Here is a 128394-nt window from a genome sequence, read left to right on the forward strand (position 1 = left end):
CACTGCTGGCAAAATCCAGCAGGGGGCACCGTCATTGACCTGCCAGATTCGCTGCCGGTAATCAGTCAAGGTTGTTAGAAGGAGGCCCCCTACTGGTGAGACTCTTTCCTCTGTAGACTCTTTGAAGATGCTGGAAAGGAACAAGACAAATTGATCCGTGGATGGGCAGAGACTCTGCAACTGCATTGGTAAATAACAGCATAAACCCCACCGGCATTGACAAAATCCCCATCGGTCAATTGCAAAAAGGCAGCTTAAGTTGGAGCAGCTTACATCCTGGGGCAATAGATACTTTTAACACCATCAAACGGCAGGAATGTTTAACTTTTGTAAATTGCTTTTATATTTTAATATTTCATTTTTCTCGGCCCAAAGTCCCTCTGTGAAGGAGAAGAGTGGTTTAAAAATGAGATAGATAGATAGATAGATAGATAGATAGATAGATAGATAGATAGATAGATAGATAGATAGATAGATAGAAAGAATATACATACAGAGAGATAATATTGATAAGAGAGAGATGGATGAGAGAGAGAGAGAGAGAGAGATTATATATATAGGTGGGACGCAGTGGCTCAGTGGCTAAGATGCTGAGCTTGTCAATCAGAAAGGTCGGCAGTTCAGCGGTTTGAATCCCTAGCGCCACACAAATGGAGTGAGCTCCTGTTACTTGTCCCAGTTTCTGCCAACCTAGCAGTTCGAAAGCACGTTAACAAATGCAAGTAGAAAAATAGGAAGGTACCAGCATTCCATGCACCTTCAGCGTTTAGTCATGCCGGCCAGATGACCACAGAGGCGTCTTCGAACAGCGCTGGCTCTTTGACTTTGGAATGGAGATGAGAACTGCCCCCCTAGAGTCAGGAACAACTAGGACATATGTGCAAGGGGAACCTTTACTAGATAGATAGATTAGATAGATAGATAGATAGATAGATAGATGGATGGATGGATGGATGGATGGATGGATGGATGGATGGATGGATGGATGGATGGATGGATGGATGGATGGACGGGTGGATGGATGGATAAATAGACAAATAGACACAGACAGACAGACAGACAGATAGATAGATAGATTGATAGACAGACATAGATAGATAGATAGACAGACAGACAGACAGACAGACAGACAGACAGATAGATAGATAGATAGATAAATCAGATAGATAGACAGATAGATGGATGGATGGATGGATGGATGGATGGATGGATTGATGGATGGATGGATGGATAAATAGACAAATAGACACAGACAGACAGACAGATAGATAGATATACATACAGATAGATAGATAGATAGATAGATAGATAGATAGATAGATAGATAGATAGATAGATAGATAGATAGATAGATAGACAGACAGACAGACAGACAGATAGATGGATGGATAGATAAATAGACTAGATAGATAGATAGATAGATAGATAGATAGATAGATAGATAGATAGATAGATAGATAGACAGACAGACAGACAGACAGACAGACAGACAGACAGACAGATAGATAGATCAGATAGGTAAATAGATAGATAGATAGATAGATAGATAGATAGATAGATAGATAGATAGATAGATAGATAGATAGATAGATGATAAATAGATAGATAGATCAGATAGATAGACAGACACAGACAGATCAGATAGATAGATAGATGATAGATAGATAGATAGATAGATAGATAGATAGATAGATAGATAGATAGATAGATAGATAGATAGACAGACAGACAGGCAGGCAGATCAGAGATGGTTGGATGGTTGGATGGATGGATGGATGGATGGATGGACGGATGAATGACAGATTAGAGCAAAGAGAGAGATGATAGATATGATAGAGATAAATCATAAGAAAAAAAAAGATAATAGATAATTGATGATAGTTAAATGTTTAAATAGATGATAGATAGAGGGAGGGAGGGGGAGAGGGAGGGAGAGAAAGAGAGACTCATCTTGACCAGGAGAAGCAAACGCCATTTAATTCTCTTGAATATATATACACGCAGTGGCTAATATTTGTCTGAACCAACAAACCATCCAGCAAAAACATATTATCCCACCGCCTGGGTTGAGCCGGGCACCTCTGGCCATCCTTAGACCGAGCGCTAACTAGATTACTTGGCTATCCCTGCCTGGCAAGAGTTAATTGGACCATTTGTCACTGTTTGCCCCAGAGAACCAGGTTGGGCTCATTTAGAAATGGGAAGGGAGCATCCGACTCCTTCTTCCTCGGCTGTTCGCGCATCGCTTTGGGCTGATTTCAGCCACCTGGGAGGAATCCAATGCAGGCCTAATTGTACTTTTTGAGCCCTGTGTACATTGTTAGCCAATTTCTTCTTTTGAGGATGAACCTGTCCCTGCGTCTGGTTTTCGCGTCGCTTAATTATATCCCTTTTCCCCACCATGAATGGGAGCCCACCGAACCTGTAACTAAAATGCCACTTGGACGAAAAGCAACAATTCCGTGAAACAAAATCAAACCGATCAAACAAAACACGGTGAAAGTACTCCGGGTTTTGCCCCGAAGCCCTACGCAAAGTCAACACGGCCCAATTTAAATTCCAAAATATGTTCCCAACTCACGTGGTTGGTGCCAACCATTTTCGACCCTGCAAAGAAGGGGCAAAAATATTTTCCTCATCAGAGTAGCAGCATTTTACCCAGGCTGGGGGGTTCTTTCATTTCCGTCCCCCAGATGTCCCAGATCCCATCTCCCCAAATCTTTCTCCTACAATCCAAAATAGGTGCCTTGCATGCCTATGAACGCACTGATGATATTATCTAGTTGGGTAATGAAATGTCTGCAAGAAAAGAGAGAGTAGCAAGGACCTCACATCTGTCTGTCTATCTATCTACATACCTACCTACCTACCTACCTACCTACCTACCTACCTACCTACCTATCTATCTATCTATCTCCTTCCCTTCCTCCCACCCACTCTCTCATCTGTCTATCCCTCTCTCTCTCCCTCCTTCCTTCCCTCCCTCCTCCCCTCTTTCTTGTCTGTCTATCCATCCCTCTCTCTCCCTCCCTCCTTCCCTCTCTCCCTCCTTCCCTCTCTCCTTCCCTCTCTCTCATCTGTCTATTCATCTATCCATCTCTCTCCCTCCTTCCCTTCCTCCCTCCCTCCCTCTCATCTGTCTATGTCTATCCATCCATCCATCCATCCATCCATCTGTGTAAAAATAGCAGCCTATAGCAGGATCTGGCCTTCTAAAAAGCAGTCAGGGTGGATCTCTAGGACTGACCAGTTGGATGGCCTTGCAGTCCTTCTTCTTTTGCCCTCCATGGTTCCCAGCAAGAGGCTCTTCTCCACGGAGTCCTTCTTCCTTCTCATTAGGTGGCCAAAGTCTTTGAGTTTCCTCTTCAGGATCTGGCCTTCTAAAGAGCAGTCAGGGTGGATCTCCTCTAGGACTGACCAGTTGGATGGCCCTGCAGTCCAAGGGACTCAATGCAGGAGTCTCCTTCTCCAGCACCAGAGTTCAAAGGCCTCCATTCTTTGGCACTCGGCCTTCCTTATGGTCCAACCTTCACAGCCATCCTCCAGTAGATGGTGTCTTGGCTCACAACAAGCCTTTCAAGTCTGCCATACTAGACAGGAAGACACCCAGATCTACAGGTCACTTCAATTACATCACACGGTTTACCGTCTGTGACTTAATCCCTGGGTGGTGAAACAGTCCTGAAATAAGCAGACAGCAACAGTGGGAAAGGGATTTCCCGGACTTCTAGAAGAAGCTGAACTTGACTTCCTTCTTCTGCTTGCTCAATCGGGTCTTGTGACTGGTAGACAGAAGGATGAAGCAATGCAACCAGCATGATTGCAACTCCACAAACAAGGCCATGGATCCACCGGAAGCCATCTAGGAAGTAGGCCAGTTCTGTGAATTGCAAAATATTGTCCCCTTTGCTCTGTTGAACGAATGCCATTCATCTTGTTTTGTTCGTTCCCTCTGAGCCGTCCCCAAAGGTGGTTTTTTTTTTTTGAGAGACAACTGGACTTTCTTGGTTTTTTTTTTCTTCTGAAGTCGTTTCACTTCTCATCCAAGAAGCTTCCTCCCAACTTCTTCAAGGTTTATGGAGGTTCTCAGTCCTCCAGGTCATGGTTGTCCCAAAGGGGCTTTTTCAAGAGACAACTGGACTTCCTAGTCTTTCTCTGAAGACATTTCCCTTCTCATCCAAGAAGCTTCTTCAGAACTTCTTCTTCAAGGTGTATAGAGGTTCTCCGTCCTCCAGGTCATGGTTGTCCCAGAGGTGCTTTTTCAAGAGGTAACTAGGCTCTCTGGTTTTGCTTTGAAGACATTTTGCTTCTCATCTAAGAAGCTTCTTCAGAACTACTTCTTCAAGGTTTATGGAGGTTCTCAGTCCTCCAGGTCATGGTTGTCCCAAAGGTGCTTTTTCAGGAGGCAACTGGACTTCCTTGTTTTTCTTTTAAATGAGAATCTCCATAGAACCTAATTCCTTGATTAGTTTCCATCCATTGCTTCTCGTTCTGCCTTCTCGTTGTCCCCCTCCTCCCTCTAGCAGCTCCTCAAATCCTGGAAGGCAGCTAACATGTCACCCCTAATCCTTCTCTTCATTAGACCAGGCATAACGAGCAAAGAGAAGGACAAGGGCTGATATGAGAGCACCTGAAGGCAGAACAAATATCCATTTCTCAATTCTTTAACTATTTACTTCTCATGTGTGTCTTGTGGTTTTTTTTCCTATTGTCTTCCGATTCCAATTGATGGTCTCGGACTTTTGATGTAGCGATAGATGAGCAGGAGTCTAATTTTTGTCTAAAAGTAGACAGACTATTAAGCAGAGTAGGTCACTCCATAATTACAGCCTTGTCTCCCCTCGGAGACCATCCAATAACTCCTCTCACATCTCTGTCTTACAAAAAAAAGCTGACTTTTTTCCCCCAATAATGCTGGCTCCTGCATGTTTATCATTTATTAAGCATGATTTCTCTCCCCCCACCCTCCACCTTATTTCAAATGTCTCGGGGATATTTCCCTCTCCCTTTTCTGCCGTCTTTAACACATTTCCCGATTTCTATTTTAATGTCTACTTTTCTTGTCTGGTAACCCGCGTTTCTGCGGAGGAAAATAAATTGAGTAAGCCAGCACCAGCTCAGCTGGATATGCAAATCAGATAAACAGGTCTCCTAATGAAGAGAGAAGCCAAATGTGAATTGATGACATTTCTTTGGGGAGGGGGGGGAGGGATTTAAATAGGTTTTCAGACACTGGAGGGAATCTTCTCTCTTTCATTTCCAGAGAAAAGCATCTCACGTAGAGTCGAGGTTTTTGGTTTATTTAGTAGCCTGGAAACGTGGGGATGTGTCAGATACTACATTTGGAAGGCTGAAGAACACCTGTTTATGGTTCAAGCAATGAAGAGGTTATGAAAACCAATCTCCGGGTTGAGGTGGGCCAAAGGCAATCGACATTAGCGTTCTTCACACAGTCAGCCTGATGTTTAAACTGGTTTTGACAGGTTTTTTGGTCCACCTCTTGAGTCCTTCCCAAGGACCTAGGAGAAACAGATGGGGATGTTTGATGGGGTTCAAGGTCTTCATTGTCATGGTTGGTTGCCCAGTCAGCCAGATGTTTAGGCTGCTTTTGGAATTTTGGTCCACCTCTTGACTCCTTCCCAAGGACCTAGGAGAAACAGATGTGGATGTTTGATGGGGTTCAAGGTCTTCATTGCCATGGTTGGTTGCCCAGTCAGCCAGATGTTTAGGCTGCTTTTGGAATTTTGGTCCACCTCTTGGCTCCTTCCCAAGGACCTAGGAGAAACAGATGGGGATGTTTGATGGGGTTCAAGGTCTTTATTATCACAGTTGGCCCCTCAGTCTACCAGATGTTTAGACTGGATTTGGCATTTTTGTCCACCTCTCAAGTCCTTCCCAAGGCTCTAGGAAAGGCAGAGGTGGACGTTTGACGGGGTTCAAGGTCTTCATTATTATCACGGTTAGTTGCCTCAATCCAAATGCTTGTGAGAAGGTTGCAAAAAGGTTGCCCATCACATGACCTCAGGACACTGCAAACATCATAAATACTATACACACCAGTTCCCAAGAGTCCAAATTTTGATCGCCTGATTGTGAGGATGCTTCAATGGTTGTAAAGTGCGAAAAGCGGTCATAAATCACTTTTTCAGTGCTGTTGTGATTTCGTAGAGTCGCTAAGTTGAGGATTACCTGTTGTTAAAAATATTCATGACTGGGAGAGACATGGGAACAAGGCCAGCCAATGAATAGGCATAGCAACTAAGTTAGCCAATGGGCGCTTACACCTTCTGAGTCTGTACAAAGAATTGAAACAGAAACTGAAGCTGTCTGCTGCTTTGAGAAGTAAACTCGCAGTTGTCTGATAAAATGAAACTAACTGCTTGTGTTTGCCTGTAGCTCTCCTGCCTTGTGTTTTACTTGGAAGAGCCACCTGTTGGTATAGTACATTTATTCATCTATTCTTAAGTATATAAAGAAGTTAATGAATCCAGATGAATCAGTTATCTGTGTCTGCTTTCTGTATTTGAATTTATGCCAAACAACCCCTCTGACACCTGTATTATTTTAAAGTACCTTTTTTTTAAAAAAAAAAAGAGGTACCACAACATCACAAATTCTCGCAACTGTGGTAGAAACTGCAACGCCTCCTGACAGCTTCCTCCACAAAAGGCAGAAGCATTATTTATGTTTCTTGATTTATTTAAGGGCAGAGTTGAAAGGATGTTCAACTCCAACCTCCATCGTTCCCAGCCAGGATGAGTGATGCTATGAGTTGCAGCTCAGTGAATTTTGGAGTTCCTTGGTATCTTATCCTTTCCGCTCTTCCCACCTTTTAATTTAAAACATTTATCACCCACCTCTTCTCCTCCATAAAGTCCCAGCCGGGCTCACAAGATATTAAATATTAACAGTTGTTCTAAAATATGGCCATAAAGAATTGCCATAAGTACAAAATTATGAAATGTAGAATGAGAAGCTGCAGAAGGAAGTCGGCGCAACAGGAGCGATCAAAGATGTTGAGATCCATCTTATTTTATTGATGTTAGCAAGGAGCACAAGCTCCTTTTCTAGAATGTTCTTTGTGAGCAGAAATGAGAGAAATCGAATAACATAGAGTTGAAAAGGACCTCGGGGGTCTTCTTGTCCAACTCCCTGCTCAAGGGGGAAACCCTATACCATTCTGGACAAATGGTTGTCCAATCTCTTCTTTAAAATCTCCAGTGATGGAGAACCCACAATTTCTGGAGGCAAGTTCTTCCACTGATTAATTGTTCACGCTGTCAGGAAATTTCTCCTTCGTTCTAGGTTGTTTCTCTCCTTGATTCATCTTCATCCATTGCTTCTTGTCCTGCCTTCAAGGTGCTTTGGAGAATAGCTTGAGTCCCTCTTCTTTGTTGCAGCTCCTGAGATATTGGAAGACTGCTATCATGTCACTCCTGGTCCTCCTTTTCATTAAACAGGACATACCCAATTCCTTCATAAACAGCAATAGCAATAGCAGTTAGACTTATATACCGCTTCATAGGGCTTTCAGCCCTCTCTAAGCGGTTTACAGAGTCAGCATATCGCCCCCAACAACAATCCGGGTCCTCATTTCACCCACCTCGGAAGGATGGAAGGCTGAGTCAACCTTTGAGCCGGTGAGATTTGAACAGCCGAACTGCAGAACTGCAGTCAGCTGAAGTAGCCTGCAGTGCTGCATTTAACCACTGCGCCACCGTTATAAACCTTCATAACGCAATCCTCTTCCCTTCCTATGACAAATACATAAACTAAACTCTGGTTAAAAGTTATGCTTTCAGGGCCAATTGTATGGAGGAAATCTAGCTTTGGGATGTCACCCAGAAACCGGCAAATTCTCAATAGTTGAACTGATTCTTCTTGTCATTTATTGACCCAAAAATTAATTGTTTCTGGGATTTTCAGCCTCTCAAGTAACTTGATTTAATAAAAAATAAAACTCTCTGCTGCTCTGAATTTCTAAATAAGTTAACCCCCCCCCCCACCTTCTCCTGCATCTACCTCACAGGAGTTCGGTAAAGATAGGGGAGAGGAAGTGTCAGGTCATATACTACACTCTGGCCAACTCTCCCTCCCCTCCCTCCCTCCCTCCCCATCCCTCATGTTTTGGATGTTTCTTGAAAACTGGAGATACTGACAAATAAATTAATGAACTCCTTGTGTGCCAGAGGCCTCCCGTTGTGAAACATTTGCTGCAGGGTGGCAATTGTTAATCCTTTCAGTGAAAACAAAAGGAAGGACTTGAATTTGGTGGGGTTACATCAGGCTCTCTGCTTAAGCAAGCCTCCTGGGTCCTGCCTTAACTGGAAGCAGCATTCAAGCTAAAGCAGATCCCCATCCTTGATTGACTACACAGATTACACACAGGTGAATTTTTGGCCTGACGTCACTCTCTTCTCCCAGTTTCAAAGGTTTGGTTCAAGAAAGTGGTGAAATTCAAATTTTTTTTTACTACTAGTTCTGTGAGAGTGGCTTGGTGGGCGTGGCAGGGGAAGGATGCTGCAAAATCTCCATTCCCTCCCTACTCCAGGGGAAGGATACTGCAAAATCTCCATTTCCTCCCTACTCCAGGGAAAGGATACTGCAAAATCTCCATCCCTCCCCACTCCAGGGGAAGGATACTGCAAAATCCCCATTCCCTCCCCACTCCAGGGGAAGGATACTGCAAAATCCCCATTCCCTCCCTACTCCAGGGGAAGGATACTGCAAAATCTCCATTTCCTCCCTACTCCAGGGAAAGGATACTGCAAAATCTCCATCCCTCCCCACTCCAGGGGAAGGATACTGCAAAATCCCCATTCCCTCCCTACTCCAGGGGAAGGATACTGCAAAATCCCCATTCCCTCCCTACTCCGGGGAAGGATACTGCAAAATCCCCATTCCCTCCCCACTCCAGAGGAAGGATACTGCAAAATCCCCATTCCCTCCTCACTCCAGGGGAAGGATACTGCAAAATCCCCATTCCCTCCCCACTCCAGGGGAAGGATACTGCAAAATCCCCATTCCCTCCTCACTCCAGGGGAAGGATACTGCAAAATCCCCATTCCCACCCACTCCAGGGGAAGGATACTGCAAAATCCCCATTCCGTCCCTACTCCAGGGAAAGGATACTGCAAAATCTCCATCCCTCCCCACTCCAGGGGAAGGATACTGCAAAATCCCCATTCCCTCCCTACTCCAGGGGAAGGATACTGCAAAATCCCCATTCCCTCCCTACTCCGGGGAAGGATACTGCAAAATCCCCATTCCCTCCCCACTCCAGAGGAAGGATACTGCAAAATCCCCATTCCCTCCTCACTCCAGGGGAAGGATACTGCAAAATCCCCATTCCCTCCCCACTCCAGGGGAAGGATACTGCAAAATCCCCATTCCCTCCTCACTCCAGGGGAAGGATACTGCAAAATCCCCATTCCCACCCACTCCAGGGGAAGGATACTGCAAAATCCCCATTCCCTCCCCACTCCAGGGAAAGGATACTGCAAAATCCCCATTCTCTCCCCACTCCAGGGAAAGGATACTGCAAAATCTCCATTCCCTCCCCACTCCAGGGGAAAGATACTTCCACCAAACCATACCACGCCCACAGAACCGGTAATAATTAAAAATTGAATCCCATCACCTGGCTGACTTTAGCCCAATCACCAAGGGACGAGGAGTTCTAATCCCACTTTAGGCATGACAGCCAGCTCAAGGACTTTGGGCCAGCCCCTCTCCCTCTCCCTCATCCCACCCCACCTCACAGGGTTGTTATTGGGGGGGGAGGAGGAGTATTAAGCATTCACCATCTTGAGTTACCCACAAAGTAATGAAGATGGGATAAAAATCTGATACCTAATGGTAATTTTAAAATGGGATAAAACAGGGCAACCTTTTTAATGAGATGAAAATGGGAGGGAAAGCTGCCCCCCCCACCTGTGTTTTCTCCAGAACGATCAGATTTACACATGGTACAAAATTACGGTTAGCTTAACCCTGGTTAGTTCAATATATCATAATCTTCTGGTGTCTTTTGATTTCATGCAGGGTGAGAAATCCATTCCTGCTAACTATATTGGTGAATAAAATTGTCTTCGCCTCATTATGCTGAAACCATGAAATACTAATATTCCTTTTTTTAATGGCTTGTTTCTTTTCTACTTTTTTATGTTATTGCAAACTGATTTAAGGTTTGTGTAAACAAGCAAAAGAAGCAAGCAAGTTATTGGAAACTTCTCCCATCACTTTTTATTTTCAGAAATATTTAGTGTCCAGATTAGACCTCCAAGGCAATATTTTGTCCTTTAAAGAAAGAAAAGATACATATTCATAACAAATAAATATATAGGTGGCAAGGGTACACTCCAAAATTTCTAATCATTGGAGACTTTGAATGAATGTGGGAATTTATTTCTATGCCGGCAACCTGATTGTTAGAAAACTGAAATAATAACCCCGTTCTCTTCCTCTAACTTTTTAGATTTCTCTAAAGTTTCCATCCAGATATGAATATTGCTTGGTTGACCCTCAGTCCATTAAATAATTTGGATATGAGTCATGAGACTGATGAAAGAAATGTCCTTCTGGGTTCGGCTCCAAGTGGGGAAAAAGACACTGGAGACACGGAGGCTGCTTGGAAAGATGGTTTATTGTTGAACGGGACCACATGGCTTGAGCCCTGAACAGAAAAGGTGATCACATGCTTCAATGTTGGTGGAGAAGAAGAGACGGGCCGAGAAAGGGGCTTGCTAGGCTTTTTATAACCTGTTCAGTTCCACCTCTCTGTTTCCTGTTCCTGTGTAAGAAATATATTCTGATTGGTTGTCAGACTCCCATGGGGCCATGCAGGGGCAACCCTCTGGGCTGTGTTTTGAATTCAGGTTTGGTTGAGTTCTCAGATGCCCTGTGGTCAGTTGGGGCCAATGTTATCATGCTTTCCTGTAGCTGAAGTGGAGAAGTCTTTATTATGTAAAGTGGACTAGCTTGGCCTTCTTAATGGCCCATTAACAAAGTAAGGATGGGCAGGAAGCTACAGGCAGCTATTCTGTCTTTTAAAACACGTTTCTTTCTTTTCACATCCAGAGAAATATTCTGCCTTTTCAATATTTCCTAGGATATTTCATTTTTCTGGGAGGGGGCTGGGTGATAACTCCCTACAAGACAAAATGAACAGACTTCTTGTTTGGATTTTTTACTTTCAGAACTCATGAAAGAAAGCAAAACGCCAGAAGAAAAGAAGAGGAGAAGGAATGCCGGTGGAGAAGAAGGAGGATGAAAAGAAATGATGGTGGGGGAGAAAGAGGATGATTGTGGAAGAGAAAGAGGAGAAGGAATGCTGGTAGAGAGAAGGAAAAGGGAGGATGGTGAAAAAGGAGCAGAAGAAAAAGGAGAAGGAATGAGGAAGAGAAGGAATGATAGTGGAAGAGGAGGAGGAGGAGGAATGATGGTGGAGAAGAAGGAGCAGAAGGAGGGCTGGAGGAGGAATGATGGAGGAGGAGGAGGAGGATGGTAGAAGAGGAGGAGGAGAAAGAGAAGCAATGATTGTGGAGGATTCAGAGGAGAAGGAACGCTGGTGGAGAAGAAGGAGAATGAAAAGGAATGATGGTGGAGGAGAAAGAGGATGATTGTGGAAGAGAAAGAGGAGAAGGAATGCTGGTAGAGAGAAGAAAAAGGGAGGATGGTGAAGAAGGAGCAGAAGAAAAAGGAGAAGGAATGATGGAAGAGAAGGAATGTTGGTGGAGAAGAAAGTGGAGAGAAGGATCGGAAGGAGAAGGAAGGATGTAGGAGGAGAAAGAAGGAAGGATGGAGGAGAAGGAAGGATGGTGGTGGAGGAAGAGGAGAAGGAAGGATGGTGGAGAAGAAGGAGGAGAAAGAGAAGGAATGCTTGTGGAGGAGAAGATGAAGGAGAAGGATCAGAAGGAGAAGGAAGGATGGAGGAGGAGAAGGAACGATGATGGAGGGGAAGGAGAAGGAGGAAGAATGATAGTTGAGAAAGAAAAGGAGGAGATGTCAATGAAGTGAGCAACCAAGAGGAACTGGACCTGCACTACAATCACTCCTTTTGTGATATACCATATTTTAAGACCCACAACTGTTCAGGCCCCAGAAAAGTCCATGGCAAGAAGACTATCCCACTGCATGCAAATCAAAGCTTGGGAAGCAGGTGAGTGTGTGTGCGTGTGTGTGTGTGAGAGAGAGAGAGAGAGAGGGCGGGGAGAGAGAGAGAGAGAGAACGCACGCACGCACGCCGATGATTAAATAGCCCATTTATCATTGTTTGACATTCAGTGTCTGCAGCCCCATGCTCAGCCTTTGATGATCTACACTCATAATCTGCATTAACTATCCTGGAGGAAATGACAATTTAAAATGGCTTAGGGACTGCAGCGTTAGAATCACGCGTCCTTGTTCCAAAGAGACTTTGGGGAACAGGCTAAAAAAAAAATTTGCAGCTCTCCTAGTAGAAGGGATCTTCCGTTGGAGACGAAATGTGTCTGCCGTGAGATCCTTGATCCTTTCAGGAAACCAAATCAAGAATGTGATCCCATAGAATCACAGCCATAAATCATCTGCTTCTTTGAATAACCCCATAATCCCTTGCGGGGTGGAGTCGGGGCTACTGAATGGAACTGAGTTTTTCCTGGCCGGATGCCCTTCCTGTCACCAATGAGGAGTTTCGTTTGGCAGATATATTCTCAGTGTGCCCAGAGAGGGAAATAACTGCCTCTACCCAGGATTGAACTCACAGCCTCCTGAAGTTAGGAGTCAGGTTTTTCTAGAGTAAGGAGTGTTTATCACATGGCCTAGTAACTTTAAAGCCAGTCGCTGTGCTTAGAAACCCGCAATTAATGTTTCTGGATTGAAGGAAGGCATTGATAACGTTTTCCCCTCAAAAGCTCTATAATAACATTAATTTACTCAATTTCATCTCCCGTAGTAAGCAGAGGAAAAAGGAATACGGCGTACAAAACAAGGTAGTGGTTTTTTTAAAAATTTAAATTACATTATTTTCATTTGCGAGGGCATAATTTTTAATGCTTATTTTAATAATATGTTGGCGCTGCTTATTTTTATTTTTATTTTTTTTAGGGAAGAAAAAAAGCCCCCCCTAAGGCATCATAGAAGAAAATTAAAATACATAATAACATTCCATTATTTAAAATGGTGGCGAGTCTATTCCATTTGGCAGCCTTCATTCGGATGCACCGAATAATCTCTCGCATAAGGGAGTCACACTGGGGTGAAAATTAATGTTTTGGTGATATCTAATTGGAGCCATTTTGGCCTCTTGCAAATCTCTAAAGCTTTGAGCATCAAAGCCAACACTGTTCTCTAAATCATAAAAAAAAAAAAATCATAAAATCCATTCATTTTTCTCCTCCCACATTCCCCTTCCATAAACGTGATGACAGATTTTACTCCTAGTATCCAAAACATTCTCTTTTACAATAGCTAATTATATAGATAGATAAATTGATAGATAGATAGATAGATAGATAGATAGATAGATAGATAGATAGATATAGAGGTATAGATAGATAGATAGATAGATAGATAGATAGATAGATAGATAGATAGATAGATAGATAGATAGAGATAGATAGATAGATAGATAGATAGATAGATAGATAGATATAGAGGTATAGATAGATAGATAGATAGATAGATAGATAGATAGATAGATAGATAGATAGGCAGCTAGAGAGAGAAAGAGAGAGAGAGAGAGAGATGATAGATAAATAGGCAGATAGATAGATAGAGATAGAGAGGTATAGATAGATAGATAGATAGATAGATAGATAGATAGATAGATAGATAGATAGATAGATAGATATAGATAGATAGATAGATATAGAGGTATAGATAGATAGATAGATAGATAGATAGATAGATAGATAGATAGATAGATAGATAGATAGGCAGCTAGAGAGAGAAAGAGAGAGAGAGAGAGAGAGATGATAGATAAATAGGCAGATAGATAGATAGAGATAGAGAGGTATAGATAGATAGATAGATAGATAGATAGATAGATAGATAGATAGATAGATAGATAGATAGATAGATAGATGATAGATAGATAGATAGATAGATAGATAGATATAGAGGTATAGATAGATAGATAGATAGATAGATAGATAGATAGATAGATAGATAGATAGATAGATAGATAGATAGATAGGCAGCTAGAGAGAGAAAGAGAGAGAGAGAGATGATAGATAAATAGGCAGATAGATAGAGATAGAGAGGTATAGATAGATAGATAGATGATAGATAGATAGATAGATAGATAGATAGATAGATAGATAGATAGATAGATAGGCAGCTAGAGAGAGAAAGAGAGAGAGAGAGATGATAGATAAATAGGCAGATAGATAGAGATAGAGAGGTATAGATAGATAGATAGATGATAGATAGATAGATAGATAGATAGATAGATAGATAGATAGATAGATAGATAGATAGATAGATAGATAGATGTATCCTTAGGATGTTGCTAAGCCATGGGAAGGGGACTGTGAAAGAAGAAGGAAGGGAGGAAAGAAGGGAGGGAGGAAGGAAGAGAGGAAGGAAGGAAGGAAAAGAAAGAGAAAGGACGAAAGGAGAAGAAGGAAGGGAAAAAAGAAAGGGAGAGGAAGGAAAGGGCGGAAGAGAAAGAGAGAAAGGAAGAAAGAGAAAGGAAGGAAAGGGAAGAGAAGGAAGGAGAAGGAAGGGGGAGAAAGAGGAAGCAAGGAAGGAAAAGGAAGGAAGGGGAAGGGAAGAAAGGAAAAGAAGGAAAGGAAGGAAGGGGGGAAAGAGAGAGAGAGAGGAATGGGTTTTTCTCTTTGAAGAAGTTTCGCTTCTCACAGGGAAATTGTTGCCTCTTGAAAAAGCACCTTTGGGTCTTACTAGGAATCTGTTACTTACTCAACCCAACTTTGACCATCCCTTTTGGAGAGGTAATCAGGATAACTCCAGATAGGTAGGACAGCCGTTTGCTTTTCCAATAATAATCAGAGATGAACTTAGGACATGGCATTAGCTGGATTCAGGCCTTACCTCCTTCCTTGGTGAAAAGAGTAGATCAGTTTCTACGTCTGGTCAACTTTGGCCACGTTTATTGAAGCACCCAGCTCTCCCCTACAACCAAACCTCTTAAGGCACCCACCATATTGGTGAAACCATTAATTTTAACCGTGGTTCTCCATCCAGCCATTTCCATCCCGAGTTTGTTGGTTTCCCCCAATGCACCTCTAACCACTCTCAACTTTAGAGCTCATCATTCACAGCAACTTCCCTGGCAGGGAGTAAAATGAGCCTGGAATCTTTGACTGCGGAGACTTTAACGACCAGAGGTCCGTTGTGGCTATGACTGGCTCCTGGCCACCCAAAATTCAGAGACAAGGGAAGACAAGACATCACTCCATCATTCTTGGGTGATGTATGGCTCTTCAGCCCTGGGAAATTGCGCGAAAGATCCATCATCGCAGAATAAATCATCCCAAATGGATCATTCCTACTGTCTAATTTGCATAAATTTATAAAGGGTGCAGAATATTGATTGAGCTACATATTTTTAACTCATATATTTTTTTTCCCTTTCTGAGCCTTGGAAATCAACACCAGTGGGGATTTTTTTAAAAAAAACACCACCTGTTTTGTTGCCTACAGAACAAAAATAAGTTGATGCAGCCTTCTTAATTCCAAAAAATTTCCAAAAGGGTTGGGTTAAAAAAAGCAAATAATAAAATCTCCTTACAGTGTCGCAGAACGAAATCAAAAGATGAAGGAAACAGGCACCGTTTAGATACTTGGAAAGTATCTGACCTTGTCTTTTTCTAAACGGCAGTTGCATTAAAACTTACAATTAAAAAGATCAAAATTAATACAAGCTAAAAAAATGAATAAGAAAAGAAAAGACAAAACAATATAATACAATAATACAATACAATACAATAGCAGAGTTGGAAGGGACCTTGGAGGTCTTCTAGTCCAACCCCCTGCCTAGGCAAGAAACCCTACACCACTTCAGACAAATGGCTATCCAACATCTTCTTAAAGACTTTCAGTGTTGGAGCATTCACAACTTCTGGAGGCAACTTCTGTTCCACTGATGAATTGTTCTAACTGTCAGGAAATTTCTCCTCAGTTCTAAGTTGCTTCTCTCCTTGATTAGTTTCCACCCGTTGCTTCTTGTTCTCCCTTCAGGTGCTTCGGAGAATAGCTTGGCTCACTCTTCTTTGTGGAAGCCCCTGAGATATTGAAAAACTGGATCGTGTCTCCCCTAGTCCATCTTTTCACTAGACTAGATGTATCCAATTCCAGCAGCGTTGCTTTGCATGGTTTAGCCTCCCGTCCCCTAATCATCTTTGTTGCTCTTCTCTGCCCTCTGTCTAGATTCTCGACATCCTTTTTACATTGTGGCAACCAAAACTGGATGCCGTACTCCAAGTGTGGCCTTACCAAGGCCTTATAAAGTTGCATTAACCCTTCACGTGATCTTGATTCTCTCCCTCTGTTGATGCAGCCTAGAACTGTGTTGGCTTTTTTGGCAGCTGCTGCACACGGCTGGCTCCTATTTAAATGGTTGTCCATTAGGACTCCAAGATCCCTCTCACAGTTACTACTATTGAGCAAGGTACCACCTATACTGTCCCTGTGCATTTCGTTTTTCTTGCCTAAATGTAGAGCCTCCCTTTTTTTCACCCTTGAATTTCATCTTGTTAGCTACTGTGCTAAGCAGAGGTGAGTTCCTACCAGTTCGCACCAGTTCGGTAGAACCGGTTCATCAAATCTACCAAACCGGTTAGAAGAGGTTCCACCAATGGACCCGGAAAGCAGGTCACACCTACAGAAGAGGTTCCAAACATTTTTTGAAACCCACCACTGACACACACACACACACAGAGACAGACTCACACAGAGGGAGAAACAGAAAGAGAAAGAAAGGAAGAAATAAATAAAGAAAAAAAGGAAAAAAAGAAAGAAAAAGAGAGAGAGATGAAAGAAAAAAAGGAAAAAGGGACAGAGAGACAAAAGGGAGGAGAGAGACAGAGAGAGAGAGAGAGAGAGAGAGAGAGAGAGAGAGAGAGAGAGAGAGAAAACACATCACCAGCAAGCCACTCCCACCAGGTCACATGGCCAGCAAGCCACTCCCACAAAGGAGGCCACACCCACAGAGTAGGTTCGAAAAAAAATTGAAACCCGCCACTGGTGTTAAGGTACAATTTTAGATGCCTTCACAACCAGATGTGGGCCTTTGACCCACTCTAGAGAAGGAAGAATCTGCCCCATATCTGTTAATTCAGCAAAATCTGTGTTAGCAACCTTAATGAAGCCAAGCAGAAATAGCTAATCCATGGTGAGATGCTTGCCTTTGTCTTTTTGGGGTATCCAGAAAACCTCTGAGTAAAATAATCCTAGCCACAGATGACCTTGTGGGGTGCATTTGCGGTAAGTGGCTCTTTTCTTTCCATATCATTATGGAAGATCCCAGCTGTAGCTGCCAGGATCTCACCAGGATTTCAAGATAAATTTCACCTGCTCATCGAACAGCTGAGGTGGCGCAGTGGTTAGAGTGCAGCACTGCAGGCTACTTCAGCTGACTGCAGTTCTGCAGTTCGGCTGTTCAAATCTCACCGGCTCAAGGTTGACTCAGCCTTCCATCCTTCCGAGGTGGGTGAAATGAGGACCCAGACTGTGGGGGCGATATGCTGACTCTGTAAACCGCTTAGAGAGGGCTGAAAGCCCTATGAAGCGGTATATAAGTCGAACTGCTATTGCTATTGCTATCTGGAGAAAAAGTAGTTTTTAATAAAATCTGAGAATCAAAGAAACATTTCTTCGGGGCTCTTTCCCCGCCTAGGAAAAATCCTGCATCTTCAAACCGCTCCGGTTATATTGGAAAGTAGGAGTGTGTATATGTACTTTCTTATTTAAAAGACAACTTTATTACCCAAAGCTATTTTACCTGGCACCTGTCATAGCTCTCCCATGCGCAGAAAAGATTACATGGTCATAAAAAAAAGCAGATTTATCTGACGGAAAAGCACGCTGGAGCAAGATAAGGTCAGCAATAACCTGAGCTTGCAAGTTTCCTCTGTTTTAAATGGAGCCATTTCGGATGAAGATAAATCTGTTCTCGGGAAGATATTCGGGGGGGGGGGCAGGAACATGTGAGCTGTTCGGATACAAAGTCGCAAAAGATTGACCCATGGGGAAGGGCGGGGTGAGAAGAGAGGGCAGAAGAGAATAAGGACTAGAATAGAATAAGGAAAAAAGAGAGGAGAGAGGAGGGAAGAAGGAAGAGAAGAGAAGAGGGAAGAGAATTGGGAAGAGAAAAGAAAAGAAAATAATAGAATAAGGAAGAGAAGAGAAGAAGAAATAGAAGAGAAGTTGGAAGAGAAAAGAAAAGAAAATAATAGAATAAGGAAGAGAAGAGAAGAAGAAATAGAAGAGAAGATGGAAGAGAATTGGGAAGAGAAAACAGAAGGGAAGACAGAATAGAATAAGGAAGAGAAGAAAAGAGAATAAGGAATAGAATAGAATAAGGGATAGAATAGAAAAAGAGAAGAGAAGAGGGAAGAGAAGAGAAAAGAAGGGAAGAGAATAAGGAAGAGAAGAGGGAATAGAATAGAAGGGAAGAGGGAAGAGAATTGGGAAGAGAAGAGAAGATAAAAGAAGATAATAGAATAAGGAAGAGAAGAAGAAATGGAAGAGAAGATGGAAGAGAATTGGGAAGAGAAAACAGAAGGGAAGACAGAATAGAATAAGAGAAGAAAAGAGAATAAGGAATAGAATAGAATAAGGAATAGAATAGAAAAAGAGAAGAGAAGTGGGAAGAGAAGAGAAAAGAGAAGAGAATAAGGAAGAGAAGAGGGAATAGAAGAGAAGGGAAGAGGGAAGAGAATTGGCAAGAGAAGAGAAGATAAAAGAAGATAGAATAAGGAAGAGAAGAGAAGAAGAAATAGAAGAGAAGAAGAGAAAGTGGAAGAGAATTGGGAAGAGAAAAAGAAGAGAAGACAGAATAGAATAAGGAACAGAAGAAAAGAGAATAAGGAATAGAATAAAAAAGAGAAGAGAAGAGGGAAGAGAATTTGGAAGAGAAGAGAAAAGAAAAAAATAAGGAAGAGGAGAAGAAATAGAAGAGAAGAGGGAAGAGAAGACAGAAAAGAATAGAATAAGGAAGAGAAGGGAAGAGAAGAAGAGAAGAGAAGAAGGAATATAATAGAATGTAGAGTAGAGTAGAGTAGAATAGAATAGAATAGAATAGATCTGAAAAACCAGGCTAGGGAGATATTGTCGTGGAGAAGGTCCATCTTCGTGGCTAAAGCTCTACCCTGACTTGGCAGTACACAATCAAGCAATATCTTAGCTTAAACCAGCCTTCTATAAGCTGATATTGCCACCTTCTCGTTGGGAGAACGCGGGTTCTCCCATGCCCGGCTCAAATAAGCAGATCTCCGGCCTTGAATACAACTCCAATTCTTTCTCTCCCATCCCACCCCACCCCAGCCCTCAAATAATTTCTGCACTGGCCTAAAGGTGGAGCTCTTGCCTCACAATCAGGAAGTTGTGTGAGTTCGATCCCAGGTAGAGGCAGATGTAGGGTCTCCTGCTTGGGCAGGGAGTTGGACTAGATGACTTGCAAGGCCCCTTCCACCTCTGTTGCAAGGATTTAAGAGAAGGAGGAACAGAAAATAGAAGTAGAAGGAAGAATGATGGTGGAGGAGGAGGAGACAGGAAGGGAAGAAGAGGAGAAAGAGAAAGAAGGAAAAGGAACGATGGAGGAGGAAGAGGAGAAGGAGATTGAAGGGTGATGGAGGAGAAGAATGATGATCGAGAAGGAATACTGGTGGAGAAGAAGGTGAAGAAGGAGCAGAAGGAGAAGGAAGGCTGGAGGAGGAGAAAGAATGATGGAGAAGAAAGAACGATGGTGGAGGAGGAGGATATTGACTGGGGATGGAGGAGAAGGAATGATGGTGTAGGAGACAGGAAAAGAAGAGGAGGAGAAAGAGAAAGAAGCAAAAAGAAGGAATGATGGTGGAGGAGACAGGAAAGGAAGAGAGGAGAGAAGGAGAAAGGGAAAGGAGGAGAAGGAATGATAATGGAGGAGACAGGAAAGGAAGAGGAGGAGAAAGAGAACGAAGGAAAAGGAGAAGGAACGATGGTGGAGAAGAAGGTGAAAGAAGGAGCAGAAGTAGAAGGAAGGCTGGAGGAGGAGAAACAATGATGGAGGAGGAGAACGAATGATGGTGGAGGAGACAGGAAAGGAAGAGAGGAGAGAAGGAGAAAGGGAAATGAGGAGAAGGAATGATAGTGGAGAAGAAGGTGAAAGAAGGAGCAGAAGGAGAAGGAAGGCTGGAGGAGGAGAAAGAATGATGGAGGAGGAGAACGAATGATGGTGGAGGAGACAGGAAAGGAAGAGAGGAGAGAAGGAGAAAGGGAAATGAGGAGAAGGAATGATAGTGGAGAAGAAGGTGAAAGAAGGAGCAGAAGGAGAAGGAAGGCTGGAGGAGGAGAAAGAATGATGGAGGAGGAGACAGGAGAGGAAGAGGAGGAGAAAGAGAACGAAGCAAAGGAGAAGGAATGGTGGTGGAGGAGACAGGAGAGGAAGAGAGGAGAGAAGGAGAAAGGGAAATGAGGAGAAGGAATGATAGTGGAGACAGGAAAGGAGGAGGAGGAGAAAGAGAACGAAGCAAAAGGAGAAGGAATGGTGGTGGAGGAGACAGGAAAGGAAGAGAGGAGAGGAAGAGAAAGGAGAAGTAGAAGGAATGACGAAGGAGCGATCCTCTCCAGCTCTTAGGACTCCCTTGTCCCGGGCCGGCCGGGCGCTCCAGGGCTCGCAGTCCTACCGGGGAGGAGCCCCAGGAGGCCTTCCCGAGGAGGAGCCCCGGGCTTGGCTCCTCTCCGAGGGCGGCTACAAAACCTCGGGAACTTCCAGCCGCGGCTCAGAAGTTGCCCAGCTCGCCCGAGGCTCTGCAGAAGCGCTCGCCATGGGAGACCCGGTCCTGGGCTGGGCGCTGGAAACCTGGGCGCTCGTCCTGCTGTTCCTGGCCCTGCTGATGCTGTAGGTGGGGGTCGGGGGGGGGTCTGGAGGCGCTTTCGGAGCGGGATTAGAGCGCTCGGTGGCGCAAAAGCGGAATTTCGAGCGGATTTCTTTTTATTGTAGTTCTCTTAAATTGTGACTTGATTTGATTTTAGGGGTTTTTTTTTGTCTATTAAACTTTTCTTCTTTTCGCCTCTCCCTTTCTTTTATCTCCTCTCCTGTTCTATCTTCCCCTTTCCTTTCTTCTCCTTCCGCTCTCCTCTCCTCACTTATCCTCTTCTTCTATCTCCTCCTTTCTCTTTTTTTCTCTTCTCTTCTCTTCCCTTTCCCTCTCACTTCTTCCCTCTCCACGCTGGGGCCCTTTCAGAGCGGGATTAGAGCGCTTGGTAGCTAAAAGCCGAATTTCGAGCCCGCTTTTTTATATATTGTAGTTCTGTTAAGTTGTGAGTTGATTTGATTTGAGGGTGTGTTTTTTTTTTGTCTATTAAACTTTTCTTCCTTTCTCCTCTCCTCTCCCTTTCTTTTATCTCCTCTCCTCTCTTCCCCTTTTCTTTCTTCTCCTTCCGCTCTCACCTCTTCACCTACCCTCTTCTTTTATCTCTTTTTTTCTCTTCTCTCCTCTCCTCTTCCCCTTCCCCTCCTTTCCCTTCTCCCTTTTTCTCTCTCCTTTGCTCTCTTCTTTTTCTTGACAATTTCCTCTTGCTCTACTACTCCAAGTAGCTTTGCGCTAACGTGGAAAAGAATAGGAGATTAGGAGTTAAGGTGCAAGCAAGGGATGACGCTAAAGTTAGTTAGTTTATTTTAGTATATGGTTGCTAAAGGTTTATACCCTGTATTTGCTCTGGGAGGTTGGGGGGGGAGGTGGGAGGGGATGTGGGATGGGAGGGGGTACGGGAGGGAAGGCGGAAGGTATATAATTGTAAAACTCATTAAAACTTTTTTTTTTCCTGTTTCAAAAGTTTTATTTCTTTTAAGGCAAACATTTCATCATTCCTCAATCAGTAAGACATCGAAGTACAATTTCTTGTATATCAAAATAATTCTAGTTTACCACCAAATTCTTGTCTAGCTTAATATATACCCCTCCCTCCCTCCACCCTCTCCCCCAACCCCCCTCCACCTTCCACCCCATCCCACCCCGACTACACGGTATGGATTTTTAACAAACACAGTCTAAAATCTATTGAGAAAAAAAGAAATAAAGAAATTAATGACATTCTACATTGACCTTAGCTTCTTCTTGCTGAACTAACTTTAAACAATTTAAATCATTTCTGATCTTAAGCATAGGCTAACTGGAATTTCTTGGTCCCGTATTTATTTTGTATATAGTCAATCCATTTTTTCCAGTCTCGTTTATATCTCTCACTTGAGTGATCTTTAAGATATGCCGATATTTTAGCCATCTCGGCTAAGTTTGTAACTTTCAATGTCCATTCTTGAGTTGTAAAACTTTTAATTAAAAAAAAGAATAGGAGATGAAAAACTGCAGGGCACAATCCAGATGGGCATACCCGAAAGTCACCCTGTGTGGCTAATTAATAGCTATCGATGCCACTCTCTTTATGTCAGTCCGGTTAACATGACTGGACCAGGAAATCAACTTCATTTTCTTTTATGGAGATCCGTTGTGATAACAGGTCATTGCAAGTCTTATTGTGATGGACTTCCTCCTCTCCCTCCTCCTACAACAGGGAGGGGTCTGCTTGGACCACTTCCACTGTCCCACCTTCCTTTCCGGACTTTTAAAAAAGTTTCCTTCCCAATTATTTGAGGCGAAAAATTATTGGGAAATGATTCAATCATGGTTAGAACAAATGGTGAGAGACCAAAATCTTGTTTAAACCGGAATTTTTTCTCCTAGGTATAATACCAGAGGGGTATGAGAAAGATACACTTTATTTAATTATTCATGTACATAACTTATGCACAATATTGGGGGAAAAGAAAATGCACCATCAGAGCTAGATATAATCAGAAAAGGGTTGGCCTGTGCGGAATCAGATTGGCTCCCTCTTGAACATAAAAATAAAGGGGAATCAGAATATTTTGAAGTCTGGAACAGATTTTATGACTGGTATAAGACAAGGGGACGAGACTGGAACAAACTGTATATATTGTGATTGGACAGAAGGATGGATAATGTATTAAGTAGGCTAATTGTCAATAGTTGTGACTAGCTGCATATAATGTGAATGTATGGTCACTTCGACTTCGCGGCTCTGCATTGTTTTAAATGTAAAAATAATAAAAAGATATTGGGGGAAAAAAGTTTCCTTCCCTTTTACCTGGGAAAGAATTTCTCCATAGCTTCGTCAAGGTCCTCTTCCCCATTCTGGAAGGAGCCGAGGTGGCGCAGTGGTTAGGGTGCAGTACTGCAGGCCACTTCAGCTGACTGTTATCTGCAGTTCAGCGGTTCTAATCTCACCGGCTCAAGGGTTGACTCAGCCTTCCATCCTTCCGAGGTGGGTGAAATGAGGACCCGGATTGTTGTTGGGGGCAATATGCTGACTCTGTAAACCGCTTAGAGAGGGCTGAAAGCCCTATGAAGCGGTGTATAAGCCTAACTGCTATTGCTATTGCTATTATGTACCTCTAGGGCATCTTTGCTGCCCTTCAAGGAGGGGATGGTGGATTTGATCGTCTCATCTTCTTCACCTGCCAAGCTTTCCATGTTCAGATCCCTCTGACATTAGAAAGCTAGAACAACAGAGTTGGAAGGGACCTTGGAGGTCTTCTAGTCCAACCCTCTGCTTAGGCAGGAAACCCTACACCACTTCAGACAAATGGGTTATCCAACATCTTCTTAAAGACTTCCAGTGTTGGAGCATTTACAACTTCTGGAGGCAAATTGTTCCACTGATTAATTGTTCTCACTGTCAGGAAATTTCTCCTTAGTTCTAGGTTGCTTCTCTCCTTGATTAGTTTCCACCCATTGCTTCTTGTCCTCCGGATTATCCTGCTAATCTTCTTTTGTTTTGTTTTCCAGTTATGGGATCTGGCCATATAATTTCTTTAAGAAGTTGGGAATTCCTGGGCCAAGACCCCTGCCTTTTATCGGAACTTTCCATAAATACCGGCATGTGAGTGTGTTGTACTGTTTCGTATCCTAGTAGCTTGAAGGGAAACCCAACGAGGTTGGATGAAAAGGAATCATTCCTTTCCTAAACTGTGGCTTGTGTCAGGAGTGGGGCAGTGGCCAAGAGGTAGGGCTCTCGCCTCACAATCAGGAGGCTGTGAGTTCAATTCTAGATTTAGATTTATTTATTTAGATTTTATTTGGTTTGTATGCCGCCCTATTCCCGAGAGACTCAGGAGGTAGAGGGAGATATTTCTCTCTCTGGGCACAATGAGAATGAATCTGCTGAACAAAACTCCTCATTGGCAACAGGAAGGGCATCGGGCCAGTAAAGTCTTAGCTCCATTCAATTGCTCAGACTCCACCCCACAAGGGATTATGGAGTCATTATAAGACGAGGATGATTATTTGTGCATCCCCAGAAGAAGATTTGGGAGAATAAAGGCTACTAGTACAGATAGTCCTTAGCTTAGGACCTTCCGTTGTAAATTGAGGACTACCTCTAAAGCCATCTGCCTTCCTTAGAATCCCTTGGTCTTCCTTCTCAATCTCTTGTCCCTGTTTCGGTTTAACCGTTAAGCATCACATCAATAGAGAGTCAAGATCTACGGATTGAAGCAGCTTTAATGGCTTTGTTGGAGAAAGGATTGCATGGCCAAGTTTTCATGGATCTCCTTCTTTTAATTTGACAGGGTATTTTGAAGTTCGACCAAACCTGCTTTGAGAAATACGGCAAGATCTGGGGGTAAGTTCACCTGCAGGTGTTCCTCACAGTTACAACGCTTGCAGCTTCCCCACAGTCCAATAATAAGAAAGGAAAAGTCGGTCCTTTGTGTTTAGGACAACTGGGGTCACAATATGGCCACTTACGATCTCTCCAGCTGGCATCCAACAAGGAAACTCATTGGAAAAGCGGGATTCAATTCATGACCCCCCCGTGATTCACTAAGAGCTGCATTATTTAATTTGTTTTTGCTCGCCGGGTAGAGATGTAGGTTGGATAGCCTCTTGTCATTCCTGAGAGCCTCACCCTTATTTCGTCCCTTCCTCGAACCCTGAAGGGGTAAACAGTTGCGCACAATCACAGTTGCAACACACACACCACTTTGGATACCAGTAGAGGAGAATTTCTGTAGCTCAGGGTTGAAGTGAAGGCTCCTTGGTGCTCTCTGAGCTTGGTTGTTTTCTTGCAGATGTTTCATGACCCAACTACCATAGGTAACATCATCAGTGGTAGAAGGGAGTGGGGTTTGCAGGGAGGAGGAGGAGGAGGAGGAGGAGGAGGAGGAGGAAGAAGAAGAAGAAGAAGAAGAAGAAGAAGAAGAAGAAGAAGAAGAAGAAGAAGAAGAAGAAGAAGAAGAAGAAGAGTGGGGTCCTTGGTGCTCTCTGAGCTTGCTTGTTTTCTTGCAGATGTTTCATTACCCAACTAGGTAGCATCATCAGCGCTCTAGGAGGAAGTGGTGTTTGCAAGGAGGAGGAGGTGGTGGTGGTGGTGGAGGAGGAGGAGGACTGTGGGATCCTTGGTGCTTCCTGAGCTTGGTGGTTTTCTTGCAGATGTTTCATTACCCAAACTAAGTAACATCATCAATGCTCCTGATGATGATCCCTAGTTGGGTAATGCAACGTCTGCAGAAAAGCCACCATGCTCAGAGAGCACCAAGGACCCCACAGTTAATACAATACAATAGCAGAGTAGGAAGGGACCTTGGAGGTCTTCTAGTCCAACCCCCTTCCTAGGCAGGAAACCTTGGGTAATGCAACATCTGCAGAAAAACCACCAAGCTCAGAGAGCACCAAGGACCCTTCACTTCAACACTGAGCTACAGATATCCCCCTTTATTGGTATCCAAAGGGATGTGTATGTTGCAGCTGGGACTGATGATGTTACCTAGCTGAGTCATGACATTTCTGCAAGAAAACAAGCGAGTTCAGAGAGCACCAAGGAACCCCGCACATCCCCCTTGAGTGGAGAAATGAACATCAGGACAATGTTCTCTGCTTGCCCAATTGTTCAGCTGGAAAATAGGAAGCCTTGAATCCTGTCTTCTTATAAAGATAAAGCCTACATTTCAAAACACCTTTTTCATTTTGACAATTAGAATATTTGATGGCCGGCAACCTGTGATGGGCATTTTGGACCCCGCCCTCATTAAAACCATCCTGGTCAAAGAATTCTATACTTATTTCACCAATCGCCGGGTAGGTATCCCAACTGGAGGTTGTGAGAATTTCACCGGGGCTGAGAAATGGAAGGCCTGGAAGGGAACTTGGAAGACCAAGCCACGTATTGTGGTTTAGGTGTTGGGATGGGCCTGGGGAGACCTGGGTCCAAGGTCTCCCTCAATCCTGGAAGCCTCCCGGGTGACTTTGGGCCAGTCGCTCTCTCTCAACTGAAATTCATATAATGGCTGTGGAAGAGATTGGAGATCTCTTGAATTCCGTCTTGAATTCCAGAATAGTAGTAGATATCTGTCTGTCTATCAGACAGAAGATAGATGATAGAGAAGATGAGATAGATAGATAGATAGATAGATAGATAGATAGATAGATAGATAGATAGATAGATAGATAGATAGATAGATAGATAGATGGATGATAGATGGATGATAGATGGATGATAGATGGATGGATGGATGGATGGATGGATGGATGGATGGATGGATGGATGGATAGATGGATAGATGGATAGATGGATAGATGGATAGATGGATAGATCTAATGAAATAGAAATAGATAATAGAGATAGATGGATATAAAGATGATAATTGACAGATAGATATTGATAATTGTAGATAGATAGATGGATGGATGGATGGATGGATGGATGGATGGATGGATGGATGGATGGATGGATGATGGATGGATGGATGGATGGATAGATGGATAGATGGATAGATGGATAGATGGATAGATCTAATGAAATAGAAATAGATAATAGAGATAGATGGATATAAAGATGATAATTGACAGATAGATATTGATAATTGTAGATGGATAGATAGATGATAGATAGATAGATAGAAAGAAAGAAAGAAAGATAGATAGATAGATAGATAGATAGATAGAGCGAGCCTGAGATTGATATTGATATTGATATTGATGATAGATGATAGATAGATAGATAGATAGATAGATGATAGATAGATGATAGATAGATAGATAGATAGATAGATAGATAGATAGATGATAGATAGATAGATAAAGATATATGATATATGGATGGATGGATGGTGTGTGGAGGGAAGGATAGATGGGTGGGTGGGTGGGTGGGTGGCAGGCAGGCAGACAGACAGATAGATAGATAGATATAGATTGATAATGATAGATAGATATAATAGATAATGATAGATAGAGGCATAGGTAGAATGGTTAAGAAGACAGCAAATTGAAAAGAAAGGACTGAGAAGAACAACATGAGGCATTTATGTTTGTTTGTTTTTAATTTTCTTGCTATTTCACCTTATTCAGGACTTTGGGCTGAATGGAAATCTGGACACCGCCATGACCGTCGTTGTCGATGAGCAGTGGAAGAGGATTCGCAGTGCCTTGTCTCCCACCTTCACCAGTGGGAGGCTGAAGGAGGTAAGAGATGACCTTTGGATGCCTTTTGGAATTGCGTTGGATTTTTGCGTTGCCTGGAGAAAACCCAGCCATTCCCATTCCAGCTTTGGAATGATGGAGCTTTGCAAGTTCTCTCTATGAAAATGAGCTGAATTCTGCTCGTCTTCATAAATCTTTGCAGAATTTTATAACTGGCTAACCTTTGTGTGTTGTTATGATCCATGAGCCTCAATGAATGGGATCTAGTTTAATATCACGGCGTGCTCAGTGCTTAAAACCAACGAAGAAACAGCTATCAAGTCCGCAAGCTATGAAATTTAAGATGATAATAAGAGCTGCATTTTAAATAAGTTTTCAGAAGTTTCACACAGAAGCAAGTAACTCAGGTTGAAGTTGCCTATCGCTTATGGTTTGGAAATGGCTATCGGATGGAAGAACAATACGATACCGAGTGAAAGTGAAATAATATGGAAGATCCTAGAATGCACTGAGATGGATAAAAGGAATCCAAGGAAAATGAAGAATCGGAGTATTATCTAATTTGGGAAAAATAGTACAGGTGGTTGGAGGATAGAAATAAGAAATCAGCACCTGAAAAAAAAGTAGTTTGCATTATAGATGCAGTAGAAATTAGTGGCAAAAGTCTAAGAAAGATAGGATTTATAAATCTAGGGAAAATGGTATACTAGTAGAAGAATAACAAAGACTGTCTGGTGTAAATAGCCAAAGATAGATTGATAAGTAAAAGAGAATGAAATAAGGGGATTAAAAGTGTAAAATTGAATAGAAATGTATTGAGAGGGAAATAGTGCACTTAAAGATGGACTGATAGATATCTGCTATAAGGAGGAATGTGACGTTCCGATGTGATGTCTAAATCAGTGTTTCCCAACCTTGGCAACTTGAAGATGTCCGGACTTCAACTCCCAGAATTCCCCAGCCAGCGAACGCTGGCTGGGGAATTCTGGGAGTTGAAGTCCGGACATCTTCAAGTTGCCAAGGTTGGGAAACACTGGTCTAAATGTTGTATATGTTTTTGTCAACGTGTTTAAGTGTTCAAAACAAAAAATAAAATAAAAAATGCTATCTGAACGGACTTGTTGCGTTCATTCTTCAAAATGTCTTCAAGCATCTTGTCCTTTGGTCTTCCTTTCAGATGATGCCCATCATCAACCATTACAATGAAATCTTGGAGAAGAACATTCAGAAGAAAGTGGAGAATGATGAAACCATAGATATGAAGCTGTAAGTAATATCGGTGAGATTAAGGGGAATCTGTAATCCAAAATTGTGATCCAAATGGATTCCCATTTTCCATAATACGTGGAATCCCTCGTGCATCTGTTAAGGATTCCCTGAGATCATCCGTTGAATGCACCGTGGGGTGGCTTCTAATGGTTGAACCTACACACTATGCTACCTCTCCTTCATCCCTCCAGGATCTTTTCAGCCTACAGTTTGGATGTGGTAACCAGCACCTCATTCAGTGTCAACATTGATTCCCTCAACCATCCCGACGATCCAATGGTGGTGCACATGAAGAAGTTCCTCAGATTTAGCTTCCTCAGCCCTGTTTTAATCTTGGCTGGTAAGATCTCTTTGTAGGCCACAAAGACCTACAAGATCTCTGCTCTGCATCTTGGCTGCTTGCTGCAAAGGCCCTCCTTATGGGCCACCCTTCACGCTTGAGGTTTTTATGGAGGATTCAGATGATATCGTTGTAAAATTCCCATGTTCCCTCCCATTTTTCTTTCTTTTTTAACCCTTTTGTTAAGTGTTAGTTGAAAAAAAGGAGGAAGAAAAATTAGGAAGTGTGTTTTGTGGTTGAGAAAGGTTGTTTGGCAACTGTCTCACATGAGCTCTTCAGAATCTGAGATTCTTGATTAGAACTTTAGAACTTCTTGCCCTAAACTACCATCACCCAAAGTCTTCCTTCCCAAGTCTGTGTTAGTTGGTAACTGGCGACAGTAATTTAGGAATCTGTTGGGTAGAAGAAATCTTAGTGGCGCAGTGGTTAGAGGGCAGTACTGCAGGCTACTTCTGCTGACTGCCGGCTGCCTGAAATTTGGCAGTTCGCGTCTCACTAGGCTCCAGGTGGACTCAGCCTTCCGTCGTTCCAAGGTGGGTAAAATGAGGATTGTTGGGGGCAAGAGGCTGACTCTGTAAACTGTTTAGAGAGGGCTGTAAAAGCACCGTAAAGCGGTATATAAGTCTGGTATAGCTTGGGAACGAAGGAAGGAAGAAAAGAAGGAAGACATAGGGGTGCAGTTGTTACAATGCAGCATTGCAGGCTAACTCTGCCCACTGCCAGGAGTTCAATACTGACCGGCTCAAGGTTGACTCATCCTTCCATCCTTCCAAGGTGGGTAAAATGAGGACCCAGATTGTTGGGGGCAAGAGGCTGACTCTATAAACTGTTTAGAGAAGGCTGGAAAGTGCTAAGTGGGAGGGAAGGAAGGAAGGAAGGAAGGAAGGAAGGAAGGAAGGAAGGGCCATGAGGGCGCATTGGTTAAAACATAGTACTGCAGGCTACTTCTGCTGACTGCCAGCTGAGTGCAATTTGGGCAGTTCGAATCTTACCAGGCTCAAAGTTGACTCAGCCTTCCATCCTTCCGAGGTGGGTAAAATGAGGACCCAGATTGTTGGGGGCAAGAGAGGCTGACTCTGTAAACCCTTAAAGAGAGCTGTGTAGCACTGTGAAGTGGGATACAAGTCTAGGTGCTAAGTGGGAAGGAAGGAAGGAAGGAAGGAAGGAAGGAAGGAAGGAAGGAAGGAAGGAAGGAAGGAAGGAAGGAAGGAAGGAAAGGAGTGAGTGAGTGAGGAAGGGAGGGAGGAAAGAAGGGCCATGGTGGCACAGTGGTCAGAGTGCAGTACTGCAGGCTGCTTCTGCTGACTGCTAGCTGACTGCATTTGGCAGTTTGAATCTCACCAGGCTCCAAGTTGACTCAGCCTTCCCTCCTTCCGAGGTGGGTAAAACGAGGACCCAGATTGTTGGGGACGATATGCTGACTCTATAAACTGCTTAGAGAGGGCTGTAAAAGCACCATGAAGTGGTCTATAAATCTTAAGTGCTATGGCTATTGTACTAACTGTTCAAGCTGGTAACTTTATTAAACATCATTTATTTATTTATTTACTGACTGGAACAATTTTAGGCCGCCTCAATCATGATTGTTTCCTTCTGGTGTAACTACAATTTTGCTCGAATCTCTCTCCTCCACAAAGCTCATGGGACCGGAGGGGGGGGGGGGCGCTCCTACTGTGTTTTTTTTCCTTGTCGCTGTGTTGCAGCTCGGTTGAGTGATATGTTTGCTTTTCTTCCCACCCCACGCCTCTCCCCAGTCCTTTTCCCATTCGTTACCCCGTTGCTGGATAAACTCAACTTTACCATCTTCCCAAAGTCTTCCATCGACTTCTTCTTCGGGGTCTTGAAGAAAATCAAAGAAGATCGTCAAAAGAAGGACCACACGGTCAGTCTGGGCTTCTCCTCTCGTCCTTGCTCTTCTTCCGGGGCCCTCGGGAGGCGGGGTTGTGTGGGCTCAGGCTATGTTTGCGTGTTCCGAGCAGGTTTCAGAACTTCCAAACAGATTCTGATGAAGGAGAACATTGGTAGCTCAGGGTTGAAGCGAAGGGTCCTTGGTGCTCTCTGAGCTTGCTTGTTTCTTGCAAACGTTTCATGAACCAACTAGGTAGCATCATCAGTGCTCTAGGAGGGAGTGGTGTTTGCAAGGAAGAGGAGGAGGAGGTGGTGGTGGTGGTGGTGGAGGAGAGGAGGAGGAGGAAGAAGAAGAAGAAGAGGAGGAGGAAGGAGGAAGAAGAGGAGGAGGAAGAGGAAGAAGAAGAAAAGAAGGAGGGAGGAGGAGGAGGAAGAAGAAGAAGAAGAAGAGAAGGAGGAGGAGGAGGAGGAGGAGGAAGGAGGAGAAACGGAGATTGTGGGATCCTTGATGAACTGCATTATTTTATTTGTTTTTGCTCGCCGGGTAGAGATGTAGGTTGGATAGCCTCTTGTCATTCCTGAGAGCCCCACCCTTATTTCGACCCTTCCTCGAACCCTGAAGGGGTAAACAGTGGCGCACAATCACAGCTGCAACACACACACCGCTTTGGATACCAGTAGAGGAGAATCTCTGTAGCTCAGGGTTGAAGTGACGAGTCCTTGGTGCTCTCTGAGCTTGGTTGTTTTCTTGCCGATGTTTCATGAGTGGTAGAAGGGAGTGGGGTTTGCAGGGAGGAGGAGGAGGAGGAGGAGGAGGAGGAGGAGGAGGAGGAGGAGGAGGAGGAGGAGGAGGAGGAGGAGGAGGAGGAGGAAGAGAAGAAGAAGAAGAAGAAGAAGAAGAAGAAGAAAGAAGAAGAAGAAGAAGAAGAAGAAAGAAGAAGAAGAAGAAGAAGAAAGAAACAGAGACTGTGGGGTCCTTGGTGCTCTCTGAGCTTGCTTGTTTCTTGGAGGCATTTCATGACCCAACTAGGTAACTTCATCAGTGCAGAAGGGAGTGAGATTGTGGATTGATCGAGAGGAAGAGGAGGAACTGTGAGGCTTTGGTGCTTTCTGAGTTTGTTTATTTTCTTGCAGGTGTTTCATTGCCCAAACTAGAATAACATCAGTGCTAGAAGGGAGTGGGGTTTGTGGAGCGCAAGAGGAAAAAGATAATTTTTTTGGGGGGGGGGCTTGGTGCTCTCTGAGCTTGGTTGTTTTCTTGCTGACATTTCATGGCCCAACTAGGTAACTTAATCAGTGCTACAAGGGAGTGGGGATTACAGAGAGGAGGAGGAGGAGGAGGAGGAGGAGGAGAGGAGGAGGAGGAGGAGGAGGAGGAGGAGGAGGAGGAGGAGGAGGAGGAGGAGGAGGAAACGGAGACTGTGGGGTCCTTGGTGCTCTCTGAGCTTGGTTGTTTTCTTGCTGACATTCCATGGCCCAACTGGGTAACTTCATCAGTGCTGGAAGAGCGTGAGATTTGTGGAGTGATGGGAGGAAGGGAGGAGGAGGAGGAGGAAGGAGAGGAAGAAGAAGAACTGTAGGGTTCCTTGGTACTCTCTGCACTTGCTTATTTTCTTCACTCATTTCACAACAGAGCAATGATGATAAGGAAACCCCCCTTCCTTCTAGCACTGATGATGTTCCCTAGTTGGGTCATGAAACGCCTGCAAGGAAACCATTAATCTCAGAGAGCACCAAGGACCCCACAGTCGTCATCCTCCTCCTCTTCCTCCTCTTCCTCCTCCCTCCTTTTCTATTGTTCTTCATCCTCCTCCTCTTCTTCCTCCTCTCTTCTTCTTCCTCCTCTTCCCTGCAAACCCCCCTCCCTTCTAGCACTGATGATGTTCCCTAGTTGGGTCATGAAACATCTGCAAGAAAACAACCAAGCTTAGAGAGCACCAAAGACACCCCTTCTAAGTATGCAGTGGGCAACTGGACCCATCAATGACGGTTTTTTGGTCTCTCTACCATTCCAGAACCGAGTCGATTTTCTTCAGCTCATGATGGATGCACAAGCAGCAGCCAACTCCTCTAAGGACCCAAATGCAGAGAAAGGTAAAGTTACAGGTTTTGCGCTTGAAAAATTAGATATAAAGTTGCTTGGGGCATATTGATGCACATGGATTAACTCAAGGTAAACATTAGCAAATGATGCTAGTACCACGGGGCACTGGGAGAGAGAATGAATGAACTATACAGGTAATCCTTGATTTACAGTCACTTAGTGACTGTTCAGAGTTACAACGTCACTGAAGAAAAACAGAGAGAGAGAGAGACAGACAGAGACAGAGACAGATAGAGACGGAGAGACAGACAGAGTGAGACACACAGAGGGAGAGACAAAGAGAGAGGGGGAGGGAGACAGACAGAGGGAGGCAGAGAGACAGATAGACAGATAGACAGAAACAGAGACAGAGAGGGAGACAGAGACACAGAGACAGAAACAGAAACAGAGAGTGAGAGAGAGAGAGAGAGAGAGAGAGAGAGAGAGAGAGAGAGAGAGAGAGAGAAACAAAGAGAGAGGGGGAGGAGGACAGACAGAGAGAGAGAGAGAAAGAGACAGAGACAGAGAGAGAGGGAGACAGAGACACAGAGATAGAGACAGAAACAGAAACAGAGAGTGAGAGACAGAGAGAGACAGAGAGAGAGAGACAGACAGAGAGAGGGAGACAGGGAGACAGAGAGACAGAGAGAGAGAGACAGAGAGGGAGACAGACAGAGACAGAAAGAGAGAGACAGAGAGAAATAGAGACAGACAGAGAGAGGGAGGGAGGGAGACAGAGACAGATACATACACACACACACAGAGAGAGAGAGAGAGGGAGAGAGAGAGAGAGAGAGAGTGCTGTTTAAAGTTGTTGATCAAATCAGATCCCCTGGATAATTGGGTTACCCTGAAAGCCACAAGTCAATGTGAGATATTTGCTGTTGTGTATGTGTGGTGTGAGAATGAATGTGGCGAGGATGATCACAAGCTTCTTCTGTGCTTTCCTTTCTCGCCCGACAGCTTTAACAGACAAAGAGATTTTGGCCCAGTCCATTTTTTTTATTTTCGGTGGCTACGAGACCATCGGGACCTCCCTCAGCTTCATGTCTTATTGCCTGGCGGTGCATCCCGATGTCCAAGAGAAATTGTACCAAGAGATCAATGAAACCTTTCCTAATCGGGTAAGGCTCTTTTGGGTGGGGGGGCTCTGTGACTCTCTTGGTTGAGGGGGGAATCATTTTAGGAGCTGCCAGGCACAAAAAAACCAGACCGATACATACAGAGTTCAAAGTAACTACTTTATTATGTTCTGCCTATAGTACAGGAATCTCCCCAGTTTAACAGCTGGTCATTTCTTATATACTAGATTGCCTTATTACTTTATTTTGTCTTGGTTTGGGCCTTGAGCCGAGGTGGCGCAGTGGTTAAATGCAGCACTGCAGGCTACTTCAGCTGACTGCAGTTCTGCACTTCGGCTGTTCAAATCTCACCGGCTCAGGGTTGACTCAGCCTTCCATCCTTCCGAGGTGGGTAAAATGAGGACCCGGATTGTTGTTGGGGGCAATATGCTGACTCTGTAAACCGCTTAGAGAGGGCTGAAAGCCCTATGAAGCGGTATATAAGTCTAACTGCTATTGCTATTGCTATTGCTTTCGCGCAGGCTCCTCCCACCTATGACGCCCTCCATCAAATGGAATATCTCGATATGGTGGTGAATGAAACTTTCCGCCTTTACCCCCCGGGAACACGGCTTGAGAGAATTTGCAAAAAGACAGTGGAAGTCCACGGAGTGACCATCCCAAAGGGAACCGTGGTTTTGATTCCCGCTTACGTCCTACACCGGATCCCCGAATATTGGCCTGAGCCCGAAGAGTACAGGCCTGAAAGGTATGTATGTCCTTTCTGAAACCGAGTGAATAAGAGACACAACGGCGCGAGGACATCAGCTGGACATCAGCTGTAACTTCTCAAATGAGACGCGGATCATCCTTCGACATCTGCAAAGTCACACAGGGCTTATTTTACGATCCACATCCATAAACCTGTGCGTGGAACTTAATTAACTCCATGGGAGAGAACGATGCCTAAGTTGACTGTAGCAGCTGAGACAATGGCTTGGTTTAATGTTCGAACAACTGAACAAAAAGCTGGAGGGCAGCTGGCATCCAGCCACACTGATAGGAGGAGAAGAGTAAAAGTACAGGAAATAATTATATTTAATCTACCATCTTAGAAAAGATTCCCTCCTTGAACCGTGGCGCGTGGGTCAAAATAGGAGAAATGGGCCTCGTTGACCCTACATCGTAGCTGTCACTAATTGGATGCCGTAGTAGACTCAAGGATTCTTGGGCATAACGTCTTGAGAAATCCAAATTAATTAAGCAGAGACTACTTCTAAACACTTCTCTTTGCAATTCCTCACCTGTAGACAGAATCTTGCCAAACTAAAGCATCTACTTGCATCATTAAAAATATACTTGTCAGAGGCAGAGAATCAGAACATACGTTAAGTTGCAGTTGAGATTTATTGCTCAAGCCAAAAACTTAAGTTCAACACCAAATTGGCACCAGATAAGGATGAATGGCGGTTGAGGGGTTGAACTTAGACCGTGGGGACATAATGACCACCTCCCCAGCTATGCCCACTCTTCTCCTAAAATACTCTGAGAATTAGTACAGAAGGGCTGCCTTAATTCTCTTCCCGCCAACCAAACCATATACATTTCAGTCGCTTGGTCCTCTGAAATGCAGCCCCTGCCACCAGGGAATCAAGTCTACATTCCACCACATCAGTTTAGCCACTGAACTCCAATAATCTCTCTCTGCAAACACTTGGTTTCACTTATCCAGTAGTTAAGGAGGAAAGGTGTTGTCTTACTTACAGAACCGAGGTACAGACTATTGGGAATAGTAGCTTTACTCAGCCGTGACTCTTTTCTGATTTCCACAAATAGGTTTAGCAAAGAGAACAAAGAGAGCCTAGAGCCCTATGCATTCCTCCCTTTCGGGGCGGGTCCCAGGAACTGCATCGCTATGCGCTTCGCCCTCCTGGTGCTGAAAATGGGCCTGGTGGTCGCGCTGCAAAGATTTCGCTTCCAAACCTGCAAAGAAACCCCGGTGAGTTTTACAACTTGGGTTGGACGCTGCTTCCCGCTCGTCCGCTAAAGAGTTTACTCAACCGATTTTTTTCCATCTCACATCTATGTCTTGTTCAAAGACACGAGGAGGAGAGGAACGGGAAAGCAAGATCTCTTTGGAAAGACAGGGTTATCTTATCAGGTCGATCCTGTCTGTCTGTCTGTCTGTCTGTCTGTGTACTCCAACACCTAGGTTTTGCTTCTACATCTTACTGAGAATAGAGTCTTATTTGCTACTCACAGCAGAGTGAAGCCCCTAGTGAAGTGTTGTAAGAATTATTGTAAGAATTGTAAGAATTACAACACAGACAGTGTGTGGGGGGGGAGTATTTGAGTTGAACAAAATATAACTTGTCGACCGGACAATGCCGTCTAGCGGCCCCTCGGGGGAGGGCCTTCTCTGTAGTTGCTCCGGCCCTGTGGAACGATCTACCCATAGAGATCCAGACCCTTCCCACTCTCTCGGCCTTCCGAAAAGCCACGAAAATCTGGCTGTTCCGGCAGGCCTGGGGCTGTTGACCTCACGAACAAGGTCCAGCCCCACCAAGACGGAATGTATGGTGTGTTGTTTTTAAATTGTTTATCTTTCTATTTTTAACTTTTTAAACTTTTATCTTGTCTCTGTAAGCCGCCCGGAGTCCTACGGGATTGGGCGGCATACAAATTTATTAAATTACTAAATTACTAATTACTAATTGAGGCATTGTGTAAGCATAGGAAAAGGCGTGTATGCAGTGGTGGGATTCAACCCACGTAACAACCGGTTTGCTGAAAATGTAGTTTGAGGCCAGGTGTGGAGGGGGGGCGGCATGCGGGCAGAGGCCAGGGGCAAGGCTGGAGCTGGGGAACGTCATATCCCTGGGCCCTGACCCGAGGCAAAGCGGGAGCGAGTAGCATGCTTACCTTTAGTGCACAATAGCAATAGCAATAGCAGTTAGACTTATATACCGCTTCATAGGGCTTTCAGCCCTCTCTAAGCGGTTTACAGAGTCAGCATGTTGCCCCCACAGTCCGGGTCCTCATTTTACCCACCTCGGAAGGATGGAAGGCTGAGTCAACCTTGAGCCGGTGAGATTAGAACCGCTGAACTGCAGATAACAGCCAGCTGAAGTGGCCTGCAGTACTGCACCCTAACCACTGCGCCACCTCGGCACAGAGCAGGCGATTAGCTGGAGGGTCTAGGGCGGGGTAGGGCAGTGTGGGGCTATATGGGGCGGGGTGGTGGGGTTAGCCACTGGTTCATTTTACCGGTTTTCCGAACTGCACAAAATCATAACAACCGGTTCGCACAAACCGGTCCAAACTGGCTGAATCTCACCCCTGCATGTATGTAAAACGTGGTTCTTGGTGGCCACCTTGTTAGTGGAATCACTTCTGTTTAATTCCATGCCTGTGATTTTCTATCTCCCTTTCTTTTGGTCAATGGGAAAGATCCCCATGGAGCTGGATGACAGAGGGTTCCTCAAGACGAAGAAGCCCATCATGTTGAAGTTGGTGCCCAGAGTCGTTGTGAAAGATGGGGAGTAGACATTCTGGAGTCTGCAAAGAGGCAGTGGTGTTCTTCCTTTGTTCCTTCATCCCTCCCTCCTCCCTCCCTTTCTCCCTTCCTCTCTCCCCCTCCATCTTCCTTCCTTCCCCTCCCCTCCCTCCCCTCCATCTTCCTCCCTTCCTTCCTGTTGGGCCTTCATGTAACATAACAGCAGCAATCTGAATCTATAGAATCAAATGCCCATCTAGACATTTTCCCACGCTGTTTTCAAGGAAGGTTGGGCATGCCAGTTAATCTTGGGATCCCAACTGTCTTCTCTTTTAAAATAATAATAATAAACCTGATTCTTAGGGGCAACCTGCAGTTTCAGTTAGCACGCAGCTAATCCAGAAAGGAATTGGCACGAGGGGTTAATACCCCCCCCCCCGAGACTTTGCGAGTGTCTCTGAGGTCCTGGGTCTCCCCTCACCTTCACTGTCGTCTCCGGGACAGCTAGGGTCCAAAAAACCCGTCCAAAAATCCTTCGGAATAGAGGAATTTCAGGAATAGCCTGAGACTCCGTCTTCTCACTGCTAAGCCCCGCCTTCTTCCCTGATAAACCTGATTATTTAATACACACATCACTTCATTTGGAGTGACTCATGCCACAAGCATCCAAGGGGCCCTGTTGTGTACCAGCGCAACTTTCTGAGTCCTCTCTTAAGTTTCGTTCTTCTTCTGCCAAAGACAGTTCCTACTTCATCTCCCTGGAGGCTCCCTCAGGGCTCCTGGACTGCTGGGGTAGAAAGGCGATGAAATAAATAAAAGAGGCTGCTGTACTTGGAGAAAGGAAAAGCACCTGTTGGTCATGAATAGATTTCACAATAAAAGCCATGCTAGCATCCTGTCTGAACACAACTGTTGAATAGGGCAGTCATTGCAAAGTATCAGGGGAAACCCCTGAGTTTGTCGTCAGCTTCAATCTCACCAGGAAATGACAGCTATTAAACGCGGGACTTTCTACACAGGAAGTAGATGTCCTCCACCGAGCCATTTCTCAAGACCTGGAATAATGCTCACCACACAAGGTGACTTCATTCCATTACACAACGCCTTCTCGGTGTCAATCAGATGACACAACAAAGTTTAGGCCTGGGGGGAAACATTTCTATTTTGGGAGAAAGATCTTGGCACCGTGGTTGAAGAAGTCTTAAGATACGGCTAGGTTAGAAGACCGAAATGTTACCTATTGTGCTCAGGTACAATTTTAGATGCCTGCAAAACCAGTTTTTGCCCTGCTTTCCAAAAGGAAGTAAGCCGTTAATTCTGAGAGGGAGGAAGACAGTTCTACATGCTGTTTGTTTTCAAGTTTGGCTTGTAAATGACTCACATCAATTAAATGTATCTGTTAAGGCGACTGCAGTTGAGTTACTTACTGGAACAGATTGTCTGTTTGCAGTATCCTCTTCCATTTTCTGCTGCTTCAATGGCATGGATGAACTCTCTGCTACCGAGTGCTGTCTCTTTCTCCTTTTCCCCATTCTTAAAAATCCTGGCTTGTTCTATTCTTAAAATGTATCTAAACTACCGTAAATGGTAGCCACACCATATGTGCTTTTGTAAAAGTCCGGTCTAGATTAAAACTAGATTTAAAATGAGTTAAAAATATAAAAATACTTACCATATATATAGATTGAAAATAAATTAAAAATGAGTTAAAAAATACAAACATACCTATATGTATATATAAATAGAAAATAAATTAAAAATGAGTTAAAATATAAAAGTATATATAGATTGAAAATAGATGAAAAATGAGTTACAAATATATAAATACTTATATACAGATTGAAAATAGATGAAAAATGAGTTAAATATAAACGTGTGTGTGTGTGTGTGTGTTGTATTTGTGCTGCTAAATAAATAAAGGGAGACTAGTATAGATCTATTTCAAGCTATGTAGCTCTCATCAGCTAGCCCTACCCTTACTGGGATTGGAACCTGTGCTGTATTGCATCTTAGGCAGATGTGTTAACCATTAAGCCACAGAGTTCCTCTCCTTATCTCCCTGGCTCCTGATAAGGAGAGGAACTCTGTGGCTTAATGGTTAACACATCTGCCTAAGATGCAATACAGCACAGGTTCCAATCGCAGTAAGGGTATGGCTAGCTGATGAGAGCTAAATAGTTTGAAATAGATCTATACTAGTCTCCCTTTATTTATTTATCAGCACAAATACAACATAGATAGATAGATAGATAGATAGATAGATAGATAGATAGATAGATAGATAGATAGATAGATAGATAGATAGATAGATAGATAGATAGATAGATTAGATAGATAGATAGATAGATAGATAGATAGATAGATAGATAGATAGATAGATAGATAGATAGATAGATAGATAGATAGATTTTGTGTGTGTGTGTGTGTGTGTGTGTTGTATTTGTGCTGATAAATAAGGGTATGGCTAGCTGATGAGAGCTAAATAGCTTGAAATAGATCTATGGTACTCTCCCTTTATTTATTTATCAGCACAAATACAACACAGATGATAGATAGATAGATAGATAGATAGATAGATAGATAGATAGATAGATAGATAGATAGATAGATAGATAGATTTTGTGTGTGTGTGTGTGTATGTGTGTGTTGTATTTGTGCTGATAAATAAGGGTATGGCTAGCTGATGAGAGCTAAATAGCTTGAAATAGATCTATACTAGTCTCCCTTTATTTATTTATCAGCACAAATACAACATAGATAGATAGATAGATAGATAGATAGATAGATAGATAGATAGATAGATAGATAGATAGATAGATAGATTTTGTGTGTGTGTGTGTGTGTGTGTTGTATTTGTGCTGATAAATAAGGGTATGGCTAGCTGATGAGAGCTAAATAGCTTGAAATAGATCTATGGTACTCTCCCTTTATTTATTTATCAGCACAAATACAACACAGATGATAGATAGATAGATAGATAGATAGATAGATAGATAGATAGATAGATAGATAGATAGATAGATAGATAGATAGATAGATTTTGTGTGTGTGTGTGTGTGTATGTGTGTGTTGTAATTGTGCTGATAAATAAGGGTATGGCTAGCTGATGAGAGCTAAATAGCTTGAAATAGATCTATACTAGTCTCCCTTTATTTATTTATCAGCACAAATGCAACACACAGACACAGACACACACACACACACACACACACACACACATATATATATAGAGAGAGAAGATTAAAAATGAGTTAAAACATTAAAATATTTATTTATAGATTGTAAATAGATTAAAAATGAGTTAAAAATATAAAAAATACTTAGCTATATCTATCTCTATCTATCTAGATCTAGATAGATATAGATATATAGATATAGATAATTTTATTTTATTTTTCTAAAAAAAGCTAAAGCAAAATCCGTGCCAGCAACCTTAATGAAGCCAAGCAGAAATAGTTAATCCATGGTGAGAGGTTCTATTTGGGTTATCCAGAAAACTCTGGATATAGGGGTTCTTTTTAGGGACTGAGTAAATAATCTTTGCCATAGCTGCCAGGATCTAACCTGGATTTAAAGACAAATTTCACTTGCTGATTGAATAGCTGGAGAAAAAGTAGTTTTTAATAAAATCTGAGACTGAGAATCAAAGAAACATTTCTTCAGGGCTCTTTCCCCGCCTAGGAAAAACCCTACATCTTTAAACCACTCCGGTTATATTGGAAAGTAGGCGTGTGATTATGTACTTTCTTATTTAAAAGACAACTTTATTACCCAAAGCTATTTTATCTGGCACCTGTCACAGCTCTTGCATGCGCAGAAAAGATTACATAGTCATAAAAAAAAAAGTTGATTTATCTGACACAACAGCACGCCGGAGCAAGATAAGGTCAGCAATAACCTGAGCTTGCAAGTTTCCTCTGTTTTAAATGGAGCCGTTTCTGATGAAGATGAATCTGTTCTCGGGAAGAGATTCAGAGTCAGGAAGGTGTGAGCTGTTTGGACGCAAAGGCACAAAAGATTGACCCGTGGGGCTCAATCCAATTTTGAGGACGAGCATTGGAAACTGAGGGTTTCAAAAATTGTTCGAACCTACTCTGTGGGTGTGGCCTCCTTTGTGGGAGTGGCTTGCTGCCCATATGACCGGATGGGAGTGGCTTGCCACCCATGTGACCGGATATGAAGATACCGACGACACTTGTCAGAACCACCTTAAATTACCTCACACACAGCACTGGCATGCATAAGAATAGGATGTCAACTTGTTTTTTAAAAGGCATCCTTGGTTTGCGTTAAAACAACTTCAACACACGCAATGTTCTGATTGCACCACAAACGCAGTAGTCATCCTTACCTTTCACAGAGGCACTGAGTTTTATAAATAGGAGCACCTATTCAGTAGAACCAGTTCGTCAAATCTACCGAACCGGTTAGAAGAGGTTCCACCAGTGGACCCGGAAAGCAGGACACACCTACAGAAGAGGTTCCAGAATTTTTTGAAACCCACCACTGGTCCTTGGATAGGATTATTCTACACTATCATGCTCCTATTTATAAAACTCAGTGCCTCTGTGAAAGGCAAGGATGACTACTGCGTTTGTGGTGCAATCAGAACATTGCGTGTGTTGAAGTTGTTTTAACGCAAACCAAAGATGCCTTTTAAAAAACAAGTTGACATCCTATTCTTATGCATGCCAGGGCTGTGTGAGAGGTGATTTAAGGTGGTTCTGACAAGTGTCGTCGGCATCTTCATATCCGGTCACATGGCTGGCAAGCCACTCCCACAAAGGAGGCCACACCCACAGAGTAGGTTCGAACAACTTTTGAAGCCCATCACTGCTTGGTGGGCATGGCAGGGGAAGGATACTGCAAAATCCCCATTCCCTCCTGATCAGCTGGGACTCAGGAGGCAGAGAATAGATGGGGGCGGGGCCAGCCTGAGGTGATATTTGCCGGTTCTCTGAATTACTCAAAATTTCTGCTACCGGTTCTCCAAAAGTGGTCAGAACCTGCTGAATCCCACTTCTGGCTCAGGTTCACCCCAAGTCCTGGAAGTTCATTGCTGTTTTCACACTTATAAGTGATTGTAACCTGGGAACTTGACCACTGGGTCACATTTATGACAATTGCAGCCTCCGGCAGTCACAGAATCAATTTTTGCAACCTTCCCAGCTGGTTTCTGACAAGCAAAGACATTGGGGAAGCCAGTGGGCCATCGGCTGTGGTCCCCTAAAGTGTCATTTAATGTCTACAGTGGTTTCCTTGCCAAAAAAAACGCCCCACCCCGAGTAAAATCAGCTCCAGACCTGTGATGCCTCCCTTAACAACCACACCGTTGAATGACCGCACCCTTGTTTCCAGTCCCAATTGCATCAGACCACACACCCAACTTTTTTTTTTGGTTAAAAAAAAAGGCAGCGCTTGTTTGCCAACCGTCTTGCCAGGGTGACACAGTGAAAACAAGGAAGTGAACTTTTGCCAAAGGGAATTGAACAACAGGTGAAAGGACAAAAACATTTGCGTGCCAGCAGCAGAATTCTGCATTCCTCCTTCCTAAGGAACCTTTCCCTTACCTTGCCCAACAGCGAGGTTGATTTACTTTAAGCACATGCCAAATCGCAGTAGGCCAACAACTGTTGCCAGCTACCAGCTGGAACCAGAAGAGCTGAAAGGCACAGAGAGAGCTGCAACTGAATTTCTGTACCCCCACCACCACCTTATCCTCTGCTTGTTTGTTTGATGATTTAAACAGTGACCGCTGCCCGCTCCTGTTTTTTTTCTGGCCTCGGGCATCTGACATTATCAAAAATTCCCCCTCGGGGTTGAAAGAACCATTAAAATGAAGAGAAGAAAAGAGAATAAGGAATAGAAGAGAAGATGGAAGAGAATTGGGAAGAGAAAAGAGAAGAGAAGACAGAATAGAATAAGGAAGAGAAGAAAAGAGAATAAAGAATAGAATAGAAAAAGGAATAGAATAGAAAAAGAGAAGAGAAGAGGGAAGAGAATTTGGAAGAGAAGAGAAAAGAAAAGAAGAGAAGAGAATAAGGAAGAGAAGAGGGAATAGAAGAGAAGAGGGAAGAGAATTGGGAAGAGAAGAGAAGAGAATAAGGAAGAGAAGAGAAGAGGGAAGAGAACAGAAGAGAAGAGAAAATAAGATAATAGACTAGAATAAGGAAGAGAAGAAAAGAGAATAAGGAATAGAATAGAAAAAGAGAAGAGAATTTGGAAGAGAAAACAAGAGAAGAGAAAAGAAGAGAAGAGGGAAGAGAAGAGAAGAGAAGAGAAGATAATAGACTAGAATAAGGAAGAGAAGAGAAAAAGAAATAGAAGAGAAAAAGAGAAGAGGAAAGAGAATTGAAAAGAGAAGAGAAGAGAAGAGAAGACAGAATAGAAGAAGGAAGAGAAGAAGGAAGAGAAGAGAAGAGGGAAGAGAATTGGGAAGAGAAGAGAAAAGAAGATAATAGACTAGAATAAGGAAGAGAAGAGAAAAAGAAATAGAAGAGAAGAAGAGAGAAGAGAATTGGGAAGAAAAGAGAAAAGGTTATAAAATAGAATAAGGAAGAGAAGAAAAGAAGAAGAGGGAAGAGAATTGGGAAGAGAAGAGAAAAGAAGAGAAGACAGAATAGAATAGAATAGAATAGAATAGAATAGAATAGAATAGATCTGAAAAACCAGGCAAGGGAGAGATTGTCATGGAGAAGGTCCCTCTTTGTGGCTGCTAAAGGTCTACTCTGACTTGGAAGCACACAATCAAGCAATAGCTTAAACCAGCCTTCTATAAGCTGATATTGCCACCTTCTCGTAGGGAGAACGCGGGTCCTCCTGTGCCCAGCTCAAATAAGCAGATCTCCGGCCTTGACTCCAATTCTTTCTCCCCCAACCCACCCCAGCCCCCAAATAATCTTCTGCCGTGTTCTTCAAGTATCACAAGAGAGCTTCCAGCCGAGGACTTAGCCTCCTTTTCAATGTCGCTCTCAAACCAAATGAGCTTAAGCAGGCATAGCCACCTGCACAATATTTCTCCTGCATTATTCATGGTCTGCTCCTTATCCCGCCTCGGCCTGCCTTCTCCAAAACGGATACCGGTGGTAGGCGCTTTTCCCCAAGTAACACAGGTTTTTTTTCCTTTATTATTAAAAAGCCCAGGCTTTTGTAAGCGGTAGCCGCGGCTTAGGAAAGCTAATGCCTTTTAATAACATTTGTTACTCTGGAAAGGGGGCTGCCCGCCTCCTCCTTCTCCTCCTTGAAATTTTGCAGACTCTCCTCCTTACGGTGAGTCAGAACGCTGTGAATTAGATGGGAGGGAGCAGGAGACATGGATAGCGTGTGTTGTGTGTGTGTGTGTGTGTGTGTGAATCTCCTAAGGAGTTGGACGGGAAGGGAAGCAATTTGCATATCGGGGGAGTCCTTCTAAAAATCCCTAATTGCTTCTGTGTGGCACAATGGCCTGGTGGCAGGATGCATGCCGAAACTTGCGGGCCCCTAATGTGCTCCAGAAACCCCAGCCACACAGGGTGGCTGTCCTTCTGTCCCTGCTTTGCACTTCTTTTAAAATGGGACTATGGATAGGAGAGGGTAGGGTAGGGTAGGATAGGATAGGACAGGACAGGGGCAGGAATAGGAATGGGACTAGAGAAGAGAGGAGTAGAGTAGAGTAGAGTAGAGTAGAGTAGAGTAGAGTAGAGTAGAGTAGAGTAGAGTAGAGTAGAGTAGAGTAGAGTAGAGTAGAGTAGAGTAGAGTAGAGTAGAATAGAATAGAAAATAGGTTGGAATGGAAAATAGGTTGGAATAGAATGGAGAAATAGAAGAAATGAATAGAATAGAATAGAATAGAATAGAATAGAATAGAATAGAATAGAATAGAATAGAATAATGGAATAGAGTAGAGTAGAGTATAGAGTAGAGTAGAATAGAATAGAATAGAATAGAATAATAGAGTAGAGTAGAGTAGAGTAGAATAATAGAGTAGAGTAGAGTGGAGTGGAATGGAATAGAGTAGAATAGAATAGAGTAGAATAGAATAGAATAATAGAGCAGAGTGGAGTAGAGTAGAATAGGAATAGAATAGAGTAGAGTAGAATAATAGAGTAGAGTAGAGTAGAGTAGAGTAGAGTAGAGTAGAATAGAATAGAATAGAATAGAATAGAATAGAATAGAATAATAGAGCAGAGTGGAGTAGAGTAGAATAGGAATAGAATAGAGTAGAGTAGAATAATAGAGTAGAGTAGAGTAGAGTAGAGTAGAGTAGAGTAGAATAGAATAGAATAGAATAGAATAGAATAATAGAGCAGAGTAGAGTAGAGTAGAGTAGAATAGAATAGAATAGAATAGAATAGAATAATAGAATAGAGTGGAGTGGGGTGGAGTAGAATAGGAATAGAATAGAGTAGAGTAGAGTAGAATAACAGAGTAGAATAACAGAGTAGAATAGAATAGAATAGAATAGAATAGAATAGAACGGAGTGGCCCATTTCCGGCCTTCCCGAACTTTCGGTAGGGCCGTTTTTTGCCCTCCCCGAGCCTCCAAGCATGCCCGGCCCTTATCTGCATCCAAAACGGGCTGCGTGGGGACTCCTGGGAGTGGCGGGGTGGGTGGGTGGGGCCAGCCAGGAGTGGGATTTGGGGGGTTCTCCGAGCTGCACAGAATCTTAGCTAGAGGTTCTCCCGAACCCCTGCGTACCCCCAGCAGCCCACCCCTGGACGCCAACACGTAGAGTGACTGTTTCCAAAACTTCTCTTTTAAAACTTGATTGGAGAATGAGAGATAAATAACGGGAAGGGACCAAGGGAGGAAACTGAAGTGGCAAAAGTCCGGCGCAAACTCTCCGTCCTGTCTTTAAACAACTGTTAAGGATCCTTAGAAGTGCCAAGTCAAGACAGATCTGTTAATTTTCAACGGTTATGAACCTCGGGACGATCTAAACCTTGCTCTATTTCCCCTCCTCCCACCTTCTCATCAATAAACCAGATTGTTTTTTTTTTAATTTCCACCCCCGTGCAACCTTCTTTGATTCTTTTCGGCCGTGTGATGCAATCTCCTGAAACTTTGGTGCGCCCCGAGGACTCATCGGCCTTTGGGAACGATTGCAACAGCTCTTCCCAAAATCTTTAGCTCCTGGAGTTGCGACGGAATTGAGCTTGGCGAACTCCCATTATGTTCCCCGCCATGAAAAGCACTTGGGGAAACATGATACGGTTCCCCAGCAAGGCAAGCTTGCTTTTAAAGGAAGGGGGGAAAAGCGCTTAGCTTCTAACTCCAGCTAGGAACAGTAATATATAGCAATAATGGATTTACCCCTCGGGTTTTTCTGGAGCTGTCAAGATAATAACAACTCATTTTTAAAACGTCAACCAAGCTGCGCTGAATTCCAGGGGAGGAAACCCAACGAGAGGGAAGTTTCTCCTAGGTTCTGTTTTTTTCATCTGCCTTTTCAGAGGTGGGAAGACTTGAAAAGGAGACCATCGTTCTACCCCTGCGCTCTACAGTGTAAATGCCATCATGAGAAGGTCAAGAGATACCTCCCATCAAAACGAAACAAAAAAACGCTAAAAATACAACTTGAGAATTTCCCGCTGCTTGGCTAACGTGGAAGAGGAAAGAGAAAAGGGTTGAAAGAAGACAAGCATTCTACGCGGAGAAGTTTCTCCTTTCAAGATAATGAGGCTAATGGAGTTAATTCACATTAATAATCACGAGCCACCAGTGGCAGCCGAAAAAGCCAATGCAATCCTAAATTGCATTAACAGAGAGATACAATCAAGATTAAGGGAGGTACTAATACCACTCTATAAAGCCTTAGTAAGATCCAGAGGTGGGTTCCTACCAGTTTGCACCTATTCGGTAGAACCGGTTCGTCAAATCTACCGAACCGGTTAGAAGAGGTTCCACCAGTGGACCCGGAAAGCAGGCCACACCTACAGAAGAGGTTCCAAACTTTTTTTGAAACCCACCACTGGTCCTTGGATATGATTATTCTACACTATCATGCTCCTATTTATAAAACTCAGGGCCTCTGTGAAAGGTAAGGATGACGACTGCGTTTGTGGTGCAATCAGAACATTGCGTGTGTTGAAGTTGTTTTAACGCAAACCAAGGATGCCTTTTAAAAAACAAGTTTCCATCCTATTCTTATGCATGCCAGTGCTGTGTGGGAGGTAATTTAAGGTGGTTCTGACAAGTGTCGTCAGCATCTTCATATCCGGTCACATGGGTGGCAAGCCACTCCCATCCGGTCACATGGGTGACAAGCCACTCCCACAAAGGAGGCCACACCCACAGAGTAGGTTCGAACAATTTTTGAAACCCACCACTGGTAAGATCACACCTAGAGTCCTGCATCCAGTTTTGGTCACCACACTATAAAAAAGAGGTTGAAACTCTAGAAAGAGGGCAGAGAAGAGCAACCAGGAGGATGATGGGACTGGAGGCTCAAACATATGATGGACGGTTGCAGGAACTGGGCCTGGCTAGTCTAGGGAAGAGAAGGACCAGGGGAGACAGGATAGCAGCCTTCCAATATTTGAGGGGCTGCCGCAGAGAGGAAGGGGTCCAACTATTTTCCAAGGCACCCAAAGGCCAGACAAGGAATAATGGAATTGGTTAAGGAGAGATTCAACCTGGAAATAAGGAGGAATTTTCTGACAGGGAGAGCAATCAACCCATGGAACAGAAGTTGCCTTCAGAAGTTGTGGGAGCTTCACCCTTGGAAGCTTTCAAGAAGAGAATGGACTGCCATTTGTCAGAAATGGTGTAGGGTCTCCTGCTTGGGCAGAGGGGGTTGGACTAGATGACCTCCAAGGTCTCTTCCAACTCTGTTAATCTGTAAAGAACAGAAGTCGCCTTCGGAGGTTGTGGGAGCTTCATCTCTGGAGGCTTTCAAGAAGAGACTGGACTGCCATCTGTCAGAAATGGTGTAGGGTCTCCTAGATGACTTACAAGATCCCTTCCAACTCCGTTGTTGTTGTTGTTGTTGTTGTTGTTGTACTTTAATTTTGAGGGATGGTTCAAAAATGGTTTTATAACAGAATAACAGAGTCAGACAGGACCTTGGAGGTCTTCTCATCCAACCCCCTGCTGAAGCAGGAGATCCTCTACCATTCAGGGCAAAGGGCTGTCCAATTTCTTGAAAAGCTCTTTCTGGAGGCAAGTTGTGTTCATGAATCGTTCTCGCCATTAGGGATTTTCTCTTAGGTTGGTTAAAAGTGAATTTATGACCGTTTTTTCACACTTACGACCGTTGGAGCATCCCCACGGTCACAGGACCAAGATTCAGATCCTTGGCAACTGACTCCTACTTATGACCTGCGGTGATTCGCTTAGCAGCGGTGGCCAGGAAATGGGGGCGAAACTCCCTTCACAGATGTCTCACTTAACGACAGAAATTATGGGCTCGACAGTGGTTGTAATTTGAGGACGGCCTGCATTGCCTTCCACCGGAGCGAAAAATAAAAGAAGGTGGAATGAAGGTGAAGGCATCGAGAAATGCCTTGCTTGCCTTCTGCCAACTCATCGGGGGTATCGCTTTCAAATTAGATGTTGTGCCATCGAAGCATTATTGATCTAATTTTCTCTGCAAAATGCTTATTAATGTTATCTTGTTAGCCCTTGATGCATACGGCCTTGTGCGACAGAATTATTCAGGGGTTTTTTTCCCCCCCTATCTTGAAGAGAATGAACAGCATATGCGGTTACACTAATGATTTCATTTCTGAAGGCTTCGTGTAACCGGGGGGAGGGAGAGGTTGGCAACGTATTACACCTAGATTAACAATAATTCATTTAAAATATCCTACTTAGAAAAGCCTGTTTGGATTACTAAATGCAAATATTGCTCTCTTGTTCCTTTATTCTTCTGAGGCTGTTTTTTTTTTTTTAAAAAAAAGAGTGCTTCCCTCATCGTTTTGCTGAAAATAATTTGGATATTCCTTTCCTTCCTTCTCCTTCATACTTCCTTCTTCCCTTCCCCTTCCTTCCTTCTCTTCTACTTCCATCATTTCCTCCTTTCCTTTCTTTCCCTTTCCTTCCCTCCTTCCCTTCCACTTCCTTTCCTTCCCTTCTACTTCCATCCTTCCTCCTTCCCTTCCTTTCCTCTTCCTTCCTTCACTTCCTCCGTTCCCTTCCTTCCCTTCCCCTTCTCCTTCCTTCCTTCCCTTCTCCTTCCTTCATTCTTCCTTTCCTTTCTTTCCCTTTCCTTCCCTTCTTTCCTTCCACTTCCTTCCTTTCCTCCTTCCCCTCCTTTCCTCTTCCTTCCTTCACTTCATCCATTCCTTTCCTTCCCTTCCCCTTCTCCTTCCCTCCTTCCCTTCCACATCCTTCCTTTCCTTCCCTTCCACTTCCTTTATTTCCTCCTTCCCTTCCTTTCCTCTTCCTTCCTTCACTTCCTCCATTCCCTTCCTTCCCTTCCCCTTCTCCTTCCTTCATTTCTTCCTTTCCTTTCTTTCCCTTTCCTTCCCTTCTTCCCTTCCACTTACTTCCTTCCCTTCTACTTCCTTCCTTTCCTCCTTCCCTTCCTTTCCTCTTCCTTCCTTCACTTCCTCCATTCCCTTCCTTCCCTTCCCCTTCCCCTTCCCCTTCCTTCCTTCCCTTCTACTTCCGTCATTTCCTCCTTTCCTTCCTTTCCCTTTCCTTCCCTCCTTCCCTTCCACTTCCTTCCTTTCCTCCTTCCCTTCCTTTCCTCTTCCTTCCTTCACTTCATCCATTCCTTTCCTTCCCTTCCCCTTCTCCTTCCTTCCTTCCCTTCTCCTTCCTTCATTTCCTCCTTTCCTTACTTTCCCTTTCCTTCCCTCCTTCCCTTCCACTTCCTTCCTTTCCTTTCCTTCCACTTCCTTCCTTTCCTCCTTCCCCTCCTTTCCTTTTCCTTCCTTCCTTCACTTCCTCCATTCCCTTCCTTCCCTTCCCCTTCTCCTTCCTTCCCTTCTCCTTCCTTCATTTCTTCCTTTCCTTTCTTTCCCTTCCCTTCCCTTCTTCCCTTCCACTTCCTTCCTTCCCTTCCACTTCCTTCCTTTCCTCCTTCCCTTCCTTTCCTCTTCCTTCCTTCACTTCCTCCATTCCCTTCCTTCCTTTCCCCTTCCTCTTCCCCTTCCTTCCTTCCCTTCTACTTCCTTCTTTCCTTTCTTTCCCTTTCCTTCCCTCCTTCCCTTCCACTTCCTTCCTTTCCTCCTTCCCTCCCTTTCCTCTTCCTTCCTTCCTTCACTTCCCCTTCCTTTACTTCCTCCGTTCCTTTCCTTCCCTTCCCCTTCTCCTTCCTTCCTACCTTCTTTCCACGCTACCTAAAAGTTAATAAGAAAGTCTATAGAGCCCACCTCCCCCCCCAAAAAACCCCCAAGGACTTAAAATATTGGACGTTATAAATTGAATGTTCCAAATTCCAAAATTCAGGATTATTGTGTTTTGCTGGAGTAACTGCCTATTGCATCAAAATATGACAGCAAGCAGCTTTCTGGGTGTTCACAAACATCGCTTTTACTCCATTATTCTGTTCCCTTCCTAAAAACACCACCAGAGATTTAAAAAAACAAAGAACAAACACAAAACTTTGCGAACGTCAATGGCTTTGGAGTTTTTGTTGGCATTCACACTTCCACAACTCTTGCATAAGTGGGTGTGTCTCAAGAACAGTTTCGGAGCCAAAGTTTTCCCCTTTATTAGAGTTTCTCTATTATTAAGAACTGATTCTTAGAGAGCAGCTGCTGCCTGCCCTCTCCAGATTTTACATTTGAACGATACAGGAAAACGTTGTTGACTTTTTTAATTAAATTCTTTTTTTGTTTCTCCACACAACCAGTTACGAAATACTTGCACAGGACTCCAAACAAATATTACGCAAGGCGTTGAGAATAATAGCCTCTGTTATCCTTATGAAATCCTTACGATTTCCAAGGCCAGCGGTCCCTCCTGGCCTGACGGGACTCGGATTTTGATGAGTTCCGGCCTCCTCCCATCGGCTGGTCCAACCAAGGAAGGGTTTCATTAACGTCACTTTGGGGGTGAAGTTATGGAACACGATTCAGTGGAGTGGCGGAGGGAAAAGCTGAGTTGCAAAACTAGGCGACTCAAGAAAAAGCGAAAGTGGCAAATTTCATCTTCAGGAGTAGAGATCTTCATGCAGTTACATCTCCTACAATTATATACAAAGAGAGGGGGGGACACAGTGAGAGTGTGAGAGAGAAACAGACACACACAGACAGAGAGAGAGACAGGGACAGAGAGAGAGACAGAGACAGACACACACACACACACACACACACACACACACAGAGGCAGAGACAGAGACAGAGACAGAGAGACGGGGACAGAGACACAGAGATACACACACACACACAGAGGCAGAGACAGAGACAGACAGACACACAGACAGACAGAGAGAGAGACGGGGACGGAGAGAGAGACAGAGAGAGAGACACACACAGAGACAGAGAGAGACAGGGAGAGACAGAGACAGAGAGAGACAGACACACACAGACACAAAGACAGACAGAGAGAGAGAGACACAGAGAGACAGAGAGACAGACAGACAGACAGACACACAGAGACAGACAGAGAGAGAGACGGGGACAGAGAGAGAGACACACACACAGACAGAGATAGAGAGAGACAGAGAGACAGACACACAAAGACAGAGAGAGAGAGACAGAGAGAGACACAGAGAGAGAGAGACAGACAGAGACAGACACACAGAGACAGAGAGAGAGAGACGGGGACAGAGAGAGACAGAGAGAGAGAGACAGACACACAGAGATAGAGAGAGAGAGAGAGAAGGACAGAGAGAGACAGACAGACACACAGAGACAGAGAGAGAGAGAGAGAGACAGACAGACAGACACACAAAGACAGACAGAGAGAGATGGGGACAGAGAGAGACAGAGAGAGAGACAGACAGACAGACACACAGAGAGAGAGACACACAGAGAGAGACAGATAGGCACACAGAGAGAGAGAAAAAACAGACAGACAAAGAGACAGAGAGAGACAGAGAGAGACACACAGAGAGAGAGAGAAACAGAGAGACAGAGACAGAGAGGACAGTTCATAATAGCCAGGTAAAACCCTTTTTCCATTTTTTTAAAAAATAGTCCTTAAAAAATGCATAGAAACTCCATCGCCAGAGTGGGGTGTGTAGAATATCTACCTTGATTTAGGCTCTGTGAATGATCTTCAAGACGATGGGTTTTGTCGGTTTTCTGAAGATCCCTCTTGGGGAGATCACCAGTGGGATCTGCAATAGGAAAGATACATTTAAGGAAGGGAGAGTTAAGGGTTAAGCCACAAAATGACAAGCTGCATCTTCCCAATACTTGGGTGTTACGTGGGCTGCAGGTGAAGCGTTACCTGTCCAGCTTTCACTCTCCAGAATAGGTGTCTGCATGACACTTTCATTAGCTCTCCTGTCTCTGCTGCGGTGAGACGAAGGTGGGGGGGGGGAGATACGATGCCAACCTGTTGTTTTCCTTCTCTAGGTGAGCACGGCTCCCTTCCTGATCCTCACCTGAGTTTCTTTGCAGGGCTGGAAGGTGAAATGCTGCATCAGGCTGGCCACGGCAGCCTTCATGGTAAGGAGAGCAAATCTCATCCCAATGCAATTCCGGGGACCAGCTCCGAAAGGCAAGTAAGTATAAGGATTGATCTGTTCTTTGACCTCTTTGCTGAATCTGTTGGGACAAACCGTCGGTCAGTCAATTGCAGTTGTCAACCGCTGAAGGAAAATGACAGGCAGAGCCTGGGGGTGGGTGGCGTCAAGAGAGCAGTTAGCCTGGAATCCTTACATGCCCACAAACAGTCTAAGTTCAACCCCTCTCGAATTCCCTTCACTCTTAGGTAAAGGTTCCCCTCGCACATATGTGCTAGTCATTCCCGACTCTTAGGGGCGATGCTCATCTCCGTTTCTAAGCCGAAGAGCCAGCGCTATCCAAAGACATCTCTCCGTGGTCATGTGGCCGGCATGACTCAATGCCGAAGGCGCACGGAATGCTGTTCCCTTCCCACCAAAGGTGGCATTTTTTACGTGCTTTCGAACTGCTCGGTTGGCAGAAGCTGGGACAAGTAACGGGAGCTCACTCCGTTATGTGGCGCTAGGGATTCGAACCTCTGAACCGCTGATTCAGCAGGATTCAAAATAATAATAATATACAATACATTACCAAAAGCAGGCTTTCCAAGGGAGCAGTAAACACAAGCAAAACACAATCAGTTTCACTTTTCAGTTTTAGGCTAAGCCGGGCTTCTTCCTGTCTCCTTGTCGCTCACACGGCAAATTTCAGAGTCCAAATTGGTTAACTTAGTTGATCTGCCTATTCATTGGCTGACCTTGTTACCATGTGTCAGCTGAATACCATGGATGCTGGTAGGCAGAGGCAGACTCAATCTTCTTTTTATTTTCCTCCCCCAAAACTAAGGTGCGTCTTATACTCCAGAGTGCCTTATACAGCAAAGAATACGGTAATTTCTCTGCCTTACAAGCAAGCCAGCTTTGGCCATTGCCAAGATCACCTAACAAGGTCTCTGTCTGGAAGATTCAACCCAGGTTGATGTTTTTACCATCAAGTCATTGATTGTGAGAAATGGAAGTGTGTTTTTTTAAAAACCCAGAAATCAAAGGATACCTTTCAGGCCTAAATTTCTCCGGTTCAGGCCAGTATTCCGGATTGTTGTGCAAGATGGCAGGTGGAATCATAATGCCCATCCCTTTGGGAATGGTGATTCCATTTAATTCGATGGTGTTCTTACACACTCTTTGAAGTTGTCCCGTGCCTGGATGCAGTCGAAGATTTTCGCTAAGGACCATATCCAGATAATCAATTTGCAAGAGGGCCTCATAGGTGATTGGAGCCTGAGAGAGAAAGAGAGAGAGAGAGAGACATAGAAAAAACTTGCCCCTGCTTATTTTATCCCTACTTAACCTTAAAAGTTACTATCTGTATCTAGAGCAGAAGAACACAAACTCCTGTCCCAAAGGTGCTTTTTTCAAGAGGCAACTGGACTTTTCTGTTTTTTCTTTGAAGGGGCTTCAACTTCTCATCCAAGAAGCTTCTTCAGCTCCGACTGGATCCATGCCTCCACCATCCAGTCGGAGCTGAAGAAGCTTCTTGGATGAGAAGCGAAACATCTTCAAAGAAAAACAAGGAAGTCCAGTTACCTCTTGAAAAAGTAACTTTGGGACAACCAGAAGGAGGACTGAGAATCTCCATAGACCTTGAAGAAGAAGTTCTGAAGAAGCTTCTTGGATGAGAAGCGAGATGTCTTCAAAAGAAAAAAAACAAGGAAATCTAGTTGTCTTCTGAAAAAGCACCTTTGAGACAACCATGACCTGAAGGACTGAGAATCTCCATACACCTTGAAGAAGAAGTTCTGAAGAAGGTTCTTGGGTGAGAAACGAAACATCTTCAAAGAAAAACAAGGAAGTCCAGCTATCTCTTGAAAAAGTAACTTTGGGACAACCATGACCTGGAGGACTGAGAATCTCCATAGACACAAACTCATGGATTCAAGAAAGTTGACTCCTGTAGCTTTCTGGATACTTTCATGTGGTTCTCTCAATTTCCCACAACCTTTCTTAGGATGTGTTTCAAATCTCTAGTCTGGCCAACAGTCCTTGAAGTTCTTAAGATAACAACCAGGTTCAATGCTCTGTTTGTTTAGAATATATTAGTCACTCAACTCCAATGGACTTTGGATGGCCTACAAGACTGGGCAATCCATAAAAACATCAAATGAGCATCCTAGACTGAAACCATCTTGTAATCATCCACAAATCAAACAACACAGGGATCCTACACAAACAATAATTCACCAGCCGCAGGCCTGGGACCCAAGCCAGGTTAGCTGGCTTGCTCTTTGAGAGCTTAACTCTGTGCTGTGTTATCACATCCCAACCGCTGTAGGAGGTGACACAGTGTTCCCATAGCAACATGCTCACTATGGATTGCATGTTCAAAAGGTGCAAAGTGTAAAAAGTGTTTTATCGTCCTTGTCATCATCGTGGTTAGCATGCGTAGAAGGTGCTCAAGGGGTGCCATAAAGTAAGGCTTTGATGTAGGACTTGTGCCATTTTTTCCAGAAGAAAGCATCAACCTTTAATTCGGATAGCTTAGAGCAGTGTTTCTCAACCTTGGCGACTTTAAGTCCTGTGGACTTCAACTCCCAGAATCCCCCAGCCAGCTGTGCCAAGGTTGAGAAACACTGGCTTAGAGTTTGGTCCATCACGGTTTAGCAGCGAATCTAAAGGAAAACTAACTATGCTCAAAGACCTACTTCAATCAATCAATCAGAATAGAGCTGGAAGGGACTTTGGAGGTCTTCTATCCAACCCTATACCATTTCGGAGACTGCAACTAGTCCAGAATGCAGCCGTGCGAGTGATATTGGGTGTACCTAGGTACATCCACGTTACACCGATCCTCCGCGAGCTGCACTGGCTACCTATTGGTCTCCGGACACAATTCAAGGTGTTGGTTATTACCTTTAAAGCCCTACATGGCTTAGGGCCAGCATACCTGCGAGACCACCTACACATTCCTCCCAACGGCCGGTGAGATCCCACAGGGTGGGCCTCCTTCAGATGCCGTCAGCCAGACAATGCCGGCTGGCGGCTCCCCGGAGGAGAGCCTTCTCTGTGGCTGCTCCGACCCTTTGGAACGAACTACCCCCAGAAATCCGGACCTTCCCCACTCTCATGGCCTTCAGGAAAGCTGTCAAAACCTGGCTATTCCGGCAGGCCTGGGGCTGTTGACCTCATTGTTGAGGTCCAGCCCCGATCGTAACGAATGTATGTGTGTTGTTTTTAACATGTTTTTATTGTCATTTTTATTATTCTTTTTTTTCTTTCGATGTAAGCCGCCCGGAGTCTTCCGGGATTGGGCGGCCTATAAATCGATTTAATTAATAATTAATTAATTAATTTAATTAATTTAATCAAGAGCCAAGGTGGCGCAGTGGTTAAATGCAGCACTGCAGGCTACTGCTAGATCAGCAGGTCAGCGGTTCAAATCTCACCGGCTCAGGGTTGACTCAGCCTTCCATCCTTCCGAGGTGGGTGAAATGAGGACCCAGATTGTTGGGGGCAATATGCTGACTCTCTGTAAACCGCTTAGAGAGGCCTGAAAGGCCTATGAAGCGGTATATAAGTCTACTGCTATTGCTATTGCTATTGCTAAATAAATAAATAAATTTCAGACAAGTGGCTGTCCAGTCTTCTCTTAAAAAGGTTGAAAGCCCCATCGCATCAAAGTTGAGTGACACCTACCTTGTTGGGCAGGACTTTGTCAATCTCCTCCTGAAGTTTTTGCTGTATGTCCGGATGGATGGCCAGTTCGTAGGTCAAGAAACTGAGGGCGCTGCTGACCGTCTCGTAGCCAGCTAAAATGAAGATAGTGGCTTGAGCCAAAATCTCAGCGTCGGTCAAACCTACACGAAGAAGGGAAGAGAGAAAAGTTGGAGGCCACTTTGGGATGCAAAGAAACCCTAACTTAATGAACATTGGAGAAGATGCAGAAGAATGCATCCGAGCCGAGGTGGCGCAGTGGTTAGGGTGCAGTACTGCAGGCCACTTCAGCTGACTGCTAGTTCTGCAGCTCGGCGGTTCAAATCTCACCGGCTCAGGGTTGTCTCAGCCTTCCATCCTTCCGAGGTGGGTAAAATGAGGACTCAGACTGTGGGGGCGATATGCTGACTCTGTAAACCGCTTAGAGAGGGCTGGAAGCCCTCTCTAAGCGGTTTACAGAGTCAGCATATTGCCCACAACAACAATCCAGGTCCTCATTTTACCCACCTCGGAAGGATGGAAGGCTAAGTCAACCGTGAGCCGGTGAGATTTGAACAGCTGAACTGCAGAACTGCAGTCAGCTGAAGTAGCCTGCAGTGCTGCATTTAACCACTGTGCCACCTCGGCTCTGTTCCCAGTGTCTGCATGTGCAGAGCTGCCAGAAGGCAACAACAGTTAAGACAAAAGTTAAGACGACTCAGAAGTAAGGCTTGGAGATGATTGGCCCCTCCCATAAGACATAAAATAGGAGCAAAGGGATGTAAGCCTTTGCTGGAAGCAACTTTTGTTCCTTTTGGTCGGTTTCAACTCTGAAGCTCCGTTTTGACTCTGTGCTCCGTTTGGCTTTGCAAAGCTAATTGGCAATGAGGTCTCTGGCAGCGTTTCAAGGGAGATAAAGTTGGGTGCTTATCAGTCTTATCCCGAAAGACTTTGGCAGACTTCTGCCGGACTCTTTACAAACTATTTGTGACTCATTACGGGCTATGAAATGAACTCAATTCACAGCTTTTGAAATAAAAAGAGAGTTTGGGGGGCTATGCATTGCACTTCCTCTGGAAGCCTAGGGCAGAACAATTTTCAGGAAAACACAGTAGATGAGATTGAGAAATTGTAGGCCTCATCCAAGACGCTCTGAATTCTTATGAAGTTTCCCTCAAACCCACTAACTTTACTTTAAAATATTCCTGAACTGTCTCAATGCTTTCCCCCTCACTTTCACCGAGATGCTTGTCTGTCTCGCCCGCATTGTTTTATTAATTCCCACACTAGCAGGCTTAGCAATGAATGCTGGTTCTGGTTTGAAAGATGTGACTGTTGATGATGATTTCAAATTATTACCTTTATAGGTGTGATTCACGCCATTCATCTCGTAGCTCGTCAGCGAGTCTTGAGATTCTATCATCAGTTGCAAGAAATCCACTCTTCTCTGAAATAATAGCAACATTTCAGAATGCTTGCTCCTTGGCAACCTGGCCAGCAAAGAGTGGCATTTACACAACAACAACTTCAGAGTATTGGTTATTACAACAATGCCATTTTGTTCAGAGCCAATCTCCAAATTATTCCCAGGTCACTGCTTGCAACGCTGCAGTTTAATTTGAAAGGGATTAAATATGGGGAAGGATTGGAATTTGTCTAATTAACTTAAAATTAATTAATGAATAGAATAACAGAATTGGAAGGGACCTTGGAGGTCTTCTAGTCCAACCCCCTGCTCGGGCAAGAAAGCCTACACCCCTTCAGACAAATGGGAAGAAGCAAGGCTCAACCAAACCTGGACTCAAGACAGACTACAAAGTTGCTCCTGCATTGCCCCATGGGAGCCTGGCAACCAATCAGAAGACAAGATCAAGATCAAAGGCCAGAGAGGGCATAAAACCAGGGACTTTCAGCATCTCTGCCTCTTTTTTCTTCTTCACCCAACATCTGGAAGCATGGGATCCCCCCTTTTCTGTTCAGGAGCTCCTGTCCCCCATTAAACTACCTTTCCAAGCAGCCTCCATGTTTCCAGTTTCTTTTTCCCCACTTGGAGCTGAACCCAGAAGGACGTTTCTTCCAACACTAGGAAGCTACTTAGCTTGGAAAAGTTTACAGATATGCATTCCCAATTCCTGGTGGGGTTGTTTTTTCCCCCCAGAACTAACTTAATAGTTGAGGTTTTTCCCATACCTTCTCCCCCTCCTGGGCCCTCGTCTCTTTCAGTTTTGTGATGGACCTCTCGAAGAAGTCTATGGATTCGTTGGAAAACACACTGATGTTCATCTTGTCAAGAAGAGGTCTTATCCATGGGGCAACATCTGGAAAGAGAGGGGGGAAAGGGTTAGAACAGTGGTTCCCAAACTTGTCAACTTTAAGACTTGTGGACTTCAACTCCCAGAATTCTGCTGGCTGGAGAATTCTGGGAGTTGAAGTCCACAAATCTTAAAGTTGCCAAGTTTGGGAACCACTGGGTTAGAAGAACCCTGCGGATGTCCTGAGCAACTAGGTGGTGGGCTTCTCTGAGGCCCAAAGAGATGGTGATCAACCCAAGGAACATTCATTTGAGGAGAAACTTGAGTGGTGGGATTATTTATTTAAAAAGGGGAAAGTGGTTGTGAGGTTCAGCCATGCAAGATGGGGCCAACAAAAAGCACACCCAGGAGTTCTACTACTAACTTTGTTGTAAGCTTATACTAACAGAATCTTGCACATCTACCCCTCTCCCCCCTCCTCACCTTTACAGTCTAAGAAACTAGGGCAGATCCAGAGGTGGGTTCCTACCAGTTCGGCCCGGTTCGGCCGAGTAAGTAGTAACTTGGCCGGACATGCGCCTGAACCAGTTCTGTTGTGACCCAGCAGGATGCCGTTGGAGCTGCCACCAGACTCCGACAGTGAGGGGCCCTATGAGTCGGCTCTGGAGGATGTGGAGGACCCTGGACAGGGTTCCGACTCCGAGCAGGGTGCAGAGAGGCTGGTTGGCCACCAGGAGGCACCTGAGCCTTGGACCAGTGGGGAGGAGGCAAGGGAGAGTGATCCTGACATCAGCAGTGAGTTGTTCCTGGATGCCCGGCACCGGAGAGCTAATAGACGTCAGGAACAGTTGCGCAGTTACAGGAGGTAATTGCACTCAGCTGGTGGTAATTAGGCTCGTCTCCAGACTATAAAAGGACTGCTTGTACACACGCCCCTTTTGCAGAAGTCAACGCATGAACTAATGTTGGAGAACAGTACTGTGAGCTTGGCAGGCTGGATTGCTGCCAAGGACCTGTCTGTCTCTTAATAAATTCCGTAAAGTATCTTTGGCTTGGAGTGTGTTGGTGTGGGATGAGTGAGGGTCAGAACACAGTTCTGTCCTCGGGAGTGCCATCTTGATTTTCTGTTCTGCACATGTGCAGAACAATCTTCATTGAAAAAAAATGTATTTATTTTCCTTTTCTTTTTCTAACGTTGTGCACATGTGCAGACCCTTTTTAGGTGCAAATGCACACACATGTATTGGTTTTTTTTGGCATGATGAACTGGTAGTAATGGCGGCAGGAACCCACCCACCTCTGGGCAGGTCCCTTCTAAGATGTTGGCCACTTCCCCATTCCTTCAGCTGCCTCATTGTCTTCACCTCTTCCTTCTCTCTCTCAAGGCCATTCCCGCAGATCATTACAAGTGCTAAACCTTCTCAGGGGTTACAAAGACTGAGTTCCAAAGCTGAAGGTAGAACCAACCTACATAATAAAATGAATACTGGAGAGAGGAAGTCAGCCGTCAGCAGTTTCTGCACCTTTTGAACAAAGGGGTCTTTGGGATTGTTTATGGAATCCATGTTGACACCGAAAGAGGTGCTTGTGATCACATCCATGCTGTAGGCACCGAAGGTCCTGGACAAAGGCAAGGCACAAGTGGTCGAAATAAGGAAGAAGAAGGAAGATGGCCCTCAAATGTCTACCTGGCTCTTCCATCTCTACATGTCTCTACACTTTTATGCCTGGAACATTTTCTTTAGGGGATCTGGATCTGTTCGTAAACGTCTCCTGGAGTTAAGTTGTCTCTTTGATCTAGATGGTCAACATCTGGATGTAGAACATGAACGTTGGATTTTAAGCTTGGTCAGCTTTTTGAGGCACTACGGGACCTACTTCAGCAGAGGTGACTTTCTACGTGACCACCTTCTAAAATGGGATCTTGATCTATTGCCAGATCACAGATTAACAGAGTTGGAAGGAGCCTTGTAGGTCATCATTAAGATCATCTATGGCTCAATCATAGCAATAGCAATAGCAGTTACACTTATATACTGCTTCATAGGGCTTTCAGCCCTCTCTAAGCGGTTTACAGAGTTGGCATATCGCCCCCACAGTCTGGGTCCTCATTTTACCCACCTCGGAAGGATGGAAGGCTGAGTCAACCTTGAGCCGGTGAGATTTGAACCGCTGAACTGCAGATAACAGTCAGCTGAAGTGGCCTGCAGTACTGCACCCTAACCACTGCGCCACCTCGGCTCTTGGCTTATCATGGCTTATCTTCAACTAACCTGATTGTTTTGTCCATTTGTGGTGCTCTCTGAGCTTGGTTATTTTCTCGTAGATGTTTCATCAACCAAACAAGGTGACACCATCCATGCTAGCTGTAAAAGAGCCATGCTCAGAGAAGACCAAGGACCCGTCCTTTCAACCCCGAGCGACAAACATTCTCCTCTAATTGTCCATTTGTCTCTGTACCATCCAATTTAGGCAAAGCAGAACTTCAGAGTTTGGAATCCTAGAGGACAATTTTACAGGACAGTGAGGGCGAATCTTTTAGTGCCCAAACCAGAAGGCGCACATGCGCCAAAGTGCTGGAAAATCCAACGAGCAGCTGGATGACGCGTATGCGCACCTGGGAAATCTGATGATCAGCGGGCCAGCGGGCATGCGCACATCAGAAACCCAACCATCAGCTGGCTGAGCTGGTGTGACGGTATGTGTTGCCAAAGAGAGGGCTCGGCGTGCCACCTCTGGCATGCGTGCCATAGGTTTGCCATCATGGCTATAGGACAGTGTTTCTCAACCTTGGCAACTTGAAGATGTCCGGACTTCAACTCCCAGAATTCCCCAGCCAGCGAATGCTGGCTGGGGAATTCTGGGAGTTGAAGTCCGGACATCTTCAAGTTGCCTAGGTTGAGAAACACTGCTATAGGATCTCCATTGTCAACTGCTGTTTCCTCCTGAGAGATCCTTCCACGTGTTTTTTGTTGCTTCCACCCTCAAGTTTCCTCTTTTCCAGTCCTATTTGTCACCTCATGGAGTGAGTTTCCAAGGAATGGACCACCATTCCTCCAGAGATGAGTGGACCCCACAGCTCACACGGTCAGGCTGTTACTCACTGTTTAACATTCACCAGTTCGTCTTGATCAGCTTTCTTCTGCAAAAGCACTAACAGATTTTTCGCATAGTTCTGAATGATGGGAAACATCTGAGGGGGAAGAAGAATAGAATAAGAGAGTTGGAAGGGACCTTGGGGGTCTTCTAGTCCAACCCCCTGCTTGGGCAGGAAACCCTACACCACTTCAGACAAAGGGTTATCCAACTTCTTCTTAAAATCTTCCAGTGTTGGAGCATTCCCAACTTCTGGGGGCCAGTTGTTCCACTGATTAATTGTTCTCCCTGTCAGGAAATTTCTCCTCAGTTCTAAATTGCTTCTCTCCTTGATTAGTTTCCACCCATTGCTTCTTGTCCTACCCTCAGGTGTTTTGGAGAATAGTTTGACTCTCTCTTCTTTGTGGCAGCCCCTGAGATATTGGAAGATGCTATATCTCCCCTAGTCCTTCTTTTCATCAAACTAGACATGCCCAATTCCTGTAACTGTCTTTCATATGTTTTAGCCTCCAGTCCCCTAATCCTCTTGGTTGCTCTTCTCTGCACTAGAAAAGAGCAACAAAGACTCTTTCTAGAATCTCAGCATCCTTTTTACATCTTGGTGAACAAAACTGGATGCCGTATTCCAAGTGGGGCCTTACCAAGGCCTTATAAAGTGGCATTAACACTTCACGTGATCTTGATTCTATCCCTCTGTTGATGCAGCCTAGAACTGTGTTGGCTTTTTTGGCAGCTGCTGCCCATGGCTGGCTCCTATTTAAATGGTTGTCCACTTGGACTCCAAGATCCCTTTCATAGTTACTACTATCGAGCAAGGTACCACCTATACTGTACCTGTGCATTTCGTTTTTCTTGCCTAAATGTAGAACCTGACTTTCTTCACCCTTGAATTTCATTTTATTAGATAGTGCCCAATGTTCAAGTTTGTCAAGATCCTTCTGTGTCTTAAGCCTATCTTAAGAGGATGGAGAAACACAGAAGGCAAGTGAGGGAGGAAGGGAGCCTATCATTTTGTCCTACAGAAAACCCTAACCCTAACGCTGGGCCTCCCCCTTTTTCCTCACCTCTTTCAACTTTCCAGTGGTGAAAGTGGGCGAAAGCACTGTCCGAATCCTCTTCCACTTCTCGTCCTGGGCTCCCGGAAGGGAGGTCTCTAGCTTGCCCCGTGGAATAAAATTCTAAGGGTCACGTTTGAGAAAGAGAGAAAAATGGAACACACGCTTTTGAACACACCATTGGGATGTCCATCGTGACTACCCGTCCTTAAAACTAGGCAACGCTATTAAAGCCAAGTTATAAAACTCAGCGAAACTCTACCATTCTACCAAAAGTCCTCTCTAGGCTCACACAGATGTTGGCTTGCAGGCCAGAGGTGGTATTTGCCGGTTCTCCGAACTACTCAAAATGTCTGCTACTGGTTCTCCAGAACTGGTCAGAACCAGGGGGTGGGTTCCTAACAGCGTTGGTACTAATTCGCTTTGTGTGCGCATGTGCAGTTAACTGTCATTTGTTCTGCACATGCACGAAGAACATGAAAAACTGGTTCCACCACAAAACCGCGGTAGACTAAAGCGCGCTCGACGAAAGCGCGTACGTGACGTCATCACAGCGCGACGAAAACAGCACGCTGTGAGCGGTAAAGTTAAAATTAACGCAAAAACCTTACCCTAACCCCCCCAAACCTAACCCTAAACCTAACTCTAAACCTAACCCTAAACCTAACCCTTAACCTAACCCTAAACCTAACCCTAAACCTAACGCTAAACCTAACGCTAACCCTTAACCTAACTCTAAACCTAACTCTAACCCTTAACCTAACCCTAACCCTAAACCTAACCCTTACCTTTACGTGAATCGGCTTGCTTTAAAAGCGCTTTTTAAAGCGCCCTTTTTTCTCCGCGGTCGTATTTGTCGCGCTGCTGATGACGTCACGTACGCGCTTTAATCGGGCGCGCTTTAGTGGACCGCGGTTTTGTCGTGCCACGGAAAAACTAATAAAAAATATGCTGGCAACGGTGATCAAATAAATGGTTCGTGGGCGTGGCCAGCCTGGGTCACTGCCGGTTCTGTGATCAAGGTGAAATTTTAATATTTTCAAGGCAATCTAGCTACACCGACTTCCAAGCACGCTTCCTATCTCCACTTTTAACTGGTTGATGCATTAGGACAGATCCTTCCTAAGATTCTTCCTTTAAGCAGCCTGGGGCTTCAACTTCTCTTATCTAATTGTTTCCTAAATAGCATCTCTATCCTTCTTTCCCCCAAGGTCATTCACACATTCCATTACATCCCGATCACATAAGCAGGGACTTCTGGAATGATAGCAGGGATGGCATTAACCTGACTTGGAAGTGTGGGAGGAGAATGTTCCATAGGGGAAATTACCTGAGATGGGATTCACTTGCCTTCCCTATCGCAAATGTAAGCACATGTGCCTTGTCTATGCATGCGCAGTGCTCGGGCATTACATCGGTGCGAGTAGGCGGAGCCTCCTGCAGCCACTGCTACCGGTTCGCCCAAACCAGAGACAACCGGCTGAATCCCACCCCATTGGAGAGAAAGCCCATATTCATGGGACTCACCCAATGTAAGTCAGAAGGTGCCCACAAGATACCTCCTCTTGGCTTCTCACTACCACATGCCGATTAGGTCTATAATCAAAGCATTTATCTCAACGTTGGCCTACTGTTCGCAAAGTTGAAACTCACCCCACGATTCAGGAAGGTGGAATAACTTTCTTTTACCAGTACAATTTTAATTAACTCAGGGTCCGTTATAGCCAGCATCGGCTGTCGTCCATCGTAAGTCCTAGAATGAATGGTCAATGGGTTAGTTGAAGTCTGGCAAGAGTTACATATATTCATGTATGTGTATGTGTCTGTCTCTCTGTGTGTGTGTCTGTGTGTGTGTGTATATATGTATATATATATATATACATACATACATACATATATATAAATATATATATATATAAATATATATATATATGTGTGTGTGTGTGTGTGTGTGTGTGTGTGTGTGTTGCATTTGTGCTGTAACACAAATAACAAAGGTAAATGCAACACAAATGTAATAAAGGCAGCAGTAAAAATAATGGCTTTCTGTCTGGATGGTCTCTTGGGATGAGCCAATAGACAGAGAAAGGAAGCAGTAGGCTTCCTCCCATATTTGGGCATACCAGGGGTTGTCACACAAAATATGTATATGTGTATGGGTATGCGTATGCGTATACGTATACATATACATATAGCAATAGCAGTTAGAGTTATATACCGCTTCATAGGGCTTTCAGCCCCCTCTAAGCGGTTTACAGAGTCAGCATATTGCCCCCACAGTCTGGGTCCTCATTTTACCCACCTCGGAAGGATGGAAGGCTGAGTCAACCCTGAGCCGGCGAGATTTGAACCGCCGAGCTGCAGAACTAGCAGTCAGTTGAAGTGGCTGCAGTACTGCACCCTAACCACTGCACCACCTCAGCTCCTCAATATGTGTGTGTGTGTGTGTGTGTGTGTATTTGTGCCGAGATATATATATATATATATATACACACACACAGACACACACACACATATATATATATATATCGGCACAAATACACACACACACACACACACACACACACACATATATGTATATATATACACACACACACACACACACATACATACATACATACACACACACACACACACACGTATGCAGGTCTTGGCGTATTCGGGTCTTTTCCTGTGTAAGATTGAGAGTATCTTGCCGACATTTCGACGAGGTCCCACTCACCATCTTCAGGCTGGTGCCTTCAGCTTCGTGCTTGTGCAAGCAAAGCGTGATCAGAGCTGCCGTCTTTCTATAAATATTGGTGGGGGGGGGTGTGCTGGCTTTGTTGCTGTAAGTGGATTTGTTGGCTGTATTGGCTGTGTTGTAACATCTTGATTAGCCAACAAATACAAAAAGTTTGCCAGCGGAATAAAAAGGAATCAATACTCACCCCCAAATTTTACCATATTTTTTAAAGCAGGCTGTATCAAAATTGCTTCTTCCCTGTAACAGAAAAAAAAAAATCAAGAATGAGTGTCAAAGGCAAAATCCACCCTTTGCAGCTGGGAGATCAACTCTCTTGTAAATCATTCCTTGCCATAAAATTCACAGATCTGCCATCGTCTCTAATCGTTGATCATAAGGAATAGCCCTATCTTACAGCTTACTCTAATGAGCATAATGAAAAAAATGACTCTTGTTCACAGTAAATGATACAACCTGTTGTGCCATAAAATGGCTTCTACTGTACAGAGCAGTGGATTTGCCATGGAAACGGCTTTACGGTGCTCCACAAGGGGGCTCCCTCTGGTAAGGGGAAAAATCCAACATTAGAAATTATGTTTGGTCCGGACATTTTCCCCTTATAAATAAATACCCGGACAATGCCAAGGTTATCAGCTAGTATTAAACTAAAGCAGCTTTCCAACTTGTTTGCTGAGTAAGCTAGTTAATAGGTTTTCACACCACACCCCTAAGTATTTAAAGTTGGTTTCTTGCCAGGCTCAAATATTTACAAATATTCCTTTTTGTTTTACTAGATAAATTCTCGGCACTTGTTCCGCGTGGCTGGATTAAAACTGGGTGACAGAGAAATCCCAAGATTATCTGCCTTGTTTTTGATTCTAAAGTTCACGTCCTCACCCCAAAAAGCTGTCGCTACATTATCTCAGGATTAATTTTCAGGTGGGAGTCAAATTATTCTCCAAAGCACCCGAGGGCAGGACGAGAAATCATAGGTGGAAACTTGTTAAAGAGAGAACTGAAGCAGAACTAAGGTGAAATTTCCTGACGGTGAGAACAATTAGCCAGTGGCATGACTTGACTTCAGAAGTTGTGAATGCTCCAACACTGGGAGTTTTTAAGAAGATGTTGGATAACCATTTGTCTGAAGTGGTGTAGGGTCTCCCGTGTTCTGACCTAGGAGCATGAAGCAAATTCCTTGTCCCACAAAAAAACCCTTTGATTAATTTACCGTGAATTCTTCTCATTCACATCCAGCAAAGTCTTTCAAGGGAGGATTTACAGTCACAGACCTTATCTGGCTTGGAGAACTGCCAGGCCGATCTCTGCAGAACTTGGCAAGGAGTCTCGGAGAGTCACGAACCAATTAAGCAAACTAATTGTCTCCTGCAAACTCTACTCCCCTGTCACTCCTCTTTTATTTCCTCTGGGAGGGGCCATTCATTGTCCACCTGTGGTCTTACTCCCAAGTCGACCCCTGTTCTTTAGCTGTTCCCTTCATCTGGCAAATCTGCACATGCGCACACTGGGAACAGGCTCCAGCTGTTCTTCTGCCTCACTGATGTCGGACTCCGAAGGCAGCTGAATACTGGCATATGGCCCTGGCCCCCTCTCTGCCTCCGACACAGAGCCCTCATCGGAGCCTTCCCCAGACTCCAGGACTGGCCCTTGCTCCTCCCCAACCCCCTCACTGTCTGACTCTGCTGCCAGCTCCACTGGTCGCTGGCAAGCCACAACACCCTGCTTGACCGTGGGGTTGGACTATAAGACCTCCAAGTCCCTCCCAGCCCTACAATTCTACGTTCCATATGCCTCCTGCTACATGAACAACCGGTCCACGCAGCATGTTAAAAAACCCTAAGCCCCAAACCCCAATTTGCAAGCCCTCCCTCTTCCCCTGACAGATCTTCAAGATTTGAACCCTCCCAGAAGATTAAGCCTGCCCTTGAACTCGTGCCAGTAAAAGCAACCTGCAAACTTACGTAACGAAACCAGAAAGCGGTACCGATGAATGGGAGAGGCATGGGGCCTGGAATACCCAATTTCCTGAAGACTCCGTAAGGCCAGATGCCGTATCTGTAAAAGGAGAACATAATTTTTGAGGGTTCAGAAGAGTCTGAATATGGATGGAGAAGTTAGGGGTGCAAAGAAAGACTCTTTTTTTTAACAGTTTGTTTACATATTTTCACATTACATACCTAAGTGCTTAGTGAACAGCGTATTGTCTGGATCATTTTAGAGCCGAGGTGGCACAGTGGTTAAATGCAGCACTGCAGGCTACTTCAGCTGACTGCAGTTCTGCAGTTCGGCGGTTCAAATCTCACCGGCTCAGGGTTGACTCAGCCTTCCATCCTTCCGAGATGGGTAAAATGAGGACCCGGATTGTTGGGGGCAATATGCTGACTCTGTAAACTGCTTAGAGAGGGCTGAAAGCCCTATGAAGCGGTATATAAGTCTAACTGCTATTGCTATTGCTATTTATATACTGTATAACTAGCTGAAAACCCGGATATTTATTTATTTATGGGGGGGAAAAGTCCGGACCAAACATGATTTCTAATGTTGGATTTTTCTCCTTACTAGAGGGAGCCTCCTTGTGGAGTATTGTGAAGCCGTTACCAATGGCAGCTCCACTGCGCTGTACAGTAGAAGCCATTGTAAGGTACAACAGGCTGTATCTTAACAGAACACACACCCCGAGGGGTGTTAGGAGTGTCTTACCCCCCCCCCCCAATATATTTTTTCCAGAGAGTAAGGCATTTGTGTACCAAGTTTGGTTGAAATTGCTCGAGGCGTTCCAGAGTTATGCTGGAAGCAGGTGTGGGTTCCTGCCGGCATTACTACCAGTTCGGTTCCCAAATATTTTGGCCATGGCCACACCCGCCCAACAACCGAGTAGAGAGCCCATTGCTGAAATTTTTGAAGCCCATCCCTGATCACAACAGACGGCCAGGAAAGAGGGGAAACGAATCTATTTTAGTTCTGCCGATCCGCAAACAGATCAATGCACGTCTGGAATCACTTTCTCGGTTTGGCTGCTGGTTAAAAAAAAAAAAAAAAGTTGCATTCGGTTTGAAAGAAATTAGCTTAGCTGTTTAAAAAAAATATAAAAACGACAATGCCAGCCCTTCATAAAACAGAACGCCAGGTTGGAAAGCGAGATCTTCCGAAATCTTCGCCAGAGGCAGTGCAACGTGTTCGTGTTAACTCAGGAATTAAGCATTGAATCTGGCAAGGGAGATATATATATGTGTGTGTGTGTTGCATTTGTGCTGATAAATAAATAAATAAAGGGAGACTAGTATAGATCTATTTCAAGCTATTTAGCTCTCATCAGCTAGCCATACCCTTACCGGCTAGCTGATGAGAGCTAAATAGCTTGAAATACATCTATACTAGTCTCCCTTTATTTAATTATCAGCACAAATGCAACACAAATGTAACAAAAGGCAACAGTAAAAATAATGGCTTTCTGTCTGGATGGTCTCTTGCGACGAGCTGAAAGACAGAGAAAGGAAGCAGTCTGCTTCCTCCCATATTTGGGCATACCAGGGGTTGTGACACTAAATTACATACATACATATATGCATGCATGCATGCATGCATGCATGCATACATACATACATACATACATACATACATACATACATACATACATACATATATATAGACTGCTTCCTTTCTCTGTCTTTGGCTCGTCACAAGAGACCATCCAGACAGAAACCCAATATTTTTTACTGTTGCCTTTTTTGTTACATTTGTTATATTTATGCTGATAAATAAATAAAGGGAGACTAGTATAGATCTATTTCAAGCTATTTAGCTCTCATCAGCTAGCCATACCCTATGTTGGATAGAGCACAGGTTCGATTCCCAACATAGGGTATGGCTAGCTGATGAGAGCTAAATAGCTTGAAATAGATCTATACTAGTCTCCCTTTATTTATTTATCAGCATAAATATAAATATATATATATATATATATATATATATATATATATATATATATATATATATATATATATATATATATATATATATATATATATATATATACACACACACACACACACACACACACACACACACACACACACACAGACACACACAACACACACATATTTGTGTGTTTGTGTGTCTGCGCTTGCAACAATCTCCCTCCATGCTTCCTGCCATAATGGCTCTGTGAGGCTGTTTAATAAGCACTGGCCGTTGATAAGCGGAGCGCTGGCTGCTGCTTCTGCAGAAATCCTCCGAGAGAGATAACCTCAAGGTAAAAGCAATCATTTCATAAAGAAAAGAGGGGGCCCGGACTAGAAAGAAACCTTAAAAGCTTGAGCAAAAAAATCATTTTTTTTTAAAAGAAAGAAAGACAAGTTTCCCTTTAGACCTTCCACCGGCTCAAGGCAAAAAAGGGAAAGTGGGGAGAAGAGAGAAAAAATAAAAATGCAACTTAAGGCATATTTCTTGCTGAGAAATCAGAGCTGAGCTAGCTTTTCTGGCAACAAATGCTAAAGGTATCCATCCGGGGGAAGTTCTGGGGCTTCGCTCTGAAACTTCCTTACTGGTTCCTCATCTTTTCTACTTGATTTTTAGGTCGGTCACCCCTGCAAGGTCGATCTAAAACAGGGGTGACCAACCTTTCGGATCTCAGGGACCACTAAATTCATAATTTTAAATCCTGCGGGCCACTGATATGATCTGCCTAATGAATTCGGCTGGGTGGGCGTGGCTAGGTGGTCATGTGACTGGGTGGGCGTGGCCAACTCAATGTCACTCATGTCGAGGGGTGCCTTACTGGTTCCTCATCTTTTCTACTTGATTTTTAGGTCAGTCACCTCTGTAAGATAGATCTAAAACAGGGGTGACCAACCTTTCGGATCTCAGGGACCATTAAATACATAATTTTAAATCCTGCGGGTCACTGATATGATCTACCTAATGAATTCGGCTGGGTGGGCGTGGCTAGGTGATCATGTGACTGGGTGGGCGTGGCCAACTCAATGTCACTCATGTCAAGGGGCGCCTCGCCAGCCTCTACTTGCCCCTCCCCTCCCAGCCACTCCTCCCCTCCCCTCCTGGGCTCCTTAGGGCCCCAACAGGAAGCAGTTAATAGCAATAGTTAGACTTATATACCGCTTCATAGGGCTTTCAGCCCTCTCTAAGCGGTTTACAGAGTCAGCATATTGCCCCCAACAACAATCCGGGTCCTCATTTTACCCACCTCGGAAGGATGGAAGGCTGAGTCAACCCTGAGCCTGTTGAGATTTGAACAGCCGAACTGCTGAACTGCAGTCAGCTGAAGTAGCCTGCAGTGCTGCATTTAACCACTGTGCCACCTCGGCTCTTACCGAGTTGCTGGAGCTAAGCAGCCACCAGGAGAAAGAGTTGGCAAAACAGCTCAGTTCAAATTGGATCTGACCAAGAAGGAGGCTCAGCAGAAGCACCTCACTGAGGACTAGGAGCATAGGCTTTCTAAGCAGAGGGAAGACCTGCAGGATTGCAAGGTCAGATACCGGTGCCTGGAGGCTCAGCGGGCTGAGATGGTCAGCCAGTTCCAGGCCATGACGCAGTCCCACTGGAATGAGGCCCTCTGGCTCTTTGCCACCGGCAGCTGTCCAAAGACACCTCCATGCTGATATGGCCGGCATGACTCAACACCAAAGGTGCATGGAACGCTGTTTCCTTCCCACCAAAATGGTGCCTATTTTTCTACTTGCATTTTTACCTGCTTTCAAACTGCTAGGTTGGCAGAAGCTGGGACAAGTAACAGGAGCTCACTCCGTTACGCGGCACTAGGGATTTGAACCGCCGAACTGCTGACTTTTCTGATTGACAAGCTCAGCGTCTTAGCCACTGAGCCGCCCGCATCCCTTTTTCACCAACAGTAGATCACATCAACTAGAATATGAAAAGAGTCTGTCCTTCTCTTTCCATCGTGAAAAGTAGGTGGCATAAACAAAATCAGTCTGTGTGTGGAATTTAGAATAGAATAACAGAGTTGGAAGGGACCTTGGAGGTCTTCTAGTCCAACCCCCTGCTTGGCCAGGAAACCCTACACCACTTCAGATAAATGGCTATCCAACATCTTCTTTAAAACTTCCAGTGTTGGAGCATTTACAACTACTGGAGGCAAGTAATTATTGATTCTAGATCAACAATAAAACTGTGCGGACTAAACTATCCTACTTCAATCTTGGACATCTTCAATTAAAAGGAGGAAAGAGACCCAGAAGGGTTGACAACATCAGTTAAGGAGAACCCCTGGTTGAAGTTAGAAGAACATTGTTCTTGTAACTCAACAGACTATCGCCCACAAAGCTTTATTTCTTCCAGTATGCTATGGGATTTGAGGAGGACCTCAACAAGATCCAGCATCAAACAAGGCTGAAATTCACGCAAGAGGAAGGAAGATGGAGCATCAGTGTTTTACTTACAACATCAGAAGGCCAATGAGTAAACACAGAAGGGCCCAAGTCTCTATTGAGAAATATGGAAGGGGATCCATCCTAGACTTCTGTATTTCTCCTTCAGCTTCTGGAAAGATGGGTCGTCCGAGGGTGAAAAAGTTGACAGAAATGACTACTGGTTCAAGATGTTGTGAATCGCCACTCTTTAAAGTCAAGAGTATGTGAAACAGGCACGAAGGAACAATTTATTTCATGAACCAGAGGTGGAGCAAAATCAGAACAGGAGAAAGTCAGTTGCCCAATCACGATTCACGTAAGCCAATATTAAACTCCCAAGGTGAAAAGGTCTTGAAAATAATTGACCGATTAAATGTTGAGAAACCTTTTTTTAATGGAAAAAAAAAAGGGAATAAGACAAACTGGGTTTAGAAATGACATAAAGCTGTAAAAACCAGCCACGTTGTCAAATCCCTTCCGAGCATCAATAGGAGTTTATGACCATCCAAACCAACAAAGAATTACATGAAATAACAGCTGGATATCAATAATGTCAACAATATAAATAAAAAGGTAAAGGTTCCCCTCGTACAAGAGCCGAGGTGGCGCAGTGGTTAGGGTGCAGTACTGCAGGCCACTTTAGCTGACTGTGATCTGCAGTTCAGCAGTTCAAATCTCACCGGCTCAAGGTTAGCAATAGCAGTAGACTTATATACCGCTTCATAGGCCTTTCAGGCCTCTCTAAGCGGTTTACAGAGAGTCAGCATATTGCCCCCAACAATCTGGGTCCTCATTTTACCCACCTCGGAAGGATGGAAGGCTGAGTCAACCCTGAGCCGGTGAGATTTGAACCGCTGACCTGCTGATCTAGCAGTAGCCTGCAGTGCTGCATTTAACCACTGCGCCACCTTGGCTCTTGTTGAGGTTGACTCAGCCTTCCATCCTTCCGAGGTGGGTGAAATGAGGACCCGGACTGTGGGGGCAAGTTGCTGACTCAATTTGCTAAAAAATTTGTAAACCGCTTAGAGAGGGCTGAAAGCCCTATGAAGCGGTATATAAGTCTAATAAATAAAGTCGTTCCTGACTCTAGAAGGCGGTGCTCATCTCCGTTTCAAAGCCAAAGAGCCAGCGCTGTCCGAAGACGTCTCCGTGGTCATGTGGCCGGCATGACTCAATGCCAAAGATGCATAGAACACTGTTACCTTCCCACCAAAGGTGGTTCCTATTTTTCTACTTGCATTTTTTACGTGCTTTTGAACTGCTAGGTTGGCAGAAGCTGGGACAAGTCACGGGAGCTCACTCCGTTACGCGGCGCTAGGGATTCGAACCGCCGAACTGCCGACCTTTCTGATCGACAAACTCAGCATCTTAGCCACTGAGCCACTGAGCCTTCAACAATATCTATAAAACACATCAAATATAGATATTACTCAGCCAGGAGCTGAGAGGTATTACCTGCCTCTCCTGCAGAAAAACTTGACAATATTGAAGTTACTGAATATACAATCACTTCTCCAAATTCTGGATTTTGTAGGCAGCCATGAAGCAGACCTTGGAGAAACTTGGCAGAAGTGTTCAATAACATGGACACTGATGTGTTTTAAGCCCAAGAACAAAACAGCCTAAGAAAGAATTTCCCAATTTTGTTGCTGCAACTTGGAGTCAGATTTCGAGAGCTGGTTTCCTGGCCTGGCCTCCTTTGAAGGTCTAACAAGAAAAATGTAATTAATGCCTCGATTCCTTTGTTTGTGACTTATCGTAGCAGGAAAACTCAATCCTTTTGATCCGTTTACGGAACTCTACATTGTATGTACGTTAAAAAATGGCTTTGGATTTGTCTAAGCCAGCAGTTCTCAACCTGTGGGTCGGGACCCCCTTGGGGGTCAAAGGACCCTTTCACAGGGATCGCCTAAAACACATATTTTCGATGGTCTTAGGAACTGAGACACCAATTTTATGGTTGGGGGTCACCACAATGTGAGGAACTGTATTAAAGGGTCGCTGTTCTGTCCCCCCTTCTCCGCTCGTTAACGGACGACAGGCAGACAAACTTAAAAGGAAAGAACTTTATCAGTTCTTGGCTCAGACTGGCTGCGAGCCCAAAAATAAACATAAATCAAGTCTCTGACCAGATAACAGAACACAAAACAAAACTCTTACAAAGCAATGCACTTCTCCAAGTGTCTCCTTGAATCAGGGTTACAGAAAGCAAATCACTTCTCCAAGTGTCTCTCACAAACAAACCATGCTGAACAAACGAATGAACGTTGACTCCTGCAACCAGGACATGGCACCATCCGTCCTTTTATCACCAAAGGACGCCACTAACGAGCCCCAGCTGCATTGTTAATCTTGCATCCCGAAAAGACTCATAGGAGACTTCTGCTGAGTCACAACAGTCGCGCATTGGGAAGGTGGAGAACCCCTGGTCTAAGCTATGATGGTCTTCCTGCATACCTTATGTACTTTAATATTTTTATATCATGCTATACATAAAACATCTCTACATCACCTACCAAGCCATTTTTGTCCAGGGAGGAAATTATAATATCAGGGTTTTTTAATTATATCTTGGTCTAGTGGTTAAGGCACCTAGCTAGAAATGGGGACGTTGTGAGTTCTAGTCCCACCTTAGTCATGAAAGCCAGCTGGGTGATCTTAGCCAATCACTGGGAGACGGTGAATTCTAGTCCCGCCTTAGCCATGAAAGCTGACTGGGTGACCTTGGACCAATTGCCAGGAGACAGTGAATTCTAGTCCCGCCTTAGTCACAAAAGCCAGCTGGGTGATCTTGGCCAATCACTGGGAGACGGTGAGTTCTAGTCCCGCCTTAGCCATGAAAGCTGACTGGGTGACCTTGGGCCAATTGCCATGAGACAGTGAATTCTAGTCCCGCCTTAGTCATGAAGCCAACTGGGTGATCTTGGCCAATCACTGGGAGACGGTGCGTTCTAGTCCCACCTTAGCCATGAAAGTTGACTGGGTGGCCTTGGGCCAATTGCCAGGAGACAGTGAATTCTAGTCCCACCTTAGTCATGAAAGCCAGTTGGGTGATCTTGGCCAATCACTGGGAGACGGTGAGTTCTAGTCCCGCCTTATCCGTGAAAGCTGACTGGGTGACCTTGGGCCAATTGTCATGAGACAGTGAATTCTAGTCCCGCCTTAGTCACGAAAGCCAGCTGGACGATCTTGGCCAATCACTGGGAGACGGTGAGTTCTAGTCCCGCCTTAGCCATGAAAGCTGACTGGGTGACCTTGGGCCAATTGCCAGGAGACAGTGAATTCTAGTCCCGCCTTAGTCACGAAAGCCAGCTGGACGATCTTGGCCAATCACTGGGAGACGGTGAGTTCTAGTCCCGCCTTAGCCATGAAAGCTGACTGGGTGACTTTGGGCCACTCCCTCCCTCTCAGCCCAGCCTACCTAACAGGGTGGTGGTTGGTTTTATGGGGAAAATAAGATGGGGGTAAGTGTGTTGGATATGTTCACCACTTTGTTTATAAAAACAATAAAAGGAGGGAGAAAGAAGCAAAACAAATAAATAATACATTAGTTAAAACCAATATTAATTGGGGGTGGGTGGGGTAGAGAGAGACAGAGACATTGTGAAACGTGAAATGCTGCAGCCTGCAATGAAAGAGCATTGCGTGCAATTGATTCTAGCAAAACATGCTCATTCAATCAGTTCCCAGCCCTTTGCTCTTCTTGGATAGGAGTTCTGGGTCTCTGCCATCTTCCAGGTGGAAAGTGGGAGGAACAGACACTGTCAGCTGCGTTCAGTTGAGTTCATGCCAGAAGGTTAAAGAATGATGAGTTAAAAGCTCTGGGTCAGGAAAGTTTGTGTGATGCAAAGTAGAAATTCCTGACTTATTAGGAAAATATTGATCCAACTGGATGGCATGGAAGAGAGCATTAACTGATCCTTCTCACTTAGCATAGCAGTTAGCAATAGCAGTTAGACTTATATACTGCTTCATAGGGCTTTCAGCCCTCTCTAAGGGGTTTACAGAGTCAGCATATCGCCCCCACAGTCTGGGTCCTCATTTTACTCACTTCGGAAGGATGGAAGGCTGTGTCAACCTTGAGCCGGTGAGATTAGAACCGCCGAACTGCAGATAGCAGTCAGCTGAAGTGGCTGCAGTACTGCACTCTAACCACTGCGCCACCTCGGCTCTCGACTTATTCAATTGAAGCTTTATTCCAACATCTCATATCCCTGTTTAATTGCAAATGGCTGCGTCTGGCCAGGCTAAAGTACGAAATACCTTTGCGACTGTAAAATCTTGCCCTTTGAACACAACAAATTGCTAAATGTCTTTCCTTTTGAGTCTAGTTCATTCATATCACTCAGCAATAAATAAAGTCGATGGCTCAGTGGCTAAGACGCTGAGCTTGTTGATCAGGAAGGTCGGCGGTTCGAATCCCTAGCACCGTGTAACAGAGTGAGCTCCCGTGACTTGTCCCAGCTTCTGCCAGCCTAGCAGTTCAAAAGCACATAAAAATGCAAGTAGAAAAATAGGAACCACCTTTGGTGGGAAGGGTACAGCGTTCCGTGCGCCTTCGGCGTTTAACTCATGCCAGCCAGATGACCACGGAGACGTCTTCGGACAGCGCTGGCTTTTTGGCATTGAAACGAGATGAGCACTGCCCCCTAGAGTCGGGAATGACTAGCCCATATGTGCAAGGGGAAACTTTACCTTTACTTTTACCTTATAACAGAATAACAGAGATGGAAGAGATCTTGGAGATTGACTAGTCAACACCCGCGGATCAAGCAGGAGACTTTTCAGACAAATGGCTGTCCAATCTCTTCTTAAAACCTGTGTTGTAGCACTCACAACTTCTGAAGGCAATTTCTTGTTCCATTGGTTAATTGTTTTGTCAGGAAATTTCTCCTTAGTTCTAGGTTGCTTCTGTCCTTGATTAGTTGCCTATGAAAGCTCTCCTTCTCGGGGAAGGAAGGAGGGAAGGAAGGAGGGAAGGAAGGAGAGAAGGAGAGAAGAAAGGAGGCAAGGAAGGAGGGAAGGAAGGAGGAAAGGAAGGAGAGAAGGAGAGAAGAAAGGAGGGAAGGAAGGAGGAAAGGAGAGAAGGAGAGAAGAATGGAGGGAGGGAAGGGGGAAGGAGGGAGGGAAGGAAGGAGGGAAGGAAGGAGAGAAGGAGAGAAGAAAGGAGGGAAGGAAGGAGGGAAGGAAGGAAGAAGAAGTAGGATTGTTGTAAAATAAGATGGGTCTATGGGATGGTAAGAACGCAATTTCAATTATATTGTCAATTGCAGGGGAGAAAAATTGTTACAAACACATATTACTAATAACAGTTATGAGATCATATAACTGTGAATGTATATATGAGAAATAAAATTTATATTTAAAAAAAATGAAAGCTCTCCTTCTCCTGTATATTTTACAGTTATGCTTATAAAAATTATTGTGTATTCCATTTTTGCTATGTTTTCTACTTGTGATGGTGCTAACCACATCAGACTGGTTTGACCAAGAGCAGGTGGATTCTGTAGTAATATGTACTGAAAGTAAATAAATACGTTTAAGGTGCAGCTATGTTTGCAATGTCATAAGTACATCTTTGCTATTCCCATTTCTCAGGTGAACACAGGTGAGTACCATTTGGGTGAACTGTCAATTTCTTGTAGAGAAAAAATAACGATGCACACCAGATCACAAAACACCTATTAGCCCAGGGTTAACCCAGTTTTCTGCAACTTTGGACTGTCCTTCTCCAAGTGTCCATGGAGATTCTCAGAAGTCATCCAGGTCATGGTTGTCCCAAAGGTGTTTTTTCAAGGGGCAACTCCTTCTCCAGGTGTGGGAACTTCAGGCCTATCTATCACGAAGACCCCAAGAGAGGCACAATCGTTTTGAATAGAAGGAAGAACTTTGTGTGATGAGATGAACTCAAAGAATGAACCGGTAGAAGGTCCAGTTCAGAGATGAAATGAGTTGAGAACATCTGCTTCTGGACAGTAGGTATTTCTACTGAGAATTAGAAATAGTACATTGTTTACAAGATGTCCTGGTGGCAGATAGATAACCTGCTAAGTCACCCACGAACAAATATTATCCAACAACTATGCAATTTTTGTGGTAGGGCACATCATCATTCTTTCTCTCTTGCCTCCTGTGAATGCCTATAATTTCCAAATTTATATTCCACTATAATATAAAGGCTAACTTTTGTAATATTTGTAGATGTCTTTGCGGATAAAGTAAAAGACACATAATACTGTTTTTCAAAAACACCACCAAATGTAGGAGCTAAAACTGGGATAAAGAGAGCTTTGGAGCAAATTTACCTCTTAGTAGATCTGAAATCCTAAACGCAGCTAGAAACATGTTCAAATCTTGTTGAAAAAAATAGGAGCTTTTTTTTTAAAGAAAAAAATCAGGTTTCTAAAGTAAATTGTACAGAAGCCATTGCTGCAGAATTTGCAAGTAAAGAATAGATCAATTGAATTTATTAAGTTTATGTTCTTCCTCTGGCAAATTTTAGGTAGTAATGAAAGTCGAGAGACGTTGGCCAGATGGGAATCTTATCCAGGAACAGAGGTGGGTTCCTACCAGATCGCACCAGTTCGGTAGAACCGGTTCGTCAAATCTACCGAACCGGTTAGAAGAGGTTCCACCAGAAAGCAGGCCACACCTACAGAAGAGGTTCCAAAAATTTTTGAAACCCACCACTGACACACACACACACACACACACACAGACTCACACAGAGAAACAAAGACAAAGAAAGGAAGAAAGAAATAAAGAAAAAAAAGAAAAAAGAAAGAAAAAGTGAGAGAAAGATGAAAGAAAAAAGGAAAAAGGGACAGAGAGACAAAAGGAAGGGAAAGAGAGAGAGAGAGAGAGAGAGAGAAAGAAAGAAAGAAAGAAAGAAAGAGAAAGAAAGAAAGAAAGAAAGAAAGAAAGAAAGAAAGAAAGAAAGAAAGAAAGAAAGAAAGAAAGAAAACACATGGCCGGCAAGCCACTCCCACCAGGTCACATGGCTGACAAGCCACTCCCACAAAGGAGGCCAAACCCACAGAGTAGGTTCAAAAAATTTTTGAAACCCACCACTGACACACACACACACACACACACACACACACAGACTCACACAGAGAGACAAAGACAAAGAAAGGAAGAAAGAAATAAAGAAAAAAAGAAAAAAGAAAGAAAAAGTGAGAGAAAGATGAAAGAAAAAAGGAAAAAGGGACAGAGAGACAAAAGGAAGGAAGAGAGAAAGAGAGAGAAAGAAAGAAAGAAAGAAAGAAAGAAAGAAAGAAAGAAAGAAAGAAAGAAAGAAAGAAAGAAAGAAAGAAAGAAAGAAAACACATGGCCGGCAAGCCACCCCCACCAGGTCACATGGCCGACAAGCCACTCCCACCAGGTCACATGGCCAACAAGCCACTCCCACAAAGGAGGCCACACCCACAGAGTAGGTTCAAAAAAAATTTGAAACCCACCACTGTAGGAAGGAAGAGACACTGAAGTCAGGCGAAGGTTGAAAAAGGCAAGATGGAAACTGCAACTTTACAATTTCTTCGTAAATCACAGATACTACATATCCCAGACACCCAGCTGAGGATCATACCCAACAGTCTGAAAGAGTTTCTAGCCATCTGTGTTGTGGTTAAGCTAAAGGGAGAATTGCACGAAAGAAAAATAATGTATTGGTCTAACGGCTTTTGAGACATTTTTAAGACAACTAATAGAATGGGAACCACTAATTATCTAGTTATACTTGATCAGTATAGTTCCTAGATGGAATGCTGGGATGAAGAAATTATGAGTGTAAATAAAAGCGTTCCTTCAAAGCAGAAGAAGGACAAAGAGAGAGAGCCGAGGTGGCGCAGTGGTTAAATGCAGCACTGCAGGCTACTGCTAGATCAGCAGTTCAGCGGTTCAAATCTCACCGGCTCAGGGTTGACTCAGCCTTCCATCCTTCCGAGGTGGGTAAAATGAGGACCCGGATTGTTGTTGGGGGCAATATGCTGACTCTCTGTAAACCGCTTAGAGAGGGCTGAAAGCCCTATGAAGCGGTATATAAGTCTACTGCTATTGCTATTGCTAAACGTTGGCTCTGGAATTCTGCCTTCTCCATGGGTTGGAGGAATCAAGATTCAGCATGGATAAGATGTTCCTTGAAACCAATATCCTCCCTCGTAACTTTTTATTACATCATTATTTACTGCGATTGTAGTTGCTATCTTTTTTTCCAGACTTCATCAAAGGTTAGCAGAGTTCCTTCCAAGATGTTGCAACCAGTAATTAATATTGCTTTCTCTAATATCCTCTCTATCATTCCGTAGGCGTTCTCACCAAGACTGCTACTTGGCATGATGGCAATCCTATGGTATGAGTGTGTGTCAAGTAAACAGAGAGTAGATATGTAATCTCTTTACCTCTATTTGTCCTTCAACTTGGCATGCAAAGTTGTGTAGAGTTGTTTGAAGGTCCGGTGAGTCAACGCCTTCACTTTTTTCTCGTCAACATGTTTGTGTAGCCATGAAGTTCAGCAAAGTTCAAGAGAAGAATTGAATTGAATTGAATTGATTTTATTTGTAGGCCGCCCTTTTCCCTGAGGGGACTCAGGGCGGCTCACAGAAAACCAGGGAGGGGGAATACAACGCTAAGACGACAACACATAATAAAATAATAGGCAACATGCATACAACATTCGGGCGGGGTAATGGTCCTTATCCCCAGGCCTGACGGGCGAGCCAGTTCTTCAAGGCTATGCGGAAGGCCTGGACGGTGGAGAGGGTACGAATCTCTACGGGGAGCTCGTTCCAAAGGGTCGGGGCCGCTGCTGAGAAGGCCCTCCTCCTTGTAGTTGCCAGCCGACACTGGCTGGCCGATGGAGTACGGAGGAGGCCTAATCTATGAGATCTTATAGGTCGTAGGGAGGTAATTGGCAGAAGGCGGTCTCTCAAGTATCCAGATCCACTGCCATGTAGGGCTTTATGGGTGATCAGTAGCACCTTGAAGCGCATCCGGAGATCGACAGGTAGCCAGCGCAGCTCGCGGAGGATAGGTGTAATGCGGGTGAATCGGGGTGCACCCGCGATCACTCGCGCGGCTGCGTTCTGCGTGAAGAGACAAAGAAGTTTCTGAAGCTACCTGGACAAGTGAGGTGACTGCTAACTGTAAGTTCATGCCCAACGCAAAGTCCACTCTGTACTAAAGCCACCGCCGAGGGCCACCAAAGGACTTAGGACCCCTGCCTTGAACTTCCAAAATCGCTTGAACAAAAAGTGAAGAATCAGATTATACTGGACGCCTTGGTTTAATCTGTCATATCTCGTTCAGAGGTGGGTTCCTACCAGTTTGCACCTATTCGGTAGAACCAGTTCGTCAAATCTACCAAACTGGTTAGAAGAGGTTCCACCAGTGGACCCGGAAAGCAGGCCACACCTACAGAAGAGGTTCCAAACATTTTTTGAAACCCACCACTGGTCCTTGGATATGATTATTCTACACTATCATGCTCCTATTTATAAAACTCAGTGCCTCTGTGAAAGGTAAGGATGACTACTGCGTTTGTGGTGCAATCAGAACATTGCGTGTGTTGAAGTTGTTTTAACGCAAACCAAAGATGCCTTTTAAAAAACAAGTTTGCATCATATTCTTATGCATGCCAGTGCTGTGTGTGAGGTAATTTAAGGTGGTTCTGACAAGTGTCGCCGGCATCTTCATATCCCGTCACATGGGCGGCAAGCCACTCCCATCCGGTCACATGGGCGGCAAGCCACTCCCACAAAGTAGGCCACACCCACAGAGTAGGTTCGAACAATTTTTGAAACCACCACTGATCTCGTTCTTCGTGAAACGTCATGTTCTCCCTGAGCCAGAAAACCATGGGACTTGCAATCCAGCACATCTGGCGGTGCCACCTTGGAGGAGCATTTCAAGTGAAAGTGACGCTCGGTATTGGATGGAGGCAGTGGGTAGAGTGCAGTACTGCAGGCCACTTCAGCTGACTCTTATCTGCAGTTCAGCGGTTCAAATCTCACCGGCTCAGGGTTGACTCAGCCTTCCATCCTTCCGAGGTGGGTGAAATGAGGACCCAGACTGTGGGGGCGATATGCTGACTCTGTAAACCGCTTAGAGAGGGCCGAAAGCCCTATGAAGCGGTATATAAGTCTAACTGCTATTGCTATTGCTGCTAATTGTCAACAAGACCTGGAGAACGTGTAGAATGTAACTTTTAAAACTTGTCAAGGGAAGATAGGAAGACCCAAATCGGGGATGGTATCAAAGCAGGAACCTTCTGAAGGATGGTTATTGCATTTCTTACATTGGTTCCGATCTCATTCATTCTAGAACAGTGTTTCTCAACCTTGGCAACTTGAAGATGTCCGGACTTCAACTCCCAGAATTCCCCAGCCTGCTGGCTGGGGAATTCTGGGAGTTGAAGTCCGGACATCTTCAAGTTGCCAAGGTTGGGAAACACTGTTCTAGAAGATCAGCCAATTTCAGTATGACTCTGGATGGCTTCTGGAGTTAACAATCAAAAGGGGGGAAAATAAAGGATTCTAGGGCAGTGTTTCTCAACCTTGCCAACGTGAAGAATGGTGGACTTCAACTCCAAGAATTCCCACCTGATTGGCAGGGGGATTCTGGGAATTGAAGCCCACCCCGCTTCAAGTTGCCAAGGTCGAGAAACACCGCTCTCGTGAGACTTTCAAATAAATAACGCATAAGTATTACAGCCGTTCGTAGAATTCTTTCCAATTCTAATTTTGATCCTCAACCAAAACTGGGAGTCTTTGAAATCTTGGGCAACGGATGCTTACTCAGTCTTCCAAAATTAAGGAATTGTTTCGGTAGGCGTGCCATCAAAGAATCCTCCGAAATTAAAATAGCTTTCCCAACATCCTTGTTCAAGTTGTAACATGACGGTTTTTCTATTTTAAAAGGCCCTCGTGGACCATACAGATCACCAGCTGTGATAAACAATATGAAAGTCTAATAATGAACAATGATATATTTTAGCTACGTCTGTCTTGAGACATCCTCCGTATCAGACTTGTATCTGAGACAGGTGGGACATGCAAAGATGTCTGTCTGCCTATCCATCAATCAAAGAAGCTCAACTGAACAGCGAGGAATTGATTTTATCAGATAGGATCGTACCTTGAAAAAAAAACAAAATCTTAGAATTCGTGCTCTGCTTTGGAAGTAAGCTACTTTTGAGAAGATGCTAAAGTTGGCAGAGCCATCCTCCTCCCCGGTATGGCATGGTGTGTGATTTGCCAATGCAGCTGTGACGTTGTGGTCGTGGTTTAGGCACAGGGAAGAAGCCAGCTGCGGTAGGCTCAACAAAGCTTAAACAAATTGTGGCTCACCACAACGTTTAGAAACAGATCTCCACTCTGGTGTCACTTATCACTTACTCCTTGATATGTCCTAGATTGGATTAGAGCGATGTGTTCTCCACAGAGCTGCCAATCAAGACGGTTCCAGGAAGTAACTGTTCTAGATTGCTGATCCGATCTAGATTCTCTAGGCCTAGAAAAATTCTCTGGGTCTAGATCAGGTCTAGATTCTATAACGAGATGGTGTTTTCTCAACAAATTCAACCTCTCTCTACTTTGTTCCCAGGCCTTTGTTCAAAAGGCTTCTGCACAAACTCTTGTGGACCGCCAGCTCCACAGAGCTGCCAATCAAGACGGTTAGGAAGTAGAGTTGGATGGTGAGGAGGTTGGGGAGGAACATGAGCCAGACTTGGAGGCTGGGGAAGGCTCGGACGAGGGCTCTGCGTCGAAAGCAGAGAGAGGACCAAGGCCCTCTGGTAGTTATCAGCTGCCTTCTGAGCTAGACATCAGTGAGGCAGAGGAACAGCTGGAGCCTGTTCCCAGTGTGCGCATGTGCAGAACTGCCAGGAGAAAAGAACAGCTAAGAAATCAGGGTAGGCCTGGGAGTAAAGTCACAGGTGGAAGGTGAATGGCCCCTCCCATAGGACATAAAAGAGGAGCGAAAGGGGAGGGGGCTTTTGCAATAAACAATTCAATCGTTCAGTCATCAGATTTGTTTCAGGAATGTGAATCTGTCCCTGAATCTCAGAGACTCTGTGCCCAGCCTTTCCTTGCACAGCACCTCCTTTGGAAAATATTCACATCATGGCAGCTTCCCAAGCTAGATAAGGTCTGTGGTCATAAATACTCCTTTGAAAGACTGTTTTACCAGGCCTTTGCTGAATGTGAATGAGAGGAATTCACATTCGTTTCATAAAACGGGTTTCATCGGGACCAGGACTCTGCCTCCTGCTTTATGGGGAAGCCTAGGTCCCAACACAAACTCTCAGCTCATTGTAAGGACTCCACAAACCAGTAGCGCTTAGAAAATTGAACTCTTGTGTTTTACACACGTCTTGTTTAATCTGCTAAATCGTGGTGACTCCTACAAGACCTGGGATATTGTTGAAATTGGACATGCACAGTAGGGCTGCCTCTGTCTCTATAATAAATTTTTAATGCTTTTGCGAGCATAAGTCAAAGTTGCACGGAGGGGAGCACCTTCCTTTTTGATACTCCAGCGTTGAGTATATTATCCTTGCTTGAGTAACCATCTCTTCTTCTGAGCAGAACGGTCCTACCCCTTTGATACTAGTAATTAATCTGCTAGTGATTTCTCATAGGGGTGGGACTGAAAATGTTTAGCACCCAGTTCTCTGCCTGGTTGCTGGGTGGGCATGGCCATGGGGGCATAGCTTGCTTCCTGCACCATGGCGGGAGGTGGGAGGTCATACCCCCAGGCTCCAGAGGCTTTCCTTGAACCTCCTGGTGGGCAAAAAATGGGTTCGGTTGTTTTCTTGCAGACGTTTCATCATAACCCAACTAGGGAACATCATCAGTGCTAGAAGGAAGTGGCATTTGTGGAGAGGAGGAGGAGGAGGAGGACTGTGGGCACCTTGGTGCTCTCTCAGCTTGGTTGATTTCTTTCAGATGTTTCCTTACCCAACTAGGGAACTTCATCAGTGCTAGAAGGCGGTAGGGTTTGCAGGGAGGAGAAGGAAGATGGGCTCCTTGGTTCTGTTTTGAGCTTGGTGGTTTTCTTTCAGATGTTTCATGACCCAACTAGGGAACATCATCAGTGCTAGAAGGAAGTGGGGTTTGGGGAGAGGAGGAGAATGACTGTGGGATCCTTGGTGCTCTCTGAATGTTGTTTTGTTGCAGATTAGATTAGATTTAATAAATTTCTAGGCCTCCCAATCCCGAAGGACTCTGGGCGGCTTACAACAAATACATTTAAAAAATAGAAAGGTTAAAAACAAAGAAACATAGATTTTTTTAAAAGCCACAACATACACCCAGTCTAATCGGGGCGGGATCCTCAGTCATGGGGTCAACAGCCCGGGGCCTGCCGGAATAGCCAGGTCTTAATAGCCTTTCGGAAGGCCATGAGGGTTCCACCACAAAACCGCGTTTGACTAAAGCGCGCTCGACGAAACCGCGTAGCTGACGTCATCAACAGGGCGACAACAGCGCGGAGACAGAAGCACGCTGTAAACGCTAAACCTAAAATTAACCCCTAAACCTAAACCTAACCCCCCCTAAACCTAATCCTAAACCTAACCCTAACCCTAAACCTAACCCTTAACCTAACCCTTAACCTAACCCTAACCCTAACCCTAACCCTAACCCTAACCCTAACCCTAACCCTAACCCTTAACCTAAACCTAAACCTAAACCTAACCCTAACCCTTAACCTAACCCTAAACCTAACCCTAAACCTAACCCTAAACCTAACCCTTACCTTAAGTTGAATCGGCTTGCTTTCAAAGCGCTATTTAAAGCACCCTTCTTTCTCCGCGCTCGCTGTTGCCGCCCTGTTGATGACGTCAGCGACGCGGTTTAATCGGGCGCGGCTTAGTCGAGCGCGGTTTTGTCGTGCCACGGGCCATGAGAGTGGGTAGGGTCCAGATGTCTGGGGGTAGTTCGTTCCAGAGGGTCAGAGCGGCTACAGAGAAGGCCCTCCCCCGGGTGGTTGCCAGCCGACATTGTCTGGCTGACGGCACCCGGAGAAGGCCCACCCTGTGCGATCTTATCGGTCGTTGGGAGGTATGTGGCAGGAGACGGTCTCGCAGATATCCGGGTCCTAGGCCATGTAGGGCTTTAAAGGTGATCACCAGCACCTTGAATTGTGCTCGGAGACCAATAGGAAGCCAGTGCAGCTCGCGGAGGATAGGTGTAATATGGGTGTACCTTGGTACATCCAATATCACAGATGTTTCCTTACCCAACTAGGGAACATCATCAGTGCTAGAAGAGAGTGGGGTTGACTCTCTGTTTATATACAAGTGACTTGTCCTATCAGTGTTGGTGGGAGGTCCTTGGTTGTTGCATGATTAGGCTGTGGTTTTCTCTTTGATTGTATGCCTGAATCGCTAGTTCCTTGATTGGGGTCTTGTATGATTGGGTATTGATTGGGTATTAGCAATAGCAATAGCAGTTAGACTTATATACCGCTTCATAGGGCTTTCAGCCCTCTCTAAGCGGTTTACAGAGTCAGCATATCGCCCCCAACAACAATCCGGGTCCTCATTTTACCCACCTCGGAAGGATGGAAGGCTGAGTCAACCTTGAGCCGGTGAGGTTTGAACAGCCGAACTGCAGAACTGCAGTCAGCTGAAGTAGCCTGCAGTGCTGCACTCTAACCACTGCGCCACCTCGGCTCTAGGTCTTTCTGTTGCCTTTTAGCAGTGTGGCAATCTCCCCAGATGTTCTAAAGCAGGGTTTCCCAACCACAGCAACTTCAAGATGCGTGGACCTCAACTCCAAAACTCCCCCCACAAAAAAACACTGCTCTCAAGAGTTCTGAAAACCACGGATTCTACATTATTGGCTATTCTACTTTATTACCCGCTTCTGAGAATACAAATTCTTCCAAGGGGACCAGCAAAAGTTTTCCCTTTGGGCAACCTTTCTTTTGCCCCCCCTTAATAACATACCTTTCTCCTAAAGCAACTCAAGAAGAAGAAGAAAGTGGAAGAAAGTGGAAAAACACCCTTTATTGATCTCATATGTCTGTATTTTACATGCTTGCTTGTTTTTGTTTTGTTTTGAAAATAGATATTTTCTGCCGGGAAAGGCAAGGAGGGACGGCTAATTATACAGAAGTACAACACAATGCAAACCAAGCCATCTCATAATTAATTAAAACACAGTTAAAATCCATCGGTGGTACAGACGCCTTCTAATGAAAGCTCCCATTCTATTGTGGGAAAACGAGAGGGGGGGATTGTAAGGAGTTAGATGCTATGTAGCCATAACAACGTTCTTTCTAGAAAGCCAAGGTCATCCTTTGGCTTCGCACTTCTGCACCTGACCGGAAGTGGATGGGTGGAACTGCCAGCATGGCAGTGGGAGATTGGACCATGGGATGGACCTGTGGGTGTGGGGGGCAAGATCTTGACTTTTCAACTGGGTGGGGAAAACCGGGAAGCCTTCAGATTCGGGTTTCCCCAGATGTGCCAACATGGCTCTCTTCATAAATTGGAACTTTGAGGAATCCTTTGCCTCCGACTCTGATTTAATTTTGGCTGCTATTTGGAACCCTGACATAGATATCAGAGGGGGGGAAAATCAATTGACTTTTTTTTTCTTGGTGAAAAGTTTCAAATTGCTGACGATGATGATAAGGACAATCCAACTCGGGTACAGCAACTCAGTCTGGATTTGCTAACTGGATTCATCACGGTCTTAATTTATAGGTCAAAAATGTTCAAAACATCAAGTTATACATCATCATTGACAACAACAACGACAACAAATATTAACATCTCCTCCACCTATGAAGTACATTGTTATGATCGCAACCTTACAATAGCTACTTAAAGCAAACAGGTCCATCTCTCCAAAGCTATTCATTTAGTGACTAATTCAGTGGTTTTCTTCCAAGGTTCCAAGGATGAAGCTCAAAACTGTTGCATCCATTGCAGGGATGATGTAGGCATCGCTAAGTTTTATTCCTCGTTTTCTCGGCCACCTTATCGTGGGACTAACTTTAGAACGATTGGTTTCTCCGGCACCAAGAATGCTTGGTTGCTCATGACCAGAGGAATCTGTAGGAGAGTGAAAGAATGGAGAAAGAAGTTAGCAAACAGGAAAACCCAGCTCAAGTTCCAGGTTGAAGGTTGGTTGAAGGTTCTCAAGGTTGAAGGACCACCACAAAAGGCCAACTAGGACCTTCTAAACAGAACCATGGAACGCAACCTCAGTCCTGCTTGAGTAGAGAGTTGGACTAGAAGACCTCCAAGTTCCCTCCCATCTCTCTTATTCTGTGATTTGGAGACCGTCCCCTGATATCTAACACCTTTGAACAGTTTCGGGATAATAGACCGAGAAGGGACAAGACTCAAGTTGTAAAAGAGTTGTGTTGAAGGGCTGCTCCTGTCGAAATCTCTAATTTAAGTGGTTGCCCCTTTTTCTCCAAATCCTTAACAGATTAACTCTGTTACTCTGATAACAGATCTATTCCAGATCCATCTTTCTCACCGGTGTTTCTTTGCAGACTCTAAAGGAGAAACGCTGCATAATGACGGCGATTGCTACTTTCATGGAGACCAATGCAAATCTCATTCCGATGCAATTCCTGGGGCCGGCTCCAAAGGGGAGGTATGTGTAGGGATCGATGTTTTCTTTGTTTTCTTTGCTGAACCTGGGTGAACGGAGAAAGGAAAGATTGTCAGATGTTGTAATATAGCTCCTTGTCTAGGTGTGTGTCCTCCATGGTCTAGTTCATACTAGGGCTCGCAGAGCCACGCTGAATCACACAGGAGAAAACAAACTCCTAAAACGCCATAACATCCTGATAGTGCATAACATAACATTCTGACGTCCAGGATTTGACCATATATAGACTGAGCAGTAGATTAGAAATTGTACTTTTACAGGCTGTTTTTAAGCACATGCTATTGCTCCTCCTGCCTTTGTCCTATCTCAATAAAAGGGGCTACCAGACCCCCAATCTGGGTCATCGCTCCATCCCGAGAAAGATCGTGTCCTGTCTTTTCTCCACATTGGCCTCATGGACGAACCACGGGAACGTTACATTTGGTGACCCCGACGTGATTTCCTGTGTCGCCAGCCTTTCACTCATCCCCGACTGGGCAAAGTCTCGCAACCAGGGCCGGCCGTCAGCGAACGGAGCACCCTCCCAAATCGTGAGACTACTTGGAGACTTCTTGTAAAATGCCTTCAAATTCTACAGTCAGGAGCTGTAGCGGAAATTTTGAATAGTTTGGAGAACCGGTAAATACCATCTCTGGCTGGCCATGCCCCCATCTATCATCTGCCTCCTGAGTCCCAGCTGATTGGGAGGGAATGGGGATTTTGCAGTATCCTTCCCCTGGAGTGGAGAGAGAATGGGGATTTTACAGTATCCTTCCCCTACAGTGGGGAGGGAATTGGGATTTTGCAGTATCCTTCCCCTGAAGTGGAGAGAGAATGGAGATTTTACAGTGTCCTTCCTCTGGAGTGGGGAGGGAATGGGGATTTTGCAGTTTTCTTCCCCTGGAGTGAAGAGGGAGTGGGGATTTTACAGTATCCTTCCCCTGGAGTGGAGAGAGAATGGAGATTTTATAGTATCCTTCCCCTGGAGTGGAGAGAGAATGGAGATTTTACAGTATCCTTCCTCTGGAATGGGGAGGGAATGGGGATTTTGCAGTTTCCTTCCCCTGGAGTGAGGAGGGAATGGGGATTTTACAGTATCCTTCCTCTGGAATGGGGAGGGAATGGGGATTTTGCAGTTTCCTTCCCCTGGAGTGGAGTGAGAATGGGGATTTTGCAGTTTCCTTCCCCTGGAGTAGAGAGAAAATGGGGATTTTACAGTATCCTTCCTCTGCAGTAGGGAGGGAATGGGGATTTTGCAGTTTCCTTCCCCTGCCATTCCCGCCAAGCCATGCCATGCCCACCAAGCCACGCCCACTAAGCTACGCCCTTAGAACCAGTAGTAAAAAAATGTTGAATCCCACCACTGTGCCTTTTTAATTCCTCTTCACAGATGCAAATGTCTGGCTTTTATGTACCTCTCAGGTCTGAATTCTTTTGGCTCCGGCCAGTATTCGGGGATCTGATGCAAAATTACGGGGGGGATCATCACCATGGTGCCTTTGGGAATGGTTATCCCATTGATCTCGACATCCGTCTTGCAGAGTCTTTCAATGCGCCCTCCGAGGGGATAAATCCTTTGGCTTTCGTTCAGCACCATGTCCAGGTATTCCAACTGCATGATGGCATCGTAGGTAAGAGGTGCCTTGGGAAGAAAGTTAAAATAATTCATTTTCTCCCGTCTCCACCCCACCTTTCTACTCCCAGGATTGAGGCCAAGGTCTCCCTTGTCCATTTCGACGCTGGCTCGATGATGGTTAAAATATAGTAACACCGTTTCTTAATCCTGAACCGAACTCTGCATTAACACCATGGTTCTATGTCTTGCACTTTTGGATGACAGAGTCGGGAGCGTCTCTTCGTGTCACTAATTCAATCATTCGGATGTTATTACTGCTTTTAAGCCATCCAAGCAAGGTGAAAAGAGCTCACTTTGCTGAACCGCAGACCGATGAATTACAAGATGCAAAGATCGCTTGGAAGGGGGAGATACTTTCAATGTAATCTACTGGATCCCCCGCATGGATCGCTCCTGGGACTAGGTAGGACAGACAGGGTGGAAGCTATCCACCAGGTTGCAAGAACACCAGAGAGCTGTCAGACAACTCATCGGAAGCCCCCCACTGCAAAGAACAAGGACGTGCCTTCAATTTCACAGCTATTGAGATTGTTGGCCGAGCAGGTGCAAAAACAGCCAGGGAAGTGATTGAAGACACGTGTATTTGCCTTTCTTTTGTGAATTACCTCCCTCCAAAGGTGCTTTTTCAAGAGGCAACTGGGCATTCTGGTTTTTCTCTGAAGACGATTCACTTCTCATCCAAGAAGCTTCTTCAGCTCTGACTAGGATGGTGGGGAATGGAAGGATTTATATTCCTTGCAGACAGAGTTGGTCATTTGCATCCTTCTTGGAGAGTCGTTGAGGTGGCTTGGAGGTTTATCTGTGTCCTCGGGGTCACCTGATTGGTGCAAATGGGTGTGGAGGCTAAAATGACCAGCTGTCTGCAAGGAATATAACTCCTTTCATTCCTCATCATCCAGTCAGAGCTGAAGAAGCTCTGACTGGATGACAAATATATGTTGTCTTCCATCACTTCCCTGGCTGTTTTTGTACCTGCTCGGCCAACAATCTGAATAGCTGGGAAATTGAAGGCATGCCCTTTGTCAGGCCTGCAATTATATTCCTTTTAGAATTTTGTCCTGCCACACTTTCTCTTACTTCATTATGCTGTTTCTTTAGTTGATGGGAGGGGGGAATAGACAGGAGTAGGATTGTGGAATGTGTTGTTGTCATTCTTTTCTAGAAGACCAAGGTCATCTTTTGTCTCCGCACTTTTACAGCTGACCGGAAGCAGCTGGGTGGAGACGCCAGCGTGGAAGAAGAAGATTGGACCATGTGATGGATTTGTGGGTGTGGGGACAAGATCATGAACTTTTAACTGGGTGGGATTCTGATGTAATTTCCAGAATTGGGATTTCCATAGCAATGTGCTAAGATGTCTGCTTTATTAAATTGGAACTTTAAGGATCGTTTTGCCTTGGACTCTGATTTAATTCTACATGATACTTGGAAGACTAACACCCTTGTTCTTTGAGTGTGGGGCTTCCAATGAGTTGTCTGACTTCTCGCTTGTGTTCTTGCAACCTGGTGGATAGAAAGTCCAGTCGCCTCTTGAAAAAGTACTTTTCGGACAGCCATGGCCTGGGGGACCCCCTCATTCCTTACCTTGTTGGGTAGGACAGTATCTATTTCCTCTTGCAGCTTCTGCTGAACATCTGGATGCATGGCTAAGTTGTAGGCCAAGTAACCCAGGGAATTACTGCTGGGTTCGTAGCCAGCAAAAACGAAGATAAACGCCTGGGCTAGAATTTCTTTATCAGTCAGGCCTGCAAAATAGAAATAAAAACCAACTGGGTGATTACAGGTACAGAAAATTTACTGCGGGCCATCGTTATGACTTCGTACCAAGGGTAATAATGGACCTTGCCTCGTATTGTTTTGCGGACTTCGAAACACAGCTAAAGGGTGTCAAACTTCCAAGGGCATTCATTTCATTTCATTTGATTTTATTATATTTATTAGAGCCAAGGTGGCGCAGTGGTTAAATGCAGCACTGCAGGCTACTGCTAGATCAGCAGTTCAGCGGTTCAAATCCCACCGGCTCAGGGTTGACTCAGCCTTCCATCCTTCCGAGGTGGGTAAAATGAGGACCCAGATTGTTGGGGGCAATATGCTGACTCTCTGTAAACCGCTTAGAGAGGGCTGAAAGCCCTATGAAGCGGTATATAAGTCTACTGCTATTGCTATATGCCGCCCTTTTCCCTGGAGGGGACTCAGGGCGGCTAACAAATCAAATCAGGGAAGGGGGGGGGGTACAGACAAAAAATAAAAAACGAAACATAACAATACATAATTTAAAAACACACAGCAGTCATACCATTCGAGACGGGGGCAGCAGCTCTTTAGCCCCAGGCCTGTCGGAACAGCCAGGTTTTAAGGGCCTTGCGGAAGGCCTGGAGGGTGGTGGGGGTTCGAATCTCCACGGGGAGTTCGTTCCAGAGGGTCGGAGCAGCCACAGAGAAGGCTCTCCTCCGGGTAGTCGCCAGTCGACACTGGCCGGCGGATGGAATTCGGAGGAGGCCTAATCTGTGGGATCTAATCGGTCTAGTGGAGGTGATTGGCAGGAGGCGGTCTCTCAAGTACCCAGGTCCAATACCATGAAGGGCTTTATAAGTGACGACTCATAGAACAACATTGATTGATGCTGACTTTGCTTTTAAAAAAAATAATCACATATGCTGTTTTGTGTGAGTTCTTTGAACCATATTGAAACAGATGGTTTCTTGGAAAATAACTTCTTGCTAGAGTTCCGGATAGACTTTGGAGGTCCTGTTGATTAAGAGTTGCAAGATCTACTGGGGAGGGAAACGTCTTATCTTGCCAGGTCTCCTAAGTCCAAAGTTCTTTAAAACAGGAGGCTAAGTTGTGGAAATGAGCGTGTGATCTACCCCAGCGATGGGGTTATCATGGAGAAAATTGATCTACGGGTCTGCTAATGTCACCTAATCAGTCAAGTAGGGACACGGGACACAGTGTGTCAGTAGCCAAGACGCTGAGCTTGTCAATCAGAAAGGTTCGGCAGTTCGGCGGTTCGAATCCCTAGCGCCACGTAACGGAGTGAGCTCCCGTGACTTGTCCCAGCTTCTGCCAACCTAGCAGTTCGAAAGCATGTAAAAAATGCAAGTAGAAAAATAAGAACCACTTTTGGTGGGATGGTATTAGCACTCCGTGAGCCTTCGGTGTTGAATCATGACGGCCACAGGACCACGGAGACGTCTTCGGACAGCGCTGGCTCTTCGGCTTTGAAACGGAGATGAGCACCGCCCCCTAGAGTCAGGAACGACTAGCACGTATGTGCGAGGGGAACCTTTTACCTTTTAATCAGTCAAGTACGTGAATACGAACATTGGCCACAGAATTGAGACAGTGGCTCTTAAGCAAATCGCTTCCAATGAACCCCATCGCACATTTAATGGAATAAGAACGTGGGAAGGGACCTTGGAGGTCTTCTAGTCCAACCCCAAATGGCTATTCAGTCTCTTAAACTTTCTTGACTGTTTGTGACCGTAAATTAAAGCTAAAAAGTATCAATCCATCAATACAAATGCACTACAACACTTAGAAAATGCATAATGCTAAAATGGGAATGACCTTTATATGAGTGATTCAGTCCGTTGCTTGTAGAGTTTTTGCCATTGTTTATGGAGTCCTTGTTGTTGTTTTGGGAGTCAATCATCATCTGGAAGAAATCCATGCGGCTCTGTGGATCAAATGAATGGACCCATGAAAACAGAGAAACCAAGAATGCAACTTGGGTGACACTCAGCATTAAGGCAACAGAGGTAGGGAGAAAATATGGGTAGTCCTCGACATAAAACCATTCCGCTTAGTGACCATTCGAAGTTGCAACAGCACTGAAAAAAGCAGGAGCGTTTTTCAAACTTACGGCCTGATCAATATTCAGACGCTTGGCCACCGACTCGTATTTATGACAGTGTCAGCATCCCGGGGCCGTGTGACCTGCTTTTGTGACCTTCGGACAAGCAGAGTCAATGGGGAAGCCGGATTCACTTAACAACCGCGTGACTCGTGTAACAATGGTGTGATTCACTTAACGACAGTGTAACAATGGTGTGATTCACTTAACGACAGTGGCAGGAAAGGTCACAAAATGGGGGCAAGCCTTGCTTAACAAATGTCTAGCCAGAGAAATTTTGGATTCAATTTTAATGGTAATTCCAGGACTCTCTGTACATGCACAAATTATTTTCCTTGGAGAGGAAAACACGTTGCTCAACTGACAGCAAGCAGCGCTCCTTAACTAGCACTGATGATGTTGCCTAGTTTGGTAATGAAACGTCTGCAAGAAAACAAGCAAACTCAGAGAGCACCAAGGACCCCACAACCGTATTATTTCCCCTCCTCCTCCTCTCAAGAAACCCACTGCCTTCTAACACTGATAATGTTCCCTAGTTGGGTCATGAAATGTCTGCAAGAAAACAAGCAGGCTCAGAGAGCACCAAGGACCCCACAACCCTCCTATTATTCCTCCCACTCTTCCTCTTCCTCCTCCTGCTCTCCATCACTCCCAAATTGCACTCCCTTCTGCACTGATGAAGTTACCTAGTTGGGCCATGGAACGTCTCCAAGAAAACAAGCAAGCTCAGAGAGCACCAAGGACCCCATAGTTGTTCCTCCTCCTCCTCTTCCTCCTCTTCCCTCTCACATGCCCAACTCCCTTCTAGCACTGATGATGTTACCTAGTTTGGATAATGAAACGTCTGCAAGAAAACAAGCAAACTCAGAGAGCACCAAGGACCCCACAACTGTATTATTTCTCCTCCTCCTCCTCTCAAGAAACCCACTGCCTTCTAACACAGATAATGTTCCCTAGTTGGGTCATGAAATGTCTGCAAGAAAACAAGCAGGCTCAGAGAGCACCAAGGACCCCACAACCCTCCTATTATTCCTCCCCCTCTTCCTCTTCCTCCTCCTGCTCTCCATCACTCCCAAATTGCACTCCCTTCTGCACTGATGAAGTTACCTAGTTGGGCCACGGAACGTCTCCAAGAAAACAAGCAAGCTCAGAGATCCCCAAGAACCCTTCACTTTTGGTCAGGATTTTCTCGCCCGAGACAAAGGCGCTCTCCGTTAAGCTTCAGCAATATCTTAATACAATACAATAGCAGAGTTGGAAGGGACCTTGGAGGTCTTCTAGTCCAACCCCCTGCCTAGGCAGGAAACCCTACACCGTTTCAGACAAATGGCTATCTTGTTGCTTACCCCTTGGCCTTCCTTCAGTCGTGATGCCTTCATTTGCACAAAAAATTCGGTGAAGAAATCCAGAGCTTCCCGCGAAAATGCACCTATGCCCAAGGCATTCATAAGAGGCCCAAGTTTTGGGAACATAACTGAAAAAGAAATTAATTGTGAAAAACACCGCCCTGTCCCTGGAGGAAAACAATATTTCATTACACATTTGTTTCTTTCCTTCAAGTTCCCAAGGTGAGCAATGAATAAACACGAACAAGATTTATTCAAAAGGCCACATTCTGCAAATGCCACTGGGCGCTTGGCGGGTGCATTAAGAACCTCTGGATTATGCAAAGATGCGTCCTTTTCTACAGAAAAAGCGTGTAAGGTTGTGTCTGTATCACAGCACAAGAAACTCAAAGCAGTGCTGTTAGGAATGTAATCTAACGGTTGGGTTGGCAATATATAACTCATATAGCAATGCTGTACCTGTTTCTTTAAATCATACTGTAAAGTGTGATTGGTTGCTGTTTCCTCAATCGGTCATAAGAGGGAGCCAGAGTGACTGTTAGCTCTCTGTTTGTTAGATGCTGGGCTGATCTGATCTGAGTGTTTTTGGAAGCTGGCTGTTAGAAAGTGCCGTGAGCTATTGTAAGTTTTGCAAACTTTGAGTACTGAACTGATTATATGATTACTGGACTATGTTATTTGGATTATCCCTTAGCTGAAAGACATTGATGGCTGACTGTCTTATCCGTGTGTGACTGACTGTTTGATGGACTCTGATACCTCTGTTTCCACGAAAGTAAAAGCCTATTTAAACTGCAGTCTCTCTGTATGCTGGTTTGTGTGTTCTCCAACACAACTCTCACAACGCTTCTCTGAACGTACTTGCTCTCCCAGCGGGGAGATTACCTAACAAGTGCCATTATTCCTCATCAATTAGGAGCAGGCAACCTGCCACCTTAGGTTCATACCTGCTGCTCGGTTTAATTTCATTTTTCAAAAGCTCTCCGCAAAAGATGAGTCCGAGCTGGTCAGAAAAGGGAACGAGGAACGGCGACAGAGGAGGAGGAGGGAGAATGGACGAAAAGCCATTTTGGCTTCAGTTAGAGACATCTATAGAACAACAAAATCACATTGCACCCAAAGCTCTTCCCCTTTGGGCTACACTGTGGTATTCAGCCGGTTCGGATCGGTTCTGGCGAACCGGTAGCAGATATTTTGAGTAGTTCGGAGAACCGGCAAATTCTACCTCTGGCTGGCCCCGCCCTCCTGCATCCCGCCATTCCCTGTCCTATATTCCCTCGTTTTTTAGCTCAGCAGTATGGGAGAAATGATATGAATTGATAGACAATAGAAATAAGAATTGAAACTATGCATAGGGTTATAACATTTGGAAACAGAATGTATAGGATGCAAAAATGTGTAATAAAAAAGATACTGTATTTTTTAAAAAGAGAAACAAAAATGTATATTTGGTTACAGAATCACAGCTGTCAACTTGTACCCATCTTTTGGAGATATTTCTAACAATTTTGGGGGACATTATATTTATTCACTTACTTATCGGCTTTTCACTCACATAAACTAGGGAGTGGCCCTAACAGTTTGAGAACTTGTATTTTCTTAACAAGGATGTTATTATCCACTACAATGCAATACAAGAGCAAAGTTGGAAGGGACCTTGGAGGTCTTCTAGTCCAACCCCCTGCTTAGGCAGGAAACCCTATACCATTTCAGAAGATCCAACATCTTCTTAAAGACTTCCAGTGTTGGGGCATTCACAACTTCTGGAGGCAACTTCTGTTCCACGGATTAATTGTTCTTACTGCCAGGAAATTTCTCCTCAGTTCTAAGTTGCTTCTCTCCTTGATTAGTTTCCACCCATTGCTTCTTGCAGGTGTTTTTGGAGAATAGTTTGACTCCCTCTTCTTTGTGGCATCCCCTGAGATATTGGATCCACTATCCACTATAATCCACTATTAATGTCAGTACTGTTTTTTTAATATATTGAATAAAGTGATGCCTATTGCTGGTCTATGGCCGTAATAAAGATATAGTCTATTCTTCTAGCTCAGGTGTTTTCCGCAGCAGAATGGATTACCGCAGCTGAGGTAACCCCCCCCCCTGTCCCCCCCACTACGCATGTAATCCTAGTCACACAATCTTCTGTGAATAGTTTGCAATCAAGAGGGAGCATCTGTTAAAACAGAGGCCTCCAAACCTGGCAACTTGAAGACTTGTGGACTTCAACTCCCAGAATTCTTCAGCCAGCATAATTTACTCTCTTGTAATCTCTTCCTCTGCAACCTCTCCACTTAGATCAGAGGTCTCCAAACCTGGCAACTTGAAGACCACTTGAAGACTTGTGGACTTCAACTCCCAGAATTCTTCAGCCAGCATACTTTACTCTCTTGTAATCCCTTCCTCTGCAACCTCTCCACTTAGATCAGAGGTCTCCAAACCTGGCAACTTGAAGACTTGTGGACTTCAACTCCCAGAATTCTCCAGCCAGCATAATTTACTCTCTTGTAATCCCTTCCTCTGCAACCTCTCCACTTAGATCGGAGGTCTCCAAACCTGGCAACTTGAAGACTTGTGGACTTCAACTCCCAGAATTCTCCAGCCAGCTCTGCTTGTGGACTTGTGGGCTTCAACTCCCAGCTATGTTAGCCCGGAGAATTCTGGGAGTTGAAGTCCACATGTCTTAAAGTTGCCAAGTTTGGGGTGGTGGTGGTGGGGGCTGCCTTAAAAGAAGAAAGGTTTCCCATCTCTAATCTCAAATGCAGCAGAAGGCTCTAGCAAACAGAATGAAACGGCGAGGCAAAATTTCTCTGGACAAGTTAGGGAAGACTTCGCTTGGATTCCAGAAAGCAGAACTCACATGCAAAAACGATCCGCGGATCGAAAGCTTTGAACTTGGTGAGCTTCCTGATCTGCTTGACGAAGGGGTCTTTGGGGTTGTTCATGGAGTTGATGTCCACCCCGAACGAAGTGCTGGTGACCACGTCCATGCTGTAGGCCCCGAAGACACTAAGAAGAGAAAGGAGAGGAACAGATGATCGGTGACAAAGATTTAGGACATGGCTGGAAAGCCTGACAGAAGATACATCAAAACATGGGCAGCCAACACAAAAATCCACCGTCTCCTGAGGGGGTTGGTTTGTTGAACATCCGTTTCAACTCTTGGAATCCCCCCACACACACATCTGGAGCATGTCAAGTTGAAGAAGGTAGGCCTGCTGTCACCCCTGCAGCTTTCCAGGGTCCTGGATTGTAGCCTGACCCAGAACTGAGTTGAGACATTCGATGTCCAAGACCTGTTGTTACTGGTTGTTTAATACTTTGTAGTCTGCAATTGGCTTGATGGCTCTCATGTCTTTGCTTTCCAGCTCAAGAGCCCAGGTTCATCTTTCTTAGATACTTTGAGCAAATAATATCCATTTGGTTTCTGCCATTTCACAGTTTCTCTATTTCTGATCTTTACAGATTAGTTAGTGTTGATATTATATAGATGATAGATAGATAGATAGATAGATAGATAGATAGATAGATAGATAGGTAGGTAGGTAGGTAGGTAGGTAGGTAGGTAGGTAGGTAGGTAGGTAGGTAGGTAGATGATAGATAGATAGATAGATAGATAGATAGATAGATAGATAGATAGATAGATGATAAGATTAGATATAGATGGAGAGAGGGGGAGAGGAAGAGAGAGAGAGAGAGAGAGGATTAGATATAGAGGTGGATAAATAGATAGATGCTGTAGAGATAGAGAGATAGAGAGATAGATAGATAGATAGATAGATAGATAGATAGATAGATAGATAGATAGATAGATAGATAGATAGGATTAGATATAGATGGAGAGAGGGGGGAGCGAAAGAAAGAGAGAGAGGATTAGATATAGAGGTGGATGAATAGATAGATGATGTAGATAGATAGATAGATAGATAGATAGATAGATAGATAGATAGATAGATAGATAGATAGATAGATAGATAGATAGATAGATAGATAGATAGGATTAGATATAGAGAGGGGGGAGAGGAAGAAAGAGAGAGATAGGATTAGATATAGAGGTGGATGAATAGATAGGTGATGTAGAGATAGATAGATAGATAGATAGATAGATAGATAGATAGATAGATAGATAGATAGATAAAGAGAGAGAGAGAGAGAGAGAGAGAGAGAGAGAGATGCCCTTTTACTACACTCTTTTCATCCACAGATGCATTTTTTGTCCCGATTTGTTCCAAGCATATGAAATGTACCACGGACGATACACATTTTCAGCGATAGCCGCATTTCACTCTGGGTAGCAGTCAGGAAATGGGAAGCGGATTTCCCCATGGGGCATTACTAAGGGCGTCTCTGCCACCTTCCCCCTTGTGACAGCGCTGGGCAGTCGTCCTGCTCCAAAGAACTTACTCTTTCACGTCGATGGGCTCGTCGTTCTCCATTTTCCTCTGAACGTTTTGAATTAAAATATCCCCGTAGTGTTTAATGATGGGAAACATCTGGAAAACAAAACCACAGTTTTAAACATGGACAGGCAGTCCCCCCCTTCTTAGTTGCTGATGTGTTCCAACAAAGCCAGGGGCTGGTTCATAAAGGATGACAAATTCAACTGTGATGAAGATAGTGGCAGTCCTTCTTAAGTTTGATTGATGGGTTCCTCCAAAATTTATTTCTCTTTCTCCTTGGGGCATTTTGGGGCTGAAATTGGACAGGGCGTCTAATCTGGTCCTGGACTGATGTTCTTTGGAGACCTTTTAGGGATGTTTGTGGAAGTGAAATTGAGATGTATGGCCCTCGTGGTCCATATTTAATCAGAATACAGCTGGAAGGAACTTTGCAGGTCTTCTAGTCCAGCCCCTCTCAAGCAGTAGATCCTATAGCATTTCAGACAAATGACTGTTCCTTCCTTCCTTCCTTCCTTCCTTCCTTCCTTCCTTCCTTCCTTCCTTCCTCCCTCCCTCCCTCCCATCTTTTCTTCCTTCTCTCTACTCCTTTCTTCCTTCTTTCCTTCCTTCCTTCTTTCCTCCCACCCTTTCTTCCTGTTCTCTAGTCCTTTCTCCTTCCTTCCTTCCTTCTTTCCTTCCTTCCTTCCTTCCTTCCTCCCTCCCTCCCATCTTTTCTTCCTTCTCTCTACTCCTTTCTTCCTTCTTTCCTTCCTTCCTTCTTTCCTCCCACCCTTTCTTCCTGTTCTCTAGTCCTTCCTTCCTTCCTTCCTCCCTCCCATCTTTTCTTCCTTCTCTCTACTCCTTTCTTCCTTCTTTCCTTCCTTCCTTCTTTCCTCCCACCCTTTCTTCCTGCTCTCTAGTCCTTCCTCCTTCCTTACTTACTTCTTTCCTTCCTCCCACCTTTTCTTCCTTCTCTCCTTCCTTCCTTCATTCCTCCCACCTTTTTTCCTTCTCTCTACTCCTTTTTTCCTTCCTTACTTCTTTCCTCCCTCCCACCGTTTCTTCCTTCTTGCTACTCCTTTTTTCCTTCTTTCCTTCCTCCCTTCTTTCCTCCCACCCTTTCTTCCTGTTCTCTAGTCCTTCCTCCTTCCTTCTTTCCTCCCTCCCACCTTTTATTCGTTCTCTCTACTCCTTCCTTCATTCATTCCTCCCAAGGTGGCGCAGTGGTTAAATGCAGCACTGCAGGCTACTGCTAGATCAGCAGGTCAGCGGTTCAAATCTCACCGGCTCAGGGTTGACTCAGCCTTCCATCCTTCCAAGGTGGGTAAAATGAGGACCCAGATTGTTGGGGGCAATATGCTGACTCTCTGTAAACCGCTTAGAGAGGCCTGAAAGGCCTATGAAGCGGTATATAAGTCTACTGCTATGTTTTCTTCCTTCCTTTTCTCCTTCCTTCCTTCTCTTTCCTCCTTCCTTCCTTCATTCCTCCCACCTTTTCTTCCCTTTTCTCCTTCCTTTCTTCTTTCTTTCCTTCTTCCTCTTTCCTTCCTTCATTCCTCCCACCTTTCTTCCTTCCTTCACTCCTTCCTTCTTTCCTTCCTTCCTTCTTCCTTCCTTCCTTCCTTCCTCCTTTCTTCCACCCTCCCTGCTTCCCTCCCATCTTTTCTTCCTTCTCTCTACTCCTTCTCCGTTCTTTTAAGTTTTTTTTTTTCTTGTTACCTCCTTCAGCTTCCCGCTGGTGAAGGTGGGAGAAAGCACTGTGCGAATCCTCTTCCATTGTTCGTCTTTGGCCATAGAGACTGCGTTTTTTAAGATGTCCGGTGCAGGGAAAACCTAAAGGCCAGGATGAAAACATGACACCATATCCAGATTTCAACAAGGCACGTTGAAGGCATCTACCACCTACTCCCAACTGTGGCCCAACTTAAAACTGATCAAAGCAGAAAATCTCAACCCAGACTCAATTTCGCACGTTTCAAAATATGATAGAGAGTGGGGGGGGGGATTCCAAACTTCCTCTTCCTATCTTCTGGTTTAACATACAGCTTGGTTTAAAATACCTCCTCGCGACCCATCAGATCACACAGATTAGGCCTCCTCCGAGTTCCATCCGCCAGTCAGTGCCGACTGGCAACTACACGGAGGAGGGCCTTTTCAGTAGTAGCTCCGACCCTTTGGAACGAACTCCCCGTGGAGATTCGTACCCTCACCACCCTCCAGGCCTTCCGCACAGCCCTCAAGTTCTGGCTATCCCGTCAGGCCTGGGGTTAAAGATTGTAATCTGTCCCCACCCGAATGGTGAATGTTGTTTCTATTTTTAATTATGTATTGTTTTATATGTCATTGTTTGTATCCCCTTCCTCATAAGTTGTAAGCCGCCCTGAGTCCCCCCAGGGAAAAGGGCGGCCTATAAAATACAATTTAAAAAAAATACAGCCTGATTTAAAACATACAAGACATGTTTTGCTATCTGATGGTACAAGATGCAAAAGACTCACTCGCCGGTTGGTAAAAGTACTGTAGCTTTCTTTCACTAGGACAGCCTTGATAATTGCAGGATCCAATACAGCAATAATAGGTTGACGGCCATCATAGAGCCTGCATTCAGAAGAAAGAAGCACAGAGAGATGCTATAAGCAGAGATATACATATATCTTCTCTGAGCTTACAGTGTAGCCTTTTCTACTTTTCTACCCTGCCCTGATTTTTTGACTAAATCTCCCATCATCCCCAGCCAGCATTTTTGAGGAGGATGGGATGTGTAGACTGGTATTGCTGAAGCATCCTGAGTTGGGACAGACTTATTGTCCTGGTAGTCTTTATGGAGAATCTAAAATGGAATGACCGATTGTTATACCTTAAAGAAGACCCAAGTATTTGAAAGAGTTCCTAGTGGCTGATGGGTTCCTGCCAGTTCGCACCAGTTCGGTAGAACTGGTTCGTCAAATCTACCGAACCGGTTAGAAGAGGTTCCACCAGTAGACCCGGAAAGCAGGCCACACCTACAGAAGAGGTTCCAAAATTTTTTGAAACCCACCACAGACACACACAGACACACACACACACACAGAGAGAGAGAGAAAGAGAAAGAAAGGAAGAAAGAAAGAAATAAAAAAAGAAAAAAGAAAGAAAAAGTGAAGAGAGGTGAAAGAAAAAAAGGAAAAAGGGACAGAGAGACAAAAGGAAGGAGAGAGAGAGGGAGAGAGAGAGAGAGAGAGGGGGAGAACACATGGCCAGCAAGCCACTCCCACAAAGGAGGCCACACCCACAGAGTAAGTTCGAAATTTTTTTGAAACCCACCACTGACACACACACATACAGACACACACACACACAGGCAGACTCACACAGAGAGAGAAAGAGAAAGAGAAAGAAAGGAAGAAAGAAATAAAAAAGAAAAAAGAAAGAAAAAGTGAGAGATGAAAGAAAAAAGGAAAAAGGGACAGAGATATAAAATGAAGGAGAGAGAGAGAGAGAGAGAGAGAGAGAGAACACATGGCCAGCAAGCCACTCCCACCAGGTCACATGGCCGGCAAGCCACTCCCACAAAGGAGGCCACACCCACAGAGTAAATTCGAAATTTTTTTGAAACCCACCACTGACACACACACACAGACACACAGACAGACAGACTCACACAGAGAGAGAAAGAGAAAGAGAAAGGAAGGAAGGAAGGAAGAAAGAAAGGAAGGAAGGAAGGAAGGAAGGAAGGAAGAAAGGAAGGAAGAAAGAAAGAAAGAAAGAAAGAAAGAAAGAAAGAAAGAAAGAAAGAAAGAAAGAAAGAAAGGAAAAAAGAAAGAAAAAGTGAGAGAGAGATGAAAGGAAAAAAGGAAAAAGGGACAGAGACAAAAGGAAGGAGAGAGACAGAGAGACAGAAAGAGAAAGAGAGAGAGAGAGAGAACGCATGGCTGGCAAGCCACTCCCACCAGGTCACATGGCCATCAAGCCACTCCCACAAAGGAGGCCACACCCACAGAGGAGGTTCAAAAAAAATTTTGAAACCCACCACTGGTTCTCAGCTACACTTTTCTAGATGATGGAGTTGATGGAAATAATTAATTCTTCCCAATGGCGCCATTCAGTTGCCCAACTCTGAATAGATTTAATCTAACTGAGATCCCACAGAGGAACCAATTCAACCTCAGGTCATGTTGAAAAGCTAGATTGGCTCATCAAGTGGCATGATTGCAACCCAGACAGAGAAGATGACAACATTCTTTGCCAAAGGCAAAATTATTTCCTTATTGTCAAGGAGTTGCCATGAATGAATATGTCCATGACATAATCAGGAAAACGTGTGACTCAAAGGACATTTTTACATTTATGGTACTAGCAGGTTACACAACCTCCAAGATGATTAGGGGACTGGAGGCTAAAGCATAAGAAGAACGGAATTGCTGGAATTGGGTATGCCTAGTTTAATGAAAAGAAGGATCAAGGATGACGTGATAGCAGCCTTCCGATATCTCAGGGGCTGCCCCAAAGAAGAGGGAGTCAAGCTATTCTCCATAGCACCTGAAGGCAGAACAAGAAGCAACGGGTGGAAACTAATCAAGGAGAGAAACAACCTTGAACTAAGGAGAAATTTCCTGATAGTGAGAACAATGAATCAGTGGGACAACTTGCCTCCAGAAGTTGTGAAGGCTCCAACACTGGAAGTCTTTAAGAAGATGTTGGAGAACCATTTGTCTGAAGTGGTGTAGAGTTTCCTGCCTAGGCAGGGGGTTGGACTAGAGGACCTCCAAGGTCCCTTCCAACTCTTGTTACTCTGTTCTTTCTCACAAGTGAAAATAGGGACGTGTCATGGATCATTTCGTGAGCCCTCCTGCCCTCCCTCTTACCTTTCCATGGCAGCGAAAGCCTGTTTACAGTCTGTGCTCAGATCTGCTTACTTTCTCGGCCTCCTTTTAACAGCGGAGAGGATAATCTCCCAGAAAAATCATATTTGAAAAGGGCAGCCCTTCGCTTTGTTGTTGTACCAGCCACAAAGCATTCTTCTGCCCGGGAGCTTATCAACAGAAAGCCATTGTGTGTGAAGCTATTATACAACCAGTCCAGCTTTTCCCCCTCGATAGGTCTGCGAGGAGCTGGAAAAGGCATCCAAAGGAGCCGTGGAAAATACCCGCCAGGGCTCCGAAGAGAAGAGAGGAACATCTGGATTTCTGCCTTTATGCTCTAATTTGGGAGGGCTGGGGTAGCTGTGGAAGCGAGAGCCAAAGACCCCGGGATGGCGAGAGCCTCCGCAGGCAATTCTAGAACCTTGTAAATAGATGCGTAATAAAGAAAAAGCTATAACTTCACTCAGAACTTTAACTTGCAACCTGTTTAAATGAATATTTTATCAAGCCGATGAGAAGCAGGAAGGAATTCAGAGTTATCAAACCTCTTGATGAACATTCAGGGTTTCTTTGTTTTCGTTTTTATCAATTTGTTTCTTCCTTTTTTTTCCTTTCCTTTCCTTCCTTCCTTCTTTTCTTTCTTCCTTTCTTTCCTCCTTTCCTTTTTCTTTTTTCTTTTTTTCTTTTTGTTTTTCAGTCTTCCTTCCTTCTTCCCTTCCCTTCCTTCTCTCCTTTTTTTCCTTCTTTCTCTCTCTCCTTCCTTCCTTTCCTTCTCTCTTCCTTTCTCTCTCACTCCCTTTCTTCCTTCCTTTCTTCCTTTCCTTTTTCCTTTTTTTCTCTTTCTTTTTGTTTTTCAGTTCCTTCCTTCTTCCCTTTTTTCCTTCTTTTTTTCTCTCCTCCTTCCTTCTTTTCTTCTCTCCTTTCTCCTCCTCCTCTCTGTCTCCCCCTCCCTCTTTCTTTCTTTCTTTCTTTCCTTTTTTCTTTTTTATCTTCCTTTCTTTCTTTTTGTTTTTTCCTTCCTTCTTTTTTCACTTCCCTTCCTTCTCTTCCCCCTTTTTTCCTTCCATCTCTCTCTCCTCTTTCCTTCCTTCCTTTCCTTCTCTCTATCTCTTCCTCTCTCTCCCTCCTACTTTCTTTCTTCCTTTCCTTTTTTCTTTTTTATCTTCCTTTCTTTCTTTTTGTTTTTGTCTTCCTTCCTTCTTTTTTCACTTCCCTTCCTTCTCCTCTCCCTTTTTTCCTTCCATCTCTCTCTCCTCTTTCCTTCCTTCCTTTCCTTCTCTCTATCTCTTCCTCTCCCGCTCTCTCTCTTCTTTCTTTCTTTCTTTCTTTCTTCCTTTCCTTCTTTCTGATCCTTTCTCTTTGGGCCACTCCTTGTCTCCATAGATCTGAGTTGAGAATTAGAAACTTTTAATAAATGGAACGCTCACCTCCAGAACTTCCCATATTTTTCGAAGCATTCCTGGTCAAATTTCATAAATCCCTGTGGGGGGGGGGAGAAAAAGATATAAAAGGTTTAGAAAAAAAATGGATTTGGGGAGTTGAACTCCACAAGTCACAAAAGGACCATCCTTCCCAATCCCTGAATCCAGGGCTGGATTTTCCTATAGGCTAACTAGGCTTCCGCCTAGGGCCTCAAGATCAAGAGCGACCTACATTCAAATTGTTAGCAAAATTAAAATTACACTATTCTAAAAACAGTGAACACTAAAACACTGAACCGAAAATAAGGAGAAATTCTACACATATGACTAATAAACACACATAAAAATGTATTGGTTAAGATCGTTCCAGCGCCGCGGCAGTTGGGGAGCCCGCCCACATTCCGGCACCGGCGGTCGGGCGAGAGGCGCGGCCGCTCCCAGTAGCCGTCCCGTAGACGCGGAGCCCACCAGCGGCCAGGCAGGTGAGGGCGAAGGGGGCCGAGCCAGGCAGCTGAGCGCAGCAGGGGAGGCGGCTGGCCTCGCTGCCTTTGCCGCAGAGCAGAGCCGCCCTCCGTCGGGAGGCCAGCTATATATATATTGATATATATTGATATATATATATCACAGTAATGATGTATTTTATTGTCTCTCATGCAATTTACAAACTTAAAAATGGGAGGTGAAAGGGCCTCCTCATAAGTGGAATAGCCTAGGGCCTCTTTTCATCTAAATCCGGCCCTGCCCGAATCTAAAGATTGAGTTGGTCCCCTGCGTATCTATCAATACTCACTTTGCGGTAATTCAAAATTGTCCCAAAGAAGGGCAATAAGGTCGGACCAGGAATCCCCACATTGCTGAGAATGCGAAATGGCCAAACTCCATATCTGGAAGGAGAAAGAAATGAGACTCAGGAGATGTTTACTGCACTGCGCGTGGTTGAGTAAATCTTACTCAGTCGGCTACGCACTGAAGTTTAAAAAAATAAAATCACTGCGAGGTCCTTGGTGCCCTCTGAGCTTGGTTGTTTTCTTGCAGGCATTTCACAATCCAACTAGGTAACGTCATCAGTGCTGAAATGAAGTGGGGCATGTTCTCATTTTACATTCTAGTGCCTTGGCCTGTCAACCCCTCTTGTTTTCTTGCAGACATTTCATTACCCAGAAACGTAACGCTGGAACTTTGCTCCGATAACATACCCAGCTCTCTTTCAGCACTGATGACGTTGCCTGTGGGGGTTATGAGACATCTGCAAGAAAACCACCGAGCTCAGAGACCACCAAGGACTCCACAGTTCAACCTCAAGCTTCAAATCTCCTATCGGTGTTGAAAATTAGGAGCTACCTTTTCCTCTTTCAGAGCAAGGAGGAAAAAGAACAAAAAGGAAAGGAAGAGGAAGAAAGCCAACGCAGGATACTCACAGCAGAAGAAGTCCCATCAAAAGGGCCAGGAGGAACCATGTCTCCATGGATAAGGTAGGAAGAAGATCCATCGTGATTCTTGATCCTTGGATCTTCTAATTTGGTGATCCGTCTAGGAGCTTCGGCTAGAATTCTGTCCTTCAGTGGACAAGTCTGGGACAATCTCCTCCACCCAATTCCTTGGTTATCCTTCACCAGCCTGGCTACGCCTGGAGAAGTGAGTCTCTCCTAGTGTGACTTTCTGTTACATTTATTTGCAAAAGAGGCAGGGAGCTGGTACTCCTCCTACTGACACACGATAGGTTGGGAAGTCAGATGAACTTGCTTGCTTTATTATGCAAGAGCCATTCGGGCCGGCTGTGTTAGCGAGAACATGATGTGCTTCCAAAAGTTTTATTTTCCTTAAGAAAACACACAAACACATATCAGTGTGTGTTTTGTTAAGTAACTAGGGAGAAATTTCCTGATAGTGGGAACAATTAATCCGTGGAACAGAAGTTGCCTCCAGAAGTTGTGAATGCCCCAACACTGGAAGTCTTTAAGAAAATGCTGGATAGCCATTTGTCTGGAACGGTATAAGGTTTCCTGCCTAGGAAGGGGGTTGGACTAGAAGACCTCCAAGGTCCCTTCCAACTCTGTTATTGTATAGAATAGAATAGAATAGAATAGAATAGAATAGAATAGAATAGAATAGAATAGAATAGAATAGAACAGAACAGAATAGAAAATAGAAAATAGAATAGAAATAGAAAATAGAATAGAAATAGAAATAGAATAGAAATAGAATAGAATAATTAAATAGAATAAGAATAGAATAGAAGCATAGAATAAATATGGAATAGAAGATAGAAAATATAATAACAATAACAAAATAGAATAAAATAGTGGAACAGAAATTGCCTCCAGAGGTTGTGAATGCCCCAACACTGGAAGTCTTTAAGAAGATGTTGGATAGCCATTTGTCTGGAACATTACAGAGTTTCCTGCCTAGGAAGGGGGTTGGACTAGAAGACCTCCAAGGTCCCTTCAAACTCTGTTATTGTACAGAATAGAATAGAATAGAATAGAATAGAATAGAATAGAATAGAATAGAATAGAATATAGAATGGAATAATTAAATAGAATAAGAATAAAATAGAAGGAAGAAGAGGAGGAAGAGAACTGTGGGGTCCTTGGTGCTCTCTGAACTTGATTCTTTTCTTGTAGATATCTCATTACCCAAGTAGGTAACACCATCAGTGCTAGAGGGAGTGAGGTTTGTTCTCTACTTCCCTTGTAAATTCCTGCCCATCTTCCCCTGCGAAACTGTGGGAAATTCAATGAGCATCTTTCAACACCCCCCACGGCTACAAGGGACTATGCTATTTTTCTCCTCATCTCCTCGTCCCCTGAAATACAAACCTGTCACAGGAGGTAAAGAAGAGTTTGATGCTCATCCCTGAACGAAATGAAATTCCAGCATCAAATGTTAAAAATTGGGTTTCTCTATTCCGGGGGCTTTTTTTATTATTATTATTATTTTATTTCAATTCTCCCAGAAAGGAATTAATTCTCCCGCAGTGAGCGTACCCAGATGGGGTGCCTTTGTACAAAACCTGATAAGCTGGTGTCCTCGGCAGCAGGGGTGAAATATGCAAACTTCGTTATTATTATTATTTTATTCAAATGTATATAACTGCAAAGAGTATTATCCTACTCGTTCAGCTCCCGTCTCCTGTTCCTTTTTAAGCCGTAGAATCGCTAAAGGATTCTATATTCTTCCCTATTATTATTATTATTTTACAGATCCGGCATGGTACTGAACCAAAGTTCATTTAAACCTTATAAAGAGACACCCCACCAAAAAGAAAATATTATTTTTTTCCTGCTTCCTTCTCCCAGGGATTCTCCCCAACCTGATGTAATTTAATGTAGGCAGAAGCATCTTGTATCTGTTGCAATCAAGGCACAAGGCGTTGAGCAAATACAGCTAAGTTGTAAGACTCCTAGGAAGGATTCCCATAAAAAATTCTGGGCTCGTCAGCTTTTGACTCCAAAGCAGACGTGGGTTCCAGCCGGTTCGGTCCGGTTCGACTGAACCGGTTGTGGAATTCAGGACTGGGTCGCAGAACTAGCAGTGAACTAGGCCTGGCACGCCCTCGCCACCACTGATGTCGCCGCCATGTTGGATTTTAGTGACTGCCCATGCGCAGTTCACTGTAAATTGTTCTGCGCATGGGCGCAGAACAATTTACATTGAACAGTGCATGCGCGAGTTGCAAACTGGTAGTAAAACCCGCAGCAATCCACCCCAGCTCCAAACCAGGGACAGGCCAAGGGAGGAAAAATTTACCGGTTGTTCTCAACTTACAACAGTTACAACAGGACTGAGAAAAGTAACTTAGGCCCATTTTTTCAAACTAACAACCATTGTAGTATCCTGGGATCCGAATTCGGACGCTTGGCACAACTGACTCGTAGTTATGGGGTCACGTGATTTCCCCTTTAGCGACCTTCTGACAAGCAACATCGTCACTTCACAACCCCGTGTGACTAATGTAACGACTGCAGCAGTGGTGGGATTCAATTTTTTCTTTTACTACCTGTCCTGTGGGCGTGGCTTGGTGGGTGTGGCATGGTGAGGTGGGCGAGGCTTGGCTTGGTGGGCGGGGCAGGGGAAGGATACTGCGAAATCCCCATTCCCTCCCGATCAGCTGGGACTCGGGAGGCAGAGAATAGATGTCAAATGTTTGCTCTTTCTCATGTCATACCTCCTTAAGACTTTTCCCCTCCTCCTCAATGGTTTCCACCCAGAACATCACAGAATCTTAAAGTAAAGGTTCCCCTCGCATGTATGTGCTAGTCGTTCCCAACTCTAGGGGGCGGTGCTCATCTCCGTTTGAAAGCTGAAGAGCCAGCGCTGTCCGAAGACGTCTCCGTGGTCATGTGGCCGGCATGACTCAATGCCGAAGGCGCACGGAACGCTGTTCCCTTCCCACCAAAGGTGGTCCCTATTTTTCTACTTGCATTTTTTAACGTGCTTTCAAACTGCCAGGTTGGCAGAAGCTGGGACAAGTCACGGAAGCCATGCTAGGGATTCGAACTGCCGAACTGCCGATCTTTCTGATCGACAAGCTCCTCACCTTAGCTCCTGAGTCACCGTATCTCCCTTCTTTAGACTAGCCAAATCCAAAACATGAAGTCGTTCATCTGATGGTGGACAGGCTGAGAGAGTTAATATCTTATTGTATTAACCATGGGCATGTCAAACATTATAAACCAGGGGTTGACATGAGATCAAATGACCGATTTTGACAATTTTGGAGGGCAAAAGCTACACCGTGCCCTGTTTGTGGGTCAGACACTCCGGGTTGAACTTACGATGCTCCCCAGATGTTCAAAGCAGGGCCTGTTAAAGGTTTTTACAGATAATGGTTGACTTAACAACCATTTAGTGGTGGCTTGAAGTTACAACGGCAATGAAAAAAAGTGACTTACAACCGGTCCTCATACTTACAACCCTTCCAGCATCCCAAGGGTCACATGATTTTAGGTATATATTTAGGATGGTTTCAGCATCCTGGGATCACTTGTCGCCAATTGTCCGTGCAGAGGACTGAATTTAGCAAGCTCTGTGTCCCTCCAGGGTTTGCCCATCAAATTATAAATACAAAAGAAGCACAGAGTTGGAAGGGACCCTTGGAGGTCTTCTAGTCCAACCCCCTGCTTAGGCAGGAAACCCTCTAACATTTCAGACAAATGGCTATCCAACCTCTTCTTTAAAACCTCCAGTGTTGGGGCATTCACAACTTCTGGAGGCAAGTCGTTCCACTGACCAATTGTTCTCCCTATCAGGAAAGTTCGCCTTAAGTTCTAGGTTGCTTCTCTCCTTGATTAGTTTCCACCCATTGCTTCTTTGTCCTACCCTCAGAAGCTTTGGCGGATGGGTTGACCTCCTTCTTCTCTGCAACAGCCCGTTAAGTATTGGGAATCTAGCAGGTTCTCCGTTCTCAGATTGAATTTGTTTTGCTCGATGATCCCAATCCCATCTGCTCCCTCGCCCGACCGGTTTTTCCACAAATATTCAAGTATCGAATGGATATCCAGGTATCAAATGGGATCGGAGGAAGAGAATGGCTACAGGATTTCATCAGCCAATTTACAGTAGTCCCTGACCAGGTTTATTGGCTGCAAGACATGTGGGCTGATGTGGGGGAAGTGAGTTTCAAATGAAACCTCTCCACCCACCAAAACCTTTCCCTCCCTTTCTTTCCTTCTTTCTTTCTTTCTTTCTTTCTTTCTTTTTTCTTTCTTTCCTTCTTTCTTTCTTTCCTTCCTTCCTTCTTTCTTCTTCCTTCCTTCTTCCTTTCTTCTTCCTTCCTTCCTTCCTTTCTTTCTTTTCTTCCTTCCTTCTTTCTTCTTCCTTCCTTCTTTCTTCCTTTCTTCTTCCTTCCTTCCTTCCTTTCTTTCTTTCCTTCCTTCCTTCCTTCCTTCTTTCTTTCTTTCCTTCCTTCCTTCCTCCTTCCTTCCTTCCTTCCTTTCTTTCTTTCCTTCTTTCTTTCTTTCTTTCCTTCTTTCTTTCCTTCTTTCTTTCTTTCTTTCTTTCCTTCTTTCTTTCTTTCTTTCCTTCCTTCCTTCCTCCTTCCTTCCTTCCTTCTTCCTTCCTTCTTCCTTCCTTCCTCCTTCCTTCCTTCCTTCCTTTCTTTCTTTCCTTCTTTCTTTCTTTACTTCTTTCTTCCTTCCTTCCTTCCTTTCTTCCTTCCTTCCTTCCTTTCTTTCTTTCCTTCTTTCTTTCCTTCCTTCTTTCTTTCTTTCCTTCTTTCTTTCTTTCCTTCCTTCCTTCCTCCTCCCTTCCTTCCTTCCTTCTTCCTTCTTCCTTCCTTCCTTCCTTCCTTCCTTCCTTTCTTCCTTTCTTCCTTTCTTCCTTTCTTCCTTTCTTCCTTTCTTCCTTTCTTCCTTTCTTCCTTCCTTTCTTTCTTTCTTTCTTTCTTTCTTTCTTGATTGCTTGCTTTTGTTCATTCTCCTTCTTCCAGAGCAAGAGAGTTCATTTCCCACTTTCGATCGGTTGGGGCCGATGCATTGATAAACATGTTTGCAAGTTCAAGAGAGTTTACAGACGAACCAGCCCTCTCTTTCTTCCTTTCTTTTCCTTGCTTTCTTTTTTCCTTTCTTCCTTCCTCTTTCTTCCTTTTCTTCCTCCTCCCTCCCTTTCTTTCCTTCCTCCTTGCTTTCTTTATTTTTTTCTCATTTTTTCTTTCTTCTTTTTCTGCTCCCTCCCTCCTTTCTTTCTGTTTCTTTTTTTTCTTTCCTTCCTTCCTTTCATTCTTTCCTTCCTTCCTTTTCTTCTTCCTTCCTTCCTCCTTCCCTCCTCCCTCCCTCTTTCTTTCATTCTTTCTTACTTTTCTCCTCCCTCCCTCCTTCCTTCCTTTCTTTCTTCTTCCAGAGCAAGAGAGTTCATTTCCCACTTTCGATCAGTTGGCACAGAGGCATTGATAAACGTGTTTGCAAGTTCAGGAGAGTTTACAGCTGAACAACCCTCCCTCCCTCCCTCCCTTCCTTCCTTCCTTTTTTCCTTTTTTCTTTTTCTTCTTCCTCCCTCCTTCCTTCCTTTCTTTCTTCTTCCAGAGCAAAAGAGTTTATTTCCCACTTTCGATCAGTTGGCATAGGGGCATTGATAAACATGTTTGCAAGTTCAGGAGAGTTTATAGCTGAACAAGCCCTCCCTCCCGTCCTTCCTTCCTTTTTTCCTTCTTTCTTCTTTTTCTTCTTCCTCCCTCCCTCTTTCTTTCCTTCTTTCTTCCTTTTCTTCTCCTTCCCTCCCTCCCTCCTTCCTTCCTTTCTTTCTTCTTCCAGGGCAAGAGAGTTCATTTCCCACTTTCGATCAGTTGGCACAGAGGCATTGATAAACGTGTTTGTGAGTTCAGGAGAGTTTACAGCTGAACAAGCCCTCCCTCCCTTTCTTTTTTCCTTCTTTCTTCTTTTTCTTCTCCCTCCCTCCTTCCTTCCTTTCTTCCTTCTTCCAGAGCAAGAGAGTTCATTTCCCACTTTTGATCAGTTGGCACAGAGGCATTGATAAACGTGTTTGCGAGTTCAGGAGAGTTTACAGCTGAACAAGCCCTCCCTTCCTTCCTTCCTTCCTTCCTTCCTTCCTTCCTTCCTTCCTTCTTTCCTTCCTTTTTTCCTTCTTTCTTCTTTTTCTTCTTCCTCCCTCCCTCCCTTTCTTTTTTCCTTCTTTCTTCTTTTTCTCCTCCCTCACTCCTTCCTTCCTTTCTTTCTTCTTCCAGAGCAAGAGAGTTCATTTCCCACTTTCGATCAGTTGGCACAGAGGCATTGATAAACGTGTTTGCGAGTTCAGGAGAGTTTACAGCTGAACAAGCCCTCCCTTCCTTCCTTCCTTCCTTCCTTCCTTCCTTCCTTCCTTCCTTCCTTCCTTCTTTCCTTCCTTGTTTCCTTCTTTCTTCTTTTTCTTCTTCCTCCCTCCCTCCCTTTCTTTTTTCCTTCTTTCTTCTTTTTCTCCTCCCTCACTCCTTCCTTCCTTTCTTTCTTCTTCCAGAGCAAGAGAGTTCATTTCCCACTTTCGATCAGTTGACACAGAGGCATTGATAAACGTGTTTGTGAGTTCAGGAGAGTTTACAGCTGAACAAGCCCTCAAAGATCAACGGAGTTTATTGGCAAAGATGATGAAAGTGCCTCTTCCCCTTGTAAGGGAGAGCGAAGTCCTACGCCTGACCTCGTTTTCAGAGAAAACCTCTTTCTGGGCCTCCCATTCTAGCTCCAGGTTTTGTTTTTTTTTAAAATTACAGATAGTCATTGAATTATAACAGTTTGTTTAATGACTGCACAAAGTTACTAGGGCACTAAAAAGCTATTTATGACCGTTTTTCACACTTAATGCCATTGCAGCACCCCCGTGGTCATGTGATCAAAATGATCTCTGCAGAACTTGGCAAGGAGTCTCCGAGAGTCTCGAACCAATGAAGCGAACTAATTGTCTCCTGCAAACTCCACTCCCCTGTCACTCCTCTTTTATACCCTCTGGGAGGGGCCATTCACCGTCCACCTGTGGCCTTACTCACAAGTCGACCCCTGTTCTTTAGCTCTTCCCTTCGTCTGGCAACTCTGCGCATGCGCACACTGGGAACAGGCTCCAGCTGTTCCTCTGCCTCACTGATGTCCGACTCTGAAGGCAGCTGATAACTGTCAGACGGCTCTGGCCCCCTCTTTGTCTCCGACGCAGAGCCCTCGTCCGAACCTTCCCCAGACTCCAGGACTGGCCCATGTTCCTCCCCAACCCTCCTGTCTGAATCTTCTGCCAGCTCCGATGGCCACTGGCGGGCCACACCACCACCTTCTTCTGAGATTCCCCAAAGCACCGGGAATGATATCTGCAGAAAAGGACCCTGGTGGCAGACCTCACCCCTCCTAAAGGGAGTTGGGGTGCCTGTTCGTTCCTCCCTCCATTATACCATTAAAGCTGTGGGCAGCTTTATCCTACAGACGCTTTGGAGATGCTGAGAATCGGAAGGAGCATAAAGGAGTTCTTCCCAAGAGCCTTTGCTCCCTCTCCAGGCCTTAAAATCAGGGGACAGGCTGTTCCGGGATCTTATTCCAACTCTCCTGCATTCCTAAAGCAAAGTTTTGGCCAAACCTTTGGCAGTTGCCAGGACTCCAGCAAGGGGGGAAAAAAACGCCTTTTTAGGAAATCTGCAGCCGAGAAGTCTATCAAAGGCATACAGCGCCCCCTGCTGGCGAAGCCGTAGCTTTGCCGGCTCAGGAAAGTGCCAGATCACACACTCCACAGGTAACAACGAAACAACATGCCACAGGCAGAAGACCTGTTGCCACAGAAACCCTGAAAATAATACATACCCACCCACCCCCTCCAAAAAACCAAGCCATTTCCTCTTCCAAAGCTGTTTGTAAGATTTTACATAAAGGGGGGGGGGGAGTTCAGAACAACATCGACTATGGTTCAAAGGGACCTCGGAGGTCTTCTAGTCCAACTCCAGAGGTGGGTTGCTCCCAGTTTGGCCCGGTTCAGCCGAACCAGTAGTGGTGTTGGTGGGAGGCTCCACTCACCCACCCGGACGCTTCTGCACATGAGCAGAAGCATTGCGTGCAAGCATGAGCAAACCAGTAGTAAACCACTTAGCAACTCACCACTGCCCGACTCCCTACTCAAGGAGGAGAGTCTAAAAAATAAAGGTAGGGAAAAAAAGAAGTGGGTGTCAGACCTGCAACTTATTTTACTATGCTGTTTAATTAGTGGGGAATTGGAAGGAGTTAGATGATATGCAGCCATAACAAAATTCTTTCTAGAAAGCCAAGGTCATCTTTTGTTCTCTACCCCTCTGCACCTGACCGGAACTGGATGGGTGGAAGCTGCCAGCGTAGCAGTGGGAGATTGGACCATGGGATGGGCTTGTGGGTGTGGGGGGCAAGGTCATGAACTTTCAACTGGGTGGGAAAACCCGGGAAGCTTTCAGATTTGGGTTTCCCCAGATGTGCCAACATGGCTCTCTTCATAAATTGGAACTTTGAGGAATCCTTTGCCTTCGACTCTGATTTAATTTTGGATGCTATTTGGAACGCTGAGAGTGGGTTTTTTTTAATGGTGTGCTCAATGCCGCCTGGAGTCTCCGGGTGACACTTGGCCGCCTCGATTAAAAAGTGTTTAATAAATAATATGTTAATACATGAAACCGGGCTCCCCTTTTCCCTGCTGCGTGGTCGTGAGAAACCTCCCCTCCCCACCTATTTTGTACAGGTAGTCCTCAATCTATAACCACGACACTTCCGCTGCTGAGCACGACAGGGGTTCAGTGAGGTTTGCCCCATGGAACAACTTCCCAACAACAAGTTCTGATTGTCCTCTGAAGTCCGTGTCTGTCTTGTTGGGTTGCAGAGCCAAACCAGACAGTGATGGAGGTGCAGATGACAGACTCAATCATTCCTCTGTAGAACAGAATCAGCAGCTCTTCGGGCAGTCTGAGATTCCTGAGTTGGTGCAGAAAGAACATTCTTTGTTGTGCTTTTTTAATGACGTTTTTGATGTTACGTGTCTGTTGTGACTCAGCAGACGTCTTCTGTGAGTCTTTTCAGGATGCAAGGTCTTGCTGGAGCTCGTTAGTGGGGTTCTGGTGATAAAAGAACGGATAGTGCCACGCCCTGGTTGCAGGAATCAACGTTCTTTCCTTGGTTCATTCAACATGGATTGATCATCGGTCGTGGTTTATGTAAGATACACTTGGATAAGTGCTTTGTATTTCTGTAACCCTGATTCATAGAGACTTTGGAAGAAGTGCTTTGCTTTCGTTTTGTTCAACTTGTGTTGCCGTAAGAAAGATTTGTTTTTCATTCCGTTATCTTCAGGCAGAGACTGTATTTATGTTATTTTTGGGCTCGAAGCCAGTCTGAACCGAGAACTGATAAAGAGAGTTCCTTTTAAGTTTGTTTGCCTGTCGTGTGTTTAATGAGCGGAGAAGGGAGGACAGAACAGGTGTCCATTTCAGGTCTTGAGATACGGTAGAATTTAGAAACTTGAAGGATTCTACTGTTGATACTGTGCTGTCCAGCATTGTAAGAAGTGGTGGTATGGGAGAATCTCTCCAAAAAATGCCTCTGGACCCAAATATCGCCCCCAATTTGATTCACCTTCCTTCTCCCAGGTGATACCCCCAAATGAAACACATTAAGCTGTGCTCCTTTCTTCCTTCTCTTGAATCTGATGAGTTAAAAAAAACATTCTATTCTTTCTCCTCTAAACCAGATGTTTCTTTCATGCCCCGATAACTCTGCAACAGCCGAATGCGTTTCCTTCAAACTTTTCTTTAATTTTTTTTGCACACTTAACATAAGGCAACTTCCTTTTTTTTTTCTTTGCACACACCCCAAAAATACACCTTTGCGCTGAAAAAGGGTCAGACGAAGGAGAGGGGAGGGAGGGAACTTTGCAAAAAAAAAGTTTAGTTTAGTTTAGTTTAGTTTAGTTTAGTTTAGTTTAGTTTAGTTTAGTTTAGTTTAGTTTAGTTTAGTTGTCTTGTATGCCTCCCACTCCCGAAGGACTCCGGGCGGCTCACAATAAACAAGGGGAGGGGGATAAATAGACAAAACAACACTTTAAAAATACGCAACATTCACAGTTTCCGTGGGGCTGGATATTTCACAAGCCCCCTGGCCTGCTGGAGCAGCCAGGACTTGGTGGCTTTGTGGAAGGCCGGGAGGGTAGTAAGGGTCCGGATCTCCACGGGGAGGTCGTTCCAAAGGACCGGAGCTGCAACAGAGAAAGCTTTCCCCTGGGGGGTCGCCAGCCGACATTGGCTGGCAGATGGAATCCGGAGGAGACCTAACCTGTGAGATCTAATCGGTCTATGGGAGGTAATCGGCAGGAGGCGGTCTCTCAGGTACCCAGGTCCGATGCCATGTAGGGCTTTATAGGTAATGACCAGCACCTTGAAGCGGGTCCGGAGACTAATGGGTAGCCAGTGCAGCTCGTGGAGGATAGGTGTGACGTGGGTGTATCTGGGTGCACCCACAATCGCTCGCGCGGCTGCATTCTGGACTAACTGAAGGCTTCGGACAAAAAAACATTACGAGCAACCCATTGAAGGTAAGAAAAATCAAATTAACATCCAATAGAAGGTGAGAATTGAAAAGAGGAACGGCATCTCAGTGGAACACCTCTTCGCAAAGGTCCCTTTCGGATTTCCAGGTGTTTTGGAAATTGGTTGCAAACAGTCAGCTCCAAATTTTCAGAACCACTAACCGGGCAAACCAAAACTTACAAAATTGGGAGTTGAGCATCCTGAGGGCCTCCTGCTGCTAAGTGCAAGAGGGCTGGAAGTTAACAAAATTTAGAACATAGAATATCAGAGTTGGAAGGGATCTTGGAGGTCTTCTAGTCCAACCCCTGGCTCAAGGAGGATTCCAGATAAATGCCTGTCCAGTCTCTTCTTGAAGACCTCCAGTGTTGGGAGCATCCACAACCTCTGAAGACAAGCCCTTCCACTGATTGTTGTTGTTGTTGTTAGTTGCGAAGTCATGTCTGATCCATTATGACTCCATGGACAACATTCCTCCAGGCCTTCCTGTCCTCTCCTATCCTCTGGAATCCATTTAAGCTCACACCAGCTGCTTTGGTGACTCCATCCAACCACCTCATTCTCTGCCGTCCCCTTCTTCTTTTGCCCTCCATTGTTCCCAGCATGAGGCTCTTCTCCAGGGAGTCCTTCTTCCTTCTCATTAGGTGGCCAAAGTCCTTGAGTTTCCTCTTCAGGATCTGGCCTTCTCAAGAGCAGCCAGGGTTGATCTCCTCCAGGACTGACCAGTTGGATGCCCTTGTAGTCCTTCTTCTTTTGCCCTCCATCCTTCCCAGCATGAGGCTCTTCTCCAGGGAGTCCTTCCTCCTTCTCATTAGGTGGCCAAAGTCTTTGAGTTTCCTCTTCAGGATCCGGCCTTCTAAAGAGCAGCCAGGGTGGATCTCCTCTAGGACTGACCGGTTGGATGGCCTTGCAGTCCAAGGGACTCAATGCAGGAGTTTTCTCCAGCACCAGAGTTCAAAGGCCTCCATTCTTTGGCACTCAGCCTTCCTTATGGTCCAACTTTCACAGCCATCCATTGCAACTGGGGAAACCAGAGCCTTGATTATACACACTTTAGTTGGCAGGGAGATGTCTCTGCTTTTTAATAGGCTGTCTAGCTTTGCCATTCTGTTAGCAGATTTGTATAAAAATCTAGTTCTGGTCATCCTGTGGACTCTCTTTCTGGATCTGGTCCGTCTTCCAGGACTGACCATCATCAAGTCCAATCTTCTCCAGGAAGTCCTTCCTTCTCATTAGGTGGCCAAAGTCTTTGAGTTCCCTCTTCAGGATTTGGCCTTCTGAAGAGCAGCCAGGGTGGATCTCCTCTAGGACTGACCGGTTGGATGGCCTTGCAGTCCAAGGGACTCAATGCAGGAGTCTTCTTCTTCAGCACCAGAGTTCAAAGCCTGATTCCACTGATTAATTCCACTGATTAATTAATAGAATACATGCCACTGATTAATTAATAGAATAACAGAGTTGGAAGGGACCTTGGAGGTCTTCCAGTCCAACCCCCTGCAGAGGATCCTATACTATCTCAGTCAATTGGCTCTCCATTCTCTTCTTTAAAATCTCCAATGACGGGGCACCCACAAATTCTGGAGACAAGCCGTTCCATTGATTCATTGTTCACACTGTCAGGAAATTTATCCTTACTTCTAAATTGGATCCAGAAGGTTGTGAGAAGGCACCAAAGAAACGCACCCCCTTGTTCTCCCCTGGAAGCACAATCGGAACGAACTCGAAACGATGACAACAGTCTTACAGCCATTGCCCTTCCCATATCCCCAGGATATGGGGGTCTCTGCAGCGCCAGACACCTCCTAACCCTCCCGTTTCCCCCTCCTCCCACACTCCTCTGTTTCCCAATGCAGGAAAACAACCTCATAAAAAGTGTGTCCAATTTGCAAAGCCTTCGAAAATAAATGCCCAAAGTGGATTGGATTGAAAGGACTCAGCCGGAGCTCTTCTGCCATGGGGGGTCTGGTGTTGGCCCTGCACATTTTGGAATAAAATGCATTCCCATCTCCTGTCATTCAAAAGCTGCAAGACCCAGCCGATGGAGCCCAGGAAGGAATTAATAATTCAAAGCGGTATTGGGTTTGCAGGGCATCGTAATGGATCTCCCTCCATCAGCATCAGAGGTGGGTTCCTACCAGTTCGCACCTATTCAGTAGAACCGGTTCGTCAAATCTACCGAACTGGTTAGAAGAGGTTCCACCAGTGGACCCGGAAAGCAGGCCACACCTACAGAAGAGGTTCCAAAATTTTTTGAAACCCACCACTGGTCCTTGGATATGATTATTCTACACTATCATGCTCATGTTTATAAAACTCAGTGCCTCTTTGAAAGGCAAGGATGACTACTGCGTTTGTGGTGCAATCAGAACATTGCGTGTGTTGAAGTTGTTTTAACGCAAACCAAAGATGCCTTTTAAAAAACAAGTTGACATCCTATTCTTATGCATGCCAGTGCTGTGTGAGAGGTAATTTAAGGTGGTTCTGACAAGTCTCGTCGGCATCTTCATATCCGGTCACATGGGTGGCAAGCCACTCCCATCTGGTCACATGGGTGGCAAGCCACTCCCACAAAGGAGGCCACACCCACAGAGTAGGTTCGAACAATTTTTGAAACCCACCACTGATCAGCCTTGTCCTCATCCAAAGCCGGGGCCAAAAACAGCAGTGGGGGGTGGAAGCCAGAGTCTTCCTCCTGCGGTGAATGAGATGCCACCAAGAGCACTTGTGCCAAAGTTTTGACTGCTAGTTTCAAATCAATATATACTGGTTTCTGCTTTCGCTTCTACTCCTGGCCGTGTTTTCTTTTTAATTTATTTATTTTGTGCTCTTCTTTTTATCCCCAAATGTGTCATCTGAGATGCTTCACGGTCTAAATCGGGGGGGGGGGGAGGAGTGTTTCCCTCTAAACTATTAGACCTGTGATGGTGACCCAATGGCACACATGCCACAAGATAATTGTCTGAAATGGTCTAGGGCAGGCTGGGTTAGCAAACTGCGGCTCTGGAGCCGCATGTGGCTCTTTCCTCCCTCTGCTGCGGCTCCGTCACCGGTCGGCGACACAATTTTGAAAGCAGCTTCCGGTGGAGGGGGGGGGAGAAGCACAGTGCGCCAGGAGAAGACTCTATGGCAAGGGGAGGGTTTTCCAGTTGTCTCCACAATTGATAGGGCTTTCGGTTATGACAGGTAGAGGAAAAAGGACGCTGTGCTAGGAGGAGACTCTATGGTGGGGGAACTGAACTTCCGGTCAGCTCCAGAATTGAATGGGGGGCTTCCGGTTAGGACCTTTGTGGCTCCCGGTGTTTTCTTTTCTGTGGGAAACGGGTCCAAGTGGCTCTTTGAGTGTTTTAAGTTTGCTGACCCCTGGTCTAGGGTCTCCTGCTTGAGCAGGGGGTTGGACTAGAAGACCTCCAAGGTCCCTTCCAACTCTGTTATTCTATCTTCTGTGAGTTGTTAAAATGGCAAACGCTACAAGGGAAGAAGTTGGCGGCTAAATGTTGGCAGTCAAGCACTCCCTCAAATCAATCCATCCATCCCTCCATCCATCCCTCCATCCATCCAGATCAGAGGCTTACTTGAAGGGAGTCCCAAATTATACTGAAGCATCGAAACACAGACTTGAAAAAGCGATAAAACTATACGGGACTGTTCTCCCTCCGCCCCCCAGATGTTTTTTCTGTGTTGGGTTTTTTTTTCCCCTCTAGGTAAAATATTTTAAGTTCTTAAAGACTCTCTTAACCCTACTTCTGTACATCATTTCCTTGTGTGTCTCAACCACAACATGGCAAGCAACTGTGTTATCGGGCCTTTTGAAGGAAACCAGGTCAGGAAACAAGACTCCGCAAACTACTGTAACTCTACTTTGTTGTTGCAAAGTGTTAGTGCGAAGTGTTAGCAATAAAATCTCGAAAGCTCGACTGAGATTGTCTCTCTTTTAACAGAGTTAAAACAGAGTTGGAAGAGATCTTGACGATTGTCTAGTCCAACCCCTGGATCAAGCAGGAGACCTTATACTGTTTCAGACAAATGGCTATCCAACATCTTCTTAAAGACTTCCAGTGTTGGGGCATTTACAACTTCTGGAGGCAACTTCTGTTATACTGGTTAATTGTTCGGTCAGGAAATTCCTCCTTAGTTTGAGGTTGCTTCTGTCCTTGATTAGTTGCCTGTTCTGTCCCCCCTTCTTCGCTCTTTCACAGACGACAGGCAGACAGACTTAAAAGGAAATAACTTTATCAGTCCTCGGCTCCGACTGGCTGCGAGCCGAAAATAAACATAAATAAAGTCTCTGGCAAGAAGATAACAGAATGCAAAAACAAAGATCTCGTACAAAGCAAATCACTTCTCCAAGTGTCTCTTTGAATCCGGGTTACAGAAAGCAAATCACTTATCCAAGTGTCTCTCACAAACAAACCACGACCGATGAACGATGAACGTTGACTCCTGCAACCAGGGCGTGGCACCATCAGTCCTTTTATCTCCAGAAGACCACACTAGCGAGCCCCAGCTGCATTGTTAATCTTGCATCCCGACTCAACTCACAGCAAACTTCTGCTGAGTCACAACAGTTGCCTATGAATCTTTGAAAGCTCTCCTCCTGTGGATTTGAGAGTTACGCTTATGAAAGTTATTTGTGTTCCATTTTTGGCCGTAATGGTGTTTTGCTACATTTCCTACTTGGGATGGTGCTAACCACACCAGACTGGTTTGACCAAGAGCAGGTGGACTTTATAGCGGCATGTACTGTAAGTAAATAAATACATTTAAGGTACAGCTAACTTCTGTCTAAACCTAAACTTCCACAACTTCTGGAGTCAAGTCCTTCTGCTGATTAATTGTTCTCCCTTTCAGGAAATTTCTCCTTAATTCCAGTTGCTCCTCTCCTTGATTAGTTTTCATGCTGAAGAGAATCAACACAGGCCGATCTTAAATGTCGTTCTTACTCGCTCCTCTCTTCCAGGGTCCAAGGAGACCCTCATACTTCACTCTGCAAAAATGAGATTTGAGGGCTACAGGAAGCCTTGGGGTTCCAGCCTGCTCGGACCACACCGGGAAGCCAAATCCTAGCATATATCGGCTGTGACCAGGGGGGCATTTGCCCAGGTTCGCCTGGTGCACCAGTTGCGTCCCTACCTGGACCGGGAGGCACTCGCAACAGTCACTCACGCCCTCGTGACCTCAAGACTGGACTACTGCAATGCGCTCTACATGGGGCAGCCCTTGAAGAGTATTCGGAGACTTCAACTCGTCCAGAACGCAGCCGCGCGAGCGATTGTGGGTGCACCTCGGTACACCCACGTTACACCTATCCTCCGCGAGCTGCACTGGTTACCGATCAGTCTCCGGATACGCTTCAAGGTGCTAGTCGTAACTTATAAAGCCCTTCATGGTATTGGATCTGGGTACTTGAGAGACCGCCTGCTGCCAATTACCTCCCACAGACCCATTAGATCTCACAGGGTTGGCCTCCTCCGGGCGCCATCTACCAGCCAATGCCACCTGGCTACTACCCGGGGGAGGGCCTTCTCTGTGGCAGCTCCGGCCCTCTGGAATGAACTCCCCGCAGGGATTCGGACCCTCACCTCTCTCCAGGCCTTCCGAAAAGCTGTCAAAACCTGGCTTTGCCGGCAGGCCTGGGGGTGATGAGTTCCCTCCCCTCTCGACATGTATGGTTGTGCGACTGTTGCCTACTTTTATTATTTGTATTTTGTCTTTTATGTTCCCCCTTTTTTTCCCCTTTGAATTGTTCGCCGCCCTGAGTCCTCCCGGAGAAGGGCGGCATACAAATAATAAAATACCAAATACCAATACCAATATATTCTGTATCAAACCAGGTTCTTTCATCCAAGACTTGCAGAGAAGGAGGTGATAGGAGAAGCACAGACAGTTACAGAATCTGCTTATTTTTCACAGCCCTTGCTGCAGTTCAGGTAGCAAAGCGATCAAGATACGATGCACAAGGAAGTTTTTTATTTTTCAGACATCTCGTCTCAGAATTTAATGTTGCTTAAGGATGAGAGAGGTTGGCCCACGGGAGCAGAGGAAATCTGGAAGCCAAAACAAAATGCAAAGAGATTGAGTGTCAATTACATCTGAATGTTCATTACGGGGCTTCAGCATTGTTATTATTATTATTATTCGCAACAACAGAATTGTATCACAGCGGCCAGTTGTTTCGCCGGATTTGGCATTGGTTACTAGTCGGGCCCCACCCAGGGGCCTAGGATGTCATAGCGTATTTTCGTAATATGCCTGTAGATCCAAGCAGTGCGGCTTTTTGCATTTGACTGATGGTGATTTTGTCATTTTTTAACTGTTTTAAATGTGATTCCAGTGCTTTTGGAATAGCACCCAGTGTGCCAATTACCACTGGAATTACCACTGCTGGTTTGTGCCATAATCGTTGAATTTTGATTTTTAAGTCCTGGTATTTTGCTATTTTTTTTATATTCCTTCTTGTCGACCCTGCTATCACCTGGTATTGCGATGTCTATGATTGTGACCTTATTTTTCTCAACCAGTGTGATGTCTGGTGTATTATGCGCCAGTATTTTGTCCGTTTGTATACGGAAATCCCACAAGATCTTGACCATCTGATTTTCGGTGACTTTTTCAGGCTTATGTTCCCACCAGTTGTTGTTGTTATTGTTGTTATTATTATTATTATTATTATTATTATTAAATGGTTGTTTATTGTCTTAGCTGTAAACCACAATATTTTTTTTAATTTTCAAACGTACAAAATACACACAAAAAAAACCTTAGACATTTGCACAATACAGTGGAACTTCATGTTCCCTTCTTATAGCAGTTTCAAATCGGTACAATTCTTATGTTATTTCCCCTTGTAATATATTTCATTTGAGTTTCGCCATTTTTAACCCTCTTATTTTACTTATCTATCTGATATACTGGGTGATTTACCCAGTTATATAAGTTTCAATTCTCTTATCCTCCTTAACTTCTATTTTTGGGCTTTACCTCCACTAGACCAATTAGATCCCACAGACTAGGCCTCCTCCGAATTCCATCCGCCGGCCAGTGTCGACTGGCGACTACCCGGAGGAGAGCCTTCTCTGTGGCTGCTCCGACCCTCTGGAACGAACTCCCCGTGGGGATTCGAACCCTCACCACCCTCCAGGCCTTCCGCATAGCCCTTAAAACCTGGCTGTTCCGACAGGCCTGGGGCTAAAGATTCGCTGCCCCTAGTTCGAATGGTATGACTGTTGTGCTTTTTAATTATGTATTGTTTTGTGTTGTTACTAAACTGTTTGTATTCCCCCTTCCCTTTTTGAGCTGTGAGCCGCCCTGAGTCCCCTTAGGGAAAAGGGCGGCATACAAATGAAAATAAACTCAAACTCAAACTTTATTCTTTCATTGTCCCTTGTTTCTTTCCTCCATCCACCTATACCATTTTCCCCCTATCTGATAATATTCTGTCTCTTCTTTTCCCTGAATTTCTTTGGTTCATTTGTCCATTTCGGCACAGTCCATAAGCTTTCTTATTATTTCATCTTCGCTTGGGATCAATTTATTTTTCCATTTCTGAGCGAAGGCAATCCTCGCCTCTGTTGGTTAAGGTTGGTCCAAAGCTGTCTTGCATAGGAAGAGAGGAAATCTGGAAGCCAGGACAAAATGCAAAATGGTTAAATGTCAATTACATCTCTATGTTCATTAAGAAGCTTCTGCATAGTTATTATTTTCTGGGAACGAAATAATTTTCACATTCCATCTGACTGGATGGGCAGGTCACATCCCCAAAATCTTGGCTATTAGGGCGGCCATATCTGGAGTGAAAAAGTAGGGGTGGCCACTAGGTGGCAGAAGAGACTTACAGAAAATCTTTGGCTTTGTGCTGCCATCCTGTGGGCACTCCAAGTGGTGCAGGCCAATTTCTCACTCTCACCAATTCGAAGAGGCATGAATGCCAACTCCCAGAATTCCCCAGCCAGTGGGGGATTCTGGGAGTTGAAGTCCACCCGTCTTAAAGTTGCTGAAGATGAGAAATACTACCGTGGTCCTAACACATCCCTGAATGGCTCCATTCTTGAAAAATGTTCACAATCCTCTCAACTCAGCTTCCTTGCCTTCCAATGACGTTTTTGTTTCATTTCTGCACCCAGCTAAGAAACAAGTTCTTCCAAGGTTGTATTTTAAACATGGAGATGGGAAGCCATAGCAATGCTTGAAACCTCAGTCCAAAGAAAGATGAGTCAATTCCATTTTAAACACAACAACATACTTCTTGTCATCTGTAGAGAGTCTATTTTTTAAAAAAGTAGTTTAGTAAATAAATCTGTTGGCACAGATGATATTTGCAGCTGGCACAGGGCTGGTAATATGTTGTCTTGTCATTATGGTGCTAATAATGTATTTCACAGCTGTTGTAAAAAAAAATACTTCGACTTTTTTGGGCTAGAAGAAATCACAAGATTTGTTCATGAAAATTACCTTCCTTTTAACACATTTTCATGCAGCTTATTTCACCTAGTTAGAGTGGAACAGAAGGAAAAATCTCTTTCTTTGCCTTTTTTTTCTGTTTCTGTTTGGCTCTTATTGTAAAAATGTTCGGCATCCTTTATAATACTCATTTATAACCATTTATAATATTGTTATAACAATATTTTATTATAACTATTTCCTAACCCAATATGTTTGTAGAAAGCAGGCCAAAAAAAGAAACCGTGGAAAGAAAATTGGCACCAAAAAATAGATTACACAGCTTTCCAAATTCTAAATACGCTTTTTTTTTTAAAGGTGCTAATACATTCTTGATGAGTGTTAAGATTACAAAACTCCAAACTGTAAAACTCAAGGAAGTGTTATTTTCAGACTCCAGACCGAGTTCATTCACACAAACAGAAAACTGGAATTTTTTTTCTCCCGAGAAGTTGTTTTTCTATTTTGTTTCCATGTAAAAATATACCCACCCTCATGTGTATAATTTTACAAAAATGTAAAATTATGAAAAACAAAACGCATTTAGTTTGTAAACTCCGTGTGTGTGTATGTGTATGTGTGTTTTTCAATCTAGGTCAGGCCAAAATGGTTTTTTTAAAGTTTATATAATGTTTAGCAGATTAGAGAAACTTTGTATTTTTGGAATAATGTGGCTTGGGGACAGAAATGATAATCACCATCATTCAAATGTCTCAATCTGGGATGAAAAAGAAAACTCACTTTGTTAATAACTTGACAGTTCCCCCCCCCCCAAGGCCATCACTCTGCTAAACAAATAATTCCCTCACCACTGTCAAACTATTTACTAAGTCTGCATTGCTATTAATCTTCTCATCGTCCCTATCCCCCATTTCCTCCCACTGTAACTTTGTTGCTTGTATCCTTACAATTTATATTGATTGTTTCCTAGTATGATTTGATGGCTTATTTGAACCTGTGATTATCATTAAGTGTTGTACCTTATGATTCTTGACGAAAGTATCTTGTCTTTTTATGGACATTGAGAGCATTTGCACCAAAGACAAATTCCTTGTGTGTCCAATCAAACTTGGCCAATAAAAGAATTCTATCTTCTATCTTCTCTATCTAGCGATTTTCACGTGAAGACACAAAGGGGAGGGGTGTGGCACAGGAGTGGGGAGAGCATAGCATCCCCCTGAGCCGAGGTGGCGCAGTGGTTAGAGTGCAGGCCACTTCAGCTGACTGTTATCTGCAGTTCAGCGGTTCTAATCTCACCAGGCTCAAGGTTGACTCAGCCTTCCATCCTTCCGAGGTGGGTGAAATGAGGACCCAGACGGTGGGGGGCGATATGCTGACTCTGTAAACCGCTTAGAGAGGGCTGAAAGCCCTA

At 44.6% G+C, this 128394-nt stretch overlaps 3 protein-coding genes across 3 annotated transcripts; 1 reads left to right on the top strand and 2 right to left on the bottom strand.

The window, feature by feature from the left end:
* Nucleotides 1-20897: 20897 nt before the first annotated feature.
* On the top strand, nt 20898-39146 carry LOC106538078 (cytochrome P450 3A24). Its single transcript, XM_087729391.1, has 13 exons — nt 20898-21043; nt 24012-24105; nt 24794-24846; nt 26201-26300; nt 27570-27683; nt 28819-28907; nt 29102-29250; nt 31005-31132; nt 33114-33192; nt 34145-34305; nt 34785-35011; nt 36079-36241; nt 37693-39146. The coding sequence occupies exons 1-13, from the start codon at nt 20970-20972 to the stop codon at nt 37786-37788; spliced, it is 1527 nt and encodes a 508-aa protein (XP_087585517.1). The 5' UTR covers nt 20898-20969; the 3' UTR covers nt 37789-39146.
* A 12320-nt stretch (nt 39147-51466) lies between these two features.
* Nucleotides 51467-72749, bottom strand: LOC106538057 (cytochrome P450 3A9). Its single transcript, XM_087728488.1, has 14 exons — nt 72533-72749; nt 68078-68171; nt 66304-66356; nt 65027-65126; nt 63383-63496; nt 62327-62415; nt 60694-60842; nt 59161-59288; nt 58330-58417; nt 56974-57134; nt 54335-54561; nt 53221-53383; nt 52864-52950; nt 51467-51852 (listed from the first exon to the last, which is right to left on the bottom strand). The coding sequence occupies exons 1-13, from the start codon at nt 72601-72603 to the stop codon at nt 52870-52872; spliced, it is 1518 nt and encodes a 505-aa protein (XP_087584614.1). The 5' UTR covers nt 72604-72749; the 3' UTR covers nt 51467-51852; nt 52864-52869.
* A 14743-nt stretch (nt 72750-87492) lies between these two features.
* LOC106556514 (cytochrome P450 3A9) lies at nt 87493-108234 on the bottom strand. Its single transcript, XM_087729152.1, has 13 exons — nt 108007-108234; nt 107379-107472; nt 106595-106647; nt 102828-102927; nt 102049-102162; nt 100355-100443; nt 98811-98959; nt 95954-96081; nt 94322-94430; nt 92336-92496; nt 90531-90757; nt 88999-89161; nt 87493-88565 (listed from the first exon to the last, which is right to left on the bottom strand). The coding sequence occupies exons 1-13, from the start codon at nt 108075-108077 to the stop codon at nt 88491-88493; spliced, it is 1533 nt and encodes a 510-aa protein (XP_087585278.1). The 5' UTR covers nt 108078-108234; the 3' UTR covers nt 87493-88490.
* Nucleotides 108235-128394: the final 20160 nt, after the last annotated feature.

This window comes from Thamnophis sirtalis, unplaced genomic scaffold (assembly GCF_051295495.1).
Source record: "Thamnophis sirtalis isolate CommonGarterSnake01/CBP01778 unplaced genomic scaffold, rThaSir2_p1.2 scaffold_14, whole genome shotgun sequence".
Taxonomy (NCBI): Eukaryota; Metazoa; Chordata; class Lepidosauria; order Squamata; family Natricidae; genus Thamnophis; species Thamnophis sirtalis.

Excerpts from the sequence above, each read along its gene's own strand:
- LOC106538078 (XM_087729391.1), top strand. The coding sequence starts at position 20,970 with ATGGGAGACCCGGTCCTGGGCTGGGCGCTGGAAACCTGGGCGCTCGTC. Across the intron at positions 31,133-33,113 it reads GTCAAAAGAAGGACCACACG|AACCGAGTCGATTTTCTTCA; the intron begins GTCAGTCTGGGC and ends CTACCATTCCAG. Across the intron at positions 36,242-37,692 it reads AAACCTGCAAAGAAACCCCG|ATCCCCATGGAGCTGGATGA; the intron begins GTGAGTTTTACA and ends TCAATGGGAAAG.
- LOC106556514 (XM_087729152.1), bottom strand. The coding sequence starts at position 108,077 with ATGGATCTTCTTCCTACCTTATCCATGGAGACATGGTTCCTCCTGGCC. Across the intron at positions 107,473-108,006 it reads TTGATGGGACTTCTTCTGCT|ATATGGAGTTTGGCCATTTC; the intron begins GTGAGTATCCTG and ends TTCTCCTTCCAG. Across the intron at positions 102,928-106,594 it reads AAATATGGGAAGTTCTGGAG|GCTCTATGATGGCCGTCAAC; the intron begins GTGAGCGTTCCA and ends TTCTGAATGCAG.
- LOC106538057 (XM_087728488.1), bottom strand. The coding sequence starts at position 72,603 with ATGGATCCCCTTCCATATTTCTCAATAGAGACTTGGGCCCTTCTGTGT. Across the intron at positions 57,135-58,329 it reads CGTGAATCACACCTATAAAG|GTTTGACCGACGCTGAGATT; the intron begins GTAATAATTTGA and ends TTCTTCGTGTAG. Across the intron at positions 54,562-56,973 it reads ACAAAGTCCTGCCCAACAAG|GCTCCAATCACCTATGAGGC; the intron begins GTAGGTGTCACT and ends TTTCTCTCTCAG.